Source organism: Oncorhynchus masou, chromosome 5 (assembly GCF_036934945.1).
Source record: "Oncorhynchus masou masou isolate Uvic2021 chromosome 5, UVic_Omas_1.1, whole genome shotgun sequence".
Classification (NCBI taxonomy): domain Eukaryota; kingdom Metazoa; phylum Chordata; class Actinopteri; order Salmoniformes; family Salmonidae; genus Oncorhynchus; species Oncorhynchus masou.
The window spans coordinates 67,497,265-67,641,443 of record NC_088216.1 but is presented as its reverse complement, the minus strand read 5'-3'; the positions used below and the strand labels follow the sequence as shown (position 1 = coordinate 67,641,443).

At 44.5% G+C, this 144,179-nt stretch overlaps 1 protein-coding gene across 1 annotated transcript; it reads left to right on the top strand.

Moving 5' to 3' along the window:
• Positions 1-55,728: 55,728 nt before the first annotated feature.
• adamts9 (ADAM metallopeptidase with thrombospondin type 1 motif, 9) lies at positions 55,729-109,317 on the top strand. Its single transcript, XM_064966539.1, is given in 29 exon segments — positions 55,729-56,072; positions 56,333-56,730; positions 59,028-59,136; positions 59,139-59,189; positions 69,787-70,082; positions 70,641-70,724; positions 70,850-70,974; positions 71,586-71,626; positions 71,818-71,923; positions 72,144-72,290; positions 72,702-72,843; positions 73,240-73,344; positions 74,508-74,653; positions 74,816-74,997; positions 75,287-75,423; positions 76,037-76,154; positions 76,750-76,845; positions 86,666-86,832; positions 86,948-87,077; positions 92,289-92,415; positions 92,540-92,750; positions 92,837-93,004; positions 93,776-93,940; positions 95,445-95,564; positions 98,134-98,241; positions 98,340-98,507; positions 102,109-102,384; positions 103,965-104,126; positions 104,407-109,317. Coding segments are annotated over 29 exon segments (4,374 nt in total). The 5' UTR covers positions 55,729-55,972; the 3' UTR covers positions 104,596-109,317.
• Positions 109,318-144,179: the final 34,862 nt, after the last annotated feature.

Here is a 144,179-nt window from a genome sequence, read left to right as displayed (position 1 = left end):
CAGTTTGTGAGGGTAGGTAGCAACACATCTGCCACACTGATCCTCAACACTGGAGCTCCCCAGGGATGCGTGCTCAGCTCTCTCCTGTACTCCCTGTTCACCCACGACTGCATGGCCAGGCACGACTCCAACACCATCATTAAGTTTGCAGAAGACACAACAGTGGTAGGCCTGATCACCGACAACAACGAGACAGCCTATAGGAAGGAGGTCCTGGCCGGGTGGTACCAGAATAACAACCTATCCCCTCAACATAACCAAGACTAAGGAGATGATTGTGGACTACAGGAAAAGGAGGACCGAGCACGCCCCCATTCTCATCGACGGGGCTGTAGTGGAGCAGGTTGAGAGCATCAAGTTCCTTGGTGTCCACATCAACAGCAAACTAGAATGGTCCAAACACACCAAGACAGTCGTGAAGAGGGCACAACAAAGCCTATTCCCCCTCAAAGCCTATTCCCCCTAAAAAGATTTGGCATGGGTCCTGAGATCCTCAAAAGGTTCTACAGCTGCTTTATCGAGAGCATCCTGACTGGTTGCATCACTGCCTGGTATGGCAATTGCTCGGCCTCTGACCGCAAGGCACTACAGAAGGAAATGCATACGGCCCAGTACATCACTGGGGCTAAGCTGCCTGCCATCCAGGACCACTACACCAGGTGGTGTCAGAGGAAGGCCCTAAAAATTGTCAAAGACCACAGCCACCCCAGTCATAGACTGTTCTCTCTACTACCGCATGGCAAGGAGTACCGGAGTGCCAAGTCAAGGACAAAAATGCTTCTCAGCAGTTGTTACCCCCAAGCCATAAGACTCCTGAACAGGTAATCAAATGGCTACCCGGACTATTTGCATAGTGTCCACCCCCCCCCCCCAACCCCTTTTTTATGCTGCTGCAACTCTCTGTTTGTCATATATGCATAGTCACTTTAACTATACATTCATGTACATACTACCTCAATTGGGCCGACCAACCAGTGCTCCCGCACATTGGCTACCTGGACTGTCTGCATTGTGTCTTGCCACCCACCACCCGCCAACCCCTCTTTTACGCTACTGCTACTCTCTGTTAATCATATATGCATAGTCACTTTAACCATATCTACATGTACATACTACCTCAATCAGCCTGACAAACTGATATCTGTATGTAGCCTCGCTACTTTTATAGCCTCGCTACTTTATAGCCTCGCTACTGTATATAGCCTGTCTTTTTACTATTGTTTTATTTCTTTACTTACCTATTGTTCACCTAATACCTTTTTTGCACTATTGGTTAGAGCCTGTAAGTAAGAATTTCACTACAACACCTGTTGTATTCAGCTCATGTGACAAACAAACTTTGATTTGATTGGAAGTGCTCCATAAAACACTTCTGCCACCAGGCCTTTCTAATTGACCTGGTCTGGGTATCCTGGAAGGATATTGACCTCATCCCGCCAGTAGAGGATGCCTGGTTGTTCTTTAAAAGTGCTTTCCTCACCATCTTCAATAAGCATGCCCATTTCAAATAATGTAGAACTAAGAACAGATATAGACCTTGGTTCAATCCAGACTTGACTGCCCTTGACCAGCACAAAAATACCCTGTGGCATTCTGCACTAGCTTCGAATAGTCCCTGCAATATGCAATTTTTCAGGGAAATCATGAACCAGGTCAGGAACCAGGTCAGGAAAGCAAAGGCAACTGGCATCTTTCGTATTGTTTGAAATTCCTAAAGATTGGAAACCGGTCACGGTCATCCCCCTCTTTAAACGGGGAGACATTCTTGACCCAAACTGGCACAGACCTATATCCATCCTGCCCTGCATTTCTAAAGTCATCGAAATCTAAGCGAACAAACAGATCACAGACCATTTTGAATCCCACCGTACCTTCAACGCTATGCAATCTGGTTTCCGAGCTGATCACGGGTGCACCTCAGCCACGCTCAAGGTCCTAAACTATATCAAAACCGCCATCGATGAAAGACAGTACTGTGCAGCCGTCTTCATTGACCTGGCCAAGGCTTTTGACTCTGTCAATCACCACATTCTTATCGGCAGAATCAACGGCCTTGGTTTCACCACTTTGCCTCGCCTGGTTCACTAACTACTTCTCAGACAGAGTTCAATGTGTCAAATCGGAGGGCCTGTTGTCTGGACCTCTGGGAGTCTCTATGGGGGTTCCACACGGTTCAATTCTCGGCTGCTGGTGATTCTTTGATCCACCTCTACGCAGATGACACCATTCTGTAAACATCTGGCCATTCTTTGGACACTGTGTTAACAAATCTCCAAACGAGCTTCAACGCCATACAACTCTCCTTCCATGGCCTCCAACTGTTCTTAAATGCTAGTAAAACTAAATGCATGCTCTTCAACCTGTCGCTGCCCTCACCCGCCTGCCCGACGAGCATCACTACGCTGGACCGTTCTGAATTAGAATATGTGGACAACTGTAAATACCTAGGTGTCTGGCTAGACTGTAAACTCTCCTTCCATACTCACAGTAAGCATCTTCAATCCAAACTATTTTGCAACAAAGCCTCTTTCACTCATGCTGCCAAACATACCCTCGCAAAACTGACTATCCTACCGATCCTTGACTTCGGCAATGTTATTTACAAAATAGCCTCCAACACTCTCCTCAGCAAATTGGATGCAGTCTATCACAGTGCCATCCGTTTTGTCACCAAAGCCCCATATACTACCCACCACTGCCACCTGTATGCTCTCATTGGCTGGTCCTTCGTTGCAAAACCCACTGGCTCCAGGTCATCTATAAGTCTTTGCTAGCTAAAGCTCCACCTTATCTCAGCTCACTCATCACCATAGCAACACCCACACGTAGCACACGCTCAAGCAAGTATATTTCACTGGTCATCCCCAAAGCCAACACCTGCTTTGGCCGCCTTTCCTTACAGTTTTCTGCAGCCAATGACTGGAACAAATTGCAAAAATCACTGCAGTTGGAGCCTTATATGTCCCTCACTCACTTTAAGCATCAGCTATCAGAGCAGCTTACCGATCATTGCAGCTGTACACAGCCCATCTGTAAATAGCCCATCCAACCAAATACCTACCTCATCCCCATATTTGTTTTTATTTTTCTGCTCTTTTGCACACCAGTATTTCTACTTGCACATCCTCATCTGCACATAGAGTATATCACTCCAGTGTAAATTGCTAAATTGTAATTACTTCGCCACTATTGGCCTATTTATTGCCTTACCTCCTTACTTCATTTGCACCCACTGTATATAGATGTTTCTATTGTGTTATTGACTGTACGCTTGTTTATCCCATGTGTAACTCTGTGCTGTTTTTTTTCACGCTTCTTTTGTTTATCTTGTCCAGGTCGCAGTTGTAAATGAGAACTTGTTCTCAACTGGTCTAACTGGTTAAATAAAGGTGAAATATATATTTTTTTAGGATGCATTCGTCCCAAAGTACTGAAACATGGCTGGCTTCTTTGCTGAGGTGTTCCCTGACTTCCAACTGTTCCCGTGACGACCATTGTTGGCAACATCAACCAATCCAGGAAGTATATTGTTAGATAACTTTTGTTTTCCGTTGACATTTTGGTTTGATTTAACAGCTCTGCTTCCTATTAAATGTCAATTAAATCTGATGATGAATTGGTTACCCGTACCCATACCATTTAGTTTGCTTTTGAACACATCTCCTCACCGAGCGAACATTGGAGAACATTCTTCTTTGCATTGACATTTTTTGAGAAACCATCCCAAATGTCTATAGATATATTTGTGTGGTGGCATCCTTCATTAATTAACATCTGAGCGTTGGCATGTAGAGAAGGCTTTGATGGCAGTGGAATGGATCCCCACAGTAATTGTGGCTTGTAAACACATGAAACCCTGAGGAATTTCATGGTTATCAGATAAACAATACCATGTTCGGTTTGCTGTTAGACAAATAAGATCCTCAAGTCACCCAGAGGGGTTCAGAGGTTTCAGTCAAGACGTTCAGCATCTCATGATGTGTTTGTTAATTTGTAAATACAAAATTATGTGCACCATCCCAAATAGCTACGTACACTACAACGTAACTGAATCCACCATTTCTCTAACGTCCTGTTTTGCATTCTAATAAGACTTTGTGTTTTAGTCCAGCCATTTTTCTCCTTTCTCTTCCTTCTCCTCTCAGAGTACGTAATGACAGTGACTGAGCTGTTTTTTATAGTAACTGTTAGTGTTAGCCATGTTGTGTCTCTGTAGTATGTCTTCGCACCCCAACCTATTACTCACAGCTCTGCCCTCTCTCATTCCTCCACTACCCGCTTCTCTCTCTTTATCTCTCTCCCTCATCCATTGTTTTCCTATTCTCCCCTCTCTCTTGAACTCTCTTTATGGATAAGAAAGAGACGGGGATAGAGAGGTCGAACCTGAAGGGACCGATTCGAAACGGAGAGACCCATAGAGAAATGGAGAGAAGCACCTGAGCAGAAGAGGACATTGACCTTAAGGGACACAGACATATCACAGACAGGGGAAAGAGGAGAGAGAAACACTATATCAAATGCAATTGGTCTATTTAGTCTATTCAATAACCTCCCAAGGTCATGTCAGCTACCACAAGAAGAAAACAATACAGGAAGACAAATGAGACTCATATGGAGGAGACAGGGGGATCTGAATGTTTGCTACAGTTATCCTCACTAAAAAAGAGCCACAGAAATGCATACACATCTGAAATTGTCCCTTTGTTTATGTCACTGTACATGATCATTATCCCTCTATAAACCACCACTCCAGTCTGGCACCCCCTACCTCTAGGCTAGACCACCCCAGCTGTGGTGTGTATGTGTGTGTGTGTGTGTGTGTGTGTGTGTGTGTGTGTGTGTGTGTGTGTGTGTGTGTGTGTGTGTGTGTGTGTGTGTGTGTGTGTGTGTGTGTGCGTGCGGTAGACCGAGTCAGCCCTGCCAATACTGTGCATGCACCTCAATACATCTTGTTCTGTCCATCCATCCTGCATAAATATGATCACTTCTGTAAGGTGGGAACTGGGAAAACATTCCACAAACAGGGTGATATGGAGGACATGTCAATGGACTATGAACAGGACTCTTGATATTGGTTTGAGACAACAAAATCAACCATATATGCAACCCAGCGCTGCTAATAACTCTATATTGAAAATACTGTGATTGAAGATAATATATGTTCTGGGCTCCCGAGTGGCGCAGTGGTCTAAGGCACTGCATCACAAGTGCTAGAGGTGTCACTACAGACCTGGGCTCAATCTCGGGCTGTATCACAACCGGCCGTGATCGGGAGTCCCATAGGGCGGCGCACATTTGTCCGGGTTAAGGAAGGGTTTGGCTGGTGGCGCTTTACTTGGCTCATTGCGCTCTAGCAACTCCTTGTGGTAGGCCGGGCGCCTATAGGCTGGCCTCGGTCGTCAGTGGAACAGTGTTTTTCGTCAGACACGTTGGTGTAGCTGGCTTCCGGGTTAAGCAGTGAGGTTTGGCGGGTCATGTTTTGCATCCCAAGCCCATTGGAGAGTTGCGGCGATGAGACAAAATAGAAATTGTTGAGTAAAGGGGAGTAAAAAATAAATATATACACATATATAGGTTCATTATAGTTTCTACACACTTCATCATTTCTACCTGGTTTTAGTTATTTCAGTTGACTGGAGTATATTTCGTTTTTTTTTATATTAAAAATATATATATATATTTAGGTTTTTTTACTCACACTTGCGACCCATTCACAACCACGGGTTAATCACCACACAGCGGGAGCGTAATGATAATTGCCTATTAAGCAGGAGGCCTTTAATATTAAGGGGGCAGGTGAGGGTGTGGTTGGAGGCATGTCTAACCCACAGGTGCCATCTTGGTAAGATGGTGCCGGAGCAGAAGGCAGACGTTTTACGTACCCCCAACCGATTGTGTTTTTTTGTTCATTTATCTGTCAGGATTTGGCCAGGGTTGTTCCGGGTTTTGGTCACTAGATGCCCCCATTGTGCTTTTTGACCTTATGTTTTTTCCCTTGTTCCCCATTATTATTTGCACCTGTGCCTCATTTTCCCTGATTGTATTTAAACCCTTAGTTTCCCTCAGTTCTGTGCTCTGTGTTTGTATGTTAGCACCCAGCCCTAGTGTTCTGTGTATTCTTGTCGATTCCGGTGGATGCTCTTGTGGAATTCTGTTTTTGTTTTTGAGTATCTCTTAAGGCTTTTTTGTGCTATTCCTACCACCTTTTGGATTTACCATTTTTGTATTGAAGGACTTCTCCTTTTTTACTTCAGTAAATACACCGTCTTAAGTACTGCTGTGTCTGCCTCATCTTCTGGGTTCTGCTGACTATTCGTGGCTCAGTTGGTTAAGTGACTGTTTCTCACTCCGGAGACCCAGGTTCGTAACCGGGTCCTGACATTATCTGCGTTGTTTGTAACTTATTTTTGTACTTATTTTGTACATAATGTTGCCTCTACCATCTCTTATGACCGAAAAATACCTTCTAGACATCAGGACTACGATTACTCACCACGGACTAGCAGAATCTGAGGATATACGGCTCCCTCGGGAACAGGTCCCGACCCCTGTGATCTACGTGAAGAGGAGGTGGAGAAAGAGGGGCCAGAGAGCGGGCTGCCTTCTGAGAATTCGAAGGCGATCAAATAAACCCCCACTTCCCTAAAATTCGGCTAGCAAACGTGCGATATTTGGACAACAAACGAGCAGTGTTACGGGGAAGATTAAACTACCAACGGGACATTAAAAACTGTAACATCTTATGCTTCACAGAGTCGTGGCTGAACGACGACTATCAACATACAGCTGGCTGGTTATACGATGAACCGGCAGAATAGAACAGTGGCATCTGGTAAGACCAGGGGCGGCTGACTATATATTTTTGTAAATAACAGCTGGTGCTATAGCTCGTCATGATAAGCTGTAGACCCCACTTCCTAACAAGAGAGTTCTCATTTGTATTCTTCGTAGCTGTTTACATACCACCTCAGTCAGAGGTTGGCACTTAAATAGCATTGAATGAGCTGTACGTCGCCATAAGCAAACGAGATAAAGCTCACCCAGAGGCGTAGCCAGGGATTTTAATGCAGGGAAACTTAAATCAGTTTTACCAAATTTCTATCCACATGTTAAATGTGCAACCAGAGGGAAAAGATGTCTGGACTACCTATACTCCACACACAGACACTCATCCTCATGATTCCCGGTTACAAGCTAAAATTAAAGCAGGAAGCACCAGTGACGAGATCAATAAAAAAAGTGGTCAGAGGAAGCAGATGCTACAGGACTGTTTTTCTAGCACAGAGTGGAATATGTTCCGGGATTCCTCCAATGGCACATACCCCAACCAGAAGCAATGGGTTACAGGCAACATCCGCACTGAGCTAAAGGCTACAGCTGCCGCTTTCAAGAAGCAGGACTCTAACCCGGAAGCTTATAAGAAATCCCGCTATGCCCTCCGATGACCTATCAAACAGGCAAAGCGTCAATACAGGACTAAGATTGAGTCGTACTACACTGGCTCTGATGTGGCAGGGCCTGCAAACCATTACAGACTACAAAGGGAAGCACAGCCGAGAGCTGCCCAGTGACACAAGCCTATCGGATGAGCTAAATTACTTCTATGCTCGCTTCGAGGCAAATAACACTGAAACATGCATGAGAGCACCAGCTGTACCGGAAGCTTGTGTGATCTCGCTCTCCGTAGCCAATGTGAGTAAGACCTTTAGACAGGTCAACATTCACAAGGCCGCAGGGCCAGACGGATTACTACATGCTACTTCCGGCGCCGACAGAGATGGCCGCCTTGCTTGGCGTTCCTGTTTTTTTACATTGATACCCCAGGTAATCTTACGTTTCATTACATACAGTCGGGAGGAACTACTGAATATAAGAGCAACGTCAACTCACCATCATTACGACCAGGAATATGACTCTCCCGAAGCGGATCCTGTGTTTTGCCTTCCACCCAGGACAATGGATCGGATCCCAGCCGGCGACCCAAAACAACGACGCCGTAAAAGGGGCAAACGAAGCGGTCTTCTGGTCAGGCTCCGGAGACGGGCACATCGCGCACCACTCCCTAGCATACTACTCGTGAATGTCCAGTCTCTTGACAACAAGGTGGATGAAATCCGAGCAAGGGTAGCATTCCAGAGAGACATCAGAGACTGTAACGTTCTTTGCTTCACGGAAACATGGCTCACAAGAGAGACGATAATGGAGTCGGTGCAGCCAGCTGGTTTCTTCACGCATTGCGCCAACATGTCTACATGCTTTGTAAGTAGGAAACACTGCCAATTTTGCAGGTTATCAAATACTTGTTCTCCCCACTGTATCCTGAGGCTGCATCCATTGTAGCTGGGGATTTTAACAAGACTAATCTGAAAACAAGACTCCTTAAATTCTACAGTACCTTGCGAAAGTATTCGGCCCCCTTGAACTTTGCGACCTTTTGCCACATTTCAGGCTTCAAACATAAAGATAGAAAACTGTATTTTTTTGTGAAGAATCAACAACAAGTGGGACACAATCATGAAGTGAAACAACATTTATTGGATATTTCAAACTTTTTTAACAAATCGAAAACTGAAAAATTGGGCGTGCAAAATTATTCAGCCCCCTTAAGTTAATACTTTGTAGCGCCACCTTTTGCTGCGATTACAGCTGTAAGTCGCTTGGGGTATGTCTCTATCAGTTTTGCACATCGAGAGACTGACATTTTTTCCCATTCCTCCTTGCAAAACAGCTCGAGCTCAGTGAGGTTGGATGGAGAGCATTTGTGAACAGTAGTTTTCAGTTCTTTCCACAGATTCTCGGTTGGATTCAGGTCTGGACTTTGACTTGGCCATTCTAACACCTGGATATGTTTATTTTTGAACCATTCCATTGCAGATTTTGCTTTATGTTTTGGATCATTGTCTTGTTGGAAGACAAATCTCCGTCCCAGTCTCAGGTCTTTTGCAGACTCCATCAGGTTTTCTTCCAGAATGGTCCTGTATTTGGCTCCATCCATCTTCCCATCAATTTTAACCATCTTCCCTGTCCCTGCTGAATAAAAGCAGGCCCAAACCATGATGCTGCCACCACCATGTTTGACAGTGGGGATGGTGTGGTCAGGGTGATGAGCTGTGTTGCTTTTACGCCAAACATAATGTTTTGCATTGTTGCCAAAATGTTCAATTTTGGTTTCATCTGACCATAGCACCTTCTTCCACATGTTTGGTGTGTCTCCCAGGTGGCTTGTGGCAAACTTTAAACGGCACTTTATATGGATATCTTTAAGAAATGGCTTTCTTCTTGCCACTCTTCCATAAAGGCCGGATTTGTGCAATATACGACTGATTGTTGTCCTATGGACAGAGTCTCCCACCTCAGCTGTAGATCTCTGCAGTTCATCCAGAGTGATCATGGGCCTCTTGGCTGCATCTCTGATCAGTCTTCTCCTTGTATGAGCTGAAAGTTTAGAGGGACGGCCAGGTCTTGGTAGATTTGCAGTGGTCTGATGCTCCTTCCATTTCAATATTATCGCTTGCACAGTGCTCCTTGGGATGTTTAAAGCTTGGGAAATATTTTTGTATCCAAATCCGGCTTTAAACTTCTTCACAACAGTATCTCGGACCTGCCTGGTGTGTTCCTTGTTCTTCATGATGCTCTCTGCGCTTTTAACGGACCTCTGAGACTATCACAGTGCAGGTGCATTTATACGGAGACTTGATTACACACAGGTGGATTGTATTTATCATCATTAGTCATTTAGGTCAACATTGGATCATTCAGAGATCCTCACTGAACTTCTGGAGAGAGTTTGCTGCACTGAAAGTAAAGGGGCTGAATAATTTTGCACGCCCAATTTTTCAGTTTTTGATTTGTTAAAAAAGTTTGAAATATCCAATAAATGTTGTTCCACTTCATAATTGTGTCCCACTTGTTGTTGATTCTTCACAAAAAAATACAGTTTTCTATCTTTATGTTTGAAGCCTGAAATGTGGCAAAAGGTCACAAAGTTCAAGGGGGCCGAATACTTTCGCAAGGCACTGTATCAGCATATCGATTGTGCAACCAGGGCTGGTAAAACCCTGGATCATTGTTATTCTAACTTCCGCGACGCATATAAGGCCCTCCCCCACCCTCCTTTCGGAAAAGCTGACCACGACTCCATTTTGTTGCTTCCAGGCTACAGACAGAGACTAAAACAAGAAGCTCCCGTGCTCAGGTCTGTTCAACGCTGATCCGATCAATCTGATTCCACGCTTCAAGACTGCTTCGATCACGTGGATTGGGATATGATCCGCATTGCGTCCAACAACAACATTGACGAATACGCTGAGCGAGTTCATTAGAAAGTGCATCGGCAATGTTATACCCACAGCAACGATTAAAACATTCCCAAACCAGAAACCGTGAATTGATGGCAGCATTCGCGCGAAACTGAAAGCGCGTACCACTGCTTTTAACCAGGGCAAGGTGACCGGAAACATGACCGAAAACAAACAGTCTAGCTATTCCCTCCACAAGGCAATCAAACAAGCTAAGTGTCAGTATAGAGACAAAGTAGAGTCGCAATTCAACGGCTCAGACACAAGATGTATGTGGCAGGGTCTACAGTCAATCACGGATTACAAAAACAAAACCAGCCCAGTCGCGGACCAGGATGTCTTGCTCTCAGACAGACTAATTAACTTTTTTTCTCGCTTTGAGGACAATACAGTGGCCCTGACAAGGCCCGCAAGCAAAATCTGTGGACTCTCCTTCACTGTAGCCGACGTGTGTAAAACATTTAAACATGTTAACCCTCGCAAGGCTGCAGGCATCCCCAGCCGCGTCCTCAGAGCATGTGCAGACCAGCTGGCTGGTATGTTTACGGACATATTCAATCAATCCTTATCCCAGTCTGCTGTCCCCACATGCTTCAAGAGGGCCACCATTGTTCCTGTTCCCAAAAAAAGCTAAGGTAACTGAGCTAAACGACCACCGCCCCGTAGCACTCACTTCCGTCATCATGAAGTGCTTTGAAAGACTAGTCAAGGACCATATCACCTCCAGCCTACCTGACAGCCTAGATCCACTCCAATTTGCTTACCGCCCCAATAGGTCCACAGACAACGCAATCAAAACCACACTGCACACTGCCCTAACCCATCTGGACAAGAGGAATACCTATGTGAGAATGCTGTTCATCGACTACATCTCAGCATTTAACACCATTGTACCCTCCAAACTCGTCATCAAGCTCGATACCCTGGGTCTCGACCCCGCCCTGTGCAACTGGGTACTGGACTTCCTGACGGGCCTCCCCCAGGTGGTGAGGGTAGGTAACAACATCTCCACCCCGCTGATCCTCAACACTGGGACCCCACAAGGGTGCGTTCTGAGCCCTCTCCTGTACTCCCTGTTCACCCACGACTGCGTGGCCATGCACGCCTCCAACTTAATCATCAAGTTTGCGAACGACACTACAGTGGTAGGCTTGATTACCAACAACAATGACACAGCCTACAGCGAGGAGGTGAGGGCCCTCGGAGTGTGGTGTCAGGAAAATAACCTCACACCCAATGTCAACAAAACAAAGGAGATGATTGTGGACTTCAGGAAACAGCAGAGGGAGTACCCCCCTATCCACATCGACGGGACAGTAGTGGAGAGGGTAGTAAGTTAAGTTCCTCGGCGTACACATCACGGACAAACTGAATTGGTCCACCCACACAGACAGCGTTGTGAAGAAGGCACAGCAGCACCACTTCACCTCTTCAGGAGGCTGAAGAAATTCGGCCTGTCACCAAAAGCACAAATTTCTACAGATGCACAATCGAAAGCATCCTGTCGGGCTGTATCACCACCTGGTACGGCAACTGCTCTGCCCACAACCGTAAGGCTCTCCAGAGGGTAGTGAGGTCTGCACAACGCATCACTGGGGGCAAACTACCTGCCCTCCAGGACACCTACACAGCACGATGTCACAGGAAGGCCATAAAGATCATCAAGGACAACAACTACCCGAGCCACTGCCTGTTTACCCCGCTATCATCCAGAAGGCGAGGTCAGTACAGGTGCATCAAAGCAGGGACCGAGAGCCTGAAAAATAGCTTCTATCTCAAGGCCATCAGACTGTAACCTCTTGAAACTCCCCATCCCGGATCCGGGATTGTGACTAAGCCTCAGGCTCATTAGCATAACGCAACGTTAATGATTTCTGAAAATCGCAAATAAAATTAAAATAATGCGTTTGCTCTCAAGCTTAGCCTTTTCTTAACAACACTGTCATCTCAGATTTTCAAAATATGCTTTTGAACCATAGAAATTGACTAATTTGTGTAAGAGTATGCAAAGCTAGCATAGCATTTTGTGTAGCATGTAGCACGCAACATTTTCACAAAAGCCAGATAACCAAATAAATAAAATCATTTACCTTTGAAGAGCTTCTGATGTTTTCAATGAGGAGACTCCCAGCCACATACCAAATGCGCAGTGTTTCCTGAAAGCGTCTGTGTGTAGGAGAAATCGTTCCGTTTTCTACATTGCGCCTGGCTACCGAAACGAACCGAAAATGCAGTCACCTACAACGTGAAACTTTTTCCGGATTAACTACATAATATCGACCGAAACATGGCAAACGTTGTTTGGAATCAATCCTCAAGGTGTTTTTTCACATATCTCTTCATTGACATGCAGTTCGTGGAAGCTTGCTTCTCTGTCTGTGCCCCATGGAAAAATACTGGCAGGTGACTTTTGCGCACCAATTTCGGCGCAGGACACCGGGCGGACACGTGGTAAATGTGGTCTCTTATGGTCAATCTTCCAACGATCTGCCTACAAATACGTCACAATGCTGCAGACACCTTGGGGAAACGACAGAAAGGGCAGACTCATTCCTCTTGCGTTCACAGCCATATAAGGAGATCATGAAAGACAGAGCCTCAAAAATCCTTGTCATTTCCTGGATGCCAAGTCATCTTGGTTTTGCCTGAAGCTCACGTTAAAGGGCACGCACAGAGAAGATATTTGTATTTCTGGACACGTCAGAGTGTTTTCTTTCGAACAGTAGCAATTATATGCATAGTCGAGCATCTTTTTGTGACAAAATATCTTGTTTAAAACGGGAACGTTTTTCTTCCAAAAATGAAATAGCGCCACCATAAGTGTAAGAGGTTAAACAGCCACTAACATTGAGTGGCTGCTGCCAACATACTGACTCAACTCCAGCCACTTTAATAATGGAAATGGATGTAAAAAATGTATCACTAGCCACTTTAAACAATGTCACTTAATATAATGTTTACATACCCTACATTACTCATCTCATATGTACATGTATATACTGTACTCTTTATCATCTACTGCATCTTGCCATCTTTAGGTAATACATGTATCACTGGCCACTTTAAACTATGCCACTTTATGTTTATATACCCTACATTACTCATCTCATATGTATATACTGTACTCTATACCATCTACTGCATCTTGCCTATGCCGTTCTGTACCATCACTCATTCATATATCTTTATGTACATATTCTTTATCCCTTTACACTTGTAAAGGGAGTGTAAGGTAGTAGTTGTGGAGTCATAGTAGGTAGCAGTTGTGGAATTGTTAGTTTAGATTAGTCATTGGTTATTACGGTATTGTCGTAACTAGAAGCACAAGAATTTCACTACACTCTCATTAACATCTGCTAACCATGTGTATGTGACAAATAAAATGTGATTTGATTTGATTACCAGGACGTGTACTGAGAGCATGAGCTGACCAACTCGCAAGTGTCTTCACTGACATTTTCAACCTCTCCCTGACCAAGTCTGTAAAACCAACATGTCTTAAGCAGTCCACCATAGTGCCTGTGCCAAAGAACACTAAGGTAACCTGCCTAAATGACTACCGAAACGTAGCACTCACGTCTGTAGCCATGAAGTGCTTTGAAAGGCTGGTCATGGCTCACATCAACACCATCATCCCAGAAACTCTAGACCCACTCCAATTTGCATACAACCCAAACATATCCACAGATGATGCCATCTCTATTGCACTCCACACTGCCCTTTCCCACCTGGACAAAAGGAATACCTATATGAGAATGCTGTTCATTTACTACAGCTCAGCGTTCAACACCATAGTGCCCTCAAAGCTCATTAATAAGCTAAGGACGCTGTGACTAAACACCTCCCTCTGCCACTGGATCCTAGGCTTCCTGACGGGTCACCCCCAGGTTGTAAGGGTAGGTAACAACACATCCGCCACGCTGATCCTCAACACAGGGTCCCCTCAGGGGTGAGTGCTCATCCCCCCTGTACTACCTTTTCACTCATGACTGCACGGCCAGGCACGACTCCAACACCATCATTAAATTTGCCAATGACACAACAGTGTTAGGCCTGATCACCGACAACAACGAGACAGTCTATAGGGAGGAGGTCAGAGACCTGGCCGTGAGGTGCCAGGACAACAACCTCTCCCTCAACATGATCAAGACTAAGGAGATGATTGTGGACCACAGGAAAAAAGGACCGAGCATGCCCCCATTCTCATTGATGGGGCTGCAGTGGAACAGGTTGAGAGCTTCAAGTTCCATGGTGTCCATGGTGTCCACATCACCAACAAACTAACATGGTCCAAGCACACCAAGACAGTCGTGAAGCGTGCACGACAAAATCTATTTCCCCTCAGGAGACTGAAAAGATTTGGCATGGGTCTTCAGATCCTCAAAAGTTTCTACAGCTGCTTTATCGAGAGCATCTGGTTGCATCACTGCCTGGTATGGCAATTGCTCAGCCTCCGACCGCAAGGCACTACAGAAGGTAGTGCGAACGGCCCAGTACATCACTGGGGTCAAGCTTCCTGCCATCCAGGATGCTTGCCCCCCCCCCCCCCCCTTCACCACACTGTTGAAATCTATGCATAGTCACTTTAATAACTCTACCGACTTTCACATACTTCCTCAACTAACTGGTGCCCCCGCACATTGAGTCTGTACCGGGCACCCCCCTGTATATATTGTTATTTTTTACTGCTGCTCTTTAATTACTTGTTACTTTTCTCTTGTTTTTTCTTGTTTTTTATATTTATTTGCGGATAGCCAGGGTCACACTCAGACATAATTTAAAAACAAGCTTTTGTGTTTCGTGAGTTCGCCAGATCAGAGGCAGTAGGGATGACATGGTATGTTCTCTTGATAAGTGTGCGAATTGGACAATTTTTTGTCCTGTTAAGCATTCAAAATGTAACGAGTAGTTTTGGGTGTCAGAGAAAATATATGGAGTAAAAAGTACAGAATTGTCTGTAGGAATGTAGTAAAAGTAAAAGTAGTCAAAAATATAAATAGTAAAGTACATATATAAAAAAATAACTAATTAAGTAGTACTTTAAAGTATTGTTACTTAAGTACTTTACACCACTGGTGATGAACCCCTTTGATTTTCCTATCAAGACACTATTATTACTGCGCTGATCAACTTCCAGAATCTCTTATTCCTGGCTATTTTATGCACGTTTGTTACAGCATGTGTGTGCGCTGTCATGCACTAGCTCACACATTAGCTCATATTGAACATATTAGCCTCTCAGTTAAGATAAATGAAATACAGAAGTGTCAATTTGATCTGGTGACAAAATGGTCATGTGATTCCTTTTATTAAATATATTTTTTTCCCTTTTTCTCCCCCAATTTTGTAGTATTCAATTGGTAGTTACAGTCTTGTCTCATCTCTGCAACTCCCGTACAGACTCGGGAGAGGCAAACGTCGAGAGCCAGGCGTCCTCCGAAACACAACCCAACCAAGCCACACTGCTTCTTGACACAATGCCCACTGAACCCGGAAGCCATGTGTCAGAGGAAACATTGTACACCTGTCAACTCGAACCAGGATCTCTAGTGGCACAGCTAGCACTGCCTTAGACCACTGCGCCAACCGGGAGGCCACCTGGTCATGTGATTCCATGTAAGAACGGTTGAGTCCATTTCCAAGAAGCACATAGCCTCTTTGACTGCAGTCAGGTATCTCTGGACATGTTTAAATAGGACCTGAACAAGGTGTTTGTAAATGCTTGAACAGCTGGTCTGAATGATAGATTGTTGAAACTGTTGTAACCTGGGTCTGCAGGGCTCAGTATTAATTGGGTAAAGGTATGATTTACAGAATGAAAGAACAGTGTTATCATAAGAGGACACTGTGCATGGCTCTTGCTGTGATAAACCTGCCAAAAGGTTAGTCTGGAATAAAATTTTTGGTTTTGCCTTTTCTCAGAATCTAATGAAAACCTGTTGTCTTTCTGCACCACCTGCAACAGGGTAAGTCAACAATGTTTTGCTTTTGTAGATAGCGAATTCACCAAAAGGTGAATTCATAAACACAATGAGTGAGCCGTGTGTGTTGGGTGGAGCAAAACTAAAATTCTGGGGTCTTGTCAAGGCTGCAGGGCTCTGTTGTCATAACGGCAGTGACTTTTGGCAGTGACTTCATCCCAGTCGATTTCCACACACAGAGACAGCTCAGCTCTGAGAAACTTCAGCCAGGCCAGGACATAAACTCTACTCAGCAAGTTCTGCCCCTCCCTCTATCTCTGCTGAGCTGATAACAGGGGAAACATACAAAAACAGAGATTATTAAAACAGTGAGTGAAGACATTCCAGACAAACTGCTCCACTCTCTCAGAGAAATATGTGTAAGTGCAGACTTGTTTTTTGACTGTGAAAAGTTTTGCAACATTTATACTGATCTATAGAACCCTTTCTCACAATGGTAAGATTAATCTTGTTGATTGTGTTGTATTTATTTTGCCATTGAAAATGTGGCAATGGTCATAACATATTTATTTGACCACACCGGTGAAATGAGTGTTGTTAATATTTCATTGTTTGCTGGTGCATCACTTGTAGGTCATTGATCTGAAATCTTTGTAGCACATTTGCTTTCCTCAGAGAGCCAGTGTCTGAGCCGCCCAAGCAAATCATAATAATCATAAACACAAGAGGCACTGCTTCCTTGTGGTTGTGTGGCACACATCTGGACTTCCCTCAGATTAAACATCCCGCATGTGACCTGGGCTGGAAACGATTTGTTCACCGGCAGCGCCGTCACTCCTGCCAGAAGGAAGAGGGGGTTGAGAATGGACCACTCCAGTGAAAGGATTCTAGGTATGGAGTTAATTTGGCTAAAGGTCTTAGTTGCAGTAGAATGATATTTGGCAGCATTTAAAGATGTAATCTCCCATTGGATTTTCATTCACTGGGCAGGATGGGAGGGTGCCAGTCCTCTTCTCCAGGGGGTAAGACATCCCACCCATATCAGGGTCAGGCTGGCTCTTTATAAACACTAATTAAATGTCCTGAAAATGGCTCTCTGGTTTTACACATTAAAAAGACAGGAGTACAGTGTTGTGAAAGAACAAAGGAGAAAGAAAAAACAGATAGCACAGGACATCATTTTAACAGCAGAATTATTGCTTTTTAGGAAATGTTATTGATTCAGCTTTGTATTATCATCAGACCGCATCCTAATTGAAGAGAAAATATTAAGAGAAATCATCAGTACAACTGTGTCTGGTCTTTTCATTCAAACAGCAGTCCTGTTTTACAAACTGCCCACACAATCTTGGCTCCTACACTCTACAAAACTGTGTTTAAGATTATTTTGTTTTGGCCCAAGTCAATCACAAAAATCTTGAAGGTATTTGCTGTCTACTTCTGTCCTTTTCATTTCTTCTTTTCATGATGGAATTTTAAGCAGCTGTATGCTCTGAATAAAACATCTAAATAATATCTATGATGATATCTTACAATGTTAACACAAGCCATAGGTATACTTCACTGAGAGTTAAATCTGCTTGATAAAGTGTCAGAAAACATATGCCTCAGGTTCTCTCACGAGAGTAGGGGAGGAGGGAAGGGACCCATATTTGAGTGTGTGCTATTGATTTCATTTCACCCAATTTACTCTAACCAGAGAGGAGCTGACGTCAGTATCAGCAGCCCTACAAGGAGCCTCACTGGAAAATACTTACCCTGCCTCTGAGATCCTGTTACACTACACAATAACATGAACATTAGGAGTCTTTTGCTCCCAAACAATTCTGTTGGAATTGTTTGGGACAATTCCAGCAGAATTCCACTCAATTCAGAATTTGTGTGGAATTTGTGTTATTACATTCAGCCGGGAGTAACTTTTGGATATCAGAGCAGCGGTAACTCACCAGCATTACGACCAGGAATACGACTTTCCCAAATCAGATCTTTTGTTCGTACTCCCCAGGGCAATTTGACTGATTCCAGAGGCTAATCCAAAACACCGCCGACGGAAAAGAGGTACTCGGAGTGGACTTCTAGTCCGACTCAGGAGGCGCACACACCACCCACCACTTCTGAGTATATTACTCGCTATTGTTCAGTCTCTGGGTAATAAAGTTGATAAGCTCAGGGTGAGGATTTCCTTCTAGAAAGACATCTGTTGGGTTCTCAGTTCATCACGCAGACAGGAATAAATATCTCTCAGGGAAGAAGAAGGGCGGGGGTGTATGTTTCATGATTAACTACTGATGGTGTGATTGTGATAACATACAGGAACTCAAGTCCTTTTGTTCACCCAACCTGAATACCTTACAATCAAATTCCGACCGTATTACTTCCCAAGAGAATTATCTTCGATTATAGTCATAGCCGTGTATATTCCCCCTCAAGCCAATACCACGACGGCCCTCAAAGCACTTCACTGGACTTTGTGCAAACTGGAAACCACTTATCCTGAGGCTTCATTTATTGTAGCAAGGGATTTTAACAAAGCAAATTTGAGTAAAACGTTACTGAAGTTCTATCAACACATTGACTGTAGTACTCACACTGCTAAAACACTTGACCACTGCTACTCCAAATTCCAGGATGCCTACAAGGCTCTGCCCCGCCCTCCTTTCGTCAAATCTGATCACGACTACATTTTGCTCCTCCCTTCCTATAACAGGAAGTACCCATGCTAAGGACTATTCAACGCTGGTCTGACCAATCGGAATCCATGCTTCAAGATTGTTTTGTTCAAGCGGACTGGGATATGTTCTGGGTAGCCTCCAAGAACAACATAGACAAATACACTGATACCCTAACCAGAAACTGTGGATAGATGGCACTATTTACGCAAAAATGAAACCATGGCATCGTGACTGGGAATATGGCCGAATACAAACAGTGTAGTTATTCCCTCCGTAAGGCAATCAAACAACCCAAACATCGGTATATAGAGACAAAGTGGAGTCGCAATTCAACGGCTCAGAAACGAGACATATGTGGCAGGGTCTACAGACAAACACAGACTACAAAGGGAAAACCAGCCACGTTCGCAGACACCGACATCTTGCTTTCCCGGACAAGCTATACACCTTCTAAGCCAACTTTGAGGATAACACAGTGCCACCGACGCGGCCTGCTTTCAGAGACTGTGGGCCCTCCTCTTCCATGGCCGATGTGAGTAAGACATTTAAGTGTGTTAATCCTCGCAAGGCTGCCGGCCCAGACGGCATCTCTAGCCGCATCCTCAGAGCATGTGCAGAACAGCTGGCTGGAGTGTTTACGGACATTCAATATCTCCCTATCCCAGTCTACTGTCCCCACATGCTTCAAGATGTCCACCATTGTTCCTGTACCCAGAAGGCAAAGATAACTGAACACAATGACTACCACTCCATAGCACTCACTTCTTTCATCATGAAGTGCTCTGAGAGACTTGTCAAGGATCATATCACTTCCACCTTACCTGACATCCTAGACCCACTTCAATTTGCTTACCGCCACAATAGGTCTACAAGAGGAATACCTATGTAAGAATGCTGTTCATTGACTACCGCTCAGCATTCAACACCATAGTACCCTCCAAGCTCATCATTAAGCTCGAGGCCCTGGGTCTGAATCACGCCCTGTGCAACTGGTTCCTGGACTTCCTGATGGGCCGCCCCCAGGTGAAGGTAGGAAACACCTCCACTTCGCTGACCCTCAACACTGGGGCCCCACAAGAATGCGTGCTCAGCCCCCTCCTGTACTCCCTGTTCACACATGACTGCATGGCCACGCACGCCTCCAACTCAATCATCAAGCTTGCAGATTACCAACAATGATGAGACAGCCTACAGGGAGGAGGTGAGGACCCTGGGAGTGTGGTGCCAGGAAAATAACCGCTCACCCAACGTCAACAAAACAAAGGAACTGATCCTGGATTTCAGGAAACAGCAGAGGGAGCACCCCCCTATCCACATCGAAGGGACCGCAGTGGAGAAGGTGGAAAGCTTCAAGTTCCTCGGTGTACACATCCATGACAAACTGAAATGGTCCACCCACACAGACAGTGTGGTGAAGAAGGCACAGCAGCGCCTCTTCAACCTCAGGAGGCTGAAGAAATTTGGCTTAGCATCTAAAACCATCACAAAAATTGTACAGTTGCACTATTGAAAGGATCCTGTTGGGCTTTATCACCGCCTGGTACGTCAACTGCACTGCCCGTAACTGCAGGCCTCTCAAGAGGGTTGTGCTGTCTGCCCAACACATCATCGGGGTCACTGGCCACTTTAATAATGGAACACTAGTCACGTTAATAATGTTTACATGCTCTGCATTACTCATCTCATATGTGTATATACTGTATTCTATTCATCTGTATCTTAGTCTATGCAGCTCTAACATTCCTCGTCCAAATATGTATATATACTTAATTCCATTCCTTTACTTTAGATTTGTGTATATTGTGTGTATTGTTGTTTGTAACGACGTTCTTCGTTTGCTGAATGAGAGTCGGACCGAAATGCAGCGTGTTGGTTACTCATGTTTTTTAATGAAACAAATGAATTGCGGTACATGAAATAACTGATATAAATAAATAACAAAACGGAACGTGAAACCTAATTACAGCCTATCTGGTGAAACTACACAGAGACAGGAACAATCACCCACGAAATACAAAGTGAAACCCAGGCTACCTAAATACGGTTCGCAATCAGAGACAACGAGAATCACCTGCCTCTGATTGAAAACCGCCTCAGGCAGCCAAACCTATACTAAACACACCCCTAATCAACCACAATCCCAATGCCTACAAAAACCCCAATACAACAACACAATAAACCCATGTCACACCCTGGCCTGACCAACTAATTATCTAAAACACAAAATACTAAGACCAAGGCGTGACAGAACCCCCCTCCCCCCTAAGGTGCGGACTCCCGGACGCACCTCAAAACCATAGGGAGGGTCCGGGTGGGCGTCTGTCCATGGTGGCGGTTCCGGCTCGGGACGTGGACCCCACTCCATAAATGTCATAGTTCCTCCCCTTCGCGTCCTGGGATGATCCACCGTCGCCGCCAACCATGGCCGAATAGTCCTCACCCAGAACCCCACTGAACTGAGGAGCAGCTCGTGACTGAGGGGCAGCTCAGGACTGAGGCAGCTCGGGACTGAGGGGAAGCTCGGGACTGAGGGGCAGCTCGGGACTGACAGGCAGCTCGGGACTGAGGGGCAGCTCGGGACTGAGGGGCAGCCCAGTACTGAGAGGAAGCCCAGTACTGAGAGGAAGCCCAGTACTGAGATGAAGCCCAGCCAGGCAGTTGAATCCGGCAGATCCTGGCTGACTGGCCGATCTGGAAGAGTCTGGTTGACTAGCGGATCTGGAAGAGTCTGGCAGACTGGCAGATCTGGAAGAGTCTGGTTGACTGGCAGATCTGGAAGAGTCTGGCTGACTGGAGGATCTGGAAGAGTCTGGCTGACTGGCAGATCTGGAAGAGTCTGGCTGTCTGGCAGATCTGGAAGAGTCTGGCAGACTGGCAGATCTGGAAGAGTCTGGCTGACTGGCAGATCTGGAAGAGTCTGGCTGACTGGCAGATCTGGAAGAGTCTGGCTGACTGGCAGATCTGGAAGAGTCTGGCTGACTGGCAGATCTGGAAGAGTCTGGCTGACTGGCAGATCTGGAAGATCCATGCTGACTGGCGGCTCTGGCTGCTCCATGCAGATTGACAGCTCTGGCGGCTTCTTGCAGACTGACAGCTCTGACTGTTCCATGCAGACTAACAGCTTTAGCAGCTCCTTACCGACTGGCAGCTCCTTGCAAACTGGCAGCTCCTTGCAGACTGGCAGCTCCTTGCAGACTGGCAGCTCCTTGCAGACTGGCAGCTCCATGCAGACTGGCAACTCCATGCAGACTGGCAACTCCATGCAGACTGGCAACTCCTTACAGACTGGCAGCTCCTTGCAGACTGGCAGTTCCTTGCAGACTGGCAGCTCCTTGCAGACTGGCAGCTCCATGCAGACTGGCAGCTCTGGCTGCTCCAAGCAGACTGACAGCTCTGGCTGCTCCATGCAGACTGGCAGCTCTAGCTGCTCCATGCAGACTGGCAACTCTGGCTGCTCCATGCAGACTGGCAGCTCTGGCTGCTCCGAACAGGCAGGAGGCTCCGGCAGCGCTGGAGAGGAGAAAGGCTCTGATAGCGCTGAACAGGCGGGAGACTCCGACAGCGCAGGAGAGAAGAAAGGCTCCGACAGAGCTGAACAGGCGGGAGACTCCGACAGCGCAGGAGAGGGAGAAAGGCTCCGACAGCGCTGAATAGGCGGGAGACTCCGACAGCGCAGGAGAGAAGAAAGGCTCCGACAGCGCTGAACAGGCGGGAGACTCCGACAGCGCAGGAGAGAAGAAAGGCTCCGACAGCGCTGAATAGGCGGGAGACTCCGACAGCGTAGGGGAGGGAGAAAGGCTCCGACAGCGCTGAATAGGCGGGAGACTCCGACAGCGCAGGAGAGGGAGAAAGGCTCCGACAGCGCTGAACAGGCAGGAGACTCCGACAGCGTAGGGGAGGGAGAAAGGCTCCGACAGCGCTGAATAGGCGGGAGACTCCGACAGCGCAGGAGAGAAGAAAGGCTCCGACAGCGCTGAATAGGCGGGAGACTCCGACAGCGCAGGAGAGGGAGAAAGCGCTGGCTGCGCTGAACAGGCGAGGCGCACTAAAGGCCTGGTGCGTGGTACTGGAACTGGTGGTACTGGATCGAGGACACGCACAGGAAGCCTGGTGCGGGGAGCTGCCATCGGAGGACTGGTGTGTGAAGGTGGCACAGGATGGACTGGACCGTGAAGGTGTACTGGAGAGCCTGAGAGCAGGACTGGCACAGGACGTGCAAGGCTAGGTAGGTACACTGGAGGCCTAGTGCGTGAGGCTGGCACATTTTTCACCTGCCGACTAACACGCACCTCAGGACTAGTATGGAGCGCTGACCCAGGTGCCATTAAATCCCCAACACGCTCCGTCGGACGAATCTTGTACCTAAAGCACCAAACGAGCAACTCCCTCATTACTCTCTCCTCCAATTTCCCCATTAACTCCTTCACAGTCTCTGTTTCGCTCACCTCCAACACCGGTTCTGGTCTCCTCCTTGGCTCCTCACGATAAACAGGGAGAGTTGGCTCAGGTCTGTCTCCTGACTCAGCCACTCTCCCTCTGAGCCCCCCCTGATTTTCGGGTTTCGCTCTGCGCCGCCGTGTCTTTCTTTTCGACTCCATTCTCCTATAGCCCTCTTCGCACTGCTCCAGCGAATCCCAGGCGGGCTCCGGCACTCTCTTCGGGTCGGCCGCCCACCTGTCTATTTCTTCCCACGTCGTATACTCCAAGCCTCTGCTGTCCATAACGTCCTCCCTTCGCTGCTCCAGCTGCCTGTTAACACGCTGCTCGGTCCGTGTGTGGTGGGTGATTCTGTAATGACGTTCTTCGTTTGTTGAATGAGAGTCGGACCGAAATGCAGCATGTTGGTTACTCATGTTTTTTAATGAAACAAATGAATCGCGGTACATGAAATAACTGATATAAATAAATAACAACAAAACGGAACGTGAAACCTAATTACAGCCTATCTGGTGAAACTATACAGAGACAGTAACAATCACCCACGAAATACAAAGTGAAACCCAGGCTACCTAAATACGGTTCCCAATCAGAGACAACGAGAATCACATGACTCTGATTGAGAACCGCCTCAGGCAGCCAAACCTATACTAAACACACCCTTAATCAACCACAATCCCAATGCCTACAAAAACCCCAATACAACAACACAATAACATAAACCCATGTCACACCCTGGCCTGACCAACTAATTATCTAAAACACAAAATACTAAGACCAAGGCGTGACAGTTGTGAAATTGTTAGCTATTACTTGTTATATATTACTGCACTGTTGAAGCTAGAAACACAAGCATTTTGCTACAATAACATCTGCTAAACACGTGTATGTGACAAATACAATTTATTTGACTAAATAATGGAAGGTGCACAATCCATGGCTGTATCCAAGCTAGTTTTAGCCTAGGTTGACAGCTAGCTGCTCCATGCTAGCTTGACTTGCTAGAAAGTAATTAACTAAAACATGTTTTACTATCACCTGAAAGAACATGTTCCTGTCTTAAATGTAAATGTAATTTTGCAATCGTCCATGCTGTACACACTCATGTTTACACATGTTCCATCATGCAGTATTTTTATAATATTATTATTAAGTATGATACTGTATCTCTATAATAGCATGCTTAATCCACAGTGTTGACTGAAACATATGGTTTGTCCATAAGTTAATTGGAAAACTGTCTTTTCCAGAGTTGCATGCAGTGCTAGTTTGGGGAAACAAATCTATTGAAAGAGAATGTGAAAATAATAATTAGACCATTATCTGTGGTAGAGCATCCTCATGTAATGCACAGTGCTCTCCTGTGGTCTCCATCCAAACTCAACCAGATAGTCTGGATGAATTAAAGGATGGGTAGACTAGTTTCTTTTGCAACAGGAAGCATTAAACAAAAAGCACACATCAAAATGCAGCTATGCTTCCCATCAAGAGTCAAAATACAACATAGAATTCTGAAAATCCAAGCTCAGCGTGACTTTGGGAGAAATTTGAACACAGTAATGTAACACGTTTTAATATGGTAACCTACTGTTTGAACACGGCTAGACAAACCTCTGATAGATAATACTCTCAAAGGGTAGTGGGCCAAAAAACATCACTTAACAGTGTATCTCAGTGGATCTCCTCGGAGATAAGCATAATGGACTGACTTCAGCCTAATGAAATGGAAATTATCTAATTATGTTTAAGGATATTCATCTGTTGCTCATTTGTAATCCAATTCTGGTGTAAAATTATGTTGTTCTGGTAGAGCTTAGTATAATATGAAGGACTACGAGCATATAACCAATACAGTGGGTGCAAGACATTGGACAGTTTTATCAGAACAATTTTTAGAGCTGGACTGAGCATATGTTCATTCTGTAACAGAAACATATCTTCCAGTCTCTTCTAAAACCACACCAGAGCTCCTGTGGAAGATTAGGCGGCCAGTGTAACAGAAATGTATTTTTTTGTGACTTTTTCTAGCATGCCTCGAGAAACATAGTCAACATGTTTATGCTTCTGCCATTTTAATTCAATATAATCATATGCTGGTTTATTGAAATGTCCTCCCTCTTGATTTGAACACCGACAGAAGTATTTGTGGAGAGCCATAGCATTAAAATGCAGTTAGACGATTGGTATGTACTTTTTATAAACTAGAATTGTTTTCCTGCGGTTTTCAAATAATTCTCAATTTGAACCCTAAGAATAACAAAATGACAGGGTGTGTAATTTTGAAACAGAAACCAGATCCCAGTCCTGTACTGCTAAGTTTTGATGGGAAAATAGTGGTTTCCAGGTCAAAGGGCAGCTGCAATAATCATGATTGTTTCCTTAAATACATTAACAGTGGAGGGTCGTTACTCCTCAAAAAGCACAAAAATATGATTTCGACACCCACCATCTCAGATTGTAATGTATTCCCTGTGAATCTGGTGATGTTTTTCTCCCTCTGTTCAGAGAAATTTGTAATTGAAGTTGCTTGCATTATTTACCTTCAAGTAGTGTGAAAGTACCAGGTTTTGACCACTAGGTGCCGCTGTCCCTGCTATACCGCCACACTTATCCATTTGATGGTCTCTTGTGTTTATTAAATAGATCACAGCATTTTCCTTTGCAACTTTAGGTAGAAAACCAATAGATTGGTCTCATTATGAAAATAAATTGTGTGGTCATCCTCGCAATTTAAGCCAAGCCTCCATGAAAGCAATTCAGTTTGTCCAAATTGCAATCTAATGCTTCAACCCAACTCGAGTTGTATAGTCCACTCTTTGAGAGGGCTATCCCTATGGTGCAATTCTCATATGAAGACTTGTCCTACAAGCCCAAAACTTTGTTGGAGAAAATGACTAAAATGTCATAACAACCCCAATAAAATAATGAATTACATGTCAGTCTTCTCTTTTTTAATAAAATTGCCATGAAACATATCTATATGTATATCTATATGTATTGTGATTAGTGACATTAACCATTAAACGCAACCCAATACCATTACAATTGCAAAACACTATACAGTGTGTGTTTCAGACTTCTACCATTGAACCTGGTACTTTCACACTACTTTATGGTAAATAATGCAAGCAACTTCAATTTCAATTTCTCTGTACAGGGGAAAAACATCACCGGATTCACAGGGAATACATTACATAATATGGAGAAGCAATATTCCAAGCCACAGCTTCATACTACTTGTCAAACAGATACTGGATACTGGTTGACATTTTAGTCATTTAGCAGACGCTCTATTCCAGAGTGCTTTAGAGAAGTAGTTAAGGTTAAGTGCCTTGCTCAATGGCTCATCGGCAGATTTTTCACCTAGTTGGCTCAGGGATTTCAAACCAGTAACCTTTCGGCAACTGGCCCAATGCTCTTAACCGCTAGGCTACCTGCCGCTCTGGTTGTTACGGTTGGGAATGGCATGGGGTGTCAGTGGGTAGCTTTTGACCATTTTTAGGATCCTCAAGTCTTACTCATTGGCAGGATAAAGTTTGATCCAAATTGGATGAAGGGTGCTATATTTATTTAATCTTATCTGTAACCTATGTGTGCTTCTACAACCATATATCCATGTGGTCTGGGAAGGAAAGTATTACTTTATTAGTAATCTAGTAATTGGGGAATGTCAGAGTTGTATCTTGTCAATGGCAAATGCTTTCCATACTCATAAAGAGTTGCTCAGATGGTAATAATGCTTCTTCTTGTGCTGAAACACTTGGAAGTCATGCATACGTTTCCTTACTATTAATACTACTACTGCTAGTCGTAGTACTAATACTACTATTGATTTTATAATACATTCATAATCATGAGAAATTAGTCTGAGAATGTACAGCTTTTAGTTGATGTTGGTTTTGAAGAGAGCAGATACCAATTGCTACTTTAAGACACTTCGGGAAAAAATAGTATGGCAGCCACAAGTCCTGGAAAAAAGCAGAGGTTCTCTCTGTTCATCCCCATCCTTTCTCCCTCACCCTCCCTCTACCCCGCCCTTCCTCTCCCACGCCCTCCTTCCCTCTCTCCTGCCATCCCTACCTCTCTGCCCCCTCCCTCTCCCCCCCGCCCTCCCTTCCTTTCCCTCCTCTCCCTGCCCTCGCTCCAAATCCCCCACCCTCCCTCCCTCCCTCGCCCTCCCTTTCCCTCCTCTCCCTGCCCTCCCTCCAAATCCCCCACCCTCCATCTCTTCCTTCCTCACTCCCTCCCTATCTGCTGCTCTCCGCCCCTGCCCTCCCTCTCCCCCACCCTCCCTCCCTCCCTCGCCCCCTTTCCTTCCTCTCCCTGCCCTCCCTCCACATCCCCCACCCTCCATCTCTTCCTCCCTCGCTCCCACCCTATCTGCTGCCCTCCCTCTCCCCACCATTGCTCTCCGTCCCCGCCCACCCTTTCCCCAACCCTCCCTCTTCCCCGCCCTCCCTCTCCCTCTCCCTCCCTCTCCCTCCCTCCCTCTTTTCTGTCCTCTCTCCTGTTCTGGCTGCTCTGTGGGCCAACCTCCCTGCCAGTGGTTAGTATCACAGATGGAGATTAGGAACACCCTGGTTGGCCATTGTCCTTTGCCAGGGAGTCCCAATAGGACCCACTGAACACGATAGCGTAATAAGAGAGAACATTATTTTCACTCCTTTATCAGCTGCAGTAGCTTCCGTTGAGGTCACTGCCTCATGTCATTTAGCTGCGGCCTCCCCCCTACCCTCGTCATCTAGACAATCCGGTCATGAAGTTTAGAGGATGGGGGAATGGTGAAGGAAAATAGAAGCTTTGAAAATCCTTTGAAGCTTGTTAAGTATGAATTGTTGAAATACCTATTTTTTTTACCCAGGGTCTCTTAACACAGACACACTGCTGGGACAGACCAATGATTAAGGTTCAAGAAAATACTTCAGGTTTAAAGTTACGTTTTATGTGCTGAAAAATAACACTTTTGTTGAAATAATACTCTTCAGAATGACAAAATACATTGAATGTGTTGAAGAATATATGAATCCATTCTTTCCTGTCTTTTTTCCAGAGCATGTTGAAAACGGAACAGTTGCAGATGGAGAATTTCAGGAAACCGCAGGGCCAAAAGGGATCCCTCTCAGTCTGCGCACAGCTGAGTGTTTGGTTCACAAACTACAAAGGCAGTCCGTGGTCAGTGCTCCCTCGTGAAAGGAGCTAAAAACAAAGTGTGAGCACTACAGGATGTACAATAGACTCCAAAAAAGAAGAGGGAAATGTCTGCAACAAACATGGAGAGAGAAAGTCTTGATTTTGTTTCTATAATATCTGTATTGTTTTTACGATAGGTAACACAGTAGACATAAGTGTAAACAGCAAATAAACGTGGATTTAAAGGAACTATATGTTGCAGCAATGTATTTTATCCACTCTGCTTTGAGTTCAAAGGGTCAGACTCATTTTCCACCAACAATGGCCTGGTTGAGGTGTTCCATTCTCAGAGCTAGGCATGGTGGAAGCCCAACTGTGGAACACAGACTTGTCATTCCTCCCTGACAACAAGCCAATCAATATTCGACCACCAATAGTTGACTGTGGTATTTCTCCCTGGCCTAATGTCTGATAATTACCCATCTGAATCACATTTATGTGAAGTATTTAGGTATTATGGAAACATTCAACATCCCCCCCCACCCCCACCGGCCACAGCTAAGTAGATGGGTCACTATTGTCATGAAATACAATAGATGGCCACAATCAACCACAGATACACCTGGCTAACTTGATGGGTCATGTATTCATCTGGCAAAATTGAGTCTATTGTTTAGACATGTAGCTAGCTAAACAATGAACCAAGATAATCCTAATTCATACTACCACCACCAATACAAACTGATTTTCATAGCTGTAGTATGAATTTGCAGGTACAGTGCCTTGCGAAAGTATTCGGCCCCCTTGAACTTTACGACCTTTTGCCACATTTCAGGCTTCAAACATAAAGATATAAAACTGTATTTTTTTGTGAAGAATCAACAACAAGTGGGACACAATTATGAAGTGGAACAACATTTATTGGATATTTCAAACTTTTTTAACAAATCAAAAACTGAAAAATTGGGCGTGCAAAATTATTCAGCCCCTTTACTTTCAGTGCAGCAAACTCTCTCCAGAAGTTCAGTGAGGATCTCTGAATGATCCAATGTTGACATAAATGATGCAGCCAAGAGGCCCATGATCACTCTGGATGAACTGCAGAGATCTACAGCTGAGGTGGGAGACTCTGTCCATAGGACAACAATCAGTCGTATATTGCACAAATCTGGCCTCTATGGAAGAGTGGCAAGAAGAAACCATTTCTTAAAGATATCCATAAAAAGTGTTGTTTAAAGTTTGCCACAAGCCACCTGGGAGACACACCAAACATGTGGAAGAAGGTGCTCTGGTCAGATGAAACCAAAATGTAACTTTTTGGCAACAATGCAAAACGTTATGTTTGGCGTAAAAGCAATACAGCTCATCTCCCTGAACACACCATACCCACTGTCAAACATGGTGGTGGCAGCATCATGGTTTGGGCCTGCTTTTCTTCAGCAGGGACAGGGAAGATGGTTAAAATTGATGGGAAGATGGATGGAGCCAAATACAGAACCATTCTGGAAGAAAACATGATGGAGTCTGCAAAAGACCTGAGACTGGGACGGAGATTTGTCTTCCAACAAGACAATGATCCAAAACATAAAGCAAAATCTACAATGGAATGGTTCAAAAATAAACATATCCAGGTGTTAGAATGGCCAAGTCAAAGTCCAGACCTGAATCCAATCGAGAATCTGTGGAAAGAACTGAAAACTGCTGTTCACAAATGCTCTCCATCCAACCTGACTGAGCTCGAGCTGTTTTGCAAGGAGGAATGGGAAAAAATTTCTCGATGTGCAAAACTGATAGAGACATACCCCAAGCGATTTACAGCTGTAATCGCAGCAAAAGGTGGCGCTACAAAGTATTAACTTAAGGGGGCTGAATAATTTTGCACGCCCAATTAATTTCAGTTTTTGATTTGTTAAAAAAGTTTGAAATATCCAATAAATGTCGTTCCACTTCATGATTGTGTCCCACTTGTTGTTGATTCTTCACAAAAAAATACAGTTTTCTATCTTTATGTTTGAAGCCTGAAATGTGGCAAAAGGTCGCAAAGTTCAAGGGGGCCGAATACTTTCGCAAGGCACTGTATGTCATTAAATCAGTATAAAGGAGGAAATGTTGCTTAGTTGTTGAGCAAACCCAGAGACAACTGCAAGTCTTGACAGGTGGTCTTGCAGTCAGCAACCATCTTCTGGTAGACAGATCGCTCACTGAACAAGCAGGAGATGCTGCTCTTGCTTCTTCAGCTTGGCTGACTTAACAGCTTCTGGCAGATGATCAGGTCTTCAGATCTGCCAGTTGTTCCCCTGGCACTGCCAGCACAGGTCTGTCCTGGGCTTAGTGCTTGAGCTGTGGCTCAGCAATTTTCGCCACAGATTCCTGAAGGAAGACAGCCCGACTACACGTACATCTGGAAAATACCGAAACAATGTGAGATCAATAAAAGTCCTGTTAATACTATTGTATTATCCTCTGCGTAGTTGTTGATAAAGTTCACCACACACTGCAAGTCCCCATGCTTCAGGTGTAACCAGTGTTGGGCCAGCTCTCTTTTTGATGGGAGGCATTAGACCATTCACCTTGAGTGACTGGTGGAGGAGAGTCAGGTGTGTTCTACTGTTGCTGAAAGACTAATTCCAGGTATAAATATTTTAGCATTATTGTAAAATAGATGCGAAATGGCATTCTGAGAAATCACTACACACAGTTCATACACGTAATGTTAGCTAGCAAGCCAGCCATCTAATGTCAGCTCGCTAGCTAACAGCAAGCTTTAACTTGGGGTCTTTTGTTTAGACATGTTGCTACCTAGCCAGCTAAACAATTAACCATAATCCCAATCCATAGAGTACTAGCATAGAAAACGATTGGCATAGCTAGCTAAAGTTAACCAAATAGGTTCAATGTTGTTAGTTAGCTAGCTAACGTTAGGCTATAACTAGCAATGTGAAATGGCATTCTGAGAAAACATCCCTAACATTACACAGTTCATTCACGTAAGTTAATGTTAGCTAGCAAGTAAATCAGTTAGCTAGCTAAACAAGGAACTATAATCCCAATCCATAGAGTACTAGCAATACAAACAGATTGTGAAAGCTAGCTAAAGTTGAACCAAATAGGTTCAATGTTAGCGAGCAAGCCAGCCATTGAACTTCAGCTAGCTAGTTAACTGCAAGCTTAAACTTGAAATGAAAATATTGACAAAATTAGAAACGTATAATATCTGAATCTGTAGCTAGACTCTTACCCATATACATGGATGAAAGCTTCACAGCAGACTGCAACCCCTTTCATTAAATAAGACATCCTGTGTTGTTTTCATTTAGTTTGTACAGACATTCCACTGATTTCAAAACTCGGTCAACTTCTTCCATGACAACACTGTTGATTTCCGTTTCTTCCCCATCACTGGCATCAGAAGACAATGTCTTCTTCAATTCAAATGTTTTTCTTCAGAGATCGTCCTCCACAACCTTTCCCCACTTATATCCTTAGAAAAAAACTGCAGTAGAAAGGATTATCTACGCATAACGAGCAGCTCAGTTTATAGACACAAGATGCTACACCGCAGACCACTCTGAAACTAATCTCTCGGCATGTCCAGCCCATTCATTATCTTAGCCAATCATGGCTAGTGGGAAGGTCCCTCCCTTTTTCTTTGGCTAATCCAAGTAGGCTCAGAATTGAACAATTGTATTCATATTTACAGATGGCATAAAAGTTTGTTATTAAGGCACATGAAAGTTCACATGTTCAAAAAGGCATTTCTGCCCCCCCCCCCCCCAATATGGCATTTCGATTTAAAAAAGTACGTTCTAACGGCTCCCCTGTGAAGTCATGACTTGTGACATACGCCTAGTTTCCTGAAACGGGTCAGAGTATATGGCGAGCGATTGAAGCTCATTGGTTGAACTCAAATTGCTAGGGGGCTGTCCCACTTGAGACGGAAGAGGTGTTGTCATGCCCCCTTCACCACTGTGTTGGTGAGTGGACCATCATAATTCCTTAGTGATGAGGACGCCGAGGAACTTGAAGCTCTCAACCTGCTCCACTACAGGCCCGTCGATGTGGATGGGCGCGTGCCCGATCCTCTGTTTCCTGTAGTCCATGATCAGCTCCTTTGTCTTGCTGACGTTGAAGGAGAGGTTGTTGTCCTGGCACCAGACTGCCAAGTCTTTGTCCTCCACCCTGTAGGCTGTCTCGTTGACGGTGATCAGGCCTACCACCGGCATGTCATCTACAAACTTAATGATGGTGTTGTCCTGAGCGACCGCACAGTCGTGGTTGAACAGGGAGTACAGGTGGGGACGAAGCACACACCCCTGAGGGGCATCCGTGTCGAAAGGTGGCGGATGTGTTGTGCCTTCCCTCACCACCTGGGGTGGCCCATCAGGAATTCCAGGATCCAGTTACAGAGGGAGGTGTTTAATCCCAGGGTCCTTATCTTAGTGATAGCTTGGAGGGCACTATTGTGTGGAATGCTGAGTTGTAGTCGATTAATAGCCTTCTCACGTAGGTGTTCCTTTTTTCAAGGTGAGAAAGGGCAGTGTGGAGTGCAATAGAGATTGAGTCATCTGTGGATCTGTTGGGCCGGTATGCGAATTGGAGTGGTCCAGGGTGGCTGGGATGATGGTGTTGATGTGAGCCAGGACCAGCCTTTCAAAGAATGTAATAGCTACAGATGTGAGTGCTACGGGGTGATAGTAATTTCACAGGTTGCTTTGCCGTTTTTGGGCACAGGGACTATGGTGGTCTGCTTGCATGTAGGTATTAAAGACTGCGTCAGAGAGAGGTTGAAAACGTCAGTGAAGACACTTGCCAGCTTGAGGTGTGGAAAGATACACTATAAGATGTTTGATGATATTTATTTTACTTCACCGTTATTTAACCAGGTAGGCCAGTTGAGAACAAGTTCTCATTTACAACTGCGACCTGGCCAAGATAAAGCAAAGCAGTGTGACAAAAACAGAGTTATGACCATCATGATGGCACAATGTGAAACTGAATCCTGTGGTGACAAAGGAAGAGGGAGTAAATGTGAAAACATTGCAGCTGGGGTTGCAGAGGGCTAATCTCACTGCTTCAGGCTGCTTTGCATACCTTCCCCTTGGGCTAGGAGGGGAACCGAATAAGCCGGCATGAAGCACTAGCTGTATCACTTACACAAACTGGACTTTTCCCAAACCGCTGATCCCAGCTGAGCTGACCATCCAGTGGCCGGACCAGGCACTCTGTAGTAATGGAGTGACCCCCCCCCCCAAATCCCTGTGGTAAAGCATTCACATGGGCACACGATGAACACAAAATGACCAACACCACTCTAAATTGATCCTACTTTCAACGGTTTGCTAGGATGGTTTTAATTTCCTTCTTTGGATGATGAATGGATATCCTACAATAGGATGAAGTCATTCTAAATTATTTTATCGCAACAGTTTTCCAAAGATTCCAAAGTTTATGGGAGACATCATAACCGAAGAAGTCCTACTCTGTTTCATAAGTAAGTATGGAATATATAGTGAAATCATATTTGCCCCCTTTCTGGTTTTCTGTATATTTTTGACCCTGAATGATATCAGATAAAGGGAACCTGAGTGAACAAATAAACATTTGACAATTATAAAATTTAAATAAAAACTATAAACAAAATTATGCAACACCCAATGCCATCGTGTGAAAAGTAATTGCTCCCTTACACTCAATAACTGATTGTGCCACCTTTAGCTGCAATAACTGATCAACAACTACAGGAAGCATTTGGTTACAAACTCTCACATTACTGTGTAGGGATTTTGGCCCACTCTTCCATACAAAACGGCTTTAATGCAGCATTTTTTTTTTTTTTTGCAGGAAATGCTCATTTCAGGTCCTGCCACAAAATCCCATTCCGGTTTAGGTCTGGACATTGACTAGGCCATTCCAAAACTTTACATTTGTTGCTTTTCAGCCATTCTGATGTAGACTTGCATGTGTGTTTTGGATCATTGTCTTGCTACGTGACCCAGCTGCGCTCAGCTTCAGCTCACGGACAGACGGCTTGACATTCTCTTGTAGAATTATCTGACAGAGCAGAATTCATGGTTTCTACAATGGCAGCAAAGCATCCCCAAACCAACACATTACCACCATGCTTAACCATTGGTATGAAGTTCCTACTGTGGAATGCAGTGTTCGGTTTTTGCCTGACATAACGTGACCCATTTCGTCCAAAAAGTAGACTCAAGTTTGCCAAAAAGCACCTGGAAGCATCTGGATTATCTTTTTTTTTACCCCTTTTTCCTCCCCAATTTCGTGGTATCCAATTGATAGTATTTACAGTCTTGTCTCATCGCTGCAACTCCCGTACAGTCTCAGGAGAGGCGAAGGTCGAGAGCCATGTGTCCTCCGAAACACAACCCAAACCTAGCCGCACTGCTTCTTGACGCAACGCACATCCAACCCGGAAGCCAGCTACACCAATGTATCGGAGGAAAAACCGTACACCTGGCGATCTGGTCAGTGTGCACTGCGCCCGGCCCGCCACAGGAGTCGCTAGTGCGCGATGTGACAAGGATATCCCTGCCGGCCAAGCCCTCCCTAACCCGGACGACGCTGGGCCAATTGTGCGGCGCCCCATGGACCTCCCGGTTGCGGCCGGCTGCGACAGAGCCTGGGCTCAAACCCAGAATCTCCGGTGGCACAGCTAGCACTGCGCTGCAATGCCTTAGACCACTGTGCCACCTGGGAGGCCTGCATCTGAATGATCGTCAGGACACCTGGAAGATTGTTTTATGGAGATATTAGTTAAAAGTGGAACTTTATTTTTTATTTTTTCAATTTTTTTCAATTCAATTAACAAGGGGGCAATTACTTTTTCACACAGGGGCATTGGGTGTTGTATAACTGTTTACATGTTTTATTTTTACAAGGGTCAAATGTTTGTTATTTGTTCGCTTGGGTCCCTTTATCTATATTAGGGTTTGGTTGAAGATCTGATAACATTCAGTGTCAAAAATATACAGAGGGGGCAAATATGATTTCACTGCGCTATATATCAAAAAATTACTTACGAAACAGAGAAGGACTTTTTCAGTTATGGCGTCTTCCATAACTTCAACGTTTTGGAAAACGGCTGCGATAAAATTATTTAGAATGACATCCTATTGTAGGATAACTAACCTTAACCCCTAGCCTAGCTTAATGTTAGCCACTGAGCTAGCGTTAGCCACCATAATATAAAATTCCTCCACAACGATGTTAGAGCCTGGTACGGTGTAGGGCTCTCCAGAGGGTGGTGCGGTCTTCCCAACGCATCACTGGGGGCACATTGCTTGCCCTCCAGGACGCCTACAGCATCTGATGTCACAGAAAGGCCCACAAAATCATCAAGGACATCAACCTCCCAAGCCAAGGCCTGTTCACCCCGCTAACATCCAGAAGGCAAGGTCAGTACAGGTGCATCAAAGCTGGGACCAAGACACTGAAAACCAGCTTCCATCTCAAGGCCATCAGACTGTTAAATAGCCATCACTAGCTGGCTACCATCCGGTTACTCAACCCTGCATCTTAGAGGCTGCTGCCCTATATACTTAGACTCACTGGTCACTTTAATAATGGAACACTAGTCACTTTAATAATGTTACATACTGCTTTACTCATTTCATATGTATATACTGTATTTTAGTCAATGCCACTCCGACATTGTTCGTCCTAATATTTATATATTTCTTTTAGATTTGTGTGTTGTTAGATACTGCTGCACTGCTGGAGCAAGGAACACAATCATTTTGCTACAACCGCAATAACATCTGCTAAATATGATAACGATCAGTGTAAAAAAAATATGCAAAAATATCAAAAATCAGAAAGGTGGCAAATACTTTTTCATGGTACTGTAGCGTCCATTGCTGTACATTTCTGTTCAGTTTGTTTCCTTTTATCCCAGGAAAACAAAGAGACTTTAATGAAGGAGGCACTCATGCCCCACCATCCTGTCCACCATAGTAGAAAGAGTGTTTCTGGGTATAATGTGCATTTAGAAAGTATTCAGACCTTTTGCGTTTTACCACATTTTGTTACGTTACAGCTTTATTCTAAAATGGATTTAAAAATCTGTTTTCCACATCAATCTACACACAGTACCCCATAATGACAAAGCAAAACAGGATCTTAGACACTTTTGCAAATTTCTTTGAAATAAAAAACAGAAATACCTTATTCACATAAGTATTCAGACTATTTGCTATGGGACTCGAAATTGAGCTCAGGTGAAACCCCTTTCCATTGATCATCCTTGATGTTTCTACAACTTGATTGGAGTCCACCTGCAGTAAATGCAATTGATTGGACATGATTTGGAAAGGCACACACCTGTCCATCATTCATAAATGGAAGAAGTTTGGAATCATCAAGACTCTTCCTAAATCTGGCCACCGGTCAGCGAGGTGACCAAGAACCCAATGGTCACTCTGACAGAGATCTTCCGCTGTAGAAATGGGAGAACAACCATCTCTGCAGCACTCCACCAATCAGGCCTTTACGGTAGAGTAGCCAGATGGAAGCCACTCCTCAGTAAAAGGCATATGACAGCCTGCTTTCAATTTTCCAAAAGGCACCTAAATGACACACAGACCATGAGAAACAAAATTATGTTGTCTGATGAAACCAAGATTGATCTATGTGGCCTGAATGCCAAGCCTCACATCTGGAGGAAATCTGTCACCATCCCTATCGTGAAGCGCGGTGGTGGCAGCATCATGCTGTGGGGATAGTTTTCAGCGGCAGGGATTGGGAGACTAGTCAGGATCGAGGGAATGATGAACGAAGCAATGTACAGAGAGATCCTTGATGAAAACCTGCTCCGGAGTGCTCAGAACATCCGACTGAGGTAAAGAGTCACCTTCCAACAGGACAATTACTCTAAGCACACAGCCAAGACAACACAGGAGTGGCTTCGGGACAAATCTCTGAATGTCTTTGAGTGGACCAGCCAGATCCCAGACTTGAACCTAATCGAACATCTTTAGAGACCTGAAAATAGCTGTGCAGAGACACACCATCCAACCTGATAGAGCTTGAGAAGATCTGCAGAGAATAATGGAAGAAACTCTCCATATCAAGTGTGTCAAGCTTGTAGTTCTCATACCCAAGAAGACTTGAGGCTGTAATCACTGCCAAAGGTGCTTCAACAAAGTGCTGAGTAAAGGATCTGAATACTTATGTAAATGTGATATTTCAGTTTATTTTATAAATTTGCACAAATTTATAAACCTGCATTCTCTTTGTCATTATGTGTCACACCCTGATCTGTTTCACCTGTCCTTGTGATTGTCTCCATCCCCTCCAGGTGTTGCTGTCTTCCAGGATTTGGTAAATTATGTGCTCCGGGACATGCTATTTTGTGTTCGTCTACCTTGAAGACATCCTCGTTTTTTCCCGGTTGGCCCAAGAACATGTTCTCCATGTCAGGCAGGTCCTTCAGAGCCTCCTGGAGAACCAATTGTTTGTGAAAGCCCTGAAGTGTGAGTTCCACCGCTCTACAATCGCCTTTCTGGGATATGTCATCGCTTAGGGTAATGTCCAGATGGATCCTGGAAAGGTGAAAGCAGTGGTGGTTTGGCCTCAACCTACGTCCAGGGTGCGGTTGCAACGTTTCCTAGGCTTTTCTAACTTCTACCGGCGTTTCATTTGGGGTTACAGCACCTTGGCGGCCCACCTCTCGGCACTCACCTCCCCCAAGGTACCGTTCACATTGTCTCCAGCTGTCGACAAAGCCTTTGTGGACCTGAAGCGTCGGATCACAACAGCACCCATCCTCATCCATCTGGACCCATCTCATCAATTTGTGGCTGAGGTTGATGCTTCTGATGTTGGAGTGGGGGCCATCCTGTCCCAGTGATCTGCCCAGGACAAAAAGCTTCCTGTCCCATCGTCTCAATCCTCCAGAGAGGAACTACGACGTAGGCAACCGAGAACTCTTGGCAGTCAAGATGGCGTTGGAAGAATGGAGGCACTGTCTGGAAGGAGCAGAACAGCCATTCTTGGACTGGACCGACCATACAAATGTGGAATATCTCCAATACAGCCAAGTGCCTTAAACCTGTTAGAGATCGGGCTACTTTTTTCAAAATTCTGTTAAAAATCGCGCAACATTTCAACGTCCTGCTAATCATGCCAGGAATATAGTATATGCATATGATTAGTATGTGTGCATAGAAAACACTCTGAGGTTTCTAAAACTGGTTCAATGATGTCTGTGACTAAAACCGAACGTGTTCCGTGGTCAAAATCGCAAGGAAACCTGATCACAAAATCGACGGAGAAAAAATCAATCCGCCAGTCTCTGTATTGTCTATTGGAAGGAATAATAGTTAAGGATGGGATTACAGTTCCTACAGCTTCCACACGATGTCGCCAGTGTTGTGATTTCGATGCAACTAAATCCTCGGTCAGATGAGTAATAGGCACATCCGGTCTTCAAGTACACAGCTGGAAAAAATGGAAGCGGAAAAGTGGACTACGTTTTCCAAACTTGTTGCTATTGAATACAGATTGCTCCGTGATCAATTTGATCGTTTATTAACGTTTACTAATACCTAAAGTTGGATTACAGAAGTAGTTTGAAGTGTTTTGTAAAAGTTTACAGGCAACTTTTTTAAGTTAATAAAATAACGTTGCGCTTAAAAACGGTGTTTTTCCTGGATCTGACAGTCTTCATAAATGGACATTTTGGGTATACAAGGACCGATTTAATCGGAAAAAAAGACCCAATTGTGATGTTTATGGGACATATAGGAGTGCCAACAAAGAAGCTCATCAAAGGTAATGAATGTTTTATATTTTATTTCTGCGTTTTGTGTAGCGCCGGCTACGCTAATTCTTTTGTTTACGTCCCCTTCTGGTATTTCGGGGTGTTGCATGCTATCAGATAATAGCTTCTCATGCTTTCGCCGAAAAGCATTTTAAAACTCTGACTTGTTGGCTAGATTCACAACGAGTGTAGCTTGAATTGAGTACCCTGCATGTGAGTTTTAATGAACGTTTGAGTTTTAACGAGTGCTATTAGCATTTGGCGTAGCGCATTTGCATTTATTGTTGGCAAGGTGGGACGCTTGCGTGTCGGGTTGCCCAGAGAGGTTAACTCCAGGCAGGCTCAGTGGGCTCTTATTTACTAGATTGAACTTCACCATTTCCTACCGTCCTGGGTCTAAAAATGTGAAGCCTGAAGCTCTCCTGCCTATACAGTTTCTCTGCCACACCCCCGACCTCCGAAACCATTCTCCCTACCTCATGCCTTGCAGCCACAGTGGGTTGGGGTATTGAGACCCTGGTTTGCAAGGCACAACCCTCACAGCCTGGACCTGAAGGGTGCCCGGCTAACTGGTTGTTTGTCCCTAACTCAGTCCAGTCCCAGGTCCTGGAATGGGCTCATTCCTCCTGGCTAACCTGTCATCCAGGTTCCCGTCATACCATAGCATTCCTCCGACAACATTTCTGGTGGCCCACAATGGTTACTTATGTCTCTGCCTTCGTCGCCGCATGCACGGTGTGCGACCAGAACAAGACTTTATGGCAAGCTCCTTCTGGCCTTCCCTCATCGTCCCTGGTCTCATATCTCTGGACTTTTTGTCACTGGGCTTCCCCGTCTGATGGCAACACCGTCATTCTGACAGTGGTGGATCGGTTCTCTAAGGCCACTCATTTCATCCCTCTCCCCAAACTTCCTTCTGCCAAGGAAACAGCCCAGCTCATGGTGCAGCGTCTTCCGGATCCATGGACTCCCGGTGGAAATGGTTTCTGACCGGGGTCCTCAATTTTCATATCAGTTTTGGAAGGCATTCTGCAACCTTATTGGGGTGTCGGCCAGCCTATCCTCCGGATTCCATACCCAATCGAACGGCCAGTCGGAGCGAGCTAACCAGGACCTGGAGACCACCCTAAGATGCCTGGTCTCAACCAACCCCACTACTTGGAGCCGTCAACTGGCCTGGGTGGAGTATGCCCGGAACACCCTTCCCTGTTCTGTCATGGGACTCTCCCCTTTTGAGTAATCCATGGGGTATCAGCCTCCTCTCTTGCCAGAACAAGAACCGGTAGTCAATGTACCCTCGGCCCAGATGTTCGTCTGCCGCTGTCGACGTACATGGAGAAGAGCTCGGGTAGCACTTCTGAAGACCAACTCCAGGTATCGGCAACGAGCAGCCTGCCGCCAGACTCCAGATCCCCGCAACTGCATTGGGAAAGAGGGTATGGCTGTCCACACGGGACCTGCTCCGTCGGGTAGAGTACAAGCACACTGTCCCCACATTACATTGGTCCATTTCCCATCTTAGAGTCCTTAGTTCCACTGCTGTCTGTCTCTTCTTACCCTGTATCCTCCATATTCACCCTACTTTCCATGTGTCTAGGATTAAGCCTGTGTCTCACTGTTCTTTGCCTTCTGTTTCCAGACCCACATCCTCTCTCCCCGTATCATTGATGGCCATCCGGCATACACGGTGAAACGCCTCCTGGGTGTTCGACCACGGGGCAGGGGTTTCCAATACCTGGGGGGGGGGGAACTGATCTGTTTCACCTGTCCTTGTGATTGTCTCCACCCCCTCCAGGTGTCGCTTATTATTCCCGGTGTATTTATCCCTTTGTTTCCTGGCTCTGTGCCAGTTTGTCTTGTATGTTTATCAAGTCAACCAGCATGTTTTCCCGTACTCCTTTTTTTTATTTTCTATCCTTTTTCTATTCTCTTTTTGCTTGGCCCCCGGTTTTGTCCCTTGCCTGTTTTCTAGACTCCATTTCTGCCTGCCTGACCATTCTGCCTTCCCTTTTGCCTGTACACAACCATTTTTTGCCTACCCTTTTTGGATTATTAATAAACTTCAAAGACTAACCATCTGCCTCCTGTGTCTGCATCTGGATCTCGCCTGGTGCCCTCATTATGGGGTATTGTGTGTAGATTGACGAGGGGAAAAAAACAATTTAATCAATTTTAGAATAAGGCTGTAACGTAACAACATGTGGAAAAAAGTGAAAGGGATGCCTAGCCATCTGACATCGGAGGTACAGGAAATATCCTAAGCCATCCATTCCTAAACAGAAATGTATACAGAAGAGGAGCTGTGGTCAGCATGTCAATGCCTCTGGGAGCGCGGGGGAACGAGAGCACACCACCAATGCAGACATTGTTCCTCCTCACAGCTGTGTTTTCAACTTAAATCCACAAGTCAATACCTCACCAAGGCAGTGGCTGAAACTGGACTGCTGCCTCCAATTCATACAGTACATATTGCATCACTGGCCTTTCTCTCTATAATAAAGCTTTATTGTTTAAGATATTACAATGTTTTAGGATGGAGTTCTGATGTTTTACTGTGTGATGCTCAAGTTCGTTTCTCACTGAGTATAAATTGAATGCAGGTCTATGAGGGCAGCCAGCTACAGTACAGAGGATCCTGTACTATATTTCAGATGTGTTGGCTTTGTTTGAGTTCAGCCTGAAGTGGTTATAGAGGTGACTGCACTGCATCATGCACAGAGACAATATGAAAGCATTAACACACAACAGACAGTGCATTGTCAGGAAATAACTCACCTCAGCAGTGTGAGATGGCCCTCTGTAAACCCTCCTCCATTAGCCCGCCACGGTGACAATGTTATTGGGGATGCAGCAATGTTAGATCAGTCTTTTAACAGAGCCATGAAGCCCTCATACGAAGCCAGCTCCTCTCCCCTCTCCCAGACGGCCGTAGTCCACTCCAACGCCCGCCCAGTCAGCAGAGAAATAACCGTGGCAACCTTGGACCTCTCAGTGGTAGGGGCTCTCATCTAAATAGAGGGAGCACTGGAGTAGGAAGCCACGACATTTAGATGGGGTTCCTTCATATTTATTCGGGAGGGACAAACGGGCATCACTGACCTGGGCGAACTGCTGAATGGACTGATGTGCTGGGTCAACTGGTGGAAGAGTATCCTCCGCTAGTGGAAGGCAACGCCTCTCGGGCATGTTTGAAACGTCGAAGACTGCGAAGAACCTCTTCCATAGCTGACCCCAGTTGCGCCATTCAGCTGGTCGTGGGAGATGTTCGGATTTCCTTCTGATTCCATTTGGTGAGGCAATATTCTGTTACATGGACGCTGGGAAGCAAGTGGTGAGTTTAATAATAAACGGCTCATGGACCTGAACCACGAGTAACATACATACATGAAACACATAGTCAATATTGCCTGGAGAATGTCAGAGAAAGGGGAGGGGAGGTAATTAGTGAAGTGATGGAGTGCAGGTGTGCCTAATGATGACATGCAGGTGCGTGTAATGACGAATGCCAGGACCAGTGGTTAGTAAGGCGGCGACTTCGAACGCTGGAGGGGAGGAGTGGGAGTAGACGTGACATCAGTTCGGTGATGTGGCCTTTAAATCAAATCAAACCAAACTTTGTTTTATTAGCACCATTGTGTTTGAATGGTTAAAAAACCTGCAGGGGAATTTTCAGTGGGGATTTTCCTAGATTAAAAAATGAGAAAGTAGCTAGAAGGGCAATTCTTAACATTTAAAATAAGATTTTTTTAAACCAAAATTAAAATCTAAAAGGGCACCATTCTCATAGGAGGGCAAAAGGGCAGGTGCTCAGGAACCCCTAGATCTCTATCTGTGCACGTGCCTGGGACAGGACAAAATTCTATGCTTTTTGTATATGCCAAGCTGTGCTGTTTATAGTTTAAGAGTTAAATATCTGTGGTTCATCACCTCCATGGAATGAAAAACTGTTTAACATTCAAATACTGCATGGTTTTGACCAATAGCATCCTTGTTCTCTTATCAATTCTTCCAGCCAATGAAACAATGACAATGAAGTGATTGTGCCAAACTTCAGTTTGACTTAATTCTAGTCTGTTTAACTGTAAAGAAATTGCATTAAAGTTACAGCATTAACAGCGGGCCAGGTTCCTGGCAGCCCATGCGGTTGGATGTGATAGTAACACGTTTGGAAGCTTTCACGCTGTCAGTCACAGCCGTCACCTGGTGCCACTCACCCTGCGGGGTTAATACCATAATCACATTATCAGGCCACATTGATATCAAAAAGTCTGATTTGGGAAAGAGACATCCCTTTTTGAGCAGTAATTCAGCAGATCCAGTGGGCGCTCTGAAAGATTAAACTAAGACATGGTATCCCTGCCCACTTTTTATTGATTTTTATTTCACCTTTATTTAACCAGGTAAGATAGTTGAGAACAAGTTCTCATTTACAACTGTGACCTGGCCAAGATAAAGCAAAGCAGTGCGTCAGAAACAACACATAGTTACATGGAATAAACAAGCGTACAGTCAACACAATAGAGAGGAAAAAAAGAAAGTCTATATACAGTGTGTGCAGATGGCATGAGGAGGTATGGCAGTAAATAGGCCATAGTAGCAAAGTAATTACAATTTAGCAGATCAACACTGGAGTGATAGATGAGCAGATGGTGATGAGCAGATGATGGTGTGTAAGCAGTGATACTGGTGTGCAAAAGAGCAGCAAAGTAAATAAAAACAATATGGGGATGAGGTCGATAGATTGGGTTGGCTATTTACAGATGGACTATGTACAGCTGCAGTGATCGGTAAGCTGCTCAGATAGCTGATGTTTAAAGTTAGTGAGGAAAATGTAAGTCTCCAGCTTCAGTGATTTTTGCAATTCATTCCAGTCACTGGCAGCAGAGACCTGGAAGGAAAGGCAGCCAAAGGAGGTGTTTGTTTAAGGGATGACCAGTGAGATATACTTAATGGAGCGCGTGCTACGGGTGGGTGTTGTTATCGTGACCAGTGAGCTGAGATAAGGCGGAGCTTTACCTAGCATAGACTTGTAGATGACCTGGAGCCAGTGGGTCTGGCGACGAATATGTAGCGAGGGCCAGCCGACTAGACCATACAGGTCTCAGTGGTGGGGGGTATAAGGCGCTTTGGTAACAAAACGGATGGCACTGTGATAGACTGCATCCAATTTGCTGAGTAGAGTATTGGAAGCTATTTTGTAGATCGCCGAAGTCGAGGATCGGTAGGATAGTCAGTTTTACTAGGGTAAGTTTGGGGGCGTGACTGAAGGAGGCTTTGTTGTGAAATAGAAAACTGATTCTAGATTTGATTTTGGATTGGAGATGTTTGATATGAGTCTGGAAGGAGAGTTTACAGTCTAGCCAGACACCTAGATATTTGTAGTTGTCCACATATTCTAGGTCAGAACCGTCCAGAGTAGTGATGATAGTCGGGCGGGCGGGTGCGGGCAGCAAACAGTTGAAAAGCATGCATTTGGTTTTGCTAGCATTTAAGAGCAGTTGGAGGCCACGGAAGGAGTGTTGTATGGCATTGAAGCTCGTTTTGAGGTCAGTTAGCACAGTGTCCAAAGAAGGGCCAGATGTATACAGAATGGTGTTGTCTGCGTAGAGGTGGATCATGGAATCACCCGCAGCAAGAGCAACATCGTTGATATATATGGAGAAAAGAGTCGGCCCAAGAATTGAACCTTGTGGTACTCCCTAGAGACTGCCAGTGGTCCGGACAACAGGCCATCTGATTTTACACACTGAACTCTATCTGCGAAGTAGTTGGTGAACCAGGCGAGGCAGCCATTTGAGAAACCAAGGCTATTGAGACTGCCAATAAGAATACAATGATTGATAGAGTCAAAAGGCTTGGCCAGGTCGATGAAGACGGTTGCACAGTACTGTCTTTTATCGATGGTGGTTTTGATATCGTTTGTACCTTGAGCGTGTTTGAGGTGTACCTGTGACCAGCTCGGAAAACGGATTGCACAGTGGAGATGGTACAGTGGGATTCGAAATGGTCAGTGGTCTGTTTATTAACTTGGCTTTCAAATACTTTAGAAAGGCAGGGCAGGATGGATATAAGTCTGTAACAGTTTGGGTCTAGAGTGGCACCCCCTTTGAAGAGGGGGGTGACCGCGGCTGCTTTCCAATCTTTAGGGATCTCGGACTAAATGAAAGAGAGGTTGAACAGACTGGTAATAGGGGTTGCAACAATGGTGGCGGATAATTTTAGAAAGAGAGGGTCCAGATTGTCTAGCTGATTTATACGAGTTCGGGTTTTGCAGCTCTTTCAGACCATCTGTGTTCTGGATTTGGGTGAAGGAGAAGCTGGGGAGGCTCAGGCAAGTAGCTGCGAGGGGTGCGGAGCTGTTGGCCGGGGTTGGGGTAGCCAGGGAGGAAAGCATGGCCAGCCGTAGAGAAATGCTTATTGAAATGTTCGATTATCATGGATTTATCAGTGGTGACCTTGTCGCTTAGCCTCAGTGCAGTGGGCAGCTGGGAGGAGGTACTCCTGTTCTCCATGGACTTTACAGTGTCCCAGAACTTTTTGGAGTTAGAGCTACAGGATGCAAGTTCCTGACTGACTGTGTGTATTGGTTCCTGACTTCCCTGAACAGTTGGATGTTTTTGTGCTGGTCAAGGGCAGTCACTTCAACAGACTATCTATACTGCGGCTACTCTTCCCTTCAATGGCTCCCATCCAGTTGACACTATTGAACTCAATGTTGTTTTATAAGACTGTTACGACAATTACAAGTCTTGCACAAGGTCAAAAGTGTTCAAGCCATCAACAGTGAAAATGGTTTATGTGCAGCTATACAACATACCGGAAACTTTTTTTCTACTTTCTTCTTACTTTTAAGTGAACACTCTAAGTGTGACATGAGCAGTGGTTGGACTTGGAAAGGTCATCATTTCTATTGTGTTTTGTTCCCTCCCATCCAGCGGGGGCCCCGTGCACACTGCTGTGCAACTGTCATCTGCAGTAAGCCTGTCGGTCCCTGGTGGTCCCTGTCGGCCCCTGGCGGTCCCTTTCGGGCCCTGACACAGTGGGGCTGCCAGCGGGACCCAGGCCAGCTTATTCTCCAGGCCTTGACAGCTACAGAATAGAGCCCCTGACCCAGAACACTAAACTATATCTAATATGACAAAGGAGCAGGGCCCAGGCAGCTAGAGCAGCAGGGGGAAAATAAGCAGGATTTGTGGGTTTAAAGAGAACCCTGTGCCCCCCCCAACCGTTCCTGTACTGTACACACCCTGTTTACTATGATGCTCAGTTCAGGTTTGTGCTGTCTTCATCTTTTTAAGGTCATTCAAGACACCCTGGAATTAAAATGATGTGTTAGACACTGCACTGACTTCATCTAGTTAAGGTCATTCAAGAGACCATGGAATTAAAATGTCTTAGACACTAAAATGCATTTTTAAAGTTTAGAAGCATCACTTCTGTATTATCAAGTTACATTATTGAGGATAAGAATGATGTGGTCCTCTAAACTACCCTACTTTGACGTATTTTTATTGAACCTTTCTTTAACTAGTCAAGTCGGTCCAAACCCTCCCCTAACCCAGACAGAGCTGAGCCAATTGTGCACCGCCCTATGGTACTCCCGATCACGGCTGGTTGTGATACATCCCGGGATCAAACCAGGGTCTGTAGTGACACCTCTAGCACTGAGATGTAGTGCCTTAAACCGCTGCGCCACTCGGGAGCTGACCTGGCATGAGAAACAGAACACACAGTGCTCACAACGATAATTCATTTAGGACAAATTATCACACTGTATTTATTTTATTGATTTATTAGGTTTATTTGAGCAAGGACAATTTTTTGAGCAGGGACAAAAACATTAGTCTCAGTACACTTGAGAGAAGACTTAGCTAGCAGCTAATTTCCATCTGCAGTCCCATGTTTGGCACCCAATCAAAGGATCAGAGAAAAATAACACTGTTTCTGCTGTATTCCTTTTACTCCTCTTGACATCCAGCGTTTTTTGGAGTAAGGAATCTAAAATAAAGGCTAGACGAAAGGTGCTGATAACCCCACGCCTCCCGCTACTCCCTCTCTCTTTCTCTTACACTCACACTCCTTCTCCAGCTGCCTCATATCAATACACTGGCTTGGGCTGGAAAGGGTGTTAGGTTATCCTTTCAATTCCTCTCACAGCTGAGCGTGATTATGTCATCGTGTTGTCCTTTTGTTAAGCATGGGACAACAAGTGAGAGGGGGAACAAGCCCAGTGCTGCTAACTGATGACATACAGAACTGATCCTACTACTTTCCCCAAAGTGGTCTGTCACATCCATTTTGAGTCAAACAGGGTGCTTGGATGTGCTGTCTCCAAACTGCGGTGTTACACCCCTCCCCACCTCCTGTCACCACCACCACACCACAGCTCCACAGTCCACTGTGTCCATGTTATGATGTTATGAAATAATACATGGCCTCTGAAACCTTCAGCAGGAGAATAATGACTCACTAAGTCTTCATTTGCCCTACTGGACATGTAAACAGAGGATTTGGAGAAGTGTTGAGAGGTTTTTGGAAGTTGGAGACTACGCAGCTGGAGGCTTTTTTAGTGTGTTGCACATCCAATCCCACTGGGTACAGATGCAGATTCAAACTCTAGCTTTAATTTACATTGGGTAGAGTTGTCAATTAAAGTGAATTCAACATGAAATCAACAACAAAATCATTAGATTTAAGTTAAAAGTTTTGTGAAAAAATACTTTTTGCAAATTAAATCAGTTTACCATGTTGATGTAACGTCATCACACATTTTTTTTTGTTGAAATTACATGGTCATTTTTTGATAAATATGAGCTTTAGCATGTTGCTATTTTCGCCAATCCATAGCCAACTTCGATATCTGGGAAGCATTCAAATTTAGGAAAGACCCCCTGAGCGCTGCACTACTACTTGGGCAGTGTCCAGACCAGAGGAGGCTGGTGCGAGAAGCTATAGGAGGACGGGCTCATTGTAATGACTGGACCGGAATACATTTAATGTTATCAAACACATCAAACATTTGGAAAGTTTGGAAACCACGTTTGACTCCTTTCCATTCAACTTGGCGGTTCCGAGGAAAGGCAATTTACCATTTTCTCACAGAGAATAATATTATATGAAAAAGTCAATACCCCCAGGTGTGTCACAGTAGTAAAGAGAGACCAGTGTATTTCTCAACAACTGTCCCCTGACAGGATCCCAGCTAGAAAGGACAACGAGGCTACTGAGGTTAGAGCCTTGTGCCTCATACAAAGATGTAATGTAGGCAGCAGCATATAGCCATGTGTCAATGCATATTCTCCTATCAGCCCTATTTGTATAAAACCAAATAACAGAAGAACTGCTAAGCACTGAATACTATGGATGACAAATCACAACGGCAGGTAGCCTAGTAGTTAGAGCATTGGGCGAGTAACCGAAAGGTTGCTAGATCAAATCCCTGAGCTGAAAAGGTAAAAATCTGTCCTTCTTCCCCTGAACAAGGCAGTTAAACCAGTGTTACTAGGCTGTCATTGTTAATAAGAATTTGTTCTTAACTGACTTGCCTAGTTAAATAATAGTAAAGAAACAGCACACATGGACCTCGCCCAATAATGAAGACAAGTTCAGTACGCCAAGGAAGTTAGTCATAAGGCGAGGGAGGGGATGTTAAAAGCATAGCAATTATGTTTCTTTGAAACCCCAGGGCAGGATTTAGCCACCATTCAAGCTTTCCAGTCCTTATCGCCTGTCATCAGAACTGGAGGGGAAGTGAAGTTTACACTGTCATGAGGAGGCTGCCCTCTGTATGCTGTCAGATGCCTGTTACTGTCCCTGCACGCCAGGCCAGACTCCATTGACCTCAGTGACTGTCCACTGACTGTGCATTGAGAATAACTGAACAGCCCTTTCAGAACAGCACAATGACAAAAACAAATTCCCACTATACAATAGGGAAAACTGCCAAACACCAAGTCAACTACCAACCAGCAGGTCAACTACCAACCACCAGGTCAACTGCCAACCACCAAGTCAACTACCAACCACCAGGTCAACTAACAACCACCAAGTCAACTGCCAACCACCAGGTCAACTGCCAACCACCAAGTCAACTGCCAACCCCCAAGTCAACTACCAACCACCAAGTCAACTACCAACCACCAAGTAAACTACCAACCACCAGGTCAACTACCAACCACCAGGTCAACTGCCAACCACCAAGTCAACTACCAACCACCAAGTCAACTACCAACCACCAAGTCAACCTGTTAGACTTCATTGCAGCTTTTCACATTATCGATCATAATCTGCTGCTGGAAAAACATATGTGTTATGGATTTACACCCCCTGCTATAATGTGGATAAAAAGTTACTTGTCTAACAGAACACAGAGGCCGTTCCTTAATGGAAGCCTCTCAAACACAATCCAGGTACAATCAGGAATTCCCCAGGGTAACTGTTTAGGCCCCTTGCTTTTTTCAAACTTTACATCCCACTGGCTTTGAGTAAGGCCAGTGTGTCTATGTATGCGGATGACTCAACATTATACACGCCAGCTACTACAGCCACTGAAATGACTGCACCACTTAACAAAAAGCTGCAGTTAGTTTTGGAATGGGAGCAAGGAATAAGGTAGTCCTAAATATTTCAGAAACTATAAGCATTGTATTTGGGACAAATCATTCATTAAACGCTAAACCTCAACTATGTCTCATTATGAATAATTTGGAAATTTAGCAAGTTGAGGTGACTAAACTGCTTGAAGTAACCCTGGATTGTGAACTGTCATGCTCAAAAAATATTGATACAACAGTAGCTAAGATGGGGAGAAGTCTGTCCATAATAAAGCACTGCTCAGCCTTCTTAACAACACTACAGTATCAACAAGGCAGGTCCTACAGGCCCTAGTTTTGTCACACCTAGACTACTGTTCAGTAGTGTGGTCACGTGCCACAAAGAGGGACTTGAGAAAATTGCAGTTGGCTCAGAACAGGGCAGCACCGCTGGCCATTAAAAATACACTAAGAGCTAATATTAATGACATGCATGTCAATCTCTCATGGCTCAAAGTGGAAGAGAGATTGACTTCATCATCACTTGTTTTTGTAAGAGGTGTTGACAAGCTGAATGTACCGAGCTGTCTGTTTAAAATACTAGCACACCGCTCAGACACTAGTGCATACCCCACAAGACATACCACCAGAGGTCTCTTCACAGTCCCCAAGTCCAGAACAGACTATGGGAGGTGCACAGTACTACATAGAGCCATGACTACATGGAACTCTATTCCACATCAGGTAACTGAATCAGTAGAATCAGCATGAGCATCAGCTAATGGGGATCCCTAATAAATGCAAATACAAAAACTGCCTACCACCAGGTCAACTGTCAACAACCAAGTCAACTGCCAACCACCAAGTCAACTACATTTACATTTACATTTAAGTCATTTAGCAGACGCTCTTATCCAGAGCGACTTACAAATCGGTGAATTCACCTTCTGACATCCAGTGGAACAGCCACTTTACAATAGTGCATCTAAATCATTAAGGGGGGGGGTGAGAAGGATTACTTATCCTATCCTAGGTATTCCTTGAAGAGGTGGGGTTTCAGGTGTCTCCGGAAGGTGGTGATTGACTCCGCTGTCCTGGCGTCGTGAGGGAGTTTGTTCCACCATTGGGGGCCAGAGCAGCGAACAGTTTTGACTGGGCTGAGCGGGAACTGTACTTCCTCAATGGTAGGGAGGCGAGCAGGCCAGAGGTGGATGAACGCAGTGCCCTTGCTTGGGTGTAGGGCTGATCAGAGCCTGGAGGTACTGCGGTGCCGTTCCCCTTACAGCTTCGTAGGCAAGCACCATGGTCTTGTAGCGGATGCGAGCTTCAACTGGAAGCCAGTGGAGAGAGCGGAGGAGCGGGGTGACGGAGAGAACTTGGGAAGGTTGAACACCAGACGGGCTGCGGCGTTCTGGATGAGTTGTAGGGGTTTAATGGCACAGGCAGGGAGCCCAGCCAACAGCGAGTTGCAGTAATCCAGACGGGAGATGACAAGTGCCTGGATTAGGACCTGCGCCGCTTCCTGTGTGAGGCAGGGTCGTACTCTGCGGATGTTGTAGAGCATGAACCTACAGGAACGGGCCACCGCCATGATGTTGGTTGAGAACGACAGGGTGTTGTCCAGGATCACGCCAAGGTTCTTAGCGCTCTGGGAGGAGGACACAATGGAGTTGTCAACCGTGATGGCGAGATCATGGAACGGGCAGTCCTTCCCCGGGAGGAAGAGCAGCTCCGTCTTGCCGAGGTTCAGCTTGAGGTGGTGATCCGTCATCCACACTGATATGTCTGCCAGACATGCAGAGATGCGATTCGCCACCTGGTCATCAGAAGGGGAAAGGAGAAGATTAATTGTGTGTCGTCTGCATAGCAATGATAGGAGAGACCATGTGAGGTTATGACAGAGCCAAGTGACTTGGTGTATAGCGAGAATAGGAGAGGGCCTAGAACAGAGCCCTGGGGGACACCAGTGGTGAGAGCGCGTGGCGAGGAGACAGATTCTCGCCACGCCACCTGGTAGGAGCGACCTGTCAGGTAGGACGCAATCCAAGCGTGGGCCGCGCCGGAGATGCCCAACTCGGAGAGGGTGGAGAGGAGGATCTGATGGTTCACAGTATCGAAGGCAGCCGATAGGTCTAGAAGGATGAGAGCAGAGGAGAGAGAGTTAGCTTTAGCAGTGCGGAGTGCCTCCGTGATACAGAGAAGAGCAGTCTCAGTTGAATGACTAGTCTTGAAACCTGACTGATTTGGATCAAGAAGGTCATTCTGAGAGAGATAGCGGGAGAGCTGGCCAAGGACGGCACGTTCAAGAGTTTTGGAGAGAAAAGAAAGAAGGGATACTGGTCTGTAGTTGTTGACATCAGACCAAGTCAACTGTCAACAACCAAGTCGACTGTCAACCACAAAGTCAACTACCAACCACAAAGTCAACTGCAAACCACCAAGTCAACTACCAATGACCAAGTCAACTGCCAATCACCAAGTCAACAACCAACCACCAAGTCAACTGCACCACCACCATTGTATTTAAAGCTGAATGTGATGCCTTGTGGCAATATAGATATGTATATCTTCACCAAGACCCCTGTTGTAAAAAGGTTTATGGAAAGTTCTGGGAAAGGGATAATTGTAACTGATGGGTTACATTTAAAGGGGTTAATGTTACTGGATGTAGGATCCGCCACTGTACTGGGCCCACAGTGCATTTTAATAATAGTGTGTTTTACTGTCTGTTCATAAGTCCAACACAGCAAGAAGTTCTAGAGGGGTCATGGTTCCTGTCTTACTACTGCATGTTTAGAGAGATTGTAAGTATTTTTTTAAATCTGTCGTTAACAACAGCAAAAAAAGAAACGTCCTCTCACTGTCAGCTGCATTTATTTCCAGCAAACTTAACATATGTAAATATTTGTATGAACATAACAAGATCCAACAACTGAGACATAACCTGAACAAGTTCCACAGACATGTGACTAACAGAAATTGAATAATGTGTCCCTGAACAAAGGGGGGAGGGTCAAAATCAAAAGTTACAGTCAGTATCTGGTGTGGCCACCAGCTGAATTAAGTACTGCAGTGCATCTCCTGCTCACGGACAGCACCAGATTTGCCAGTTCTTGCTGTGAGATGTTACCCCTCTTCCACCAAGGCACCTGCAAGTTCCCAGACATTTCTGGGTGGAATGACCCTAGCCCTCACCCGCCGATCCAACAAGTCCCAGATGTGCTCAATGGGATTGAAATCCGCTCTTCACTGGCCATGGCAGAACACTGACATTCCTGTCTAGCAGGAAATCATGCACAGGACGAGCAGTATGGCTGGTGGTATTGTCATGCTGGAGGGTCATATCAGGATGAGCCTGCAGGAAGGGTACCACATGAGGGATGAGGATGTCTTCCCTGTAACGCACAGCGTTGAGATTGCCTGCAATAGCAACAAGCTCAGTCAGATGATGCTGTGACAGACCGCCCCAGACCATGACGGACCCTCCACCTCCAAATCGATCCCACTCCATGGTACAGACTTTGGTGTAATGCTCATTCCTTCGACGATAAACGCAAATCCGACCATCAAACCTGGTGAGACAAAACCGCGACTCGTCAGTGAAGAGCACTTTTTGCCAGTCCTGTCTGGTTCAGCGACGGTGGGTTTGTTCCCATAGGCGATGTTGTTGCCAGTGATGTCTGGTGAGGACCTGCCTCACAACAGGCCTACAAGCCCTCAGTCCAGCCTTTCTCAGCCTATTTTGCAGACAGTCTGAGCACTGATTGAGGGATTGTGCGTCCCGCAGGTGTAATGTTTGGATGTATCGATCCTGTGCAGGTGTTGTTACACGTGGTCTGCCACTGCGAGGACGATCAGCTGTCTGTCCTGTCTTCCTGTAGCTCTGTCTTAAGCTTCTCACAGTACGGACATTGCAATTAATTGCCCTGGCCACATCTGCGGTCCTCATGCCTCCTTGCAGCATGCCTAAGGCATGTTCACGCAGATGAGCAGGGACACCGGGCATCTTTCTTTTGGAGTTTTTCAGAGTCAGTAGAATGGTCTCCTTCGGGTCCTTAAGTTATCATAACTGTGACCTTAATTGCCTGTTAGCTGTTAGTGTCTTAACGACCGTTCCTCAGGTGCATGTTCATTAATTGTTTATGATTCATTGAACAAGCATGGGAAACAGTGTTTAAATCCTTTACAATGAATCTGTGAAGCTATTTGGATTTTTAAGAATTATCTTTGAAAGACAGGGTCCTGAAAAAGGGACGTTTCTTTTTTTTCTGAGTTTATGTACATGTAAAGGACTTTGGTCCCAGATTGGCTTAACAAAGCATGTATCTAATGTATCTATAGTATCTGATGATGGAAGTTGAGATCTATTAAGTCAGATTATTAAACAGATTTTGTCATCATTTAGAAGACAACAAGTAATGATTTCTAAAATTAATCAATAGAGGCTTGAACTTGTACAAGCTAGTTGGCTATCATAATTTTGTTTGCCTGTTTTCAATCTAAAAATCCCTTGCTATAATGTGTGTTTTTCTGAGCCTACCACATCCATTTCCTATGGGGCTATTGTTTTAGGTTGTAACGTTCGTCTGAAGAAGTAGACCAAGGTGCAGCGTGGTAAGTGTTCATGATCTTTAATTCTCAGAACACCAAACAAAAACAACAAAAGGAATAATGAGTGTCACATTCTCCGGCTTCACAGAGCTAACAAAAAAACAAGATCCCACAACATAGGTGGGAAAACAGGCTACCTTAGTATGATTCCCAATCAGAGACAACGATAGACAGCTGCATCTGATTGGGAACCACACTCGGCCAAAACCAAAGAAATACAAAACATAGAATGCCCATCCCACATCACACCCTGACCTCACCAAATAGAGAAATAAAATGTCTATCTAAGGTCAGGGTGTGACATAGGTGGGCACCAGCAAACCATGTTAATGGTTCTAATGGTCATGTGTGTTGATTGTACCAAATAAATTAGCTGTAACGTCCCACCTGCTAACATTTATCACTACGTAAGGTCTCTGAGGAGGAGACCAGTGAAATGCGTACTTCTAGCCCTGGTTTGTGTTGTAACAAGGATATTTAGACTAGTTTTAATCTCAAGAATATGACTGCCTGGTGAAAACGTATTTCTTCATATCCTATTTTATTGAGAGAGCCTTCTAGGCTACTTATCTTTCACGTATGATAATGTTGAAGAACAAACTGTGTCTTTGCATAATATGATGATGTCTATGTGTGTGTGTGTGTGTGTGTGTGTGTGTGTGTGTGTGTGTGTGTGTGTGTGTGTGTGTGTGTGTGTGTGTGTGTGTGTGTGTGTGTGTGTGTGTGTGTGTGTGTGTGTGTGTGTGTGTGTGTGTGTGAGAGAGAGAGAGAGAGAGAGAGAGAGAGAGAGAGTTGGGGAAGACATTTAAAGAACTCAATTACTTTCAATTCTAAATGTAAAGATCCTCCAATCCTCATTTGTGAAGACACAGTCAGTGAGGTAGAATCTGTAGAATAGCCCGAATAGGCTTCATGTGGAGTAGCTTGAAGCCCTTTGAGCTTAACTGTGGTGTCTATAAAAAGGACCCACTGTAGGCTAATGTCAGGAGGAGGATGTAGCCTAATAAAGTGACTATCATTAACAGTCAATTATGCCATTATAATGTATTTTTAACTTGAATGTTGACATTTCTCATTGCTTATCCAGCTACTACCTTCATGGTTTCTTCATGGAGAACTGCAACACCACCACCAGCAATCATAATTGAAGATGTTTCCCAAGTAATTGCAGTGATACCACAATAATAAGTCAATTATGTCTGTCAAGTCACTCTCTAAGAAACGGGAGTGGCTTGGTTGAGGGGCGTGCTCCAGTAATGGAGCCTACCTATTCACTAAACCCGCCCCAACATCGGCAGTCTGGTGCCTGCAGTGTAGCCCACCATAGTTGTCTGTCTGTAGCCTACAACCGGCCCCTCTCTCTGCAGTATGCATGTTCGCCAGGGGATCCGCGAACCGCTCACGACCCAACGCACGTTACCGGTGAGAAACCCCCCAGCAACCAAGAGTCAATCATAATCGATTTGGATGTGGCAGATGCACAATCACTTGAGAGTTGGAATACGTTGGAAAGCCCGAGTGACCGGAGCAGCTGTGTGCAAGAGGAATACTTGTATTCGGGGGTGCTGCTCTCTACTTAACGTGGACAATCATGCATGTGCTGTTTTGGGGACTAGGGTTTCTGCTATTTCTCCCTGACGGTTTGAATGTAGTGTTATCAACAGAGAAATCGCTATTGAATTCAAGAAAAGGTAAAGTATTTCGACCTGCCCCAAAAACAGTTTTACCCTGTGATGTGTTATTTTGTAACCGGCAGATGGAGAATGAATGACTTTTTTCAGGATCAGCAAAGCACATGACTTACAATACATGTATAATGGTCTTATGTTTCTTGAATGGCTTCATTTCACAGGGCAAACGTAATTAACTCATATAACATTATTATTATTATTGTTATTATTTATTATCATTGCTTATGCTATAGCCGTTATACCATGGCTTTCTTCACCAGCTAAAGTGTCCGAGCAGCTTGGCGCATACGAGATTGTAACTCCGGCGCGAGTGAATGAAGCCGGTGACAATTTTCCCACGAGTGTGCACTTCAAACGGAAACGGCGGAGTGTGCACGATATCCATGGCAACCCCTCTGATCAATGGGACTCTCGAACAATCCATTACAAAATATCTGCTTTCGGACAGAGCTATCACCTCAACCTGACACTCGAGTCCGGATTTATTGCTCCGCTATACACTGTGACAGTACTAGGAGCACTTACCGATAGTAACATCACGGATTTCACACCGGGGGTGGAGGCGGAGGAGGATACGGAGTATCAGCATTGCTTCTATAAAGGACATGTGAACGCTCAAACGGAGCACACCGCAGTCATCAGTCTCTGCTCTGGATTGGTGAGTCCAAGCACTTTGAGTTGCCCTCCCTTGATACAGTGTGCTAGAATGTTTCTCTCGTCTGCACTATGATAGGCGCACATGTTGTATGACTAGATATGATACTGTAATGCCAATTGTTTACTATGCAGCTGTTCACATAATAATACTATGGCAACATGAGAACATTTCCCTGGCAACGGAGTGCATTTCTACTTCTTCACAAAGCGTGCCGGTCCAGCTTTGTGGATTTGTGTTCAACATGCAATTGGTGACTGTTAGTAAGAATAAGGCATTATGTTAGCTCTTGTATCCCTGACAATCTAAAACGAGCTGCATAGATAAATAACGTCGAGCATAGAAGTCCTCTCTCTTGTGTTCATCCACTGCATCCAATCATTCACCCTGCATGCATGCTCCTCCGGTTGCTGGTGACGTCCTACGCACAATAGTGAAGAGGGAGCGCCAGTGGTGCTGACGTCATCACGATTCAGTCCGACTCCGAGCATAAACTCCATCCATGCATGACGTTGTGGAGTCGAACCAGTGGTGGAAAAATTACCCATTTGTTATACTTGAGTAAAAGTAAAGATACCTTCATAGAAAATTACTAAAGTAAAAATTAAAGTCACCCAGTAATATACAAATTGAGTAAAAGTCTAAAAGGCCATCATTATAAATAAGAATTTGTTCTTAACTGATTTGCCTAGTTACATAAAGGCTGATTAAAAATTATATATATATTGGTTTTAAGTATACCTAAGTATCAAAAGTAAATGTAATTGCCCAAATATACTTAAGTACCAAAGTAAAAGTATACATTATTCAAAATTCCTTATATTAAGCAAACCAGAAGGCACCATTTTATTTTTGTATTTAATTACCAACAAAGCATGCATGTTTAGTGAGTCTGCCAGATCAGAGGCAGTAGGGATTACCAGAGATGTTTTCTTGATAAATGCGTGTATTGGACAATTGTTCTGTCCTGCTAAGCATTCAAATGTAATGAGTACTTTTGGGTGTCAGGGAAAAATACATGGAGTAAAAGGTACAGAATTTTCTTTAGGAATGTAGTGAAGTAAAAGTAAAAGTTGTCAAAAATATAAATAGTAAAGTAAAGTACAAATACCCCCCAAAACGACTTCAGTAGTACTTTAAAGTATTTTTACTTAAGTACTTTACAACACTGAGGAGAAGTCCCCTAGGGATACTTACAGATTGATAACAGTTACTAACTAACTGCCTGATGTGAACATCATTGAGGTCATCACAAATCAAAGAAATGGGGCTTGCCTGCACCATAGGCCTAGTTGGTATGCTTGTGGATATCATTTCACATTGAAAGAAAGCTAAGTTAATGTTGGTCTGGGTGTGATTCAAGCCAATAAAATGCACTGTTAAAAGGTGAAAATGATTAAGCATTTATAGTCTATTTATTCATACATCCAAGTCTTGTAAGTTGCTCTGGACCTAGTCACAGGGAAACAGTCAGAAGTAGATATATGCACACTGATCAATTATGAATCATATCCACTTACCATGAATAAACCACTTTCTCATTTCAATTCCACTTTGCATTTTAATATTAAATGAGTCATCATCATCCGTCATAATGAGAGTGGCTCCCACAACTACATCAATACTTAGTGTTGTCGTTATACAGTATCTTGTTTGCATGTGAGCACAATGGTGAATATTCCCGATGGTCATTACATTTAGCATAACTACAGTATATTTATGAGATTTCCTTTTCCCTAATTTGAGGTGGTTTCAATCTCATACATAAACAATGAAATGCATTTTCATGGAGAATAAGGTTCACTCTGGGCCACCCTATTGGTTGGTAGCATTACCCAGTGCAGCATTGTCCAACTCAATCTAAATTAGAAATGAGTGCTGTTCCACATTGCTTAGCTTTGTACTTTGCTTGTCTGGTGTATCTTTGACCTCCAAGTTCGCTAGTAGTGCAGCCTGTGCTTTGTGAAATGCAACAAAGCTTCCACCAAGTCTACCAACTGTGCCAAGAAACAAACCAAAATAGTTGCATTGTTTTCTGATAGGGAAAAGGAGAAGAATGAGGCCTATGATGCCTATCTTTTTCAGGGACCATTTTACTAATATGCATGCAAATACATGTATTTCAACACATTCTCATCAAATGAATAGCTTAGTAAAAAAAGCCTAGCCAATGGGGCCGTGGCAAGGAGCATTTCAACTAATCTTTGCTTTGGACTGTGTCCATGCAGTACGAATGCACGCTCCAATGTTACTGCAGTTATTTCAAACAATTCTGATTCCTCCTTTTTTATCCCCCTCAGTTTGGCACTTTCAGGTCACCAGAAGGGGAGTTCTTTGTGGAGCCCCTTCACAGCTACAATGGAGAACACTATGAAGAAGAACACACCAAACCTCATATTGTGTACAGGAAAAGGCCTCCAAGAAAGAGGCAGCCAGGGAGGACACTGCTTGTGACACATCAGGTACAATGAAATGATTAGAGGAGAGATGCGATGGAGATTTTTGTTCTGATGCTTTTTTTGAGAGAGAGAGAGAGCGCGAGAGAGCTGAATCAATTTCATTACGTAAGCCATTTGATCAGCTGACAGACTCAACCTTCACCTGGTGTCTGATGGCTCTGAGTGGAGAGGAGAAGAGAGAGGATGGGACTCCCTATTTAAGCTGCTAAATGTGTAAACAAATGTGTATGTGTTTGTGTCTCAGTTTGCCTGATAACACACCCCTCGTTATCCAGACTAACAAGTTCACACAGACATAAGCAAGGAAGGATAATCATTGTCTCTCAATTACAGTATTATATCCCAAAACTCCAGTATATGATTCGCAATAGGAACTTATTATAGTCATTTTACAATTACAGTCATGACCAATGACCATACTACTGTGCTTGTTTAGACTTTGGTGTAAAGCAGTGGCATCATTTTGCTCATAGAACTGAGAAAACACAGTAAAAACTTTTTGAAGTTGTGAATGAATGTTGTAAATCAAATCAAATCAAATCTTATTGGTCACATGCAGATGTTATTGTGAGTGTAGTGAAATGCTTATGCTTCTAGATCCGACGGTGCAGCAGGTAAAATCTAACAATTCCACAACAAAACCTAATATCTAAAAAATTACACAACAAAACCTAATACACACAATCTAGTAAAGAAATGGGATAAGAATATGTAAGTATAAAATATATGGATGAGCAGTGACAGAGCGGCAATAGATAGTAAAGAATAGATAGTGAAGGATACAGTATACATTATATACATATGAGATGAGTAATGTGAGATATGTAAACATTCTTAAAGTGGCATTATTAAAGTGACTAGTGTTCCATTTATTAAAGTGGCCAATGATATCAAGTCTGTAGGCAGGCAGCCGCCTGTCTGTGCTAGTGGTGACTGTTTAACAATCTGATGGCCTTGAGATGGAAGGTGTTTTTCAATCTCTCTGTCCCAGCTTTGATGCACTTGTACTGACCTCACCTTCTGGATGGAAACGGGGTGAACAGGCAGTGGCTCGGGTGGTTATTGTCCTTGATTATCTTTTTTGCCTTTCTGTGACATCGGGTGTTGTAGGTGTCCTGGAGGGCAGGTAGTTTGCCCCCGGTGATGCGTTGTGCAGACCGCACCACCCTCTGGAGAGCCAATGCGGTTGTGGTCGGTGCAGTTGCCGTACCAGGTGGTGATACAGCCCGACAGAATGCTCTCAATTGTGCACCTGTATAAGATAGTGAGGGTTTTCAGGTGACAAGCCACATTTTTTCAGCCTCCTGAGGTTGAAGAGGCACTGTTGCACCTTCTTCACCACACTGTCTGTGTGGACTATTTCAGTTTGTTGGTGATATGTACACCGAGGAACTTAAAACTTTACAACTTCTCCACTGCTGTCCCGTCTGTAACGGCGTTCGTCTGTTGAAGGAGGAGCGGACCAAAATGCAGCGTGGTGGTTACTCATGTTCTTTAATGAAATTGAACGAGACATGAAATAACTTGACATACAAAACAACAAACGGAACGTGAAAACCTATACAGCCTATCTGGTGACTACAAACACAGAGACAGGAACAATCACCCACAAAATACTCAAAGAATATGGCTGCCTAAATATGGTTCCCAATCGGAGACAACGATCACCTGTCTCTGATTGAGAACCGCCTCAGGCAGCCATAGACCATGCATTACACCCCCAAGACAAAACACACCACAAAAACCCATGTCACACCCTGGCCTGACCAAATAAATGAAGACAAACATAATATATTTTGACCAGGGCGTGACACCGTCGATGTGGATAGAGGGGTGCTCCCTTTGCTGTTTCCTGAAGTCCACGATCATCTCTTTTGTTTTGCTGCTATTGAGTGAGAAGTTATTTTCCTGACACCACACTCCAAGGGCCCTCACCTCCTTCCTGTAGGCTGTCTTGTCATTGTTGGTAATCAAGCCTACCACTGGTGTGTCGTCTACAAACTTGATGATTGAGTTAGAGGCGTGCATGGCCATGCAGTCATGGGTGAACAGGGAGTACAGGAGGGGGCTGAGAACGCACCCTTGTGGGGCCCCAGTGTTGAGGATCAGCGGAGTGGAGATGTTGCTTCCTACCTTCACCACCTGGAGGTGGCCCGTCAGGAAGTCCAGGACCCAGTTGCACAGGGCGGGGTCAAGACCCAGGGTCTCAAGCTTAATGATGAGTTTGGAGGGTACTATGGTGTTGAATGCTGATCTGTAGTCAATGAACAGCATTCTTACATAGGTATTCCTCTTGTCCAGATAGGATAGGGCAGTGTGCAGTGGGATGGCGATTGCATCGTCTGTGGACCTAATGGGGCGGTAAGCAAATTGAAGTGGGTCTAGGGTATCAGGTAGGGTGGAGGTGATATGATCCTTGACTAGTCTCTCAAAGCACTTCATGATGACAGAAGTGAGTGCCACGGGGCGATTGTCATTTAGTTCAGTTACCTTAGCTTTCTTGGGAACAGGAACAACGGTGGCCATCTTGAAGCATGTGGGGACAGCAGACTGGGATAGGGATTGATTGAATATGTCTGGAAACACACCAGCCAGCTGGTCTGCACATGCTCTGAGGACGCGGCTAAACATGCCGTCTGAGCTGGCAACCTTGCAAGGGTTAACATGTTTAAATGTTTTGCTCACATCGACCACGGAGAAGGAGACCCCACAGTCTTTGGCAGCGGACCGCGTCGGTGGCACTGCATTGTCCTCAATGCACGTAAATACGTTTGACATTTTTCTAGATGCAAGACGTCGATGTCCGCGACGGTGCTGGTTTTCTTTTTGTAATCCGTGATTGTCTGTAGACCCTGCCACATATGTCTCGTGTTTGAGCCGTTGAATTGTGACTCCACTTTGTCTCTATACAATTTGCTTGTTTGATTGCCTTACGGAGGAAATAACTTCACTGTTTGTATTCTGCCTTATTTCCAGTCGCCTTGCCGTGATTAAATGCGGTGGTACGTGCTTCCAATTTTGCGCGAATGCAATCCACGGTTTTAAGTCACAGTGAGTACAACATCTCCTATACACTTCCTTATAAACTCGCTCACCGAGGCAGCGTATACGTCAATGTTATTATCTGAGGCTACCTGGAACATATCCCAGTCGACTTGATCGAAGCAATCTTGAAGCGTGGAATCCGATTGATCAGAACAGCGTTGGATAGACCTAAACACAGGCGCTTCCTGTTTTAGTTTCTACCTATAGGAGGGGAGCAACAAGATGGAGTCATGGTCAGATTTGCCAAAATGAGGGTGGGGGAGGGCCTTGTATGCATTGTGGAAGTTAGAGTAGCAATGGTCAAGCGTGTTACTCGCTGGTGTACATCAATCGATATGCTGATAGAATTTAGGTAGCCTTGTCTCAAATTAGCTTTGTTAAAATCCCTAGCTACAATAAATGCAGCCTCAGGATATATGGTTTCCAGTTTGCATAAAGTCCAGTGAAGTTCCTTCATGGGCAGATATAAGAAGTGGTGAGTGGTTCTTTAGCGACTGACATACAGTATCTGAAAGACAATGTAACTATAACCAGTCATTCTTATGATTTCACCATCCTTCAGTCAAACACATTGTGGCACAGCAATTTCACATGAACAACTGATTACACAGAGTTGTATGCAGATGCTATGCACACCACAAAGCAGTATGTCCAAAAAGTCAGAGGTTAATCAAGTTTTCAAGTGCAAAGGGCAGGATATTGATGTATTTTGTCTAATTACCTGTAACTGGGTACTTTTTCACCTCATGCACAGGACAACCATTTTGGAAGTTCTTCCTAGTATCGCCAAATCTCAGTTTATTCCTACAAGTTCCTGTTGACTCTTGTACTTCCTGTGATCATTTGATAAGAAAACACGATAGGTACACTACCATGAAGACTCTGTGTAAATTGTATTGTAGGAAAGTGATGCCAACTTCAAACATTTAAGTTTTAATTACTATGAAAATAAATCTGAAGGATGTTGAGTAATATGCAAGACATTTCACTGCTCATAGGTGTGGTGTGTGTGTCTGTGTCTGTGTCTGTGTGTGTCTGTGTGTGTCTGTGTGTGTCTGTGTGTGTCTGTGTGTGTGTGCGTGCGTGCGTGTGTTACATCTCAGATTTTATGACCTGAAAATTAATTTTAGTTCATATATGTTTTTGAAAAAGTGGGTATGAAAACAGTGGCTTGCGAAAGTATTTACTCCCCCTGGCATTTTAAACATTTTGTTGCCTTACAACCTGGATTTTTGGCCATTCTTCAAGGCAAAACTGCTCCAGCTCCTTCAAGTTAGATGGGTTCTGCTGGTGTACAGCAATATTTAAGTCATACCACAGATTCTCAACTGGATTGAGGTCTGGGCTGTGACTTGGCCATTCCAAGACATTTAAATGTTTCCCCTTAAACAACTCAAGTGTTGCTTTAGCAGTATGCTTAGGGTCATTGTCCTGCTGGAAGGTGAACCTCAGTCCCAGTCTCAAATCTCTGGAAGACTGAAACAGATTTCACTCAAGAATTCCCCTGTATTTAGCACCATCCATCATTCCTTAAATTCTGACCAGTTTCCCCTGTCCCTGCTGATGGTATTCTCGGGGTGATGAGAGGTGTTGGGTTTGCGCCAGACATAATGATTTCCTTGATGGCCAAAAAGATTCATTTTAGTATCATCTGACCAGAGTACCTTCTTCCATATGTTTGGGGAGTCTCCCACATGCCTTTTGGCGAACACCAAATGTGTTTCCGTATTTATTTGTTTTCTGGCCACTCTCCTGTAAAGCCCAGCTTTGTGGAGTGTACTGATTAAAATGGTCCTATGGACAGATACTCCAATCTCCCCTGTTGAGCCTTGCAGCTCCTTCAGGGTTATCTTTGGTCTCCTTGTTGCCTCTCTGATCAATGCCCTTCTTGCCTGTTCCGTGAGTTTTGGTGGACGGCACTCTCTTGGCAGGTTTGTTGTGGTGCCATATTCTTTAAAAATGTTTATAATGGATTTAATTACATTTAAATTTAAGTCATTTAGCAGACGCTCTTATCCAGAGCGACTTACAAATTGGTGAATTCACCTTCTGACATCCAGTGGAACAGCCACTTTGCAATAGTGCATCTAAATCATTTAAGGGGGGGGGGTGAGAAGGATTACTTATCCTATCCTAGGTATTCCTTGAAGAGGTGGGGTTTCAGGTGTCTCCGGAAGGTGGTGATTGACTCCGCTGTCCTGGCGTCGTGAGGGAGTTTGTTCCACCATTGGGGGGCCAGAGCAGTGAACAGTTTTGACTGGGCTGAGCGGGAACTGTACTTCCTCAGTGGTAGGGAGGCGAGCAGGCCAGAGGTGGATGCACGCAGTGCCCTTGTTTGGGTGTAGGGCCTGATCAGAGCCTGGAGGTACTGCGGTGCCGTTCCCCTCACAGCTCCGTAGGCAAGCACCATGGTCTTGTAGCGGATGCGAGCTTCAACTGGAAGCCAGTGGAGAGAGCGGAGGAGCGGGGTGACGTGAGAGAACTTGGGAAGGTTGAACACCAGACGGGCTGCGGCGTTCTGGATGAGTTGTAGGGGTTTAATGGCACAGGCAGGGAGCCCAGCCAACAGCGAGTTGCAGTAATCCAGACGGGAGATGACAAGTGCCTGGATTAGGACCTGCGCCGCTTCCTGTGTGAGGCAGGGTCGTACTCTGCGGATGTTGTAGAGCATGAACCTACAGGAACGGGCCACCGCCATGATGTTAGTTGAGAACGACAGGGTGTTGTCCAGGATCACGCCAAGGTTCTTAGCGCTCTGGGAGGAGGACACAATGGAGTTGTCAACCGTGATGGCGAGATCATGGAACGGGCAGTCCTTCCCCGGGAGGAAGAGCAGCTCCGTCTTGCCGAGGTTCAGCTTGAGGTGGTGATCCGTCATCCACACTGATATGTCTACCAGACATGCAGAGATGCGATTCGCCACCTGGTCATCAGAAGGGGGAAAGGAGAAGATTAATTGTGTGTCGTCTGCATAGCAATGATAGGAGAGACCATGTGAGGTTATGACAGAGCCAAGTGACTTGGTGTATAGCGAGAATAGGAGAGGGCCTAGAACAGAGCCCTGGGGGACACCAGTGGTGAGAGCGCGTGGCGAGGAGACAGATTCTCGCCACGCCACCTGGTAGGAGCGACCTGTCAGGTAGGACGCAATCCAAGCGTGGGCCGCGCCGGAGATGCTCAACTCGGAGAGGGTGGAGAGGAGGATCTGATGGTTCACAGTATCGAAGGCAGCCGATAGGTCTAGAAGGATGAGAGCAGAGGAGAGAGAGTTAGCTTTAGCAGTGCGGAGCGCCTCCGTGATACAGAGAAGAGCAGTCTCAGTTGAATGACTAGTCTTGAAACCTGACTGATTTGGATCAAGAAGGTCATTCTGAGAGAGATAGCGGGAGAGCTGGCCAAGGACGGCACGTTCAAGAGTTTTGGAGAGAAAAGAAAGAAGGGATACTGGTCTGTAGTTGTTGACATCGGAGGGGTCGAGTGTAGGTTTTTTCAGAAGGGGTGCAACTCTCGCTCTCTTGAAGACGGAAGGGACGTAGCCAGCGGTCAGGGATGAGTTGATGAGCGAGGTGAGGTAAGGGAGAAGGTCTCCGGAAATGGTCTGGAGAAGAGAGGAGGGGATAGGGTCAAGCGGGCAGGTTGTTGGGCGGCCGGCCGTCACAAGAAGCGAGATTTCATCTGGAGAGAGAGGGGAGAAAGAGGTCAGAGCACAGGGTAGGGCAGTGTGAGCAGAACCAGCGGTGTCGTTTGACTTAGCAAACGAGGATCGGATGTCGTCGACCTTCTTTTCAAAATGGTTGACGAAGTCATCTGCAGAGAGGGAGGAGGGGGGAGGGGAGGAGGATTCAGGAGGGAGGAGAAGGTGGCAAAGAGCTTCCTAGGGTTAGAGGCAGATGCTTGGAATTTAGAGTGGTAGAAAGTGGCTTTAGCAGCAGAGACAGAGGAGGAAAATGTAGAGAGGAGGGAGTGAAAGGATGCCAGGTCCGCAGGGAGGCGAGTTTTCCTCCATTTCCGCTCGGCTGCCCGGAGCACTGTTCTGTGAGCTCGCAATGAGTCGTCGAGCCACGGAGCGGGAGGGGAGGACCGAGCCGGCCTGGAAGATAGGGGACATAGAGAGTCAAAGGATGCAGAAAGGGAAGAGAGGAGGGTTGAGGAGGCAGAATCAGGAGATAGGTTGGAGAAGGTATGAGCAGAGGGAAGAGATGATAGGATGGAAGAGGAGAGAGTAGCGGGGGAGAGAGAGCGAAGGTTGGGACGGCGCGATACCATCCGAGTAGGGGCAGTGTGGGAAGTGTTGGATGAGAGCGAGAGGGAAAAGGATACAAGGTAGTGGTCGGAGACTTGGAGGGGAGTTGCAATGAGGTTAGTGGAAGAACAGCATCTAGTAAAGATGAGGTCGAGCGTATTGCCTGCCTTGTGAGTAGGGGGGGAAGGTGAGAGGGTGAGGTCAAAAGAGGAGAGGAGTGGAAAGAAGGAGGCAGAGAGGAATGAGTCAAAGGTAGACGTGGGGAGGTTAAAGTCGCCCAGGACTGTGAGAGGTGAGCCGTCCTCAGGAAAGGAGCTTATCAAGGCATCAAGCTCAATGATGAACTCTCCGAGGGAACCTGGAGGGCGATAAATGATAAGGATGTTAAGCTTGAAAGGGCTGGTAACTGTGACAGCATGGAATTCCAAGGAGGCAATAGACAGATGGGTAAGGGGAGAAAGAGAGAATGACCACTTGGGAGAGATGAGGATCCCGGTGCCACCACCCCGCTGACCAGAAGCTCTCGGGGTGTGCGAGAACACATGGGCGGACGAAGAGAGAGCTGTGGGAGTAGCAGTGTTATCTGTGGTGATCCATGTTTCCGTCAGTGCCAAGAAGTCGAGGGACTGGAGGGAGGCATAGGCTGAGATGAACTCTGCCTTGTTGGCCGCAGATCGGCAGTTCCAGAGGCTACCGGAGACCTGGAACTCCACGTGGGTCGTGCGCGCTGGGACCACCAGATTAGGGTGGCCGCGGCCACGCGGTGTGGAGCGTTTGTATGGTCTGTGCAGAGAGGAGAGAACAGGGATAGATAGACACATAGTTGACAGGCTACAGAAGAGGCTACGCTAATGCAAAGGAGATTGGAATGACAAGTGGACTACACATCTCGAATGTTCAGAAAGTTAAGCTTACGTAGCAAGAATCTTATTGACTAAAATGATTGAAATGATACAGTACTGCTGGAGTAGGCTAGCTGGCAGTGGCTGCGTTGTTGACACTACACTAATCAAGTCGTTCCGTCGAGTGTAATAGTTTCTACAGTGCTACTATTCGGGGGCTAGCTGGCTAGCTAGCAGTGTTGATTACGTTACGTTAAAAGAACGACAATAGCTGGCTAGCTAACCTAGAAAATCGCTCTAGACTACACAATTGTCTTAGAACAAAGACGGCTATGTAGCTAGCTAGCTACGATCAAACAAATCAAACCGTTGTACTGTAATGAAGTGAAATGAAAATGTGATACTACCTGTGGAGCGAAGCGGAATGTTGACCGAGTTGTTGAAGTTAATTCGGTAGACGTTGGCTAGCTGTTGGCTAGCTAGCTAGCAGTATCTCTTACGTTAAGGATGACAAATAGCTGGCTAGCTAACCTCGGTAAATTAAGATAATCACTCTAAGTCTACACACTCTAAACTACACAATTATCTTGGATCCGAAGACAGCAAAGACAACTATGTAGCTAGCTAACACTACACTAATCGAGTCGTTCAGTTGAGTGTAATAGTTTCTACAGTGCTAGTAGACGGTAGACGTTAGCTAGCTGCTGGGCAGATAGCAGTGTAGACTACGTTAGGACGACGAATTACGATAATTACGCAATTATCTTTGATACAAAGACGGCTATGTAGCTAGCTAAAAAGAAATTGCTAAGATTAGACAAATCAAACCGTTGTACTATAATGAAATGTAATGGAAATGTAATGAAAAGTTATACTACCTGCGGACCGAAGTGTAGATGCGACCGCTCGCTCCAACCCGGAACCGGAAAAATGGTGCTCTTGGGATGTTCAGAGTTTCTGATATTTTTTTTATAACCCAACCCTGATCTTTACTACTCCACAACTTTGTCCCTGACCTGTTTGGAGAGCTCCTTGGTCTTCATGGTGCCGCTTGCTTGGTGGTGTCCCGTGCTTAGTGATGTTGCAGACTCTGGGGCCTTTCAGAACAGGTGTATATGTACTGAGATCATGTGACACTGATTGCACACAGGTGGACTTTATTTAACTAATTATGTGACTTCTGAAGGTCATTGGTTGCACCAGATCTTATTTATGGGCTTCATTGCAAAGGGGGTGAATATATATGCACCCACCACTTTTCCGGGGGGGTTTCATTCTTTTTTTTCTCATTTCACTTAACCAATTTACACTATTTTGTGTATGTCCATTACATGAAATTCAAATAAAAATCCATTTAAATTACAGGTTGTAATACAACAAAATAGGAAAAACTTCAAGGGGGATGAATACTTTTGCAAGGCACTGTATAAGACATTGTGCAAGCTTTTACAAAGACCCTTTGTAGCTCTGGATTTTCAAAAAGGTTATATCTTTCAGTCTGATAAGAATCATGGGTAGCAGAAACAGCTCAACTTTTGTGCTAGACTGGGTCAAAAAGGAGAGTGGAGTGGTATTTGTGCTACTCCATTACATTTGGTTGTCATGTCAAGATTACAATCATACTCAGAAGTCACCCTGAGTCATCCTTGGTGCTCCTCCTTGAGATGTTGGGGCGTTGCCCCATCTTTGGTGCTTGGCCAAGTGCCAGACTTACCTAAAGTGAATGCAACCCACCCCCTCATCTCTCCTCCTCTCCTCTCCACTCCTTCTCTCTCCATGCCCATGGCCCTCAACACATTTGTTTTGTCTCATTCATTCAGCAATAATATACAAACAGCAGTAGCATATTCACTTTGTATGCATTCACAAGCATCCCCTGGCAGTAGCAGAAAAACTGTGCTTTCAAGTAGGCTTGAGAGGTATACTGTATATACTGTATATCGGGGGTACTTTGAAATACTGACGTTATTGTTTTCAATACCGTCAAAACAATTGATTTAAAAATCAAAAATGTATTGTGGCCATAAAAAAGCTCTGGGAATGTGTGCTACTCCACTGCTTATGACTATAAGTTAACTATCTAAGATTTGCCAAATAAATTATCTCCTGCTCAGGGCTCCAGCTATGCATTTGGTTTGCTAACTTGCTAGTTAAATGGCTAGCTTGTCAGATCAAGCTTATTGGTTTCAACAGAGACAATCAAGTCCTTCTTGTATCAAGATCCCTGCTGCTAACATTTTTTTGGTGCGTCAACACAAATGAAAGAAAGAAATACCGCCCCTTGTGTGCACTGCCGTTAATACAGTAGAGCCCAGTATGGGACAGGAACGGATACCACTGAACCCTACTTTCTAGGAAGAGAATGACAGTTTATTGTCTGATAAATGCAATAGCCTGTCATACAAGCTTGTAGTATAAGCTTGTGTTTTATATTGGGAGTATTATTTTCATCTGACCATCTCTTTTCCAGGACATAAACACAGACACAAGAGGAACAGGGACAAGCTGAGGAGACGTCCGATGGCCAACAGCAGCGACATGCTGAATGACCTGGAGAGCCTCTCTGCCAATCCCCTCTCCAGATCAGAAAGAGAGAGCAGCAGACGGCCGGCTAATGAAAGCAGCGGGGACTCAGGACCTCACAGGAGATCAAAGCGCTTCCTCTCCTATCCCCGCTTTGTAGAAGTCATGGTGGTGGCAGACAGCAAGATGGTGGAACATCACGGGAGCAACCTTCAGCACTACATTCTCACGTTAATGTCCATCGTAAGTTCTGCTCAGTTAACCACCCTCCCAATGGCCAGCCAGCCTTTTTGATTGTAGGGGAGTGTGGCTGTATTCTGTTGTGTCCCAAGCCATGGGCAGCAGGTGGAGGGCTCAGAGGGTAAGGCCCATGGCAGGAGTAAACAAACATGCTCGAACGGTCAGGAGAGGGGCAGCATGAGGTTTACCTGTCTGACAGCTTTGATGAAAGTGAAAAAATAAGCTCAGGTATGTCACACAGATGGCATATTCCTGGCCACTTCATATAAAGGCCTCCTCAGGAGTCTATGGCTGAGAACCTAGGGGTTAGCTAGCCTGGCCTATCTTCTGATCTTGGCAGTCTGCATTCGCTACAGGATCTGAGTGCAGCCATAATACACCTCTCAAACAAGACAACGAGACCAGGTTTTCTTCCCCTTAAAACTGCATGTTGATGTTGAATGTCTGAACCACTGATTGAGTATACTCCTAAAGGGTTTGATGAATGTTGGATAATGAAATGTATTGGATGTAAAAAAAAAAGAAACGGTAGATTTTTCTGTCTATAATCTTTCCCTTCAGGTGTCTTCCATCTACAAGGATCCTAGCATTGGAAATCTCATTAACATTGTGATTGTGAAGTTAGTCATAATCAACAATGAGCTGGTAAGATTACAACACTAACTCTAATCCTAATCCTTTTCAGAGAAATACAATGCATTGCAGTCATTCATCAGCCCCAGAAGCACAATACAGTACTGTAAACCTCTCCCTTGTTCTCTCTACTGTAGGATGGCCCTACCATTTCCTTCAATGCACAGACCACTTTAAAGAACTTCTGTATCTGGCAACAGAGGAAAAATCACCAAGATGAGAACCATCACTCCCACCACGACACAGCCATTCTCATCACCAGGTACACTGTCACTGCTACCACGACACAGCCATTCTCATCACCAGGTACACTGTCACTGCCACCACTACACAGCCATTCTCATCACCAGGTACACTGTCACAGCTACCACGACACAGCCATTCTCATCACCAGGTACACTGTCACTGCCACCACTACACAGCCATTCTCATCACCAGATACACTGTCACTGCTACCACGACACAGCCATTCTCATCACCAGGTACACTGTCACTGCTACCACGACACAGCCATTCTCATCACCAGGTACACTGTCACAGCTACCACGACACAGCCATTCTCATCACCAGGTACACTGTCACTGCTACCACGACACAGCCATTCTCATCACCAGGTACACTGTCACTGCCACCACTACACAGCCATTTTCATCACCAGGTATGCAGTCACTGCTACCACGACACAGCCATTCTCATCACCATCTCTCGGGGTAACGGCTAAAGTATTGTGTTGACAGTCCTAGCTTCGAGCCACGGTTGGGGCTACCCCCAGAAGTCGCTGTAATATGTTGTATTTTATTTATTCTCTGGTGTGCAATGGGATTCTGGGGCGTGAAACCAGTGACATAACTTCCATCTGTGTGTTCTTCACAGGCAGGACATCTGTCGAGCGCGGGACAAGTGTGACACATTAGGTAAGAGGAGCTCTCTAGACACATGCAATATAGACTGCAACATAACGTTTGATTGGTGACAGTTTCATAATAATATTGATGTACTTATTATGATGCTGCTTTTTAGGGTGCTAATGACAATGTAATGATGATGAAGGTGATGACATTGCTCTAATAACAAATATGATGATGATTATACTCTTGGTTTGCAGGGCTTGCAGAGCTGGGTACAGTGTGTGATCCATACAGAAGTTGCAGTATTAGTGAGGACAATGGACTCAGCACTGCATTTACTATCGCCCATGAACTGGGCCATGTGTGAGTACACTGGCCCCGGCACAGACCAGCTGCTAATGTTAACCCCAACCAGCTCAGTCAGTTAACCCTCTGTGTTATCAATCTGCTGCCTAAAGGATGAGGTTTAGTAGTTAGCTTAGCAATCAGCCAAACATTTAGGTTTATTGATTGTGGGTTAGAGGGTTAGACCTGTGTGTTGTGGTGAATACATGTTCTCAATTGTGGTTTGGCCCCCTGACAGATTCAACATGCCCCATGATGACAGCAACAAGTGCAAAGAGGAGGGGGTTAAAATACAGCAGCATGTGATGGCACCCACACTCAACCACTACACTAACCCCTGGATGTGGTCCAAGTGTAGCAGGAAATACATCACAGAGTTCCTTGAGTATGTAAAGGACATTGTTTTCTAGTATAGACATTCATGTCATTATGGAGACGTGTTATTGTCGATATCGTTAGTAGCACCAGGCTCTTATCGCAGTAAGGGTTAAATGACCAGTCAACTATTCAATCAAAACTGGTATCTGGACATTTCTGGGTTAAAGGGAAACAATATTACTTCTGTCTTGTGAGTGTATGTTTGGAATTTGTAATACTTCCAGATATGTTTGTTTGTAGAGCGCCAGGTATTGTTTTCATAGCAATAGCCTTGTAGTACTGTACACACATTACAGTAGTGGTTCTGTTATTGTACAGAATACTGCCTGTCCACCTGTACTGAGTGTGTTTTCTGTCTGCTTGTGTCTTTGTTTTTTTTGTTTTTTCTTGAAGTCATTTTATTTTTATTTCTTAATAGCACAGGGTATGGAGAGTGCTTACTTGATGAGCCCATTTCTAGGCCATACAGTCTGTCACAGCAGCTGCCTGGACGGATATACAATGTCAATAAACAATGTGAATTGATATTTGGGCCGGGGACACAGGTGTGCCCATATATGGTAAGAGAATGCACCATGCGTAATTAAAATGTCATGTTTTGTACGTTGGTCTGTCAAAGACAAGAAAGTACCCAGACACTCAGTTCACTGTCTAGTCCTACATTACTGTAGTCTATGGCTCCAGATATTCTATACTAGAGTCACCTTAATCTGTTATGTATTATCAAATTGCTGTCCCAGTTGGCTCTCAGCTAGGCATTCTGCATGTGTTAAATATTTTGTTTACATGCTACACCTCCTGTGAAGCCCTGCAAGCCACTTGGCTTGATGTTTCTCATGGATTAGTTTCAGGTTCTGTTTAAAGGTAACACACCTTGTAAGAGATACAAGAGTATACAGCACGGTGTCTGTGGATGGGGCTGAGGCAGGGGAATGGTAACAGTGTGTGTTCTCCAGGTCCAGTGCCGCAGGCTGTGGTGCACCAGCCCAGAGGGGGCCCAGAGGGGCTGCAGGACCCAACACATGCCCTGGGCCGACGGAACAGAGTGCTCTCCAGGAAAGGTAAGTAGCAGAGAGATCTACCACAATATATAGGGATCTGACAGGGAGAAGGAAGAAACTGGACAGATTGTGATAATTGGAAAGGGTGAGATAAAGAGAAAGATCAAATTAAAAGTGGGAAAATATGAGAGACTAGCACCAGATACTTATGTAGTGTGTACACAGAGGGAGAGAGAGAGAGAGAGAGATTTAATCAAATAGTTTAATTTGCCTGTGCATGAACATACAAACACACTCACATACACCCCAAGCCAGCTTAATCACTATGCCTATCACTATGGCATACTGGAAATGTTCAATGTTATGAACTGTCAAAAACACCCCATAAATAACCACAAAGGAAACTTTGATTTGAACTTTTTTTGTTTCTGCTGCTATTTGAATGATTCACGACTATAAAATCTGTTATTATTTAATCAAAAGCACAAATTTCAAAATAAAACAACAAGTTCAGAGAAGCCTGCCACAAAATCAATCTACCAATGACAACTCGATATAAACTCATAATTGAACATGAGTGGGGCGCACGTGGTAGTTGCTCCAAATCCCTCATTTGTTCAAACATATTTGGATCTTGGGTTAGGATGGATTTGTTTTCTCCAGAGCTGGTATTATTATGAGGCAGTAATAGGCTTATGGTAAGGCTGTGAATAGAGGCTTGGGGAGATTTCCCTATCCATTACTGGTTTAGTGTTGCTTCTAATTAGGCCCTCTACCAAACTCTTCACTTCCTGGCTGTCTGACATAAAAGAGCTGAGGTCCCACAGCACACATGTTCAGAGCCTGCTCTGTTTACACATTGTATTCCTGCACACAAACCAACCAACCTGCTCAACCCCTCAACATTGAGGCTGCCGCCTTTTACGATGCAGTTGTTGTTGCCAATGAAAATGGATCCTCCGCTATAACCTGAAACATATCTTCCCCTTTGAGTTCACTTACCCTCAGACAGACACATTTATAATGGATGTCTTTTTGGGTTCCGTCTTTTTCCATTCCTTTTGTAATTTTTCCCAGATTAACATCAAAGGAGGTTGTGAAGTACTTTCAGATAGATGTGTTGCCAGTGTGCGGGCTAAGGTTTCATTATCTCATGCTCTTCTTCTCCCCTCTTCTCTCTCTCTCCCCTCTCTCTCTCTCTCTCTCTCTCTCTCTCTCCACAGCACTGTAAACATGGCCAGTGCATTACCAAAGAGCACGATCCCACGCCAGTGCAGGGGGCGTGGGGAGGCTGGTCTCCGTTTGGCTCCTGCTCGCGGACGTGTGGAGGGGGCATCAAAATCGCCGACCGCGAGTGCAACCAACCCATGTAAGCACAGCCTTTGTAGTCATGCACATCTACTGGACTGTGTCTCCCTTGGAGCTGCCGTGGTCAATGTACCATACCATCAAGGCTCCTTAAATTAATTATTTCCATATCAATCCTAAAGTACAAGATTTGACTATGTATTTATTTACCACCTTCATCCAGGCCCAAGAACGGGGGGAAGTACTGTGTGGGGCGCAGGATGAAGTTCCGCTCATGTAACTCAGAGCCCTGCTCCAAGCAGAAGAGAGACTTCAGAGAGGAGCAGTGTGCAGCCTTCGACGGCCGGCACTTCAACATCAACGGTCTACCTCCTAATGTGCGCTGGGTACCCAAGTACAGCGGAAGTAAGAACATCTTCTCTCTCTTGACACCTTCTGGTTTTTACCACTTTCTAACACAGAAAAAAATCTCTATATGTACTGGACTGTTTAGACCTTTAGAAATGTGCTGTAAGTAAACTAAGGCTTCCTGTAGATGTGCTCAAAGCACTCTGAGTGCTCAGTGAATCAATGTGATCCAGCTTGAGGACGCTAAGTAAACGTGTTAGAGCATCCATATGGTTGAATTCATTAGCCCCTTTAATGTGGTCAGTGGACTGTTTTCACCATTCCCCTTTCCTCTCCTGTTCTGTAGTTCAGATGAAGGATCGCTGTAAGCTGTTTTGCAGGGTGGCTGGCAGCACCGCCTACTATCAGCTCAGGGATCGGGTCATCGATGGCACGCCATGTGGCCCCGACACCAACGACATCTGTGTACAGGGCCTGTGCAGGGTGAGACTGACACACAGCCTTTAACAGCTTCAGTCTGACAGCTAACCTAATATACCATTCATAACAGTAATAAGATAATGACATTATTTTAAAATGTGAAGAATATTGATCACAGAGGTCGCTATTAGAGGGAACTTGAACTAAACCCAACTATATCAGAATAGAGTTTCACTTTGGTGCTGTTTACGATAGAGAATTCCTTTCAGATGTGTTACACTGATATGGACTTAACACACTTAACCGGGTTAGGTTCTGTGTATTAGGCAACTATTTTCTTAGGTCATATGGTTTTTATCGCTGCAGGCTAGCAGAGTACAGTACAGGATTTCATAAGAATGTCACTACTCTAGTTACATTATCTCACAAATACTAAAATCCTAGCTGCATCAATGTTTATCAATGAGAATCTGCCAAGCAAATTAAAGTGAGAGTGATGAGTTTTATGTTGTAGCACAAGTTGGATATTTATCCTTTCCTGTCCTATACCCCCCTTTCCCTCCCTCTCATCATCTGCCTTCTCCTTTTCTTCCTCCTCCACTTCCTTCTCCTCTTCCTCCTCCACTTCCTTTTCCTCATTAACCACCTCTCCATTCTCCTTCTCATACCTGTGCAGCAAGCGGGATGTGACCATGTGTTGAATTCCAAGGCGAGGAGAGATAAGTGTGGTGTGTGTGGTGGTGACAACTCCTCGTGTAAGACCGTGGCAGGCACCTTCAACATGGTGCGCTACGGTGAGCCTAGGGCCAGTCGTGGTATTCAAACTATGTATCATCACAATAGCTGAAAAGGGTCACTGAAAGCTTTTCATTAGCCCATTATACACTACTGTTCAAAAGTTTGGGGTCACTTAGAAATCCTTGTTTTTGAAAGAAAATCACATTGTCCATTAAAATAACATACAATTGATCAGAAATACAGTGTAGACATTGTTAATGTTGTAAATGACTGTTGTAGCTGGAAACGGCTGAATGGAATATCTACAGAGGCGTACAGAGTCCCATTATCAGCAACCATCACTCCCGTGTTCCAATGGCACGCTGTGTTAGCTAATCCAAGTTTATCACTTGGACACAGCCCTTGGCCGTGGTATATTGGTCATATATCACAAACCCCTGATGTGCCTTATTGCTATTATAAACTAGTTACCAACGTAGTTAGAGCAGTAAAAATAAATGTTTTGTCATACCCGTGGTATACGATCTGATATACCATAGCTGTCAGCCAATCAGCATTCAGAGCTCGAACCACCCAGTTTATATTCTCACCCACTAACTTAGTCATGTCCACTCAGAGACGTTGAGTTGTCTTCTGCTTGTTGTGCTGCAGGATACAACGAAGTGGTGAGAATACCCAGTGGTGCTACAAATATTGATGTTCGTCAACACAGCTTCTCAGGGAAACCAGAAGACGATAACTACCTCGGTAAGACTCAGACTCACTATCAAGACACTTTTTTAGGGTCTTGTTGGCTGTTGAATGTAAACATGTCTACCTTTCAGAGGTGTCAAAATGATTAGTATTCTCTTCTTGAGCAGATATGAGATGGTTCAATGGCACCAGAAGGGGTGGCTGCTGTTTTACGGGATCCTAAACAATTGTGCTATTTTGTATGTTTTTTCACGTTGTTTGTAACTTATTTTGTACATAACGTTTCTGCCACTGTCTGTTATGACCAAATAGAGATTCTGGTTATCAGAACAGAGATTACTCACCTCGAACTGGACAAAGATTTTTTCTTTAATGAGTCAGATGGGAAGGATCCAGGTGCCTGGTGAGAATTTGCCAGCGAGTGTGTAACCCGCCTCTACCCTCCATTATATTGGCGTGCAATCATTGGAGCATAAACTGGATGTGGTCCGTTCGAGGCTATCCTACCAATGGGACATTAAAAACTGTAATATCAGGCCTCCCGGGTGGCGTAGTGGTTAAGGGCGCTGTACTGCAGCGTCAGCCGTGCCACCAGAGACTCTGGGTTTGCGCCCAGGCCGGTAGGGAAATCCTTGTCTCATCGCGCACCAGTGACTCCTGTGGCGGGCCGGGCGCAGTGCGCGCTAACCAAGGTTGCCAGGTGCACAATGTTTCCTCCGACACATTGGTGCGGCTGGCTTCCGGGTTGGATGGCGCTGTGTTAAGAAGCAGTGCGGCTTGGTTGGGTTGTGTATCGGAGGACTTTCAACCTTCGTCTCTCCTGAGGCCGTAGAGATGAGACAAGATAGTAGCTCCTAAAAAACAATTGGATACCATGAAATTGGGGTAAAAAAAAGGGGGTAAAATAAAAAAAATAAAAAAGGTAATATCTTATGTTTCAATGAGTCGTGGCTGAACGACGACATGGATAATATACAGTTGGCTGGGTTATCCATGCATCGGCAAGACAGAACAGCTACCTCCGGTTAGACGTGGGGTGGTGGTCTGTGTCCATTTGTCAATTACAGCTGGTGCGCAAAATCTAATATTAAATACGTCTCAAGGTTTTGCTCGCCTGAAGTAGATTACCGCATGATAAACTGAAGACCACAATATTTCCCTAGATAATTTGTATCTATATTTTTCATAGCTGTCTATTTACCACCACAAACCGATGCTGGCACTAAGACCACACTCAACGAGTTGTATAAGGCCATTAGCAGATAAGAAAATGGTCATCCATAGGCGGCGCTCCTAGCGGCCGGCGACTTTAATGCAGGAAAACTTAAATCCATTTACCTAAGTTCTACCAGCATGTATCATGTGCATCCAAAGAAAAAAATCTGCACTATCTTTACTGCTCACACAGAGACGCGTTCAAGCAAATCTAATGCAGGAATTACCAGTGACTCGCTCAATACGGAAGTGTTCAGATGATACAAATGCTAATCTAGAGGACAGCTTTCCTAGCACAGACAGGAATATGTTCCGGGATTCATCCGATGGCATTGAAGAGTATACCACATGAGTCACCAGCTTCATCAATATGTGTATCAATGACTTCGTCCCCACCATACGTACATACCCCGAAAGGGTAGAGCTGCCGCTTTCAAGGAGCGGGACTCTAACTCGGACACTTATAAGTAATCCCTGTAATCAATACAAGACTAAGTTTGAATCCTACTACACCTGTCAGGACCCGGTTACGAACCTGGGTCTCCGGAGTGAGAAACAGTCACTTAACCAACTGAGCCACGAATAGTCAGCAGAACCCAGAAGATGAGGCAGACACAGCCGGTGTATTTAATAAAGTAAAAAGGAGAAGTCCTTCAATACAAAATGGCAAATCCAAAAGGTGGTAGGTATAGCACAAAAAAAGCCTCAAGAGATACTCAAAAAACAAAAACAGAATTCCACAAGAGCGTCCACGGAATCGACAAGAATACACAGAACACTAGGGCTGGGTGCTAACATACAAACACAGAGCACAGAACTGAGGGAAACTAAGGGTTTAAATACAATCAGGGGAAGGCACAGGTGCAAATAATAATGGGAATCAAGGGAAAAAACATAAGGTCAAAAAGCACAATGGGGGCATCTAGTGACCAAAACCCGGAACAACCCTGGCCAAATCCTGACAGAATCCCCCCTAGGAACGGCTCCTGCGTTCCTACCAGCTCTCTCAGGGTGGAGGGCCCTGAACTGACGAATGAGGTCAGGGTCCAGGATGTCTTTGGCAGGAACCCAGGAGCGCTCCTCGGGACCGTAGCCTTCCCAGTCCACCAGATACTGCCAGGACCGCTGCACCCGGTGGGAATCCAGTATCCGATGGACGGTATAAGCCGGCTGGCCTCCAATGACACGAGGCGGAGGGGAGGTCTGTCTGCCGGGACAAGGGGAGAAAAAACAACAGGTTTTAACAATGAAATGTGAAATGTGGGATTAATCTTAAGGGATCTGGGTAAGTGTAGGAGATAAGAAACTGGGTTAACTCTCCTGGCAACCTTGAAGGGACCGATGTATTTCTGGGACAGCTTGCGAGACTCCACCCGTAGAGGTAAGTCTCTTGTGGAAGCCAGACTCTCTGGCCGGGCGCAGGGTATCTGTTGGCTTGTTGTTGGTACCTCATGTGAACGCATAAGATTAAGACGGGTCTTCCTCCACATAAGCCGACAGCGTCTGACGAACTTCAAGGCTGAAGGCACTCTGACTTCTGCCTCCTGGTCCGGGAACAATGGAGGAGCATAGCCAAACTGACACTCGTGCGGGGACATACCAGTGGAGGAGGAGCGCAAGGTGTTGTGCGCGATTCGGCCCAAACAATAAAGGATGACCATGTGGACGGGTTGTCACGAGTCATACATCGGAGGGTGGTTTCCAGCTCTTGATTCATCCTCTCTGTTTGGCCGTTGGACTCCGGATGGTACCCTGAAGATAGACTGGCAGAAGCCCCCATGAGTTGGCAGAAGGCCTTCCAAAACCTTGAGGCGAACTGGGGACCTCTGTCAGAAACCATATCTTGAGGAATGCCGAAGACTCGGAACACATGATTAATAACCAACTCAGCCGTTTCCTTGGCAGAAGGTAACTTAGTCAGAGGGACGAACCTGGCCGCCTTTGAAAACCTGTCGATTATGACTAGGATAGTAGTATTGCCATGGGATGGAGGAAGTCCAGTAATAAAGTCCAATGAGATATGGGACCAGGGTCTGTGGGGAACAGGTAAAGGGTGAAGGAGTCCTTGAGGGCGGAGGTGAGAAATTTGCCCTGGCAGCACACGGGGCAGGCATTGGAAAGTGGCAACGTCTTCTCTTATGGTAGGCCACCAGAACCTGGATGAACTCCAAGGTCGACCTACGCCCGGATGACAGGTGAGGCGAGGAGGAGTGCCCCCACAGAAGAACCTGAGTCCTCACTGCCTTGGGGACAAACAACCGATTGGCAGGACCTTCTTTCGGGTCCGGTTCGCTAGCACGTCCGGTATCCTCAAATGATCGGAGCCACAATCTTAGCAGCAGGAAGGACAGGCATGTCCGTGTCATCTCGAATGGCAGGAGCGTAGACTCGGGACAGGGCATCCGGTTTGAGATTCTTCGACCCGGGCCGATAGGTGAGGATAAACTGGAATCGATTGAAGAAAAAGACCATCTAGCTTGTCTAGAGTTCAACCGCTTCGCCTGCTGGATATACTCCAGATTTTGTGGTCCGTCACTCGAGCCAGTGTCTCCATTCCTTCAATGCCATCTTAACCGCTAGGAGTTCACGATCCCCCAATCGTAGTTCCTCTCAGTCGGGGTAAGCCGGTGTGAGAAGAAAGCGCACGGATGAAGCTTCTTGTCTTCACCCCTCTGAGACAGGACAGCTCCAACACCAACCTCTGATGCGTCTACCTCCACCACAAATGGTTCATCCGTAGTCGGTAGTATCAGGATGGGAGCAGAGAGAACGCGCTGCTTGAGTCCTTGGAAGGCCGTCTCAGCTTCTCTTCCCCACAAAAACCTTGCATTGCCACCCTTGGTTAAAGCTGAGAGAGGGGCTGCCACCAAGCTGAAGTTCTTGATGAACTTGCGGTAAAGTTTGTGAAGCCCAGGAAAGCTGAACTTCCTTAAGCGGATTTGGGGGTGGGCCAATCCGCTACCGCCCTACCTTCCTGGGGTCCATTTGGACTCGACCGGGTTCCACTACAAATCCCAGGAATTGTACTCGGGATGAATGGAATTCACATTTTTCCGGCAACGTACAGATGGCTGTCTAGGAGGCGTTTGAGTACTTGTCTGACATGCTTAGTGTGTTCTTGAAGGGGCTCGAAAAGATGAGGATGTCATCCAAGTAAACGAACACAAATATGTTAAGCATATCCCTAAGCACATCGTTTATGAGCGCTTGGAACACCGCTGGGGCGTTGGTCAGGCCGAAGGGCATCACCAAGTATTCATAGTGACCAGTAGGCGTGTTCAAGCGGCTCACCAGGTCTCCTCACAAGATGGTATTCACTGCTTCCTCGGCTCGAAGGCTGTGGCCATAAGGGGTAGCGGGTACTTGATTTACGGACGGTTATGGCATTGAGTCCCCGGTAGTCGATGCATCCACCGTCTTTCTTGGCCACAAAGAAAAACCCTGCGTAGGTGGATGGACGCATGAGGCCTACGTCCTTGATGTAGGTATCCATTAGCAGCTCGTTCGGGTGGAGATAGGGAAAGATCCGACCCCTGGGGGGCAGTGCCCGGAAACAGGTCGATGGGGCAATCGTAAGGTCTATGGGGTGGTAGCATGGTGGCCCTCTGTTTGCTAAACACCAGTTTGAGGTCATGGTAACACTCGGGAACTCGGGTCAGGTCGATGGATTCTAAAGACTCGGGAGTAGAACTCGGGGAATTCTGGAAAATACAAGTAGCTTCGTAGGACCCCACTGCTTGATAGTGCCCACAGACCAGTCGATGTGAGGGTTATGGCTGTGAAGCCAGGGGTATCCAGGACACTCGGAACAGGAGATCAAATGAAAGTTCATCAATTCCTGGTGTTGTGAAACTGAAAGTCGCAAGGAGGTAGTGACATGAGTGACAAGTCCAGATCCCAAAGGGCTTCCATCAAAGTGACCCTCATGGGTTCACTTAGAGGTTCAGAGGAACGCCATTCTCCTTCGCCCAGACACCATCCATGAAGTTACCTGCGGCTCCAGAGACCAAGGCTTGAAGGTGAAGCTTGTGGTTGTCCCAGGGAGGTGACTGGAATGAGCAGACGGGAGTTGGACGGATGGGAGGAGGTTATGTTTCCCGTTACAGTTCCCCCGGTCTGTACGGGACAGAGCGTTTCCCTGGAGCCCGGGACACGTGGAACGGAAATGGCCCGGTTTGCCGCAATATAGACAGCGTCGCTCCCTCATCCGGCGGTCTCTCTCAGCCTGGGAGATGCGTCCAATTAGCATGGGTTCCGGTGGAGCCAGCGAGGATAAAGGTGAGGACTCGGAGCTGGGACTGATAGGGGCTAGAGGTCTACGGTTGAGTTCTCTCTCTCTCAGACGCTGGTCAATGCGTGAGGCCAAATTGATCAGGGACTCGAGATTGTCCGGTAGTGGCCCGTTCATCTTGGATAGTGTCGGAAGGCCTTTCCAGAAAGCACACCGTGAGCGCCTCGTTGTTCCAACCACTCGCTGCTGCCATTGAACTGAATGGCATAGTCCGTCACGCTGCGCCAACCTTGGTGGAGAGTCAGGAGCTGTTTGGCTGAGTCAGAACCACTGCTTGGGCCTTGAAACACTCGTTTGAATTCCTCAGCAAAGGCAGAGTAGCTGGCACAGCAGGAACTATGGGCATCCCACAGCAGTAGCCCAGGAGGGCTTTTCCGACAGCAGGGTGATGATATAGCGATCTTAGACCGGTCCAAGACGAGGGTTGTAGCTCAAAGGAGAGAGAACATTGGGTGAGAAACCCTTTACAAGCACTTGGATCACCTGAGAACCGTTGGGGAGGTGGAAGACGAGGTTCAGCCAGGGGGTTAACTGCCATGGGTCGTGAATCTGAGGTACTGGGACGGGAACTGTTGCCGGGGTAAGACGATCAGATATTTGCTTAATGGAAGTCAGCATCTCCGACAGAAGATGAGAATGTCTAGCCATTAAGGCCTCTTGCTGAACCAGGGCGGCTTCGTGGCGTTGGACAGTCTCCTGGTGGTGGGACAGCATGGCAAAAAGGTCCTGGGAACTGGCTGCCTCTGGGTTCAGTTTTGGCTCTGTGTTTCTGTCAGGACCCGGTTACGAACCTGGGTCTCCGGAGTGAGAAACAGTCACTTAACCAACTGAGCCACGAATAGTCAGCAGAACCCAGAAGATGAGGCAGACACAGCAGTACTTAAGACGGTGTATTTAATAAAGTAAAAAGGAGAAGTCCTTCAATACAAAATGGCAAATCCAAAGGTGGTAGGTATAGCACAGCCTCAATAGATACTCAAAAAACAAAAACAGAATTCCACAAGAGCGTCCACGGAATCGACAAGAATACACAGAACACTAGGGCTGGGTGCTAACATACAAACACAGAGCACAGAACTGAGGGAAACTAAGGGTTTAAATACAATCAGGGGAAACGAGGCACAGGTGCAAATAATAATGGGAATCAAGGGAAAAAACATAAGGTCAAAAAGCACAATGGGGGCATCTAGTGACCAAAACCCGGAACAACCCTGGCCAAATCCTGACAACACCGACAGGGCTTGTGAACTATTACGGACTACAAAGGGAAGCCCAGCCGCGAGTTGCCCAGTGACATGAGCCTACCAGACGAGCTAAATTACTTCTATGCACGCTTCGAGACAAGCAACACTGAAGCATGCATGAGAGGACTAGTTTTTGCGGACGACTGTGTGATCACGCTCTCTGTAGCCCATGTGCATAATAACTTTAAACAGGTCAACATTCACAAGGCCGCAAGGCCAGACGGATTACCAGGATATATGTACGCAGAGCATTCACTGATCAACTGGCAAGTGTCTTCACTGACATTTTCAACCAGTTCCTGGCTGAGTCTGTAATACCTACATGTTTCAAGCAGACCACTATAGTCCCTGTGCCCAAGAACACCAAGGTAACCTGCCTAAATGACTACTGACCTGTCGCACTCACGTCCGTAGCCATGAAGTGCTTTGAAAGACTGGCTCACATCAACACCATCATCCAAGAAACCCTTGACCCACTCCAATTCACTTACCGCCCAAACAGATCCACAGATGACGCCTACATCAGAATGCTGTTCATTGACTACAGCTCAGCGTTCAACACCATAGTGCCCTCAAAGCTCATCACTAAGCTAAAGACCCTGGGACTAAACACCTCCCTCTACAACTGGATCCTGGAATTCCTGACGGGCGCCCCCAGGGGGTAAGGTTAGGCAACAACACATCTGACATGCTGATCCTCAACGCGTGGGCTGCTCAGGGGCTCAGTCCCCTCCTTTACTTCCTGTTCACCCACAACTGCGTAGCCAAGCACTACTCCAACACTACCATTAAGTTTGCAGACGACACAACGGTGGTAGGCCTGATCACCGACAATGATGAGACAGCCTATCTAGAGGACAGCTGGACAGGAGAAGGTCAGAGACCTGGCAGTGTGGTGCCAGGACAACAACCTCTCCCTCAACGTGAGAAAGATAAATTAGATGATTGTGGACTACAGGAAAAGGAGGGCTGAGCACTCTCCATTTACATCGACGGGGCTGTAGTGGAGCAGGTTGAGAGCTTCAAGATTCTTAGTGTCCAAATCACCAACAAACTATCATGGTCCAAACACACCAAGAGAGTATTGAAGCAGGCACGACAATGCCTATTCCCCCTCAGCAGACTGAAAAGATTTGGTATGGGTCCTCAGATCCTCGAAAGGTTCTAAATCTGCACAATCGAGAGCATCCTGACCGGTTGCATCACCGCCTGGTATGGCAACTGCTTGGCCTCCTTCCGCAAGGCGCTATAGAGGGTAGTGCATATGGACCAGTACATTAATGGGGACAAACTTCCTGCGATCCAGGACCTCTATACCAGGTGGTGTCAGAGGAAGGCCAAAAATTGCCAAATATTCCTGCCACCCTAGTCATAGACTGTTTTCTCTGCTACTACACGGCAAGCTGTACTGGAGCACCAAGTCTAGATCCAAAAGACTCCTTAACTGCTTCTACCCCCAAGCCATAGGACTGCTGAACAGTTAATCAAATGGCTGCCCGGACTATTTGCGTTGACCTCCTGTTTTTTTACACTGCTGCTACTCACTATGTATTATCTATGCATTGTCACTTTACCCTTACCTACATTACCTCAATTACCACGACTAACCTGTACCCCCTCACATTGACTCGGTACCGGTACCCCCTGTATATGGTTGTTATTTTATTGTGTTAGTTTCTTTGTACTTCAGTTTATTTAGTTAATATTTCTTAATTATGCATTGTTGTTTAAGGCTTGTAACTAAGCATTTCATGGTAAGGTTATAATTAGCGCATGTGATAAGTAAAATTTATTTTATTTGATTCGATTTATGATTGGTGGTGCTACTGTACAGTAGTGTTCTGCTTGTCTTCAGCTGAGAGCTTTGGAGGGCCCATTGAACCTGGCATGTGCGAGAGTTTAGGGCACACGTGCTAACGCGTTAATGATCCAGAACTCATATAGCCCTCTGTGGGCCATTTCATTCTCTCTGTGCTGCTCGTAAAGGTCACTATGCATGTGTTTCTTTGTGTGTGTGCGTGTGTGTGCGTGTGTGTGTGTGTGTGTGTGTGTGTGTGTGTGTGTGTGTGTGTGTGTGTGTGTGTGTGTGTGTGTGTGTGTGTGTGTGTGTGTGTGTGTGTGTGTGTGTGCGTGACTGTCTCTGGGGCCTTCTCTCTGTGCTGCTTGTAAAGGTCACTATGCTTGTGTTTCTTTGTGTGTGTTTGTGTGCCTGTGTGTGACTGTCTCTCTGTGCTGCTTGTAAAGGTCACAATGCTTGTGTTTCTTTGTGTGTGTTTGTGTGCCTGTGTGTGACTGTCTCTGCGGTTGAGCTGGGGCCTGAGGGGGAACAGGGGGTAAGAGGGCTTGCGGGAAGTGGGCCGTTCTCTGCGGCCACATAACTGTGATGTGTGAAATGGCGAGGAAAGTAACTCAGGAAATTAGCTCCATAATCGTATTAGTGTGAATGTGTGCAGCAGACAAACTGATGAACAGAACAGGATGAATGAGATTCCTCCAGGAGGAATGCAGGATTATTTTACCCCAATTAGGTTTATCTGTTCTCTGTTGCAGGCCTTGCTGTAAATGAAAACATCAGCTGTTTTGCTGCTCTTTTTTATCACTGAGTTAAGTGAGAGTTTGTTTACAGTTGACCGACTCTCAGTGTAGCCAAATCTACATTATGTCCATGTAAACACCCAGCCAACTCTACAGTATGTCCATGTAAACACTCAGCCAACTCTACAGTATGTCCATGTAAACACTCAGCCAACTCTACAGTATGTCCATGTAAACACTCAGCCAACTCTACAGTATGTCCATGTAAACACTCAGCCAACTTTATAGTATGTCCATGCAGAGTATCCAACTCTACAGTATGTCCATGCAGAGTATCCAACTCTACAGTATGTCCATGTAAACACGCAGCCGACTCTATAGTATGTCCATGTAAACACGCAGCCGACTCTATAGTATGTCCATGTAAACACACTGTTTGATTTCCTCAACAAAAGGGAAAATGACTTTACAGTAGCTGAGCTCATCAAAGACACTTGTGGTTTCTCACCCTGTCCCATACTGTACTTTCAGACTCCTATTCCATCCTTTTTATTCATGTCAGTGTCACCTATTCTCTCTTTATGTGCAGCTGTTTCAAACATCAGAGGGGAGTATCTGCTCAATGGAGAGTTTGTGGTTAGCATGTTTAAAAGGGAAATCAAACTGGGCAACACCATCATCGAGTACAGCGGATCTGACCACATCATTGAGAGAATCAATTGCACTGACCGCATCGAAGAGGAGATCATTGTCCAGGTAACAATTCCTTACCTGACTGTTGAGAAGGTGACACAGTAAAATGGTTATGATGCAAATGGAACAGTGGAACTGTACATATTGTTCTGTTCCTCTGCCCCCTCTCACTCCGCAGGTGCTTTCTGTAGGTAACTTGTTCAACCCAGACGTCAGGTACTCCTATAACATCCCCATCGAGGATAAACCCCAGCTGTTCATCTGGGACGCCTACGGGCCCTGGCAGGAGTGCAGCAGGCCCTGCCAAGGTGAGGGCTGGGGGAGGGATGTGAAGGGAACGGAGAAGAGGGGGTGTAGGGGTTAGGGGGGTAAAGAGAAGATAGTAGAGGAGTGTGGAAAAGGAGGTGTGGGGGGAGGTGTAAGGTTGGGGGAGAGAGGAGTTGTTGTATCTGACCACCATGAAGTCCTCTTGTCTATAGTCGCCAACACGAAAAAAGCTCCTGCAACCAAGGGTTTTATAGAAAGTTGAAAAGTAGACCCTACAGTCTTGTCAGGGTGTGTGAAGCATCAGGAGGCAGATGGAATTCAGGTGCAAAATTGTGGTATTTATTAACAGGTGCAGAAGGAGAGCTGGATCTATGACAAGATGTTGACGGACTCTGACTTATACAGATAAACTAAATGGCCAATATACTGAAGCTTCAATTAGCTTCTAAGACAGAGCACCTTTAAACTAGGCAGAGCTCCTATAACTTTGACAAAGCATCAATGATTGCACACAGCTGAGTTTAGTAGGCCTAGACAAGAGCATTGGATAACATGTCACTCCAGCCTATGCTCTCCTGAAAATGGATACATGAAGCCCAACCCGTAACACTGAGGTAATGCAAAATGCAGGTATTTCATCAATTATTATTAGCCTAATAATTCCCTTTACAATCAATACTTCTCAATAGTTGTCTTATGACCAATCCATGATATATTTAAACATTTCAGGACAAATACTTTATTACTGTCATAGGCGTGTGTACAGGTGGCAAGGAAGTCAGGCGCAGGAGTATTTATCTTGGAAAATGGAGTGGTTTAATGGTTTAACTCCAAAACCATGAAAAAATACACAAAACAAAGTGGGTACGAGGACCCGACGCGCACCAATACAAACAACACGAAAATAATAACAAACCATCTCTGACAAAGACATGAGGGGAAACAGAGGGTTAAATGCATAACTGTTAATGAATGGGATTGGAACCAGGTGTGTAGGAAGACAAGACAAAACCAATGGAAAATGAAAAATGGATCAATGATGGCTAGAAGACCGGTGACGTCGACCACCGAGCACCGCCCGAACAAGGAGAGGCATCGACTTCGGGAGAAGTCGTAACAATTACATTAACATTAAACTAATATACTGTAGATAGGCTATTATTAGGAAAATACCCCTCGACATAAAAGATTTGGAGAATCATAATTGTGTTTCCTTGATTCCTCGGGTGCTCTCTCCCCGCCGCCTCCTCAAAACACATTCGATGAGGAGTTCAGAGGTCCCAGAGGAATCAAGGAAATGCTATTGAGAGTCTCCCATTGTAATTACTTGGCGCATGTGAGCGGCCGACGCACTCTCTCCAAATCAGTAAGCAGCCTGCAGTGGTGAGTACAGCTCAGGGATACAAATGGAACTTAACTTCTTAATTAATAAACAATGTTAAACATTTCTACTCGCATGTACGGTTGCAAAGCTAGCGGTAATTTACCAAGGTTACCGGAATCTTCAGTAAGATTCTTTGGTAATTTATGCTTGTATAACTTTAAAAAATATATATATTTATACATAATATTTTTATATATATATATATATATATATATATATATATTTCCATATTGTCCATGAGTTTCTAGTAGATAGAACATATGGTTTAAGAGAAAATAGCGTAATTAATGAAAATAGCATCTGATCAATAATGTGATTATTTTCAATTAACAGCAAATCTTCAACTATTGAACTACCAACAGTTTTTTGTTTTTTAATATAAAAAACGTTTCATGCTGAACTAAGTTGATGTTTTATATTTAGGATAATGATTACAGCTTTGTCCTATTAAATCATCCTATTAAATGAGGTCATATATTTTACATTAAGCATCTCCAATTCAAAGTTAAATCTAGAACCGGCTATTTCGCAACAAAGCCTCCTTCACTCATGCTGCCAAACATACCCTCGTAAAACGGACTATCCTACCGATCTTTGACTTCGGCGATGTCATTTACAAAATAGCCTCCAACACTCTACTCAGAAAATTGGATGCAGTCTATCACAGTGCCATCCGTTTTGTCACCAAAGCACCATATACTACCCACCACTGCAACGTGTATGCTTTTGTTGGCTGGTCCTTGCTACATATTCGTTGCCAAACCCACTGGCTCCAGGTCATCTATAAGTCTTTGCTAGGTATAGCTCTGCCTTATCTCAGATCGCTGGTCACCATAGCAACACCCACCGGTAGCACGCGCTCCAGCAGGTATATTTCACTGGTCATCCCCAAAGCCAATTACTCCTTTGGCCGCCTTTCCTTCCAGTTCTCTGCTGCCAATGACTGGAATGAATTGCAAAAATCACTGAAGTTGGAGACTTATATAAGCTGTCAGAGCAGCTTACCGATCACTGCAGCTATACATAGCCCATCTGTAAATAGCCCATCCAACCAACTACCTACCTCATCCCCATATTTGTTTTTGCTTTTCTGCTCTTTTGCACACCAGTATTTCTACTTGCACATCCTCATGTACACGTATATCACTCCAGTGTAAATTGCTAAATTGTAATTAATTCACCACTATTGGCCTATTTATTGCCTTACCTCCTTACTTCATTTGCACACACTGTTTACAGATTTTTCTATTGTGTTATTGACTGCACGTTTGTTAATCCAATGTGTAACTCTGTGTTGTTGTTTTAGTCGCACTGCTTTGCTTTATCTTGTCCAGGTCGCAGTTGTAAATGAGAACTTGTTCTCAACTGGCCTACCTGGTTAAATAATTGTGAAATATATATATATCGTTTTTTTTAAATGTGATAAGGCCACACAGAGGGCCAGAGATTTTTACAGACACTTCTGAATATATGAAGTACCCAAAAGGGCCACTAGATGTATTGTGATCGATTACATAAAATCCTTGAAAGATACCAAAATTCTAGTACTTTACTGGTAAACTTATAAAGTTTCAGTAGTATACCCTCCCTTTGCAACCCTATTAGCTTTTCTATAACAATGGTGTGACATCTTTAGCGATAGAAATTTGCTTGAAAATGTTAGCAACACTAACAACCATTAGCAAACATTTACAGTTTGGCGCTAAAAGTTTGGCGCTAAAATAGCCAAGTACCTTAACTCCTCTACAGAGTTGAGCGCAGACTTGCCCAGTCATAGACGCTAACTACTCTAATTATCACAGGTAGTCGCCTCTGTCTTCCATCTGTTTTCTGTAAACAAGCGCTGTAACATGGAAATATGGCCTTGTGGGAACACTAAGCTTATAAACGGATTTGATTTTGATTTGATTTGATAAACATCTTGCTGATATGAATTATACATTCCTCATGTTTTCAAAACCGTATCACAAGCAATGCGTTTTAACTCTCCCTTCCAAAAAAGTCCTACAGGAATACTGTACAAAAAAAATATGCAGGAATCCTGCAGGATATATATCCATTTTCCTGTAGGACAACCTGCTGGATCCCTTCCTCATCCTTCAGAGAATTTAACTAGTAGACAACTGGAACTAATGGAGTTGCAAATGAGACAAAGATTAATTAGTAAATGTATTGTTTTCTCATGCACTGACCAACTCTGTGGTGTGGTGGCCTTCTGCTAAACTGTTAGATATACAGGGCAAATAATTACAGTGTGTGTGTTTTCTGTGCTCCCTGTAGTCTAAGCTGTAAGGGAAAAGAAGAGAACTCACATGGTGGAGGTGGGGAAACTATCCAAGCAAGCTACAAGTAAAACAGAGAGAAAGTGATGTTAAAATTATTCATTTCTATTTAAATCAAACTGTTTGTTTATTCAATTGTGACCTTATTAAAATAATGTGATATTTCATAGATAAAATGTTTTAAACCCCTCTTTACTATTTAAATGCAATCACATCCTTATTTATGACAGGTCATGTGACTTGGTTACCATCTTCAAATGCTTGCCAAGGAGCCAGTAGCCTAGTCATTCAAAAATCTAATCACCATCCTTTTCAAAACACTTAAAAGTTCTAGCCTATCTTGTGACAACAGTACTAAAGAGACATAGCAAGAGGGATATCAAACCTCATTTGTCACTTTCCATGGAAACAAAAGTTTCAAAAGTTTTTTTGTCAAAGCTAGCTAGCTAGCAGCCAGTGGTCGAGAACATGTTAGCTAAGCTAGCTAACTTATTTATACAAAATGTTATACAAACACAACACATTAAAAACTAAATACGCCCCCACCTAACATGTTCATATAAACATTTGTTGTAGTTTTAGTATGTTTCTCTGACCCCTTACCTGTCAACATTTGTTTTAATATTAGCAGCTAAACTGCCTGGCAGCCATTTCCTCAACTTCCAACTGTCAACTGTTGCTATGGTGACCAATATGTCACATAACTGTTCATCTTCTTGTTGTAAATTGTAAAGGAGAGTTAAAAACATATTTTTGGAATAGAAAACTAGCTGGCTATATACATCTGCACCACGTCCACATACATTTTATCTCCTCCTTCAGCAGTTTGCCTTATCCTGCAGGAATATCTAAATCTGGCAGGTGTTGATCCTGCAGGATACCTGCAGGAATGTACTACATGATTCCTGTAGGACACCTGCACAATTACTTCACAAAGGGTCAAATTCCGACAGGATTCCTGTATAACTTCTTTTGTAAGGGTTAAGAGCAAGTGTCGGGGCTCTTAACAAACCCCCCCAGCAAGACGATGCAATCGTCAATAGGCGCTAAATGTAGTTAGCGTCTATGAATTGGCTAGGAGTTGCCAGTGCTAAAAATGACAATCATTTTACATGTAAATATGCAATGGAGTGAAAGGTCGACGTCACAGGCACTCTTCAGTGGCAAAGTCACAAATAGCTAAAGAGAATAAGGGCTGAAGATGTAGTGTCTTTCTTCACTAACACATTTCTATTTATCCATGTAGATTTACTGGCAGTTTTACTGATTTACTGCTCTTAATGTTTGGTTATAAAAATTGAGAACAGAAGGTATAGGTGGAGGATCCAGCTTTAAGAGCAAGGTTTCTTGGAACGCGTTTTGAAATAAGAACGATTTTACAATGATTTAAACCATGGACGTCACACCTGTCTCTTCGAGGAACACACTCCTGCTGGTTTTCATTCTTGCCTTTTGACGTGTCTGATTTAGACTCCAAAGAATCCAAGCGTGCATGGACTTTCTAGCCAATCGATTCAATCCCAGGGAGAAACCAAAAGCAACAGGACCATGACCAAGGAACTAAACCTTCTCTCACACCCCATCAGGAGAGCGTAAGAGGAAGATGCTGTGTAGTAGAGAGTCGGACCGTGTGGTGGTCTCAGACCAGAGATGCCATGGGGCTGTCAGACCAGCCATGGTAACAGAACCCTGCAACACAGAATGTGAAATCAGGTACTGCCTAAACCACTCTCCTTCTGTCCATATCACATATTCTTCATCACTAACAGTCTTTATATATGCGATCTGTATGTTTCCTGTCAGCGTCTCTCACCTCTGACCTTTCCTGTCTGTGCAGGTGGCATGTAGCGCGGAAGAGTGAGTGTACAGTCCCATGTGGAGTGGGATATCGTACACTGGAGATCTACTGCGCCAAACTCAGCCGTGCCGATGGAAAGACCCAGAAGGTTGACGAGCGTTACTGCAGCAGTCAACGTAAACCTGAGGACAAGGAGAGTTGCCATGGAGACTGTAACCCGGCCGGTTGGGAGTACTCCTCTTGGTCAGAGGTGAGACCACCTGTTTTTGGGTGGGCTAAGAAAAAGAGAAGGAAAAACAGAAGGACAAAGGTTTAATACGTGTGCGTGTGTTTCAGTGCTCCAAAAGCTGTGGCGGAGGGTCCCGGCGTCGTGCAGCCGTGTGTGGGAAGTCCTCTGAGGCAGAAAGTGATGAGAGTAAGTGCAGCCAGAGAGACAAGCTGACCACCGCCCAGAACTGCAATGAGTTCCTGTGTCCCGTGTGGAAGACCGGAGACTGGTCTGAGGTCAGTTCCATGGAGAATGTTTGGACTACGCTTTGGAAATGTTGATTATCATTTGAAATGAATTGAGGAATTTAGAAATGTAGAACCCAGATGGCCTTTTTATGCTACATCTAGTTTGTTGTTAAAGATGTAAAAATTACAGAGCGCCTGTGAAGTGGGTCAAATATCGAATCCAAATGTTGATAGTTAGTGTCCTTGTTATATCTTGTCATGTACAGTGCAGTTTGGTGCAATAACTAGTTTTATTGCAATAAAGCCTATTTTTCACATTCTGTCCAAGCAGCTCAAAAGGCTATGTGTCACATTCCGCAAATGTTTTCTATTATAAACCGGGTAGTTTGAGTCCTGGATGCTGATTGGCTGAAAACTGTGGTACAGTATATCAGACAATATACCATGGGTATGACGTAAAATGACTTGTTTACTGCTCTAATTACATTGGTAATTAGTTTATAATAGCAGTAAGGTACCTCTTGCAGTATAAGGCCAATATACCAGAGCTAAAGGCTGTACCCAGGCACTCAGCGCTGCGTCGTGCTTAATAACAGCCTTTGGCCGTGGTATATTGGCCATATACTACACACCTTGGGCCTTATTGCTTAAATATCCCAAACCAACACATACTATACACACATAGCTAACCTACTGTACATGTCAAAGCTACTGTTAACTGCACACATACTGTTGTCCTCATTTTCTGAGCGTACCTTCCAGAGGCTTTATGCTATGTGTGCCCATGTTTCTCAGTGTGCCTGTTGACTGTTGTTGCAGTGCCCGGTGACGTGTGGGAAAGGGTACAAGCACCGGCAGACATGGTGCCAGTTTGCGGAGGACCGACGGGACGACCGCTTCTGTGACTCTGCGTCCAAGCCTGAGTCGGTCCAGACGTGTCAGCAGCAGGACTGTGCCTCGTGGCAGGTCGGACCTTGGGGCCAGGTGAGGCACACCTGTTGACAAACCGTACAGTGACGTGTATGAGAGTGGTGACATAGCTTTGTGCCAGGTAATATTATGATGTTTGACAGGTGGGACACACTGTGTTCCAGGCAACATCTGTGGCTTACCCTCTGTTCCTCAAACACTGTAGTGTTGTGTCTTGCAACAGCTAATGTTTATGTATTTGTGTTTATTATGAATCCCCCTTGGCAGCAGCTACTCTTCCTGGGGTCCAAAACATTAAGGCACTTACATCACACATACAACAAAATATAAAACAGTACATCATTTAACATTATTGCACCATTACATATCTACAATACAAATGGTATAATACCACCATACAACAATATTACAATGTGAGTGTGTGTAGAGTGCGTGTGCTCGTGTGTGTGTGTGTGTGTGTGTGTGTGTGTGTGTGTGTATGAGTGTGTCTGTACCTGTGTGTGTGTGTCTCTTCGCAGTCCCCACTGTTCCATAAGGTGTATTTTTATCTGTTTTTAAATCAGATTCTACTGCTTGCATCAGTTACTTGATGTGGAATAGAGTTCCATATAGTCATGGCTCTATGTAGTACTGTGCACCTCCCATAGTCTGTTCTGGACTTGTGGATTGTGAAGAGATCTCTGGTGGCATGTCTTGTGAACTTATTGTGTAATTCCAAATGTGTCCAACTGTTTAAAATATTAGAATATGACCAAATGGAACAGCTATTTATAGTACTGTATCTATCATAATAAGCCCATTTTGCTTCAGAGTTTTAGTTATGTGGAATGCTATACTATGCTTTCTCCAGATGTAGAGCATTGACAGAAGAAAAATAATCTAATCCACTCATTTAGTCTATCCCCCGTTCACATACCAAAATAAGCACACAAAATCTGCGCACAATTGTTATGCTTGCTGAAGCATAATCAGTGTAGATCTCAGAGGATGAAAAACATCTGCTTTGTAGCAAGCTCTAGTCTAAAAAGGTATTGCAACATTTTGCAAATCTAAAATATGCTCTTATAAATCAGCGTGTGTGTGCAAACTGCCTGTAAGCCTAATGTGTGATGGAGATGAGGTGTTCCTATACCATGGAATTGGCCAAAACAGAAAAAAATGGTATAAAACTTCAGTTCCTCACAATAAAATTACAGCACTTAATAAAGATTGTTTAAAGTTGCTGCCACACAAGTTTGACCTCGGTTCATTGGAGTCAGTGAGGTAGAAAAGAGTGTGGTGTGTCTACCCACTGACTTGGATACAGTGGGAAAAAGCAATGGAAAGTAGATGAATTACTCATGCATTATGGTCATGAAGGCTGTCATCTGCTGGCACTAGTCTGACCAGGCTCAAAGGGAGTGCACTTTTTCCCCTTCATTTAGTCATTTTTGGGAAGATTTGCTATGTTGGCTTTTTGTTGTCCCTCTCTGACTTTTTCTCTGTCCCTTATAAAAAAATATTTCTCTCTCTTCCTTTATATCGCTCTTTTCTCTTGTTTTCTTTTTGGTGAACACAGTGCACTACCTCGTGTGGACCAGGCTACCAGATGCGAGCAGTGAAGTGCGTTGTGGGGTCATATGGGTCTGTCATGGACGACACTGAATGTAACGCGGCCACACGGCCCACTGACACTCAGGTAAGGACACAGTCCATTAAGATCCATCTCTATACGTTCCCAATCTCCTCTGCACAGATCTGGAGAATTAACATGGGATAACTGAAAGCAGTTTTGTGGATGCTTTGGCTACAGCCCTTGTATACTACTCAGTTTTCAAGTGACATTTGTGAGAATATAACTGGTAGTGAGTTCTACATGCAATTTTCTCAGTATTAGACCACCCAGGGCTTGATTTGTCAGACTCAGTAGAACACACAAACACCCTTATCCATTCCTGACACAGTACTTAAATGCTTAGTTGTGAGCTGACCGTGTGACTTTCCACTTCCCCTGCACAGGGGGTTTTCCTGTGCAGGCTGCGACACAGGTACAGTCAATGACACACTGTGACCCAGTGCATTATCACCTGGACTCAATAAAGCCTTGTTGTCTAAAGGGGGGTAAGTGGGGGGCTGTGCCAGGCGGCTTTTACCCCCAGACGGAGACACAGTGCTGGGATTGTCTCCCTCCAGCCGTCCGCCTCCTTACCAAGCATGAAGGACCAAGAGAAAAGGGCCTTTCCACGGCAGGGGGCGCACGAAAGCTCCTGTCAGGGAGCAGGGGGGTTCTGGGGGTGGGTGATGGAGGGGGAGGGGGAACTGGCTCTAACCCCAGAAACCCAGCCATGGGGCAGTGCTGGTGATGGTGCAAAACATTCCTGGATTATTCTTAGAAACTGTCCTCACCTTGGTTATTATGTAAGTCACACCTACAGTCTGCCAGGGGTATTGTTTGTCTGTCAAGAGTCTTGTACTGTAGTGTAATAGTGTAGTTTCCCACCTTAATGTCGATATGTTAACGGTCTTGTACTGTAGTTTATACCATGGCATTGTTGAATACTCGTTTCCGATTGACTTGAAGGGCATTCTAGAGCGAACATTATTTCCATATAACACACGGTATATTTGCACGGTAGAATTCAATGACTATAGTTAATTCTTACTGTTTTTGAGCTGCTTGTAAAAGTCAAATAGATTTTTTTTTGCATTGTTGAATTCGATGTTCATAATAACAAGCTAGGATGAATCGTTTGGTTAGCTGAACTAGCAAGTCTGTTTGTTTGGTTACCAAGGCAACTACTGTCTCTATCTAGTAAACTTGCTAGCTACTTCAGTGGATGTTGAACTCATAAAAGGGATACTCAACTCGTGGCTCTATGCGTTCTATGGAAAATAATGAACAACATGGAATGTGTGTAGGCTGGTTCTCTCCTCCTTATGTGAACCTATCTGAAAAACCTCTTCAGTAAAACAATTCCTGCTGTGTTGAAAATAACCAACACATAAACAGTGAACACAAACTCACATTCATACAATTGCTGACTAATCATGACTAGTCACACATTTCATGAACCTCTACTTATATGGACCTCTCCCCATGCATCAGTTTAGTTTATTAGGGCTTGTTTCTTTCTCTCTCCACGCTAATAGTTGGAAGGCAGAATGGTCTGTTTTCCTGGGGCATGGGGTGGGCAGGTCAGGGTGGGGTGTGGAGTGGTGGGCTGGGCTGGGCAATAAACGCAGACTGAGACTCCGGTCCCAGGGAGGCCCCGGCCTTAATTCCCGACTCAGCCGTCAGGCCCAGTGACCCTGAATCAGTCACTTCACCTCCCTGTGATTCCAGTCAGTCATCCGTGAAGTCGGCTCCAAGACCGCCCACCCTAAACTACTGCATGGCTGGAAAAGGGGGACAGAGAAAAGAATGGAGCTTATCTTTACCTGAGCTGACCAACGAGATGGAGAAAACCAAAAAATACACAACGACAACTTAACACTTGCTTCCTACACACCTACCCACAGACGTGTACATCAACGCACACCCACAGTGTCATAGACAGGCCTTGGCTGCCTTTAGAACCAGAGTACCTTCTCATAATTCATCTCCTTCGTTCTTTCTCTTCTTCTTCTCCCACCACCTTCACAACCATTTACTGCATGTTTTACGGTGTATTTTACAGTGTGAGGCTGTGGAGGTTGTGTTCCCCCTGACTTTCTGCCTGCCTGCCTGCCTGACTGGCTGGCTGCCAGGGTCCTGTTTGTATCCACTCAGAGGACTCAGAGTGTGGAATGTGGAGCCCTCTATGGCCTTGCTAAACCTGAGTTAGGCCCCTCTCTGCTCACCCCAGAATTCTGGGCTCAAAGGTCATGAGAGGTCACTGGGGAATAGAGCAGGGGGGGAGGTGAGAAACGAGCCCAGTGTTGGCATTGGAGACTGGGATACCACTCCACTGTGACACGTTATGACAGGCGTCAGGTTATTCAGAAGTTTGGCCTCATGTGGAGGGGCTTAACGTTGTGTGTTTCTGGGATCTGTCAGAGTAACACTGTTACTTTTAGTCTGGTGAGTACCCTTCTGTCAGAGTAACACTGTTACTTTTAGTCTGGTGAGTACCCTTCTGTCAGAGTAACACTGTTACTTTTAGTCTGGTGAGTGCCCTTCTGTCAGATCTGTCTAGGTTGTGTCCAGTAAGTACATGAAAGTGTAGTACTGTGTGGTGTCTTTCTGTCAGTGTGATTGGTTTGATGGATGTGTCTGTTTGTCTCTGTAGGATTGTGAACTGGCCCAGTGTCCTGTCAGCCACCCAGTTCCCCCTGGGACCAAAGTCCCCTCACACCTTTCACACAACACCCAGTGGAGGTTTGGCTCTTGGACACAGGTTGGTTTTATTGGTTGCACTACCACTCGATGTAGCCATTAAATATTGTGTGTGTGTGTTGTACTGTACTGTACTGATTTCTTCCTTCTTCCTCACAGTGTAGCGCCACCTGCGGCAAAGGGACCCGGATGCGCTACGTTAGTTGCCGTGACATCCAGGGTGGGGTTGCAGAGGATTCAGCCTGCTCCCACCTGGTCAAGCCCCCGGCCAGCGACGGGTGCATTGTAGTGCACTGCGGACAGTGGAAGGTCCTAGAATGGACATCAGTAAGTAACTACTGTCTTTCACTCAACCACCATGTTAAATGCATATACTGTGTACACTTAAAATATATTGAATGTATACAATATCCACTTAATATTTGACAATCCTAGAGGGTCTTGTGGCTACGGTGTTTTCCTCCATTGCTATAGTCTTTAACCTTTGTGAACAGTTCTTCTAGAGGGAGATCTGGGAAATCTGTCAACCATTATATGCTCTCTCTGCACTGTTCATTCACTTGTATTTCTAGCCAGCTCAGTGGCCTATAATATCTGAAGTGTATTTAGCTGTGTTTTGTGCTTTTCAGACCACAATTCATAATGACTTTGTGTGATTGGGTGTTTCTCTGGTCCAAGGGGAGGAGGTGATAAAACAGGCTCAGGGGTGTTTGGTTGGCAGGGGGATGGTAGAAGGCGTGAGGGGTGGAGGGAGGCATGAGGGGTGGATGGGAGGCGTGAGGGGTGGAGGGAGGCGTGAGGGGTGGAGGGAGGTGTGAGGGGTGGAGGGAGGCATGAGGGCTGGAGGGAGGGGTGGAAGGAGGCGTGAGGGGTGGTTGGGAGGCGTGAGGGATGGAGGGAGGTGTGAGGGGTGGAGGGAGGCGTGAGGGGTGGATGGGAGGCGTGAGGGATGGAGGGAGGAGTGAGGGGTGAAGGGAGGCATGAGGGGTGGAGGGAGGTGTGAGGGATGGAGACGTGAGGGGTGGAGGGAGGCGTTAGGGATGGAGGGAGGCGTGAGGGGTGGAGGGAGGTGTGAGGGGTGGAGGGAGGTGTGAGGGATGGAGACGTGAGGGGTGGAGGGAGGCGTTAGGGATGGAGGGAGGCATGAAGGATGGACTGAGGCAAGAGGGAGGCGTGAAGGAGGCATGAAGGATGGAACGAGGCGTGAGGGATGCATGAAAGATGGAATGAGGTGTGAGGGATGGAGGTAGGTAGGCATGGGGCTGGAGGTAGGCGTGAGGGATGGAAGGAGGCGTGAGGGATGGAAGGAGGCGTGAGGGATGGAAGGAGGCGTTAGGGATAGAGGGAGGCATAAGGTATGGAGGTGTGAGGGATGAAGTGAGGTGTTAGGGATGGAAGGAGGCGTTAGGGATGGAGGGAGGCGTGAGGGAGGCATGAAGGATGGAATGAGGCGAGAGGGAGGCGTGAAGGATGGAATGAGGCGTGAGGGAGGCGTGAGGAAGGCATGAAGGATGGAATGAGGTGTGAGGGATAGAGGTAAGCATGGGGCTGGAGGGAGGCGTGAGGGATGGAGGGAAGTGTGAGGGATAGAGGGAGGATTGAGTGACGGGCTGTGGAGAGGGGCTAGGATCCTTGTGGTTTACAGATTTTTCTCACCAGACTAGTCATACTCCCACCATGCTGCAGCTATGGCCACCATGCACACACACACACACACACACACACACACACACACACACACACACACACACACACACACACACACACAGATAGATAGATACAGTGGGGAGAACAAGTATTTGATACGCCGATTTTGCAGGTTTTCCTACATACAAAGCATATAGAGGTATGTAATTTTTATCATATGTATACTTCAACTGTGAGATATGGAAATTCAAACTTTTTTTTGCATGACATAAGTATTTGATCTCCTACCAACCAGTAAGAATTCCAGCTCTCACAGACCTGTTAGTTTTTCTTTAAGAAGCCCCCCTGTTCTCCACTCATTACCTGTATTAACTGCACCTGTTTGAACTTGTTACCTGTATAAAAGACACCTGTCCACACACTCAATCAAACAGACTCCAACCTCTCCACAATGGCCAAGACCAGAGAGGGTGTAAGGACATCAGGGATAAAATTGTAGACCTGCACAAGGCTGGGATGGGCTACAGGACAATAGGCAAGCAGCTTGGTGAGAAGGCAGCAACTGTTGGCCCAATTATTAGAAAATGGAAGAAGTTCAAGATGATGGTCAATCACCCTCGGTCTGGGGCTCCATGTAAGATCTCACCTCGTGGGGCATCAATGATCATGAGGAAGGTGAGGGATCAGCCCAGAACTACACGGCAGGACCTGGTCAATGACCTGAAGAGAGCTGGGACCACAGTCTCAAAGAAAACCATTAGTAACACACTACGCCGTCATGGATTAAAATTCTGCAGTGCACGCAAGGTCCCCCTGCTCAAGCCAGCGCATGTCCAGGCCCGTCTGAAGTTTGCCAATGACCATCTGGATGATCCAGAGGAGGAATGGGGGAAGGTCGTGTGGTCTGATGAGACAAAAATAGAGTTTTTTGGTCTAAACCCCACTCGCCGTGTTTGGAGGAAGAAGAAGGATGAGTACAACCCCAAGAACACCATCCCAACCGTGAAGCATTGAGGTGGAAACATCATTCTTTGGGAATGCTTTTCTGCAAAGGGGACAGAACGACTGCATCATATTGAGGGGAGGATGGATGGGGCCTTGTATCGCGAGATCTTGGCCAACAACCTCCTTCCCTCAGTAAGAGCATTGAAGATGGGTCGTGGCTGGGTCTTCCAGCATGACAACGACCCGAAACACACAGCCAGGGCAAATAAGGAGTGGCTCCGTAAGAAGCATCTCAAGGTCCTGGAGACCTGAACCCAATAGAAAATCTTTGGAGGGAGCTGAAAGTCCGTATTGCCCAGCAACAGCCCCGAAACCAGAAGGATCTGGAGAAGGTCTGTATGGAAGTTTGGGCCAAAATCCCTGCTGCAGTGTGTGCAAACCTGGTCAAGAACTACAGGAAATGTATGATCTCTTTAATTGCAAACAAAGGTTTCTGTACCAAATATTAAGTTCTGCTTTTCTGATGTATTGAATACTTATGTCATGCAATAAAATGGAAATTAATTACTTAAAAATCATACAATGTGATTTTCTTTTCTCTACATGCTTTGTACTGTAAGTAGGAAAACCTGCAAAATCGGCAGTGTATCAAATACTTGTTCTCCCCACTGTATATAAACAGCGTGTGACTGGGAGAGTCTTCCTGACTGCTTATTTATGCCAGAGCGACTCAGTGACCTCCAGGCAGACAGGAAGCAGCTCAGCCCAAGGCCACAGCAAACAGAAGCAGAGAGAAAGAGACAGATCTGACTCTGAAAGTTCCCTTTAGACACTCTTGATATGGAATGGAACCGGAAATTATATCTGATGGAGGGGGTGATAACTACAGAATGGCATGGCGGATGGATGGGCCAGTTAGTTCATGAAGTTTAATGACTGTGTTCTACCGTTATGAGACCCAACTTTTAAAGCAGCCTCAGTGTTGTAGTTTTAGCTTGTACATAGGCATATTAAAAGTTCCACTGATCAGTGCCTGTTAAAAGTTCCACTGATCTGACAAATTGGGTCCCTTAAAGTACTGTAACTACACTTTCTGTTTGTGTCAGCCATGTTTAAAGCGACAAGACACTGACCTAAGCTGCCACGGCATTGTTTGTTTGTGTTTGTATGTTGTTTGTCTTACTGTGTGTGCCTGTGTGTGTGTGTGTGTGTGTGTGTGTGTGTGTGTGTGTGTGTGTGTGTGTGTGTGTGTGTGTGTGTGTGTGTGTGTGTGCGTGTGCGTGTGCGTGTGCGTGTGCGTGTGCGCGTGCGCGTGCGTGTGCGTGTGTGTGTACAGTGCTCTGTATCCTGCGGGCAGGGGAAGACCACTCGCCAGGTGGTGTGTTTGAATCTCAGTGACCAGATAGTGGATGTGGTGGAGTGTGACCCTGATGACCGTCCAGCCACAGAGCAGGAGTGTGCCATGTCCCATTGCCCTGCTCTCCGCTCCAGTGATTCTCGACCCTTCCCCTCGCCCAGCGGGGGCGTCCGCAACAACCTGCCCACAGCTGCCGATGGGCGCAGCGGAGGACGAACCCAGGCCCACCAATGGAGGACAGGACCCTGGGGAGCGGTGAATTTCTTATTAACCATTTACAATCATCTTGCAGTCCTAGGGTCCTTAACATTGAATTAATGAATACAACCTATATCAGGGGTCGGCAACAGGTGGCCCGATGGATTTTAAAAAGTCTCTTACTGATTTTTGGGGAATGGATAGATTGTAGTTTTGGTCAAAAAAGACTAAAATCACCAGGAATATTCTTAAAAATGTGTTTAATTTAGGAAAACTGTTCCTAAGTATTCTAATACATTTTAAAAATGACATGTTCGTGTCTCAATGTTATCAAGGTATAAAATTATTGTTATTTTCAAATATAATCCCTTTTTGGGCTGAGTTGTGGTCAATTTGCAGTGTATAAATTATTATAATTAGGTTCCGGGCCCCTGACCATCTGCTCCAACAAAAATTGTCCCGCGGCTGAATCTAGTTGCCTACCCCTGACTAAGGTCAATGAGTTGTGCTGATGGCTTCGGCGGTTAATAGCCTATTGTACATTTGTTATTAAAAACTGGGTTATTATAGTTGCACAACAATCTGTGTCCCCAAATAGCTGGTGTTATTTAATGGATCATAGGAAATATCAAGAGTTATTTTCTTCTTGAGGATATGTGTCTTAATATAGCAGTACATTATCCATCCAGTTTCCCAAAGCACATAGTCTCTGCCGTCAATCGGACCCTTGCCAGAAAGATGTATGTGTGGTTTTGTACACTGTCTGTCAGTGGGGAACTTTTTTCACACACTGTAGGTTGGTGTGTTTGTATTTATTAATGGTGAGTGAGAGTTTATATGTGCGCTTGTTTCGTTGTAGCTGATGTCTATATGTGCAAAGGTCTACAATATGTGACACTGTGACTCTGGGTAAATGTATTATTGCAGGATCCCCTTGTCTCAGTGAGTTATGAGTGCATAGATGAGCACCATACATTTGCATGGATGTGTTTGAACATGTTTTTGTTATTGTGTCCATACATGCTCATGAATGTACAGTGGGGCAAAAAAGTAACAAAGGAGTGGCTTCGTAAGAAGCATTTCAAGGTCCTGGAGTGGCCTAGCCAGTCTCCAGATCTCAACCCCATAGAAAATCTTTGGAGGGAGTTGCCCAGCAACAGCCCCAAAACATCACTGCTCTAGAGGAGATCTGCATGGAGGAATGGGCCAAAATACCAGAAACAGTGTGTGAAAACCTTGTGAAGACTTACAGAAAACATTTGACCTCTGTCATTGCCAACAAAGGGTATATAACAAAGTATTGAGATAAACTTTTGTTATTGACCAAATACTTATTTTCCACCATAATTTGCAAATAAATTCATTAAAAATCCTACAATGTGATTTTCTGGATTTTTTTTTTCATTTTGTCTGTCATAGTTGAAGTGTACCTATGATGAAAATTACAGGCCTCTCTCATCTTTTTACGTGGGAGAACTTGCACAATTGTTGGCTGACAATACTTTTTTGCCCCACTGTATGTGTATTAGTGTTTGAATGTCTACTTGCCTGTCTCTGAGTTAGTGCATACATACCTATACGTGTGAGAGTGTGTGAACCATTTGTCTCACTCTGTGTTCTTCTCCCTGTGACATCAGTGCTCGAGCACGTGTGCGGGTGGCTTCCAGAGGCGTGCGGTGGTGTGCCAAGATGAGAATGGTTATGCTGCCAACAACTGTGAAGATCGCTCCAAACCCATCGAGCAGCGTTCTTGTGAGTCCGGACCCTGTCCACAGTGGGTCTATGGGAACTGGGGAGAGGTGAGAGAACTTAAGCCGTCCTACAGCACTGATACACTAAGGGGGATTAGTCACACTTTGAATGCATCATCTCTTTGTTATGAACATTGGCGTTATCATAGCAGTTGTTATTCTACAAGTCCATTCTTCTGAAATTGCTTTGCAAGGCTGTATGTCATCATGTACCTGGAGGTGAGGGGTTAAAGGTCAGAGGTAATAGATAACTGTATTGTGACAATGGAGTGAATCAACTGTCCTGACTCTGTTTACACACTATTCTTTCACCTGCTCTGTCCTGCAGTGTACCAAGCCGTGTGGTGGAGGAATAAAGACACGGCTGGTGGCGTGTCAGAGGCCCAATGGAGAACGCTTTAACGATCTGAGCTGTGAGATTCTAGAAAAACCGCCCGACCGTGAGCAGTGCAATACTCATGCGTGCCCGTCTAACCCCCATTGGAGCACAGACCCATGGAGCTCGGTACGCTCGTAAATATACACATTTTCTTCCGCCATCTTTTTTAAAAGTCCTCTCATTTCACTACACACAGAGTTCCACTTTCCATTTCACTGTTACCCTTCCCTTGGCACCAGAGACTTGTCATCCTTCTAGAGACCGTTGGGAATTGATTTCTGTTCCACATAAGAGACAGGACACACACACAACACACACAACACACCAAAAAGTACAACATATGAAAAGCTTAATTGACAGTTGTGACCATAAGAACACTTTCTCTGTTATCAGTCTTAGTGTTAAAAATTCAGGATCAATTTGTATCAGAATCAAAGCTAGTTTGTAAAATATTGATTTAAAAGATAATTTATTACTTAAGAGATTTTCTTCTTTGTTTCCTATGTATATAGAATTGACATCCAACGTTTCTGTTATTGCTCTTTGTATTCGCACACTTAGTCATTCGTTGTTCATATGCAAATATTGATCAATGTTTCTGTATATCAGGAGTTTAAGATGCATTGTTTGTTTTTTGTTGACACCCAAAGAATGGACATATACTCGAGTGTTGTTGCTATTCATACTCTTTTTGAGTTTTTATGTACTCTAGAGATGGGTACATCATTCTGATGCTAAAGCTTTATTGACCATCATAACTGTAAAAATGTAATTTGTCTTAAAGTGTGTAATAAGCAGTTCAAACAATAACAAAGCGCCCCCCCCAACTCTGTTTCGGTAAACATCTAAGGGGTGGGGCCGGATAAAGGTAACCACTCTTAATTGCATAAACAGAGCTATGGATGCAAGGACTGACCATCCATGACATGAAAATTCTAGTTTTAACCATGTTTTGAGGTTATACAGTGTTTTGTTTACAATTACATTGTTTACGAACAAAGAAGTAAATAAAGGTTATATTTTCGGTTCTGATGGGATTAGACAGTTAAACTAAGTTCCTTAGTTAATATAAATTATGTTCTTCAAGAATCAATGGCTATATAGAATGACCCAAAAAAAAACATTTTAATGGATGTAGCAATCGCAGATTGCCCCTTTAAGGCACATGCAGTTTTTATAGAGAATTTACTAATCATCGTCGGTTTACACCTTATTTTACAGTCCACTATTTACCTGCTATTTATTCAGAAATGTCATTGTAAATGGTAACTACATGATAAGGACCTAATGATTACTAATTAGTAATGTAAGTGATGCTAAATGCTAAATTCTTAAAAAGAAACAATAGTGTTTCTCAGTTAAGACTAAGTCAACACCAGCTGAAATAGGACTGTAGAATAAAGTGATAACTGTAGTATTTGATCAATTATGTGATTCTTCTGTATAATAGTCATTTTACCACAGCTTGAAGTCTTGACCCAGATTCCTTCCTTTTTACTAGCACAGACATAAGAACCCGGCCCAACCAGTAGGTCCAAGGCCCACTGCTCAAAAGGTGCTTGATATGAGTGTATTTATGTCATGTTAGATATGTCTATATATTCGCTTTTGTAAATAGTTTATTTTGGTGCGATCACCAGTGCTCAATACACATGTAAAAATATGCTATGCTCAACCATACCTCACTTGGAACAAACACAACTCAACTAGCCATTAACTTGTACTTACAATGGTGCTGTTGCAAAACAAGGGAGAAATGAGATATAAACATCAAAGAACCACTATATATTTTATTTCAAACTTAGGGTCATAAACTGTTTATTGTGACATAGAGAAATGTATGTAAACTGGTGTTTTGAGAAGTTGTTTATATTCTTTTTTTGGTCATGTTTTTTTACACCGAGTTGATTATTGATTATGTCCCTTGAAAATATTGTAATGTTAGGTGAACATGTGTTGTGGTTTTTAAAAAGGTAAAGATCATTTTTTAAGTGTGTTCGATTTATTCACCACCAAACCTCTGTCTGTTGGAGCTCAAAGAGAATGCCCCATGTCCTAGCTTTGTGAACACACAGTTAGTGCCTGCGACCACAGGGAGAGTTTATAGTGTTCTATATACCTGGAGGTCATCTTCTGAGCCAGTCGTATGTTTCTACCTCATTCTCTTCTAACATCACTCCCCACCCACCTATAATCTTCTGCCGGAGGGCTGCATCCTCATTCACATTCATCATGATCTAGGGTCTGTGTTTTGTTCAACCTCAATGGCTACGAGTGAAATTGGGGTAGTGAAAGCTGATCTTGGATCTGTGGTAAAGATGCAACCTCTGCCTGGAGCCCACCCAGTCATTTCTAAGGCTAATTGTAACCTCCTGGTCATTAATGTCTGTGCATACATTGCAGACATCACACCTTATTTTAAGGGTCTGTTAACACAGCTCTCAAGCAGGCAGTGAGTGTATTTCTCACTACACATTGTTCACTAAAGAAAACGATCATTTCTAACTATCTCTAATATGAGTAATGAAAAGGAACCATAAGGTTTGGGTTGATTATGATGAATCCAAAAAGAGTGTGAGTAACTTTTTACACTACTTGATACAACTCCACATGCACATAAGTCTCATGTCACTGTGAAATTGTCGATAATTTGATTTGTAGAATAAATGGCAAAACACAGTTATACAGTATATGCATGAAGATGCATTTACAATGTGTTTGATACCAACTGACTCTAGAAATAAAGCACTCTATGCCTCTCATTCCATATGGAAGTATCAGTTCGGGTTTCAAATACATTTGTGTATGTTTATATAATGATCTGTATTTATTTCTACTTCATTATAATGTCATGTCAATATTTAATTTTATATGAACTTGCTGAATTTATGTTAGCTCACAGAGAGGTAACGATTAATATTAACTAGAGGTGCTCTTAAAAAGTGTATTTCATTTATTTCATTTACTGTAAAAGATCATGTTCATGAACTATCACGAACGATTGCTTATGCTCAAATTAAGTTCCAAAACATCAATTTATTGTAACGGTTTTCATGCGGTGAAGGAGAGTCGGACCAAAATGCAGCGTGTAGATTGCGATCCATGTTTAATCAAAAAAACGTAAACACGAATCAATACAAAACAAAGAACGTAATGAACGTAACGAAAACCGAAACAGCCTATACTAGTGAAACTAACACAGCGACAGGAACAAGGACACTAAGGACAATCACCCACGAAACACACAAAGAATATGGCTGCCTAAATATGGTTCCCAATCAGAGACAACGATAATCACCTGACTCTGATTGAGAACCGCCTCAGGCAGCCATAGACTAACGCTCGACATCCCACAAAACCCCAAGACAAAAACACACCACAATAACCCATGTCACAACCTGGCCTGACCGAATAAATGAAGAATAAACATAATATATATCGACCAGGGCGTGACATTTATATGGATTTTCTTTCAAGTCTATCCTCTAGTTTATGTAGCATACAGCTAGGTAGTTGTATTCCATGACTGTCTAAAGTGAAAAATGAAGCTCATATGAGAGAAGATAATAGGTGGAAGCACTCATTGCCATTGAGGGCTTCTGCCATTTTAATGTAGCCAACTGGGTGGGGATTCCTATGGGTTGGGAGTAATCAGCCAATGATCAGAACATTATCTTCTTCAAATTGGTTAGCCTAGTTTGTAAATGGCGTTAAGCTATATGACTGCCATCTAGTAGCCACAATAAATTCATGACACACATGCTTTGGTTCAAGAATCCAGCATTGCAGGTGGTGGTAAATTACCAATATTAGCTTAAACACGTTTTTCAAACATCAAAAGCAGAAGAAGATGGACTACTTTAAATGGAGATGCAGATGCCGTAATGGCACAGATAAAATGTTGCGAACTCTATACATCTGTATGGAGAAGAGAGGCAAAACATCTGCGCTCTTGAGCTCATCTTAGTTACAGGAGAACTAGTGTCTAGGGAAAAAACTGATAAACGTACACTCTGGGACACTGGTTTCTAAAAATAGTTTCATTAAATTAGATAATTGCCATGAGGAAACAGTAATAGTGAAGCAAACACATTCACTTACACTACCACAGGCAAGCTTGTAGTCCTGTTAAAAATCTAATCTACAAGTCTGTGCTTTAATTAAGATGATTTCCTTCAGACTTTACACTAATTACACTAGGAACGTGGAAGTGATCATTATAATTAACCAAATTACCTACTATGGATTAAATAGGAAATTACCTCTACAGAGAGCATTACTCGAGCTCACTAACTGGTGTTTGGAAATGGGTGTTTTCAGTGAATGAAAATGTACAAATCACTGAGCAATATCTTGTCTTATGAGGCCAGGGCCCCAGTGACCTATTTGAGCAACACTGACAAGATGGATCCCCCACTTACTGCGCTTATTCACTCCTCATGCCTGACATGTTTTTTTTGTGTGCCTGGCAACACGTGCTCTACAACTACATTGCCCCCTCATCCGCCCCTCGCCAGTCCCCCCTCGCCCAATGTGGGTTGATGACTTTGTTCTGATGGTGGGGGGCTGGTGACAGTGACTCAAATGAAAACCCATCAGAAAGACAAGGGTCACATTTGATCTGGGATGGGCCCCTTCGCTGTACAGCTAATCAGCATGGATGGACTTCTGGGAAAGGGCTGTGATCCAAGGAAAAAAAGCCGGGAAAGCCCTGTTGTCTGTGGCGGCCCGGAAGGCCCAGTCGCCTTTAATTCCGGGACGGAATGCAGACTTTGGAATGTGGTTTATTTTAGGCACAACTTGCTGTCTGTCCGGGGCATTGTTATATTTGACACTGTAAATAAATGCATCTGATTTGAATGGTACAATCGAATTGCGTCTGACTGCATGATAGTTGAAAATAGTGTGATAGTTGAAAATTGTGTTGTAGATTAAAGGTAGTTTTGTGATGATTACACTTTACATTGATATCAATATATAAATTTCACTCAGAGCATGCTAAAATATAAGCCCATTTATACCTGGTTGCCATAATACAACCTTTGTCCTGATCTTGTCCAGATTCTGATTGTGCCCACATTTCTAAACAGGTGTAGATGATTGAAAGATGCATTGTGATCTGATTGTGATCCGCTCTTCCTGACCATCTCTAAAGGTTGTCAGGCACACATTGTGTCTGGAAATCTTACAAGTGTAGACGCATCTGGACAGTGAAACCATTTAAATCATTATCCTGTTCTCTAAAATCATTGACATGTGGCACTACTGACTTAAGTCTTCAATATGTGTCTTAAAATAAATAAATAAATATCTGTCAATTAATCTGTCAAATAAGTTGCATAGGGAGAGACCAGAAACTCTGGTCACAATGCAGAACCAGTGGACAGATAAGACACATTTTAATACCATGCATACATGCATTTCTGAAGATGTGGGCACAATAAGAAAGTTGACAAGATCAATACATACTTGGTAGTGACAGGTATAAACAAGGCTATAGTGTCTAGTTTATGTAATGGTTGTTGGGTAAATTTCTGCATGAATCACATTAACTAACTGCATGTAAAAAGGTGTCCAGTTGACACCCATATCGTTTGTGGATATAGAGAATTGGATGGTGATTTACTTGTGTTCACTAACTGGTGCTTAGTGACAGTGCTGTAATGATTGAAATCCAAGGTAATAGCAAGTTATTGGAGCAGAGTAAAATATCTGGAAAGCTCAGTTAAAGAGTATATAAAACCTTGAGGAATGATCTGATATTTGAAAAGCAGCACCGTCTGACTGCCTGCCCTTTGTTGTAAATGCCTTTTATTAAATTATTTAAGCCTTTGTATTATACTATTTCTCCTAAACGGCCCTCCAGTACCATGATCCTAGCCTGTGTGTCTGCTCTCTGTGTCTACCTAAATCCTAATTCCAAACACCACTGTAATGCCTGCTCGTGGGTAAAACAATAGTATCTAAATTGGAATGTTACCTAAAACACCATATATGGGCAATAAGAGCACCTTAAAAGTAGAAGTGGCCTGCATGCTCTTAGAGTCCTCATGCAGACTGATGGCTGGCCTCAAGTGGTACTTATAAAGGAGGGCTAACTGTAACTGGTAACAGAACCACGCACTGCTGGGCCCAATAACAGCTGATACAGATTTGTGCATGTGAGGAACATCTGGAGATAAAGGCCTAGATTAAATCAGATCGAGCGTTAACCAACGTTGGCCGACATCCGCATAGCAGATGTTTTGGAGGTGTAACTGTGGTATGAGCTGACATATCGGTGAGCGGCTTTTCTTGTGTGCAAAAAAACACCCTTCCTTATTATCCCTTCCGTGTTAGAAGCTCAAAACGGAGCTAGAAAGTGTAGGTCTATCGATGTTAGAAATAATTACTTTCTAATGTCAAACCATTGATGATAGGCTAATGCATGTTTTCATGTTAATTTGGATGTGGGGGATTTATGCCTATCAGTCAAATTCAAGTGTTTGAACTTGTAACACGGCTGCATGAACTTTAATCCAACTGCATAGGATTTGTCGGATTATAGTCAGGTGTGGTTTTGTTGCATCCGATGGCATTATACACAATAAGGTCACACAATGAGCTGCTTGTGAATTTAACAGCTTTAACGCAGTTCCACTTCCAACACCGCTAAAACAATCTGATTGAAATTAGCCTTAAGCCAAAACACCAAAATGTAATGGGGGGCTCCTCACAGAAAGACATGTATACATTACATTACAGTACATACATTAAAATGGTCTCCCTTATGTTTATTGAAATTCATTAGAACAAACATTTTTCAAATGTACAGTATAGTGCGGTACAGAGAGTAACCACGCATTGTTGGTGTTTTGGCATAATTTTTTATTTGATTATGTCATTCTCCATCTCTTAAAGATGCAATATGCTACAATTCTGATAGTTCGCTTCATTTCAGTTCATGTGATAAAACAATCAAAGTGTAGAGAATCACTGTACCATCTAAACCGCTGTGAAATATCTTTTCAATAACCAAAAATATTGTATTTTCAGCTGTTTGATCCTGGTGTACCAAACTGAACAAAACAGAATAAATATGCTACTTTTTAGACTTGCTTTCAAAGAGAATGGCAGATCTATACCTCAAATTTCTATGTGAATTTGGTGGTCCCAAAATGTTACATATTGCAGCTTTAAATTAAATGATTTTAGTAACTTTAGATTTGTCATTCCTTTTCATTTTGTGCTTTTGTTTTCATTTGTTAATATAAAATGAAATGCTAATACTAGTGTATATTGCATATAAAACAAATCCATTCACAAAGTGCTCACTTCTACAGTAATTTCCGGTGGGAAGTAACTTCCAGTTGTTGTCCTCTGGACCCTGGGGACATTTAGCCCCGCCCTCCCTCTCCTAAATGAGGTGAAAGGTTGTCGTGGGTTCCTGTCCAGCGCGGTCCCTCACTGAGCAGTGCAGTGCGCCATGCTGGGATACTTACTTGTTCAACCGAGAGCCTGTCGCATCCTATCTGTACTTGCAACTCTACACTGCTCATGGGGCATTTTAGCCCTGAACAGTGCCTGACAAGCAAACCTGTCTCCCAGGCTGTGTGCCACCCCCAAGACCAAAGCCAGTCGCATGCAAGGAACAACGAGCAATGAAGCTACATTCAAACCTAGCCAGAAAGCTGAAGCCTAGAGGATAAAAGGTAATATAGCTTGTATCTTTCAAAATTAAGACAACTGGCGCCGGAAGTGGCAGCAGTTTACGGGCGCCTAACCAATTGTGCTATAATGTGGGGGGGTTTTCTCATTATTTGCAACTTATTTTGTACATAATGTTTCTGCTACCATATCGTACGGCAAAAAAGAGCTTCTGGATCTCAGGAAAGCGATCACTCACCTTGAATTAGACAGAGTTTTTCTTCAACAAGCAGGACACACAGGATGTACTTCGAACACCCGACAAGGCCAACATCCCCGTCATTGGCAAGAGAAAGAGACGCAGGTACAGAGGACACAGAGCCTCGTAAGGATCCACAGACGGCGAGTGGGAAAGCAGCCGTTACCGAACAATAAATTAGACAAGGTATGTGCATATTTGTAAACAACAGCTGGTGCATGAATTCTAAGGAAGTCTTATTTTGCTCGCCTGAATTGGAGTATCTTATGATAAACTGTAGACCACACTACTTGCCAAGAGAGTTTTCATCCGTACTTTTCGTGGCTGTTTATTTACAATCACAGACGGATGCTGGCAATAAGACCGCATTCAGTCAGCTGTATAAGGAAATAAGCAAACAGGAAACCGCTCACCCAGAGGCGGCGCTCCTAGTGGCTGTGGATTTTAATGCAGAGAAACTTAAATCAGTTTTACCTAATTCCTATCAACATGTTAAATGAGCAACCAGAGGGAAAACAATTCTAGATAACCTGTAGTGCACAAACAGAGAAGCATACAAAGCTCTCCCTCGCCTGCCATTTGTTAAATCTGACCACAATTCTATCCTCCAGATTCCTGCTTACAAGCGAAAATTAAAGCAGGAAGCACCAGTGGCTCGGTCTATAAAAAAAATGGTCAGATGAAGCAGATGCTAAACTACAGGACTGTTTTGCTAGCACAGACTGGAACATGTTCCAGGATTCTTCCGATGGCATTGAGGAATACACCACATCAGTCACTGGCTTTATCAATACATACCTCAACAGAAGCCATGGATTACAGGCAACATTCGCACTGAGCTAAAGTGTAGAGCTGCCGCATTCAAGGTGTGAGACTCTAACCAGGAAGCTCATAAGAAATCCTGCTATGTCCTCCAACAAAACATCAAACAGGCAAATCCCCAATACAGGGCTAAGTACACCGGCTCCAACGCTCGTCCTTTGTGGCAGGGCTTGCAAACTATTACAGACTACAAAGGGAAGCACAGCCGCAAGCTGCCCAGTGACACAAGCCTACCAGATGAGCTAAATTACTTCTATGCTCGCTTCGAGGCAAGCAACACTGAGGCATGCATGAGAGCATCAGCTGTTCCGGACAACTGTGTGATCACACTCTCCGTAGCCGATGTGAGCAAGACCTTTAAACAGGTCAACATTCACAAGGCCATGGGGCCAGACGGATTACCAGGACGTGTGCTCCGGGCATGTGCTGACCAACTGGCTGGTGCCTTCACTGACATTTTCATGTCCCTGATTGAGTCTGTAATACTAACATGTCTCAAGCAGACCACCATAGTCCCTGTGCCCAAGAACACTAAGGCAACCTGCCTAAATGACTACAGACCCGTAGCACTCAGGTCCGTAGCCATGAAGTGCTTTGAAAGGCTGGTAATGGCTCACATTAACACCATAATCCCAAAAACCCTTTACCCACTCCAATTTACATTCCGCCCAATCAGCTCGGAATTCATATGATGCATATGATACTGTGGGTGAGCGCTATTCCAGCCAGGTTGATCAGATTCAATAGCAGACTCAGAGGCTCATAAGTCAGGATGCTGCTATTCATGGTTCCATGTTGAATCATTTAACCCCTTCCCTTCTATCTGCTGCCTCCCTGTGCCACTCCAAGCTAGCCGGGTCTCTATGATGCATGCAGGTAGTGGCCAGTGTCCCAGTGGCTGCCATAAAGACACAGCCAACAACAACACAGTCAACGCAGTCCAGCCCTGTCAGCACAAGCAACCTGCTCAACCTAAACAGGCAACCTGCCCCTCAGAAGGCAAGCCCACCTATCGCCTCAACTCCTTTCTTTGGATTCAACCTCTTATTAAGATTAAATGGACAGACTGCATGCATAGTAAACTATTGCATATTGTGTCATTCTTAATCCCTCTTTAGGGTCTTTAATGAAAAGAAGACAATGTATTATTACTGAGGTTATGCGGTATATGATATGATATGGTCCCATTTCTCTCTGCATGTGTGTAACTGTATGCATTTTGTCCCTCCAGTCACTCCATACCCAAAGCCAGAGCTCCTCTACTATGCTGAGCCTGGGGTTCTGGAATTCTAAAAGAGTTCTATAGGAGCCCAGTCGACCTACAGCTCCAGCAAATTGAGATTTTGTTTTAATTTCTTAAAAGGGATTTATTTTACTTGAACCAGTCCAGTCAATTGTTTATTAAGTGTCTCTAACAGTCTCTAACAGTCTCTAACTGTGAATGGGAAGATATGATTAAGACGTAAGCCATGTTTGGCAAGTTTGAAATAAATTTGCCAACCCTTTTAATCACAAGGCACTTTTTTATATTGTACTGTTCATATCATGTAACAAAAGTATAACATCAAGGGTGTGTGTCTTAAAATGATACTCTATATACCCTGTATAGTGCACAACTAGTCCTGGCCATAGGTAGTGGGAATAAAGAGCCATTTCAGAAGTAGATGCTCATTGCCTGCTTGTTTACCAACTAGTAGAAATATGCTAAGCAAACCAGAATGATCCTGAACTGTATCACTAACATGTCAATCTGCTTGTTGATGAAGATCCTTCTGAGCGAGGCACTGTTCAGATGTCTTAACCTTTGCATGATATGGATCAGTTCATGCCCAGTTTGGGAGTTGAGGTGTTTTGTAGATTAAATCATTTGTGAAAAAACTATCTCAAACTGGACGTCTAGAAGAAGCACTTTTTTTTTTCTTTTGAGAGCATGTTTCAGAATATTGCCAATAGAAATGTAATGCATAGAATCATTTATGGTGTTTACGGACATATTCAATCAATTCTTATCCCAGTCTGCTGTGCCCACGTGCTTCAAGATGGCCACCATTGTTCCTGTTCCCAAGAAAGCTAAGGTAACTGAACTAAATTAATATCGCCCCGTAGCACTCACTTCTGTCATCATGAAGTGCTTTGAAAGACTAGTCAAGGATCTTATCACCTCCAACCTACCTGATATCCTAGACCCACTCCAATTTGCTTACCACCCAAATAGGTCCACAGACGACACAATTGCCATCACACTGCACACTCCCCTATGCCATTTGGACAAGCGGAATACCTATTTAAGAATGCTGTTCATTGACTACAGCTCAGCATTCAATACCATAGTACCCTCCAAACTCGTCATTAAGCTCGAGACGCTGGGGCTCGAGACCCTGGGGCTCGACCCCGTGCTGTGCAACTGGGTCCTGGACTTTATGACGGGCCACCCCAGGTGGTGAGGGCCTCATTTCATTCATGATTATCATACACTAAATATCTGCTCCGAGCAGCCTTTTAAAATAAATACCACCACTAATACTGACCGTTGACAGTTATTTACTTGGGACCAGGTTATGACTCTGTCATTTCTCGAAGAATGTTGACATCCCGTGCATGTGCTACACAAAAACAAGTAGAATTCTGTTCATGGACACCCCTGGCTATAACTATTCACTACTTATGACTTTCTTGTACACTCTATTGTGCCAGATTAGAGCAACTGAGAACAGGAGCTGGAAAGTGGTTACTGATCACAGGGGAGTATATTTTTTATGGTCTTAGGTTGCATTTACACAGGCAGCCCAATTAGATTTTTTGGCCCAATTATTGGCGAAAGATCTGATCTGATTGGTCAAAAGACCAATATTAGGATGCCTGTTTAAACACAGCCCTATTGTAGGTAGGCCATCATTGTAAATAAGTGAAATAAAGGTTAAATACAAAATATTGTGTGCTGTGGTGAGTGATCTGAATGTTCAGAGTCTGCAGCTGTACATCTGTGATATCACCACTGAGGTACATAATGTAGAATATCCATTAACTATAACTCAAGTATGTAAAAGACAAAACAGACCAACACGAACGTCAGCGGTGAGCAGTAGATCACCTGCTGGGTGTCGACGAACAGTGGCCATTCAACATGTAGAATCAATGGGAAATAATCAGAAAATAGAGGAGGCTAATGAAAACTGGGGGAGTGCTTTGTAGTCTTGGTAGGAGAACTCATCTCCCACAACTAAGGTAGGGAAGTCCTTAGGGTGGTCTGGGTTTGGGGCTACAACATAAGTCTGGAGAGCAGCACAACAGTACATATGTACAGTACATATGAATATACAATAAGTGGTGTTAGGAGATAGGATAGGATTCTAATACATCTTTTCTTCATGCTTCTAGAAGGAGAGGTTGCAGCACCTCACAAAATTGACAGAATTTTATGGTCGTCTTGTCATTGGCTTCCAGCATCTTGTCTAAAGGAGAGGATACCTACCCTCTGAGCCTTCTCTGCTCTCTCTGGGTGACTAGTCGTTCCCCCTTCTCGCCCCCCTGCCTCGTCCCATCGACTAGGGTGCTGCAGTCTTCTTGTGCAGGACGCTAAAAGCTTGGCACATCTGTATTTGGGGAGTTTCTCCCACTCTTCTATGCAGATCCTCTCAAGCTTTTCAGGTCTCTTCAGAGATGTTTGATCGGGTTCAAGTCCGGGCATTGGCTGGGCCACTTAAGGACATTCAGAGAATGAAGCTGCACCTGAGTTGTCTTGGCTGTGTGCTTAGGTTTGTTGTCCTGCTTGAAGGTGAACCTTCGCCCCAGTCTGAGGTCCTGAAGGCTCTGGAGCAGGTTTTCATCAAGGATCTCTCTGTACTTTGCTCCGTTCATCTTTCCCTTGATCCTGACTATTCTCCCAGTCCCTGCTGCTGAAAAACATCCCCACAGCATGATGCTTCCACCACCATGCTTCACCGTAGGGATGGTGCCAGGTGTCCTTCAGACGTGAAGCTTGGCATTCAGACCAAAGAGTTCAATCTTGGTTTCATCATAATCTTATTTCTCATGGTCTGAGAGTCCTTTAGGTACTTTTTGGCAAACTCCAAGCAGGCAATCATGTGCCTTATACTGAGGATTGGCTTTCATCTGGCCACTCTACCATAAAGGCCTGATTGGGGGAGTGCTACAGAGATGGTTGTCCTTCTGGAAGGTTCTCCCATCTCCCCAGAGGAACTCTGGAGCTCTGTCAGAGTGACCATTTGGGTTCTTGGTCACCACCCCGACCAAGGCCCTTCTCCCCCGATTGCTCAGTTTGGCCTGGCGGCCAGTCTTGGTGGTTCCAAACTACTTCCATTTAAGAATCATGAAGTCCACTGTGTTCTTGGGGACTTTCAATGCTGCAGAAATGTTTTGGTACCCTTCCCCAGATCTGTGCCTCGACACAATCCTGTCTCAGAGCTCTACCGTGAATTCCTTCAACCTCATGGCTTGGTTTTTGATCTGACATGTACTGTCAACTGTGCTGCCTTATATAGACAGGTGTGTGCCTTTCCAAGTAATGTCCAAATAATTGAATTTACCACAGTTTGACTCCAGTCAAGTTGTAGGAACATCTCAAGGATGATCAATGGAAACAGGATGCACTCGAGCTCAATTTCGAGTCTCATAGCAAAGTGTCTGAACACGTGTGTAAATAAGGTATTTCTATTTTATATTTGTAATACATTTGCAAACATTTCTAAAAACCTGTTTTCACTTTGTCATAATGGTGTGTGTCGATTGAGGAGGGAAAAAAGTAATTGAATCAATTTTAGAATTAAGGCTGTAACTTAACAAAATGTGGAAAACGTCAAGGGGACTGAATACTTTCCGAATGCACTGTATGAACAAGAATATAAATTCTTAATCTTTAACACAAATACATGCCACATTGCTTTGATCCAATTCATATGGATATAATTGTTTTTTTCATGAAACAGCCAACAAGGTAGAATTCTGTCTTATGAGCCTCTGAGGCTGCTGTTGAATCTGATCAGCCTGGCAGGAATACAGTTCACCCACTGGATCATGTACATCAGCATTGTAGGCCAATCTTTGCTAAAAAAAGTATTTTATTTATTCAAAAGAAAATAAAAGTTGCACCCAATACCCCTGACTGCCCTGTTTGTTATGGACGATGGATGCGATGTGAGCAGATTGGGTCGTCAGGGCAGGTCCCTTGCAGTTCAGATCCAACGTGGCAGTGGGAAAGTGGCTGCTTTACCTGGTTCATTCATGATGAGAAAACTAACTGGAACAAGCTAGCTAGCTAATCAAGTTCCTAATTAGCTAGCTAGCTTAAATGAACATGTAATAAAAACAAGTCTAAATTTTTTTTAAACGTTAACTGTCACCTTAAGGTTTGATTGGTGGTAAAAATGTTTTTCCCTGAAGGGAAGACCATTTCATTAACTAGCCCTACTAGCTGCTGGCAAACAAAAATTCTTGATTTTACTTACTAGGATAAATAACATATATCTCAAACACACATTGATTAATGGACTGCATCACTTCTTCTTTTTATAAGAAACATTAATGTGGTGAAAATCCCAAATGGTTTACATAGTCAACTTACTCACAGCTCTGACACACACACTTATCCTACCAGACATGCCACCAGGGGTCTTTTCACAGTCCCCAAATCCAGAACAAATTCAAGAGAGCATATGGTATTGTATAGAGCCCTTATTGCATGGGACTTCCTTCCATCTCATATTGCTCAAATAAACAGCAAATCGGGTTAAAAAAAAACAGATAAAGCAACACCTCGCGGCACAACGCCTCTCCCCTATTATACCAAAGTAGTTTGTCTGTATGCATTGATATGTAGGCTACGTGTGCCTTTAAAAAAAAATGTATGTAGTTCTGTCCTTGAGCTGTTCTTGTCTACTGATGTTCTGTATTATGTTTCATGTCTTGTGTGGACTCCAGGAAGAGTAGCTGCTGCTTTTGCAACAGCTAACAGGGATCCTAATAAAATACCAAATATCAAATCTCAAATTAGCTACTCAATGTAATTTCTTAACAGCTTCTCACTTCTTTGTTTCTCCAGTATACACACTCATTTGTGGCGCACAAATGCAAAAATGACAGTTGGCACTGCGTGGCAGAAAACAAGTTATTCTTGCTGCTAGGCTACAGTGATTTTAGATTGCAATTTGCCCATGCCTTTATGCAGAGGGAATACAAAAACTATAGGTACTGTCTGAAAGAATTACATGGATTTAATATTTGTGAAATATTTGAGCATGTCCTTAAAAACAAAGAAATATCAGAAATTGTCCTTATTTGTGCATAACAAAAACATCCTGAAATGGACCTCAGTCAAGAGCATACAGTATGAATTGCATGTGCTGAGAACATACAGTACCAGTCAAAGGTTTGGACACACCTACTCATTCAAGGGTTTTTCTTTATTTTTACTATTTTCTACATTGTGGAATAATAGTGAAGACATCAAACTTAAGAAAGTGTGCAAAACTGTCATCAAGGCAAAGGGTGGCTACATTAATGTATCTCAAATATATTTAGATTTGTTTAACACTTTTTTATAACTACATGATTCCATATGTGTTATTACATGGTTTGAATGTCTTCACTATTATTCTACAATGTAGAAAATAGTAGAACTAAAGAAAAACCCTTGAATGAATAGGTGTGTCCACATTTTTGACTGGTACTGTATGTCTACTATCAGCATTTGTCATCATATAGAGAAAATAAGGTGTCTCAGGATATCTCAGGATATCTAATGACTCTATCTGGCCATACCATGCACAATATCAGGAGGGAATTCAAAAATAATTTGTGCATGAAAGAAAAATATGGATTCCATATTTTGTCAAATTATTGAGCATGTGCTGAAAACTCAGAAATGCATCTTAAATCATCCTTAGTTTCAGCATATCAAAAACCATATCAAGGTCCTGATATGGACCTCAGCCAGGAGAAGGATATCTGGAATCGATATAGCATAATATCTTGAATGTGCTGAGAAATAACAGATATGAAATGTACAGTATACAGTCAGTTTTTGTCAACATGAAGAGAGAAAATAGAATGTCACATATCTCAGGATATTGAATGAGTCCATATCCGACTATAGGAAATGTCCAAGTGTGATATTCGGAGTAATCTCAAAATATCATATGTTTATTAAAGGCACATCTGGAATCAGAATTTTTCAGGATGTAGAACATATCCAAAGACTATTAATATGCATTGGAAATGCACTATATTCTATAGAATATCAAAAACGTGTAATGCAAAGATATCCCCTGATATGGACACTTTTCGCCCAGTGATTCAGGAGTCATAGCCATGGGAAGTACCGGTACTGAAACAACCCCTGAAATAGTTTTTTTTTTTACAAAATTTATGCACTGGGCCTTTAATAGTTCTATATTAGCGGATATATCCATCTGCAGCACCAGCCCAGGATGTCCCCATGACTAACCAGGAACTAGACAAGACCTCCAGGTGACCATGACACAACGTCGAAGGAACATTCTAAAAACGTCTCAAGGGCAAATCGGGAACAAGACAAAATATCCAGGGGACCAACGTCCCAAGAACATATAGGGGAACTTCAGGGGTGTCACGCCCTGGTCGAAATATATTATGTTTATTCTTCATTTATTCGGTCAGGCCAGGGTGTGACATGGGTTATTGCAGTGTGTTTTTGTCTTGGGGTTTTGTGGGATGTCTAGCGTTAGTCTATGGCTGCCTGAGGCGGTTCTCAATCAGAGTCAGGTGATTATCATTGTCTCTGATTGGGAACCATATTTAGGCAGCCATATTCTTTGTGTGTTTCGTGGGTGATTGTCCTTAGTGTCCTTGTTCCTGTCGCTGTGTTAGTTTACACTAGTATAGGCTGTTTCGGTTTTCATTACGTTCATTTCGTTCTTTGTTTTTGTAGTATTTGTATTGATTCGTGTTTACGTTTGTTGATTAAACATGGATCGCAATCTACACGCTGCATTTTGGTCCGACTCTCCTTCACCGCATGAAAACAGATACAAGGGGAACATGACACAACGTCCCAAGTACATCCTAAAAACGTCCTCGGGACAAACCGGGAACTATAAATAGGTGCCTCAGAGAACATTCCCTTGGGACCATTATGCAATGTCCCAAGGACTGGTAAATGAGTCCTGAGAACATCCTAAAAAGGTCCTGACATGGTCCTCAGCGACACCCTGGTAACTTACAGGGAACTACACAAAAGTCCCCCAGAGAACGTTCCCATGGGACCATCACCCAATGTTCTTGGAGTGTTCTCCAAACTTCAGTGGGATAACGTTGCACCAAAACTTAAGGAACCTAATGGGAACATCGCTGAATGGCCCTCATGACGTCCCCAATTTGTTGGGTAGCTAGCTTGCTAACTAACAAGATTACCTAGTTGACTATTTAGATAAGCAGCCCGGCAACAAATCAGTCTTATATAATATCAGTGATATATCAGTATAAAGTTGCCTTAATTTTGAAAGGTGCTAGCTATATTACCTTTTTTCCTCCAGGCTTCAGCTTTCTGGCTGTTTGAATGTGGCTTGATGGCTCATTGTTTCTTGCATGCGATTGGCTCTGGTCTTCCGGGTAGCACACAGCCTGGGAGACAGGATTGCTTGTCAGGTGCTGTTCAGGGCTTAAATGCCCCAGGGGCTCACACTCTGACATGCTTTGATTACCCAACCCGAACCCAACAGCCCCACTGAACTCACAGGCCTGGGAGTACTGGACTGTGCTGGGGGGTGCTGGTGTGGGGTGCCTGCTTGTCAGACAGAGTTAGACCTGGGCCTGCTCAATGACCCTGGATGTGAACGTGGCTGCTGACTGTGTACTGTATGCTTGGCTCACAGCGCAGCAACTAACTCTAAATGACTCTACCTTCTAATATGGACTTCATCCGTTTAACCAAGGGGCCTCAGCTTCCGTCGCACATTTCTGTACGCTCCGCTTGCTTTCACAAAAAGCAAAAAACGATGCACTGTAGCAAATGTTTTTTTGTGTGAATGTCAGTAAATGAAACTCTCCCGTTATCAAATATCAAAGTGCTATGTGGGACATTTCTATGTCCAATCTATGTTTATTTGGATTCAAACCAATTCTCATGACTTATGCACGATCCCATGTTATGTACTGTATTTGCTATGAAAATGTCCCTAACCTGTTGTGCACTCTGAAGCCCTGTACATGTGTGATATTGTTCTCAAGAAGAAGTAGACTGAAAAACAAATCAAGTGAATGATAAAAGGGATTTAAACTATTCCCACTGAAGTCATACACTACTTGACATTGTTCTGGTATTTGTTCTCTGTACAACCCCTCCTCTTACAGTGCTCTGCCACCTGTGGTAAAAGATGGAAGAACTGTAAGGTGAGCTGTATGACCAGGTCAGGTCGACCTGTTTCAGAGGACAACTGTAAGCACCTGACCCAGCCCAGCAAAGAGAGGAGCTGCTGGGGCCACCACTGCCCCAAGTGGACGACAGTGAACTGGGGAGAGGTACTCTTTAAACGTGCAATAAAACACTGCTGACTACCACCACGAATCCCGCTCCCACTTCAGCCCTCTTTATTTTACTTGCTTATTCACTGGTGGTGTGTGAGCATATGTGTGTGTGCACGTGCACTGTGAGCTGGGTATCTGAGCAATGTGGTGTCAGCGGAATTTGTATTATTCTGTACATACATCTGTGATAGTCCATTTAGTATGCCATATAATGTTACGTTACTTTATGAATGGAATAGCGGTCGTAAAATATAATATGAATTATAGCACGTATACTATCATATGTCTTACCCGGTCGTATAATAGCATGCGAATTGGATGATTGTCACATTCGTTAGTATAGACGGACCAAGGTGCAGTACGTAGAGTTCCACATATTTATTAGACAGTGAAACTTAGAAAAGACAAAACAATAAAGAATAAACTAAATGTGACAACAATGCAGTAACTAAACATAAACAATATCCCATAACCCACAGGTGGAAAAAACATTGACTTAAGTATAATCCCTAATTAAATCAAATCAATTCAAATGACATTTTATTTGTCACATACTCATGGTGAATAGATGTTAATGCGAGTGTAGTGAAATGCTTGTGCTTCTAGTTCCGACAATGTAGTAATAACCAACGAGTAATCTAACCTAACAATTCCACAACTACTACCTTATACACACAAGTGTAAAGGGATAAAGAATATGTACATAAAGATATATGAATGAGTGATGGTACAGAACGGCATAGGCAAGATGCAGTAGATGGTATAGAGTACAGTATATACATATGAAATTAGTATTGTAGGGTATATAAACATAAAGTGTCATAATTTAAAGTGGCTAGTGATACATGTATTACATAACGATGGCAAGATGCAGTAGATGATATAGAGTACAGTATATACATATACATATGAGATGAGGTATGTAGGGTATGTAAACATTATATTAAGTGGCATTGTTTAAAGTGGCTAGTGATAAATTTTTACATCAATTTCCATCAATTTCCATTATTAAAGTGGCTGGAGTTGAGTCAGTATGTTGGCAGCAGCCACTCAATGTTAGTGGTGGCTGTTTAACAGTCTGATGGCTTTGAGATAGAAGTTGTTTTTCAGTCTCTCGGTCCCTGCTTTGATGCACCTGTACCGATCTCACCTTCTGGATGATAGCGGGGTGAACAGGCAGTGGCTCGGGTGGTTGTTGTCCTTGATGATCTTTATGGCCTTCCTGTGACATTGGGTGGTGTAGGTGTCCTGGAGGGCAGGTAGTTTGCAGACCTCACTACCCTCTGGAGAGCCTTACGGATGTGGGCGGAGCAGTTGCCGTACCAGGCGGTGATACAGCCCGACAGGATGCTCTCGATTAGAGAGAATGATTACCAGCTGCCTCTAATTGCGACTCATACAAATCACCAACATAGAAAATAAACCTAGAACCCCACATAGAAAATATAAACTAGAACCCCTAGTCACGCCCTGACCTATTCTACCATAGAAAATAAATGCTCTCTATGGTCAGGACGTGACAGTACACCCCCCCCCCAAAAAAAAAAGTGCGGACTCCGACCTCTAAACCTGAAACAAAAAGGGAGGGTTAGGGGGGATGTCTAGTGTCTGTGGCGGCTCTGGTGCGGGACAAAGTACCCGCTCATCCAACGATCCAGCCAGGGACCCAGGCTGAACACTGTGCCTGGACTGGACCTCGGTGCAGATGGAGACTCCTGCCATGGAGCGGGACTGAACGCTGTGTCTTTACTAGGCACCAAAGCCAAAGAAGACTATGGCCTTGGAACTGGACTGGACGCCGTGCTTAGACTGAGCATCGGCGCAGGGGAAGGCTCCAGCCATGGAGCTTGAGGTTCTGGACCGTTGACCCTCGCAGGAGGTTCGGGACCATTGACCGTCTCAGGAGGTTCGGGACCATGGACCGTCTCAGGAGGTTCGGGACCATGGACCGTCTCAGGAGGTTCCAGACCATGGACCGTCTCAGGAGGTTCGGGACCATGGACCGTCTCAGGATGGACCGTCTCGGGACCATGGACCGTCTCAGGAGGTTCCAGACCATGGACCGTCTCAGGAGGTTCCAGACCATGGACCGTCTCAGGAGGTTCCAGACCATGGACCGTCTCAGGAGGTTCCAGACCATGGACCATCTCAGGAGGTTCGGGACCATTGACCGTCTCAGGAGGTTCGGGACCATGGACCGTCTCAGGAGGTTCCAGACCATGGACCGTCTCAGGAGGTTCCAGACCATGGACCGTCTCAGGAGGTTCCAGACCATGGACCGTCTCAGGAGGTTCCAGACCATGGACCGTCTCAGGAGGTTCCAGACCATGGACCGTCTCAGGAGGTTCCAGACCATGGACCGTCTCAGGAGGTTCGGGACCATTGACCGTCTCAGGAGGTTCGGGACCATGGACCGTCTCAGGAGGTTCCAGACCATGGACCGTCTCAGGAGGTTCCAGACCATGGACCGTCTCAGGAGGTTCCAGACCATGGACCGTCTCAGGAGGTTCCAGACCATGGACCGTCTCAGGAGGTTCCAGACCATGGACCGTCTCAGGAGGTTCCAGACCATGGACCGTCTCAGGAGGTTCCAGACCATGGACCGTCTCAGGAGGTTCCAGACCATGGACCGTCTCAGGAGGTTCGGGACCATTGACCGTCTCAGGAGGTTCGGGACCATGGACCGTCTCAGGAGGTTCCAGACCATGGACCGTCTCAGGAGGTTCCAGGCCATGGACCGTCTCAGGAGGTTCCAGACCATGGACCGTCTCAGGAGGTTCCGGACTGGGGAATGTCGCTGGAAGCTTTGGACTGGGGAACGTCGCTGGAAGCTCTGGACTGGGGAGGTGCACTGGAAGCCTGATGCATGTAGCCGGCGCAGGTGGCGCCAGACAGGTGACACGCACTACAGGGCGAGTGCGAGGAGCAGGCACAGGACGCACCTGACTGGGAAGGCGCACTTGAGGGAGAGTGTGAGGAGCGGGAACAGGACATACCGGACTGGGAAGGCGCACTTAAGGGGGAGTCTAAGGAGCAGGCACAGGACGTACTGGGCTGTGGAGGCGCACTGGAGGTCTGGAGCGTAGAGCTGGCACAACGTGTCCTGGACAGATGACAACCTTCGCACGGCAAGTGTGGGGAGCTGGCACAGGACGTACCGGGCTCTGGAGGCGCACTAGAGACACGGTGCGTAGAACCGGCACACATTGCACCAGACCTTTAACACACTTCTCAGGACCAGTACGGGGAGCTGACTCAGGTGGCACTAAACTGACAACACGTTCTTTAGGGCAAATGCCGTGCATCCTCCTCCAACTCAACAACTCTCCCATTTCTCTCTCCTCCAAATTCTCCCTCTTCTCCCAGACTGGCTCTGGTTCACTCCTCGGCTTCGCCGACTGCTCCCCCCCAGAAGAATTCTTGGGGTTTCTGTGGCCTTCCTCCCCGACGTCGTCGCTGTCCTCTCATGTTCCTAAGCGACTCCCGCCAAGGAAGGCGATCTTGTCCTGCCAGGATTTCCTTCCAAGTCCAGGATCCCTTCCCATCTAGGATCTCTTCCCAAGTCCAGGATACTTCCTCCTCCTGGGCACGCTGCTTGGTCCTTTGTTGATGCGAAATTCTGTCACGTTCGTTAGTATAGACGGACCAAGTACGTAGAGTTCCACATATTTATTAGTCAGTGAAACTTAGAAAAAACAAAACATTAAAGAATAAACGAAACGTGACGACAATTCAGTGCGAACAGGCAACAATATCCCATAACCCACAGGTGGAAAAAATTCTACTTAAGTATGATCCCCAATTAGAGACAGCGATTACCAGCTGCCTCTAATTGGGAATCATACAAATAACCAACATAGAAAATAAACCTAGAACCCCACATAGAAAACATAAACTAGAACAACTCCTAGTCACGCCCTGACCTGCTCAACCATGGAAAATAAATGCTCTCCATGGTCAGGACGTGACAATGATTCATAGTATTATGCTTCATTCTCTCAGATTGCTTTTTGCACTGTGACAATAAAGGAGAATTACAGGGAGAATTAACTTTGGCAGTTAGGGTAACTAACGACAATGGTTAGGATAATTTATGTAGCAGGTTAGTTGAAATGGGTTAAGTTAGGAGAAGGGTTAGCTAAAATTACGCGACTTGAACACAAAACCTTTGGATTGGATTACGTCCACCCATCCTCCCTGACCAACCTCCCTGCTTTCGTTTCTGTCTGAGGTAACTAGGCCATTAGTAGGTATCATACATCTTGGAGGTGCTCAGAAATACATAAGGATGTTTTGCATGGCTCTGAGGCCAGGCAGTGAGTTGGCATTTTTTTCTACCATGCATGACTGCTCAGTAAGACGTGTCCTGTTGCACATCACATTGTGGTCTGTCTGCTAGGCTGTAGCTCATCCCTCTGGCAGTTTGAGACGATCCCATATTGGGCTGCTATCTGGGGCAGTGGGAGGGATAGTCATGCCTCCTCTTTCATCTGAGCCTGGCTGAGGTTGACTCTAGCCAGCATGAAGCTCCCTGTGACGCTCTCCCTCCCCATCTGCCCTCCTATCCCTCCCCAATGGGAAACGTGTCAAAGGCTCCTCTCCCTCTACCCCGCCAAAGAGACAATCCACTTACCACAACAGGCCAGACACATTCCCAACATGCACCACCCCAGCTGGAGAGTCTGATGCTCTTTCTCCCGCTATTTCTCTCTCTGTCTCTTTCTCATTCTCCCCCTCCTCCACTGATCAGGGTCCAGAAGAGATATACATATGCCCTCTATCTCAGACAGCTCAATTGCATACAGCACCCTAAACAATCTTAAAACCAGGAAACAGCTGATTCAACTGAATGTACTGTACTATAATCATTTAACAGACACCCTATGGTAGCCATGGACCATTTCACAAGATTTACAAATGCACACATTTTTTGCAACCACAATTGGCAGATAAGAATAACTAAATTTTCCACATGTTAACACCTGCCAACCTGCATTCACACATGTACCCACTTGTGAAGCCATGGTGCCCTCAAACTCAAGTTACAGTTCCACTGCATTTTTTTCATTTTTCCCGTCTAATCGGGGACTGATTTAAACCTGGAACACCAGGTGTGTGCAATTAATGATCAGGTAGAACAGAAACCCAGCAGGCTGCGGACCTCGTAGGGTAACGATTGAGGACCCCTGCAATAGTGAGTAGTACCTTCATAAACAATCATCTTTATTTTGAATGTAATTATGAAATATGATATTCAACAAATCATTAGTAATTACAAATACAGTCTTAAATGCTCTTAATCTTATGACATTTCAGAGGGGAAATGTTCCTCCTTCAAGCAGAACTTTTTCAGTAATCACACTTGGAATTTCTTGTTTTGATAATTAAATCAATACAAATGATTGAAATATAGAGAAGATAGGTAGCATAAAGAGATGGGATAATTGGCGCTTTTAATGGTTTACATGCACTCATTTATCAAGGCAGTTTCTCACCTCTCTCGCTCTTCGAGCCTCAGGAGGGCATGGACATCTGGATGTGTTTACACACACGCATGCACGCACGCACACACACACACACACACACACACACACACACATATATATACATGATAATGAAAGGCCTTACCTTCATGTGCCGTTAGCACGTAAAATCTCCCTTTGGAAAATGCACAATTAGCAATTATTGTTGGTGCACAAAATCCAATTAAAATGTAATTACAAACACTTTCAGGATTAACAGTATTGAAAGTAGCTATTTGGCTTTGAAGACGATAAGCATTCACATGAAACATATAAACATTATAACGTTTGCCTTGTTAATTTAACTCTATGTTTCTAATGTGGTATTTTTAAATACCTAGATAGGCCTGCTGTACATGCACAAGGTAAGCCAGGTAGTAGTGAACCATTACACACCAACCAACATCATACTTTCTACTTACATGTTGGGATTTTCCTCCAGGTCTATTTCTGTTGCGTACAGCTGTAGATTAAGTTGATAAAATCTTTTAAATTTCTTGAAGAAGAAAAAACATGGTCAAATCAGAAAGACATTCTACATTCAAAATATGCAATGTCCTCAAGGCAGGGGTTCAAGCTTGACTGTCTAGTGGAGATAACTCTCTCTCTCACCCACTCTCTCTCTCTCTCTCTCTCTCTCTCTCCCACTCTCTCTCTCTCTCCCTCTCACCCACTCTCTCTCTCTCACCCACTCTCTCTATCTCTAACTGTCTTCATTCTGTAAACAGAACCTTGGTTCAACCTTACATTGTTCTTGCACATAAAATCATGTGGTTAGAGCTTTTGAACCAAATTCCTAGACCTATCCTTGTTTTGATAAGACGATATAATGTTATGCAGTGATTATGATGTGTTAGCTCTAATTAGAAGTATTCCTGTTGATATTGAAGCAAATTGTAGTGAATGATGTTGAATTCAAATTATAGTGGTATAGCAGTCAAATGTTTAATAATAAGCTGTGTCCTTCAACCTGAAGCAGCATATCGTCTAAGTCAAGATGCATTACATACACAAAGTACAAACCACAGAGGGGTCTGGTGTGAGTCAAACAAATGTCTTATAATCAACAAACAAAATGACAGAATGATTTATGCCATTTAATTAACTTTCTACATGTAGTTCCACAGGCACATGTAACTGAAGTTGTTTGCTTGATAGTGTAGTCTTGTGCAGGGACATAATCTTATTGAAGACCTAAAGACTTGCTAGCTAACCCAGGCTCAACACCCAGGCTCAACACCCGGTAAGTTGAAGTGTGTGAGAATGACATTATAAACTTGATGTCTTTGCTGTGGAAAGTAAGGAAGGTAGCCATGAATCATGCCACCACCTTCCCTGTAACAGCCACCTGAACTCAATTCAACAGAATTCCACACACAGGTCCAAAATGAGGGTAATGAACATAGAAATGAATAATGATACTCTATGTTAAAGAGTTCATAATTTGCATATTTTGTTTCAACAAGTGCACAATTGTAACGTGGGAAGTAGATGGCCAGGCTAATTGTTCCACTGGAACAGGTGATTCGAAGATACAATTAAAACTAAAGAGAGAAAGATACACTTGTATTGCCATATACACTATATATACAAAGGTATGTGGACACCCTTTCAAATGAGTGGATTCCTTTGAAATTGGTGGATTTGACTATTTCAGCCACACCCGTTGCTGACAGGTGTATAAAGCACACAGCCATACAATCTCCACAGACAAATATTGGCAGTAAAATGACCTTACTGAAGAGCTCAGTGACTTTCAAAGTGGCACTTCCAAAAAGTCAGTTTGTCAAATTTCTGCCCTGCTAGAGCTGCCTGGGTCAACTGTAAGTGCTATTATTGTGAAGTGGAAACATCTAGAAGCAACAGCGGCTTAGCCGCGAAGTGGTAGGCCACACAAGGTTACAGAACGGGACCTCCGAGTGCTAAAGCATGTAGCGCGTAAAACTTGTCTGTCCTTGGTTGCAACCCTCACTACCGAGAACTGTTCATCGGGAACTTCATGAAATGAGTTTCCATGGCCGAGCAGCCGCAGACAAGCCTGAGATCACCATGCGCAATGCCAAGTGTCCGCTGGAGTGATGTAAAGCTCGCTGCCATTGAACTCTAGAGCAATGGAAACACGTTCTCTGGAATGATGAATCACGCTTCACCATCTGGTAGTCTGACGGACAAATCTGAGTTTGGCGGATGCCAGGAGAACGCTAAGTGCCCCAATAGATAGTGCCAAATATAAAGTTTGGTGTAGGAGGAATAAAGGTCTGGGGCTGTTTTTCATGGTTCGTGTTAGGCCCCTTGGTTCCAGTGAAGGGAAATCTTAACCCTACTGCATACAATGACATTCTAGACAATTCTGTGCTTGCAACTTGTGGCAGCAGTTTGGGGAAGGCCCTTTCCTGTTTCAGCATGACAATGCCGCCATGCACAAAGCGAGATCCATACAGAAATGGTTTGTCAAGATCGGTGTGGAAGAACTTGACTGGCCTGCACAGAGCCCTGAACTCAACCCTATCGAACACCTTTGGGATGAATTGCTACGTCAACTGCGAGCCAAGCTAAATCGCCCAACATCAGTGCCCGACATCACTAATGCCCTTGTGGCTGAATGGAAGCAAGTCCCCACAGCAATGTTCCAACGTCTAGTGGAAAGCCTTCCCAGAAGAGTGGAGGCTTTTATAGCCTTTAATAGTCCTTTACTAGTGGACCGATATTGCCATCTGCAGTGCGAGCAACAAAAAAACTCCCTTTGGACTCAAACAACTTACTTGGTGATGGAGAAAATGGGTAGGGAGGAATGGTATCATTCACAGACATTATGACAATCAAGCAAACCTCAAACATGTAAGAGAATAATTTTTTAATGAGTCCTACCTTCTGTCCTGTTCTCTTTCAGTACTCAGCATCAAGCAGCAATGGAGTACAAGAGCGGCCAGACCTGCCGGGTCACTGACTGCCCCTCCTGTACTGGTGGAGAGAGGGAAAGTGGCATTCGGTAAGTGCAGCCTTGACAGCTCTTTGGATAAACCCATCCACATGTTCTCCAAAATAAAGGTCAGTTGGAGCGTGGATATTTTGTGTACTTCTGTTTTAAGCAAAGTGAGAGTGCAGCTGACAGACAGAGTGGAACCTCGAGCTGGTTCCAGAGACATTCACTGTCAGGAGGGGGCCGAGGGAGCTCTAGAGCGTGCAGTGGCGTGTGAGGAAGGATTGGAGAGCAGCGCCTGTGATAAAATCTGATGAATCCCTCTCTACCATATCCCTCCTGCAGTGTTCAAACAGAAGCAGTGCTTTGGTAAAATCAATGGGGAAGCCAGGAATAAAAGGCTACAGCCTATGTGTTGTGATAAGTGTGTTGTTTGCTGCTCTATAACCTGTTAGTTCATACGCCACCGTGATATATAAGGCCAAGATAACAAGAAGACAACAGTCCCATAGTGGGCAGAATAAATTCAACCACATGTTTGTTTCATCACAAAACGTTGGGTTACGAATGTAACCTTGGTTCTCTGAGTAGAGTTATTGCTTGCAAAACGACCTATGGGAATTCCTTCCCGTGATGTGATTGAGATGCTTAATATCAAATATGTTTATAGTCACGCCCCACCCTTATTGTACCCACATAACCTGTCGCGAAATAAGGCGGAGTGGGGTGACATACTGTCTACTACTTCACTCGAACCCCCATGGAGGTGGAGGAACAACATGAATACTTGGTGACCCGTTACTCTACTCAGAACTAAGGTTACATCCATAACCCAATGTGCTCTTTTGTTTTTGTAATGACTCAACAAACAAACTATGGGAGACGTTGTACCAAAGAGGTAATTTGGAATAACTCACCATTTAACTAAGTCCAGATTAGTCCCTCGGACATCCTTGTATCCACCACAAGATGCAACAGAATATAATACCCAACAAGGTAACACAGAATTTCAACTGTGATATTCAACCGCAAACCGAAAGCTAGAACTTAAAACATGAGGTACAGAACATCTATCTCCCTGATGGTTGATAAGTAAGTATTACAACGTTCATGGTACGCTCACTTATCTGGGTTGAGAGAGTGTGCCGTGTCCAGAACCACAGACATAAAATTGACTCTGTAGTACCTCATGAAAGTCGTGGGTGTTGCCCAACTTGCAGTAGCACAGATATGGTCCAGGGAGGCCTCTCTGAACAGGACCCATGAAGTGGCCACACCCCTGATGAAGTGTGCTACCAAGCTGTCTGGAGTTGGTCTACCAGCTGCAGCGTATGATTTTGACACTGCATTGGTAATCCAATATGCCAGTACCCCTGTGCTCCCCATAACACACAAAAAGCTGTTCTGTTTGATGAATAGTTGCTGTTACAGCAAGATAGGCACTCAACGCCCTAACCGGGCAAAGTGTATTCAACTCACAACTCTCCTGAGTGAGGAGGCAGGTGAAATACCGTTATGATTAAGGGCTGGTTAGTATGTGATGATGAAAGCACCTGAGTTAAAGTATGTAAGAATGCTGGATTTGCCCGAAGCACTGCCTTATATCCATCTTCTGCTAAAGTAAAGCATGAAGGATTGGGAGAAAGCGCATGTAATTCTCCAACAAGCTTTGCTGAAACAATAACCAATAGAAAGGCAGTCTTGACTGAGAGCTCACAACACACAAGTGAAGACAGGGCCTTAAATGTTTGGATCAAATCAAATTTTATTTGTCACATGTACCGAATAAAACAGGTGAAATGTACAGTGAAATGCTTACTTACAAGCCCTTAAGTTTTAAGAAAATATCGAAAGAATAAATAAGAGATACGAATAATAAATAATTAAAGAGCAGCAGTACATAACAATAGTGGGGCTCTATACAGGGGGTACCGGTACAAAGTCAATGTCAATGTGCGGGGTCACCGGTGTTGAGGTAATTGAGGTAATATGTATATGTAGGCAGAGTTATTAAAGTGACTATGTATAGATGATAACAACAGAGAGTAACAGCGGTGTAAATGAGAGGGGGGCAATGCAAATAGTCTGGGTAGCCATTTGATTAGGTTTTCCGGAGTCTCATGGCTTGGGGGTAGAAGCTGTTTAGAAGCCTTTTGGACATATACTTGGAGCTCCGGGATCGCTTGCCGTGCGGTAGCAGAGAGAACAGTCTATGACTAGGGTGGCTGGAGTCATAAGTGATCGTAGGACAATATCTAACTCCCATGAGGGTACTGAAGGAGCGATACTAGAGGGTACGTCCCATGAGGGTACGTCCCTGGTGATGAACCCACAATTTGTTCATGACCCATAGAGATGGCTGCCGTATACACTTTCAATATAGATGGGTACTTCCCTGCAAACTGACGCGTTCTCGAGAATTATCTTCCTCAAGACCTGAGAGAGCAAGGGAATTGGTGGAAATGCATACAGCAGCCCCTTGGCCGCCTGTGTGATAGGGCGTTGACCCTGAGTGGGCCTGCTGGAACCTTTATGGAGAATCACAAAGAATAATGGGTTGAGTCTTGTGATGTGAACAGATTAGGAATGGTCGTTCCAAATTGCGCCCAGATCATCTTCACTACTGTGGGATGTATCCTCCAGTCTGAAGGAAAAGGTCCTCCTCTGGAGAGAAGGTCTGCTGCCTGATTCTCCACCCCCGGCAGGTGTATTGCTCTGAGGGATGCCTGAAGCAGTATCTCCCTCTCTACCTGGTGCAGTGCCATTGACCTCAGTATGCCCTGGTGGATGATTTGTGCAACCGCGGTTATGTTGTCTGTCCGTATCAGTACATGCTGTCCTCTCAGTACTGGGAGGAAGTGGCGGAGTGCAAGGTGAACCACCTGAAGTTCCAGTACGTTGATGTGAGCTGTTGTCCATGGTGCTGACCATACACCATGAACCCCTGACTGGTTCAAGCCGCTCCCCATCCCTGTAGGTAGGACCTGTGGTCAAAGTCACCCCATTGCGAATTGTGCCAAGGTGAACTCCACTGGGAGTTTGAAGTGCTCGGCTTCAGCATTGTATTGGTCTCCAGCAATTAATTGAAATTGTCAGCTTTTTGTGTTTGTTCCTTTCTGGGACATAGATTGTGTCTGTTGTACCAGCTCTATATTGGCCGCATGTGGAGAAAGTCCAACAGTACAACATGGACTGCAGCAGTTAGGAGGCCTAGGAGACTCTGACTCTCTAGTGCTGTCATCTGTTTCTCAGTTTCAATGTTGAAAGACAATTTGTCAATGATACCACTCTTTCTGGAGAGAGTGTTGCTCGCATGATTTGAGTGTCCAGTGTCAAGCCCAGGAAGTGCACACACTGAGTGGGGACCAGAGACGTTCATTGTTAGTTGCAACACGGAAAGGTGATGTGAGACCATGGATATGTGTGCCAAAGCTTGGCTTCATAACCCTGCACATACAGTATTAGCCAATAATTTAAGCAGTTCAGGACCCTGACTCCTGATTGGTGAATGGGAGCTAGCACTGCGCTTATGCACTTTGTGAAAGTGCAAGGAGCGAGCGAAAGGCCAAAGGGTAGAGTGCGAAATTGAAATTTTCTTTGTGCTTGTAGAATGGGGACTTGAAAGTATGTGTCTTTCAGGTCCACTGTGGAGAACCAAATGCCTGGTTGTACTGACTGAAGGATGGTTTTGATTGGCAGCATTTTGAAGGGAAGTGCTGAAAGATGACGATTCAGGCACCTTAGGTCCAGGATCAGACGGAGGCCTCCGTCTTTTTTTGGCACCAGAAAATCAATTGAGTAGAACCCGCAGTTTTGTTGCACTGGTTGCACTAGATTTCTGAACAGTGTTTGCTTTTGAGCAGGGTTGCGAGCTGTTGTTTCCAAGACAGCCCTGAAGCGTGGGTGTCACTGACAAAATTGTAGTACGAAGCTTTGTGTTAGAGTGCATAACACCCATTTGTTGGCCATTTACCTTTTCCAGCTGGAAAGGTGGTGCCCGAGGAAATGGTGTTGCACTAGAAAGTCGCTCCCATCAGGACTGAAGCTCTGCGTGCTGTAGTGCAGAGGGGACGCAGACTGCATATGGTGCACTTCTGCCACTACCTCTTGGACGATGCTACACTCCACCTCTTCTGTAGGGTTGAGAGTGTCTGTTCCTCCACTCCTGAACAGGTGCAGCGTGAGTCAGAGGCTGGTTTCCTGGCATCTCAGTTGGGGCCCTGGGACGGGAGTAATGGTTTATTGACTGATGCATTCTAGGCTTTGGATTGAGGCGCTGAAGCTCCATCTGTGCATCTCTGTCCTCCTTAGACACTTGGAAAAGGCTGGCCGCTGCTGGGCCAAATGCCTAGCCAGGTGATATGGGTACACCTAGGAGTGGACCCTTCTATTTGTCAGGGAGCTTGGACTGCACTAACCATAGGTGGCACCGAGCAACACAGTGTTCGCAATGATTTCCCAACCATCTGAGCATTGCCCTAAAGGCATTGGATGAGCAGATCTGTAACTGTAGACAGTTATTTCATGGTCTCAGCATCATAGTTTGCGGAGAGGCGTGGCTGCAGCTCCTTCTGATAAAAAGCCAGTATTGCTGCTGAATTGCTAAGCCTAGCGGCTGAAGAGGTGCTGTCATGTGTCCTGCGTAGGAAGCGATCAGATGCCCTGTGTCATGTAAAAATCTTCCCAGTGTGAAATAGTTCCCAATCATTCTGATTCTGTTGTGATTGTAACATCATATTGTACAATTTCTCACTGCATGAAAATCTTCCCAGTTCAATAATTAATTGCACCGGCGTCTCTTTGTGTGGATGGCTGAGCTCGTGTGAATGTCTCTTTCTCATCCTACCTCAACCTCAAAAACCTGTTCTGTGGGTGCTTGCATTTGCTACATCTGCCAATCCGGACTAGCGTGCCAAAGTGCTGAGGGTTCATGTGAGGAGATTTTTTGTGATTGAAAAGACTTGATAGTGCATATGTGTAACCAACCAACTAGATTCGGTCTTATGTAGCAACATTTGAAATTGTGTTTTTTACATTGAATAAAAGTAGCGACTCAGAGCTATAAAATGGTATATCATACACTACAGTTGAGGTACAATGGGAAAGTAATTCTGCTTTGAAAGTTGATAAACTTGTAACCTCACTTTTGAGAAAATGTCCCTTAAATATTTTGGTACACCTTCTGGAGAGCTCTTCTTTGTCTACACCCATTCAGCATCGTGCACACTCTCTAAAGCCTTAGCCCCACCCATCTCTTTAAGGATTCACATGTGAGGCCATGTACTAAACAACCAAAGATTTCAAGGCTAAAGGCCTTGATATTACAGGAGTGTTAGTAGTAGGGTTGATCCGAGTCTTCTGACTTAACAACAGCAGTCAAGCACCCAAGCTAACTGGTTAACTTTGGCTAGCTACCTCCAGACACAAATGAGGGAACAGCTCACTTTGACCAGTTTACTCTCCCTAACAGAGTTGGTTAGGCTATTTTTATGTTATCCAGAGCGTTGGTGAATGCAACTGTGCTGCTGGTAACAATTTAATTACGCTTTATTGAGCTAATTCGTCCGTTATTATGCACTCTGGCACACTCAGGCAACAGTGCTATGAAATCAGAGTAGAATGACATAGTTGGTAAACTCTCTCTGGCTATTAACAGTTGTCACAATGACATCATGAACATTCTATTGAAATGGTTACTTGCACAGTGGAGTATTTTGTTTAGACATGTAGCTAGTTAGTTAAACAACTAACCATAATCCCAACTCATAACGTTATTAGCCTGCATGAATCTGCAGGTAACTAACCAACCAGGTTCAATGTTAGTTGGCTGACATTAGGCTATAACTAGCAATGAAAATGGCTCTGAGATACAAAAAATATACCTACCCAGCTAGCGAGCCAGCCAGCTAATGTTAGCTAGCTAGCTAACAGTATACTTTAAAGGAAAATGGACTTTCTGACAAAATTAGAAACATGTAATATCTGAAAATGCTAGAGTATTTTACCAGTATACATGGATGGACGCTTCTCCCTATTTGTCACGGAAGCCATGGTTGCCCTTATTTGAAGATGTCATCCGGAGACAGGTGTTTTATAGAGCCTTCTGTGGGTTCTCTTTTCGACTCCATCTGCATATTTGCAATCAAACCCAGAAATGTCTCCGTCCCTTTAGCTATCCTTAGCTATCATACTCAGTGATTTCAAAACTCGTCATCCAGAAAGTGGAGAAAAACACTTACAGTATGCAGTTCTACACCGTCATGTCTTTTTTAAGCAGCGTTAGAAAGGATTACCTTTACATACTGACCAGCTCATGTTATAGACAGAAGCGTGGTACGTGGCAGACCAATCCAAACTCATCTCTCGGCATGTCCAGTCCACTAATTATCTCAGCCAATCATGGCTAGTGGGAAGGTTGCTACCTTTTCCAATGGCTAAACCAACTAGGCTCGTAATTTAACAATTGTATTCATATTTACAGATTGCATACAAGTTTGTTATTAAGGCACATGAAAGTTCACATGTTCCAGAGGGCATTTCTGCCATTTTATTTCATTTTTTTAAGTTTACGTTCAAATGGCTCTCCTGTGAAGTAGTGACGTGTGACATACGCCTAGTTTCTTGAAACGAGTCACATTTGTTCAAGACGGCTATCTCAAAACAGCACCTGGGAACATCTGCTGAAGGAAATGATCTACTCAGTAAGTGCTAACTTTCTATCTTTCTCAGTCACAAGTAATCACAAGCTAACGTTACTTCTCATTTGCTAGCTAGCCAATTCAAGATGTATCGCGGGAATTCAGCATTACAGTGTAATACAATCACATCAAGCAGCTGAAATGACAGCAAACTGTGCATTTTCAATTCATAACTGTGCAAATTGCAATTATTATAAATTAAGATGAGAGTGTTTGCCTTTGTTATATCTAATTAATGTACAGCCTTGGCCAAATGTTTTGAGGATGACAAAAATATTAATTTTAAAAAAGTCTGATGCCTGAGTTTGTATGATGGCAAATTGCATATACTCCAGAATGTTATGAAGAGTGATCAGATGAATTGCAATTAATTAATTGCCATGCAAATTAACTGAATCCCCAAAAAACATTTCCACTGCATTTCAGCCCTGCCACAAAAGGACCAGCTGACATCATGTCAGTGATTCTCGCTTTAACACAGGTGTGAGTGTTGACGAGGACAAGGCTGGAGATCACTCTGTCATGCTGATTGAGTTCGAATGACAGGCTGAAAGCTTCAAAAGGAGGGTGGTGCTTGGAATCATTGTTCTTCCTCTGTCAACCATGGTTACCTGCAAGGAAACATGTGCCGTCATCAGTGCTTTGCAAAAAAGTGCTTCATATTGCTGCCAGTAACATTGCACCTAAATTAACCATTTATCAGATCATCAAGAACTTCAAGGGGAGAGGTTCAATTGTTGTGAAGAAGGCTTCAGGGCGCCTAAGAAAGTCCAGTAAGTGCCAGGACCATCTCCTAAAGTTGATTCAGCTGCGGGATTGGGGCACCACCGGTACAGAGCTTGCTCAGGAATGGCAGCAGGCAGGTGTGAGTGCATCTGCACGCACAGTGAGGCAAAGACTTTTGGAGGATGGCCTGGTGTCAAGAAGGGCAGCAAAGAAGCCACTTCTCTCCAGGAAAAACACCAGGGACAGACTGATATTCTGCAAAAGGTACAGGGATTTGACTGCTGAGGACTGGGGTAATGTCATTTTCTCTGATGAATCCCCTTCCGATTGTCTTGGGCATCCGGAAAAAAGCTTGTCCAGAGAAGACAAGGTGAGTGCTACCATCAGTCCAGTGTCATGCCAACAGTAAAGCATCCTGAGACCATTCATGTGTGGGGTTGCTTCTCAGCCAAGGGAGTGGGCTCACTCACAATTTTGCCTAAGAACACAGCCATGAATAAAGAATGGTACCAACACATCCTCCGAGAGCAACTTCTCCCAACCATCCAGGAACAGTTTGGTGACGAACAATGCCTTTTCCATCATGATGGAGCACCTTGCCATAAGGCAAAAGTGTTAACTAAGTGGCTTGGTGAACAAAACATCGATATTTTAGGTCCATGTCCAGGAAACTACCCAGACCTTAATCCCATTGAGAAATTGTGATCAATCCTCAAGAGGCGGGTGGACAATCAAAAACCCACAAATTCTGACATACTCCAAGCATTGATTATGCAAGAATGGGCTGCCATCAGTCAGGATGTGGCCCAGAAGTTAATTGACAGCATGCAAGGGCGGATTGCAGAGGTCTTGAAAAAGAATGTTCAACACTGCAAATATTGACTCTGCATCAACTTCATGTAATTGTCAATTAAAGCCTTTGACACTTATGAAATGCTTGCAATTATACTTCAGTATTCCATAGTAACATCTGACAAAAATATCTAAAGACACTGAAGCAGCAAACTTTGTGGAAATTAATATTTTTGTCATTCTCAAAACTTTTGGCCACAACTGTATTATGTTTTCACATTCTATAAGGGTGAGGAGTGCAGTGTCAACTCTACTATAACATGAAAACGCGGGACCCTGTGATGCATTCTATCAAAGTTAGACATGCATGGTCTATCCTGTGCGTCTATCTCATAAACCCTTTTGAGAAGAGTACCGTTGCTGGTAACCAATATGCCCTAACCATGACTGACCTCTTCAGCAAATGGGTAATTGCTGAACTGTTGTAGGGCAAATTGGGAACAGAGATCGCTTCAATTATCAGCAACAAACCTCTTGATTTTGGACTTGTGGACAACATTATCACTGACAGGGGAGGGGAGTTTGCAAACGATGCATGTAGTCTCACTATCCATGATGTCAAACATTGGTCATGAAAAGTCTAACATTTTCTAATCATAACCATGGAAATGCTATGTTTCTCACTTTTTATTTTTCAGCACAACAGATCCATATATAGACACAATGTTTGCCCACCTAGAAGCAGAAACAGAGCTTGTAGCAGAAATGGAGACCAAGTATGTGATTTTACAAAAAAATGTGAAGTGTAGTAATTCATGTCATGTCTAATGCAAACATCTCCCCTCAGACACCATGCATTAACAGTGTACATTTATCGCAATAGGTTAAAACACTTGCCTTGTGTGCATTCATATTCTGGTTGTGCAGTTGGACTAACAGTAGACATATCCATGAACATGTCCTGTCTTGTTACCTGAAGGTATGAAATGCAGATTGACTGAATTACTTCACCACCTCTTGAAATGACTGCCCTCTCCTGATTCATAGTTAGTCATTTATTTGCGAAGGTAGTTAAATCCTTCCAAACTTTAAATCCGAACAGGACGTTCAGAGAAACAGCAAGGTCCTTCTTCCTCAGTGTGTGGGAGCTGATCCCGTGCATGAGTAGATCATCTGACTGGAGTGTTTACGGACATATTCAATCTCTCCCTATCTCAGTCGTCTGTCCCCACTTGCTTCAAGATGTCCACCATTGTTCCTTTACCCAAGAAAACAAAGGTAACTGAACTAAATGACTATCGCTCCGTAACACTCGCTTCTGTCATCAAGAAGTGCTTTGAGAGGCTATCAAAGTTGTATTTATAATACTCATACTGCAGCACACCTTGCGGGCTACCGCAGAATTCTACACATTATTTAAGTGTCAGCCATTGTTGCCATTAATGCTAGTTAGTGCTAGTTTGACCACCAGAGGGCATCTTTGAGAAGAATTTGGCATTCTTTAATATGGCTGTACTAGAGAATTTAAAACTTTTTTGTAAGAACATAGTATATGGGATTGATATTAATTTTTTTTGCTTAATATTATGGTGTTTCAAAAACAAAACCCTCAGGGTTTCCGTTAGGAAAATATGGCGCTGTACAACGTGACCGGTCGGGAGTAGGCTAGTACTAAGAGCAAAATAATCCTAACATATCTACACCCTAATTGTAGTCTAACCAATACCCAAATGGAGATTCAGTGAAAATAAAAATCTCATTGATTTATCAAGACCAGTCCCCATGCTTGTCTCAGAGCAGCGCGAAACATTGCTGAAATAGTTGACCACACGCGGGTAGGCTATTGCTTCATATCCTATTGCATCTATCTTCAATATGCTTTAAATGCCACAATGTCACAAATAACTGAACACACACAATTCTTAAAACTCTGAGAAGGGTAATAGGAGGTGATCTGCACTGCATATCAAACGGACATTCTTATTGCTATATTCCAAGCGTATAACAAACATTTGTATTGAGATGCGGGGATCCGAGCTCAGGCGAGAGCCGAAGCCACCCTCCCGGCCCAGAACCCCGCGCTGAGGGAAGGGGGTTCTTAGAGAGTCATGGATACTCCCGCTGTTTACCCGTGCTTCAATGGTATGTTTGCTTGATGGCCCTCCGATCTGCAATTGTTAGATGACCCTCCGACCTGCAACCGTTTTCTACGGTTATATATGTGTTCCCTTTCTTGTAGTGTATCTTATTGCCCATTTTACTATCGTCCTGGGTTTATAGATCTAGTCAATCCTTCATCAGATTAACCACAACATGTCGGCTATAGCGATTTAATTCATGAATGCATTTGAAAGTTTTTAATATTGTGATAGTGAAGAGCAAAATTCCTCTCAAGAGAATTAACATTACAGTTACACCAACTGGTAGGCTAATCACACAACAGTACAAAATGGTAAGAGAACTGGTGAAAAGTTACCCCTCTACATATACATTTCTTTACTGGAATATCTCAATTAAAATACTGGCAGGTCCATAAAATGCATTGTACAGTAGTAGATCTAATTAAATTTAGAGGATTCTAAATTAATATCTAAGGGCCTTTTTACACTTATAATGCAGGATTAATTAAAAACAATTTTTTATATGTATATGTTTTTTTAGTAGTCTTGCTTGTCTCAGAGCAGCGCAAAACAGTGATGAAATAGTTGACCACACACGAGTAGGCTATTGCTTGTTGAGGGGGAGTTTCACACAGTAGCCGGGCTATTAAACTAATCGTTAAACAGATCGGCTCTCGGAACTAATTAACACGTGTTACTGTGTGTGTTTCGATATTCTCTCTCTCTCTTATGCACTTGCTGTCTTGACCTCTGAATGCTCGGCTATGAAAAGCCAGCTAACATTTACTCCTACACTAAAATGAAAAGGTTCCTCAAATCAAATCAAATCAAATTTTTATTTGTCACATACACATGGTTAGCAGATGTTAATGCGAGTGTAGCGAAATGCTTGTGCTTCTAGTTCCGACAATGCAGTAATAACTAACAAGTAATCTATCTAACAATTCCAAAACTACTACCTTATAGACACAAGTGTAAGGGGATAAAGAATATGTACATAAAGATATATGAATGAGTGATGGTAAAGAGCGGCATAGGCAAGATGCAGTAGATGGTATCGAGTACAGTATATACATATGAGATGAGTATGTAAAAAAAGTGGCATAGTTAAAGTGGCTAGTGATACATGTATTACATAAAGATGCAGTAGATGATATAGAGTACAGTATATACGTATACATATGAGATGAATAATGTAGGGTATGTCAACATTATATTAGGTAGCATTGTTTAAAGTGGCTAGTGATATATTTGACATCATTTCCCATCAATTCCCATTATTAAAGTGGCTGGAGTTGAGTCAGTGTGTTGGCAGCAGCCATTCAATTTTAGTGGTGTGTCACGAATCCCGCTTCCTGAGTCTGTGTTTGCCTGTGTTTCTATCCTGGAGTGTGTTTACGGTGTCCTGGAAAGCACCCTGTCTGGTTGCCGGGCGAATTAGCTTGTTGGGAGATCGATGTTCACACGCACCTGTATCCCATCAGTAATCTGCACACCTGTCCTGATCATCACCTCTCCCCTTCAAAAGCTCTGACCTGACATCCATTCCCTGCCGGATCATTAGCCATGAACAGTATGTCGTGCCATAGTATCAGCCTCAAGTTAGATATAATTTGTTTTGTTGTTTTTTACGTATTGCTTGCCTTAAACTTACCTCCGTTTGTTCTGTCTTCAGTTACTCACCCGGATCATTTACCCCATTCCCGCCTGGTCGTCGGAGAAATCCGCTACCCCATTGTATCCACCTATTTACTCCCATCAACTCACCACCGCTGCCCGCTACGCCACCTGGATATATCTACCCATTCATATTCACTTGTAAATAAATACTCACCTTCTTCCTACTCTCCTTGTCCTGGTCTGCTTCTGGGTTCGATTTTGAAAGAATGTGACATGGTGGCTGTGTAACAGTCTGATGGCCTTGAGAAAGAAGCTGTTTTTCAGTCTCTCGGTCCCAGCTTTGATGCACCTGTACAGACCTCGCCTTCTGGATGATAGCGGGGTGAACAGGCAGTGCCTCGGGTGGTTGTTGTCCTTGATGATCTTTATGGCCTTCCTGTAACATCGGGTGGTGTCGGTGTCCTGGAGGGCAGGTAGTTTGCCCACGGTGATGCGGTGATGCACACTACCCTCTGTAGAGCCTTACGGTTGTGGGCGGAGCAGTTGCCGTATCAGGCGGTGATACAGCCCGCCAGGATGCTCTCGATTGTGCATCTGTAGAAGTTTGTGAGTGCTTTTGGTGAAGAATTTCTTCAGCCTCCTGAGGTTGAAGAGGCGCTGCTGCGAGGAACTCAGAGGAACTCCGAGGAACTTAAAACGTACTACCCTCTCCACTACTGTTCTATCGATGTGGATAGGGGGGTGTTCCCTCTGCTGTTTCCTGAAGTCCACAATCATCTCCTTAGTTTTGTTAACCTTGAGTGTGAGGTTATTTTCCTGACACCACACTCTGAGGGCCCTCACCTCCTCCCTGTAGGCCGTCTCATCGTTGTTGGTAATCAAGCCTACCACTGTTGTGTCGTCGGCAAACTTGATGATTAAGTTGGAGGCGTGCGTGGCCACGCAGTCGTGGGTGAACAGGGAGTACAGGAGAGGGCTCAGAACGCACCCTTGTGGGGCCCCAGTGTTGAGGATCAGCGGGGTGGAGATGTTGTTGCCTACCCTCACCACCTGGGGGCGGCCCGTCAGGAAGTCCAGTACCCAGTTGCACAGGGCAGG